We start from the raw sequence: 144,179 nt of genomic DNA, 5'->3' as shown, positions 1-144,179 counted from the left end.
ATCAATCTACATGCACTGAATCACACACTGACTATTCCCCCTGAGTAGAAACACCCACTCATCAATCCAGATATCAAAATAAGACTATGAAGTCCACCGGATTGATGCAACTCAATGCATCTAGTTCACACCAGGAGGGGCAATCACCCCTAACTTCTCTCTTAGATAAATAAATATATCTGCATTCAAAGGCTTCGTGAACATATCAACAATATGTTCCTTAGTAGATACATATTCCAATCTAACCTCTTTTTCAGCCACCTTCTCTCTTAAGAAATGAAATTTGATAAATATGTGCTTTGTCTTAGAATGTAACACAAGATTCCTTGAAATATTAATAGCACTAGAATTATCACAATAAATAACAATAGGCTCATTATAGACAAATCTAATATCCTTCAGCATCTGCTTCATCCAAATTACCTGAGTATAGTTGCTGGTAGTAGCAATGTATCCAACTTCTGCAGTAGATAAAGAAGTAGCATCTTGTTTCTTACTTGCCCATGAAATTAGCTTCTTTCCCAAAAATAATTCTCTACCGATAGTGCTCTTTTGGTCATCTACATCACTAGCCCAATCTACATCTATATAAGCACTCAAAATGAAATCACCATTCTTTGGATACCACAAACCATAGTCAATTGTTCCCTTCAAGTATTTGAATATCCTTTTTATAGCAGTAACATGACTTTCCTTCGGATTAGCCTGGAATCTTACAACAAGACATACAACATTCATAATGTCAGGCCTAGTCTGAGTTAAATAAAGTAGTCCACCAGTCATAGATCTATATAGGGTCTGATTAGCCTTCGAATATTCATCATTCTTTGACATCTTGCATCTAGTTACCATAGGAGTTCCAACAAGTTTGGAGTCATCTAGCCCAAACTTCTTCAACAATTTTGTCACATACTTAGATTGTGATATGAAAATACCTTTAGTAGTCTATGTAATTTGCAGTCCTAGAAAGAAAGAATTTCACCTATCATAGACATCTCAAATTATTTTTGCATATCATCATCAAATCTCTTACTCAAACCATCATCTCCTCAAAAAATAATGTCATCCACAAACACTTCAACAATCAAAATATTATCATTATCAATCTTGAAGTATAAGTTACTATTAGCAGTACCTTTATAGAATCCTAACTTCATAAAATACATGTCCAATATTGTGTACCAAGCTCTACTAGCTTGTTTCATACCATACAATTCTTTTCTTCAATCTGCATACCATGTCTCCTTCATCTGTCAATGAAAATCCATCTGGTTTCTCAATTTAGACTTCCTCTTCTAATTCTCCATTCAAAAAGGCTGACTTCACATCCATTTGATATACTTTAAATTTCTTATGAGCAGCATATGCAATAAATAGTCTAATAGCTTCAATTTTAGCTATTAGAGCAAAAGTCTCTTCAAAATCAATACCTTTCCATTTGCGAGTATCCTTTACATACTATTCTTGCTTTGTTTCTGATAACTTCTCCAGCTTCATTCAACTTATTCCAAAACACCTGTTTAGTGACAATTGCATTCATGTCTTTCGGTCTCAGAACAAGTTCCCATGTATTGTTCTTCTCAATCCGATTTAGCTCTTCTTCCATGACTTTTACCCAGTTCTCATCTTTACAAGCTTTAGCAACATCTTTAGGCTCAATTTTAGAAATCAGATATGTCTCTTCAGTAGCAATTGTTCTCCTAGTCATTACACCTTTATTTTTATCACCAATAATCTAATTCTCAGAATAATTTAGTCTTACATACCTCAGTGTCTTCTAATTATTCTGATTTTTCAAGCTCTTGAACTTCTTTGTCGGCAACAACATCATCTGCATTTACTATCTCTACCAGATCACTCTGCTTCATACTCGGACTCTGCACTTGCTTTGAATTAACATCTGGATCATCAGATTCATATCCACTTTCTCTTATTTGCTTCTCATGATTCTCTTCTACCTTCACATTTGCACTTTCCACTATTTTCCTCAGTCTTTTGTTGTAACATCGGTAGGCTTTGTTGTTAGTAGAATATCCCAAAAAAATTCCTTCATCACATTTTGCATCAAATTTACCTATATCCTCATCTCTTTTTATATAGCACTTGCTTCCAAATATTATAAAATATCTAACTCTAGGAACATGACCACACCATATCTCATAAGGGGTCTTACCGAAATCACCTTTTATATGCACCCAATTGAATATGTACATGACAGTGCTAACAACTTCTCTCCAGTAGACATGCAGAACATTTCCTGTGATCATCATATTTCTGGCAACATCCAAAACATTTATGCTCTTCCTTTCAATGACTACATTATATTGAGGGGTTCACGGAGTAGACAATTGTCTCCTGATTCCATGCTCTTCACAAAAAGAGTTAAACTCACCAGAGGTGAATTATCCTCCTCTGTCTGATCTTAAACATTTCAACTTCAATCCCATCTATGTCTCCACTTTAGCTTTGAATATTTTGAATTTCTCCAACACTTCAAATTTCTCCCTTAGAAAAGTGACCCACATCATTCTGGAATAGTCATCAATCAATGACATAAAGTATTTGTCACCCTGTAGGCTTCTCACTCTAGAAGGTCCACATAAATCGGTATGCACAAGATCTAATAATCCATTAGATGTATACAGTTTTCTCTTGAATGAAATTCTTGTTTGATTTCCCATTTGACATTCTTTACGTACCGAATTAGCAGGCTTCCCTATCTTAGGTAGATATCTAACAGCTTGGGTGGAACTTATCTTAATCATGTAGTCAAATTTAACATGCCACATTCTCCTATGCCACAGCTAACTCTCATCAATCTGAGAAATTAAACAACTTTTCTCACCAGCATTAAGATGAAAGATATTACCTTTAGTTTTAGTTCCTAATGCAATTTTTATACTGGAGCTATTTAGGATCTTACATTTCTTATTCTTAAATGGCAATTCATATCCCTTATCCACCATCTATGTTACACTCAAAATATTATGCTTCAAACCTTCAACATATAAAACATCATTAGTATTATGCTTACCATCAAGAGAAATAAAACCTCTACCATGGATCACACAAACTTTGTTGTCTCCAAATCCTACCAAACCGCCATCATACTTATCCATATTCACAAAGTTACCTTTATCACCTGTCATGTGATGTGAACAATTGTTGTCAATCACCCATTCATCTTTCTCATCAATCTTAGCAGCCAAGGCTTTCTCTTCAACAATGCAACTTGTAGAATTAGCAGGTACTGGATCATCTTCCTTGATAGAAATGAACACAAATTCATGTTTTGAATTTTGTTTCTTAGACTCCTCATCTGTCACACCTTCATTATTAGCATAATAACATTTCTTCTGATATCTATACTTTCGGTTAGGCTTGTAGGGTTTATCAAACTTTGACATTTTTTTCTACTCTTTCAGGACACCTAGAAGTAAAATGACCAATACTATTACAAGAAAAACATTTCAAAGGTAACTTTCCTTCATACTTACCAACTCCCTTAGGCAATCTTCTAGCAATAAGTGCTTCAAGCCCATCCAATTCTCTTTCATGTTCTTCCATCTCTCTCATTTCTCTTTCATATCTGGAAACCCTAGTTGAACTCTATCCCATATCATACTCTTTCTTCTCTAATACAATAGCCTTAAATGTAGTCTCAACTTTTCCATGTGATTAACCAAGTTCATTCAATTCAAAATTAGCAATCTTACTGACCAACATATCTCTTGTCATAGTTGTTACGGTCCAGATCTCATCTATAGTAGCAACCTTATGTTTATAGGTAGGATGTAAAGATATCAATACTTTAGCCATAATCTCATCTTCTTCAAGAACTCCACCAATGCATCTAATGTTTAGGACAAGGTCATTCACTTTAGCCATAAAGGATGAAATATTATCATCTTCTCTCATTCACACCAACTCATATTTTCCTTTTAAGCTCTACAATTTCGCAACTTTCACATGTTTATCTCCTTCATACAGGGTCTCAAGCTTCTCCCAAATCTCATGTGTTGTCTGAAGTCCCATCAAATTAGTCATCTCTGCATCGGTAAGGGCACTCAATTGTACTTCTTAAGCTCTTATGTTATTTTCAGCATCCTTGATCTTAGTTGCAGTAACCGGTCCATTCAGAGGAATATTGTAGACATTCTTTGTAATCTTCCAACATTCTTCTCCTAGACAATTCAAGTGAACTTCCATCTAGTTCTTTCTTAAAGATTAATTAGTTCCATCAAACCTTAGACTCTCCTTCTTGAAAATAATAGCTGCCGTCCCAAATATCCTCGAGCGGTCAAGCTACTACCAGAGGATCTAGCTTTGATACCAATTGTTGGCAATAACAATGCAGGAAAACTGAGAGGGGGGTGAATCATTTTTCACCAAACTTAACAAAATTAACTTTAACTTCAGATCTAATCATGAACAACAATAACAAAAATAATCACCACATCAACAACACACATAACACACAAATTTTTGACATGGAAAACCCAGTTAAGGGAAAACCCACGATGGGAGCCTACCCACAATGAGATGATACTCTATAGTAGTATGTGAAAATATTACAATGGGGAATGCACATGCACTCAGGTAGACTTCCTAGAGCTCACTACTTAGAACAACAAAGGGCTACAACCCTAGGAAAGCTCACTGCCTTACAAAGATCAGACAACAATCCGAATTACATGAACTGAAAGAATAACATCTCCAAATTCCTTATAGTAGTTCTAGTTAAGCACTATGTCTGCACAACAACACTTCACTACTCTTTCACACTTCTGAATGATATATTCACACATACAATACTCTATCAGATCATAAATACAACTATAGACACAGATCTAATATGATTACATCAATTACTATACAAATCATCAACCTTAACTCTAAGGTTGGCTCAACACATAGGATCTAATTACAAAATTACATCACCTAATACATAAATCCATAACCAGACCAATACAATGTTGGAAGAGACATAGCATGGACCCAAATCAACTCCTCGAACATGAAACACCATCAAATAACTTGTCAAGATCAACCACAACACGCAACATCCATTGGGTTGGCCAAAAAGTCGCATAACATGAAGAATACCACCGGACCCATAAAGTCTTCAATACCACGCACCACAATCAATGCGGACCACCAAAATATATGGACTATGATCAAATAACATCAACAAGAAATGTGAATTCCACCACAATTAGCAACAACTCAAATCACTAGAATCATCATCATTATCATCACCGGAGCTCAAGAACGCCAACTGACAAACTGAAAGATACGCTTGCAAAGTTCCAAATCATAAACCATCCGAACAAATGACACACATGAACTCTCCAATATAGAACCAACAGAAAAACCAACCATCACATCGAATCATATAACTCGATCAAATAATCTTCTAGAACACCGAAACACCTACTAAATCAACTAGAGATAAGCATCTCAAAACCCATTAAACTACATTAGCATATCTGTAACCAAACCAACTCAACTCTCTACAATACACCAATTATCTACAACACAGGAATATGTTGACATCAATGACAATGACACATCCCAACAACTCTAATATCCAATGGGAGATATAAAAAGATAAAGATATATGAGGTGATAAATACAAAGAAATATAGATGGAGGGAGAGAGAGAGAGAGAGAGAGAGAGAGAGAGAGAGAGAGATAATGAGATATAGATAAAGAGGGAGAGGGAGATATGGGAATATAGAGATTTAGAGGGGAGTAAGTGAGATAAAGGAGGTAATAGAGACATGTAATAGAGAGAGGGGAAAGAAATGGAGAGAGATAGAGAGAGGGGGAGAGAGGTATAAATAAGAAGGGATAAATAGGGGTGTTTGTGCATGTGCGAGTGAGAGATTTAGAGATAGCGATGGGGAGAGAGAAACAAGGATTGTGTGTGTGCATGTGAGTGATATATATATGTATACACACACACACATATATATACATATATATGTGTATATACAAATATATATATGCATATATATGTGTATATATACACGTGTATACACACACACACATATATACATATATACATATACATATATATACATACATATACATATTATATATATATACATATTAATTATATATATATATATATATATATATATATGTATACACATATATATACATATTATATATATACATACATATTATATATATATATATACATACATATACATATTATATATATACATACATATACATATATATGTATGTATATATATAATATGTATATGTATGTATATATATGTATATGTATAGATATGTATATGTATGTATATATACATATTATATATATACATATATATACATATTATATATATATATACATATATATACATACATATACATATATGTATATGTATGTATATATATATATGTATATGTATATATATATACATATACACATGTACACACACACACACACACACACACACACACATATATATATGTATATATTGTTGGCATTTCAATAGAAGGAGATTGTTGATATTCATTGAGAAGGTTGTTGAAGATTATTTGATATAACTGGAAAAGGATGATAACTATCTTTATAACATTATTTTGTCATTGATGTCAAGAAATTGATTTTCTGATTCGATATGATGTTGCCATATCTTGAGAAGATTGATTTGAAGAGAATTAAGATGTCGGTAAAAGACACAAAAAAATGTGATAAGAAAGGGGAGAAATAAGTTATTCAATGGGCAACTATTACCGAGTTAGACAATGATGAGATCATGATGTTTAGATTGTTTTGATATCCTACATATGTTGTTGATTGTAAGGTTAATACTATACTATATTACCGAGCAAAGAACCTAGTCGGTAAACCCTAAGGAACCTAGTCAGTAAACCCTAAGGTTATCGATATCGGTTAATGAAGGCGGAATGTCTACCGAGTAAAGTTTAGTATTTACCGAGTTGCAACCGAGTTATGACAGATCGCATTGGATGGATAAAAGCATTATTTAATGAAGGACAATGATGAGCTGGAGTTGATTAAATAATTGGTATGTCATGCATGAAGTTTGTTAAGGATCTATGGCAATGGAAGATCGGCAGGAAGATCTACAACGCAGATTGAACCGAAATAACCTTGTGCAAGTTCCAAGAAAGGAATGCAAGTCCCAAGGCAAGGTAAAAAGTTTTTAGATCGAAAGATGCATTGAACCTAGTCAAGATTGAAGATCTGATGGTTAAGATTGATCATGGGAAATGTGATCAAGGAGATTCAGCGGTTAGCAAATTGTTTATAAATAAGAAATTGTTGATGAACAATGTATGTGGGCAAGTGTAAGCATAGGGATGCTACATAGTGATTACCGAGCACAGAAGCTTGAAGACTTGTTTGAATAACAGAGTAAGGAGCCCAGTAGAGGGACAAGATAAGTCCTATGACAAGATTGTTTTGAGCAAATAAGAATCTGCTTTAGCATTTTAGTTGTGAAGTTGCAGATATATTTATTACTATTGTTTATTTTGTAAGTGACAGAAAATCTCTTAGCCGAGTGGACTTAACAGTCTTATTTGTAAACCCTCTGGCAAGGTAACATTCTAAATGAGTGTTTGAAATCCTTTGACAAGGTCACTTCTAACAAAGTGAAGATCTTAATAGATCTGAGGGAAATCCCTTAACCGGGTCACATCTAGCAATGTGTTTGTAATCTTTAACAGGATTTGCTTTTAACCGAGCATACTCTAGAAGAGTATATTTCTTAGTGGGTCCGAAATCCCACAGTGGTTTTTCCCTATTTGGGTTTCCACATTAAATCTGGTGTTATATGTGTTATGATGATTATGTGTTTATGAGTTAGCATGTTTAGCAATTTTTGGTTATATTGTTGAAGTATAAGTTACCGAGGTTAAATCTGTTGATTTTATGGAAGATTAAATTTGTATGATTCACCCCCCCTCTCATCTTGTTAGCTATTGGCATCAGAACTTTACATTTAGTATCAAAACTTAACAATTGGTATCAGAGCTTTGGACTCCGGAAGAAAAGTTTAAAGATACTTGAGGCAAAGATCCGAAGATGTATAAAAGGGATGCACCAAAGCTGAACAAGTCAAGTTTCTCCACATGGCAGAAAGGGATGAAGCTGCATTTATCAGGAATTGGAGAATATGCAGCATATTATTTCGAGAATGATTACATACCACCAAGCACCAACCCGATGACCTTGGAAGAGATAAAGGCAAAGCAAGAACATATTCAAGCTATGATTGAAATAACATCAGCATTGATCGACTCAGAGTTTAATGATCTAGAAGGCTGCAATGATGCAAAAGCAATGTGGACCAAGCTCATATCTGTGTATGGCAGTGATGAACATGTCCAAAGAGCAAAAGTAGATAGTCTAAGAGGACAACTTGAATCCATGAGAATGAATGGAGGTGAGAACATAACCCAATACAGTACAAGGTTAAAGGAGTCTGTCAATCAAATTAAAGGAGCAAGAGAAACTATTGAAGAAGAGGATGTAACAAGTAAGTTGTTGAGAACCCTTCTACCTGCCTATGCTATTCGAGTCTCTGCAATCAATGAACTAAGGTTTGTACCTAACATGCCAGTTTCTTTGGATGCTACTATTGGTAAGCTACATGCATTTGAGTTAAGTAATTTTGATAATAGTGGGTCTTCGGTAAATAAAGTAGAATCTGCATTCAGTTCTTTTGATATTGGTGAATCTGATGATTACAATGATAGAATGAGTAAGTACTTAGAAGGGAATCACAATGGAGCAAGTGAAAGATTTCGTAAGAACATGGAAGAAGTGCACAAACTGTATGAGGAAATCAAGAAGCAAGAAGAGTTTGAAGCACTATTAGCCAGAAGGTTACCGAGAGGAAAAGGTAAGTATAAAGGAAAGCTACCTTTAAAATGTTTCAATTGTGATAAAATAGGACATGTGGCTTCTAACTGCCCTGACAAAGAATTTAGTGAAAAGAGAGAATACCGAGATAATAGGCAGAAAGACAACCAATACACAGGACACCGAAACTTTAGAAGGAGAGACAGAAAGACATGCCTACTAGCTGATGAGGAATCCAACGATGATAAATCTGATGAAACTGATACTGAGGAAGTTGTTTATGTGGCTATTAAAGATGAATCAAATGAAGAAAGGTATGAATAAAAAGCCCTAGTATCTCACATAAATAATAATGATTCTTGGATCATAGACAGTGGATGCTCACATCACATGATAGGTGATAAACACAAGTTTGTTAAATTAGAAGATTATGATGGAGGCTATGTAAGATCTGGTAATGATGCACCATGTCCAATGAAAGGTAAAGGATCTATAACACTTCTTGACAATGCTAAATGTGATGATGTATACTGGGTTGAAGGTTTGAAATACAATTTGTTGAGTGTAGCACAACTAAACAATACAGGATACCGAATAGAATTTCAGAAAGGAATTGTCAAAGTTCATGACAAGCATGGAAAGTTAGCTGCTACTGGGACACAAACAAAAGGTAATAAATTTCACCTTGACTCAACTCGAAACATGTGTCTTTATGCTAAGATAGATGATACCTGGTTATGGCATAAAAGGTTTTGTCATGTAAATTTTGATAATCTGATCAAAATAAGCAAGAAGCACCGAGTAAGAGGTCTACCGAGTCTGGAAAAACTTGTGAATGCTATATGCCAAGGATGCCAGATGGGTAAGATGACAAGATCAAGATTTACAAGTAATTCCTACACTTCTAAAGGAATTTTAGATCTAGTACATACTGATCTTTGTGGTCCTATGAAAGTTCAAAGTTATTATGGTGATAAATATTTCATATAATTTGTGGATGATTACTCAAGGATGATGTCAGTTATGTTTTTGAAAGAAAAATCAAAAGCTTTTCAAATGTTTAAATGGTACAAGGCAAGAGTTGAAAATGAAACAGGAAGATAACTGAAATGTCTTAGATCTGATAGAGGAGGAGAGTTCACTTCTGATGAATTTAACTTATTCTGCAATGATCATGGTATAAAAAGGCAAGTATCTGCATTGAGAACACCTCAGCAAAATGGGATAGCTGAGAGAAGAAATAGATCAATTGTGAATTGTGCAAGAACCCCGATGATAGAAAAGAGGGTACCTCAAACATTTTGGAGAGAAGCAATCAGCACTGCAGTTTACACCCTGAACCGAGTTCAACTAAAGAAAGGAACTATGAAGACACCATATGAGATTTGGTATGACAAGAAACCTAATGTAAGTTACTTTAAAATCTTTGGAAGTAGATACTATGTTCACAAAGATGACAGAAATGGAAAGTTTGATCAGAAAAGTGAAGAAGGAACATTTCTTGGTTATTCTTTTAGAAGTAAAGAATTTAAATGTCTGATCAAATCATCTAACAAAATAGTAGAAAGTGCAAATGTGAAAATTGATGAATTTGCAGAAAGAAATGATGAAGGAAATTCCAAAGAACCAGAAGATTATGAAGAATTTGTTTATGTTCAACCGAGAAGTCCTACCGAGAAAGCTGCTAAAGAAAATGAAGAGAATGTCCAGTTACCAAGTGATGAAGAAGATCATACAGAGCCTACCGAGCCTATATTAGCCAAATATGTCAGAAGACATCATGCATCAAGTCAAATTATAGGAGATAAGGATGATCCAATGATGACAAGGAACAAACTGAGACAGAACACGTGTTTGATATCTGACTTTGAACCAAGAATAGTAAAAGAGGCATTTAACAGTGAAGATTGGGTAAAGCATTTAACAGTGAAGATTGGGTAAATGCTATGACAGAAGAGATTGATCAAATCAAGAAGAATGACACATGAACACTGATCCCAAGACCAAAGGAAAAAAATGTAATCGGTACAAAGTGGGTTTTCAGAAACAAGCTAAATGAAAAAGGTGAGGTCATTCAGAACAAAGCAAGACTAGTTTGCAAAGGTTATGCTCAAGAAGAAGGAATAGATTATGGTGAGACTTTTGCACCTGTGGCTAGACTTGAGGGAGTAAGAACATTGTTAGCATATGCTGCTTTCAAAAATTTCAAGGTATATCAAATGGATGTTAAATCTGCATTTTTGAATGGTATACTAGAAGAAGAAGTTTACATTGAACAACCCGAAGGATTTGTTGAAGATAAGAGTAAAGATCAGGTATGTAAAATAAACAAAGCTTTATATGGTCTGAAACAAGCACCTAGAGCATGGTATGAGAGACTGCACTCTTATTTGATCAAGATTGGTTTTATAAGGACAAGTGAAAACAACAATATGTACATGAAGAATGATGAGAACAATGGTATACTGATCTCAGCCATATTTGTTGATGATATTATTTTTTGTGGTAATGACTCCTTATGCAAGAACTTTGGAAATGAAATGTGCAAATAATTTGAGATGTCATTAATCAGTGAGATAAAATATTTTATAGGTTTACATATACTGCAAATGAAAGATGAGATTTTCATTACTCAATCCACATACATAAAGGAAATCTTGAAGAAATTTGGAATGGAGGATTCTAAACCAGTAAGTACTCCTATGACTACTAACTATAAACTATCAAAGAATGATGAATCTGCATTTGTTGATGAGACACTTTACCGATCTATGATTGGGAAGTTGCAATATGTTGTGCATAGTAGACCAGATATAACACATGCAGTAGGTACTGTTGCAAGATTTTTTGCAGATCCCAAGGAAACCCATATGACAACAATCAAGAGAATTTTCAGATATCTGAGAGGCACTGAAGATTATGGCTTAGTATATGAAAAGAGAAATGATTTTGATTTAAAAGTTTATACTGATGCTGATTGGGCAAGCAACATAGATGACAGGAAAAGCACAAGTGGTGGAGCTTTCTTTTTGGGAGAAAGACTAGTGAGTTGGCTTAGTAAGAAACAAGGATGTATCTCACAGTCAATAGCAGAAGCTGAATATGTTGCTGCAGCATTGAACTGTACCAATATAGCATGGATCAAACAACTATTGGAAGGTATAAATGAGAAAGTTACCAAGCCAGTAACTATATTCTGTGATAATACGAGTGCCAATAACATTTCAAAGAATCCGGTAATGCACTCTAAGACAAAACATATCTCTATAAAGTATCATTATCTCAGAGAAGAAGTTCAAGAGAAGAAAGTTGTGTTGGAATATATCAGTTCAAAGGAGCAATTAGCAGACATCTTCACAAAGCCACTACCAAGGGACACTTTTGAGTATCTTAGAAGCAAGTTAGGGGTCCTACCCCTATCTTCTACTCACTGATAGAGTTCGGTGAAAGCATCAATTTGATGAATCTACATAATATTATGTGTGGATTGATGCTGATTAATGCACTTTAGAAGGTTTTCTAAAGGTGTGCAGGAAATAGTGAATAGAGACAAGTTGCTCTGACCGAGACTGAGATGATACACAGCAAGGCAAATCACTTCACCGAGGAAGAAATCATGATTTAGTTCTTTTACTTTTTGGCATTGTTGTCAAAGGGGGAGAAGACTAAATGGTAAAATCCTAAATGAAGAAGATAACAAAAGACTAATGACAGGGGGAGAAGAATACAAAAGGGAGAAGACTTCAGGAGAAGTCTAACAACAATCTGAATCCGAATCAATTTGAATATCTTGTTGGTATTACCATTTAAAAGTTGGTTTTGCCAGCAATGCCAAAGGGCGAGATTGTTGGCATTTCAATATAAGGAGATTGTTGATATTCATTGAGAAGGTTGTTGAAGATTATTTGATATAAGTGAAAAAGGATGATAACTATCTTTATAACATTATTTTGTCATTGATGTCAAGAAATTGATTTTCTGATTCAGTATGATGTTGCCATATCTTGAGAAGATTGATTTGAAGAGAATTAAGATGTCGGTAAAAGACACAGAAAGAATGTGATAAGAAAGGGGAGAAATAAGTTATTCAATTGGCAACTATTACCGAGTTAGACAATGATGAGATCATGATATTTAGATTGTTTTGATATCCTACATATGTTGTTGCTTGTAAGGTTAATACTATACTATGTTACCAAGCAAAGAACCTAGTCGGTAAACCCTAAGGTTATCGATATCGGTTAATGAAGGCAGAATGTCTACCGAGTAAAGTTTAGTATTTACCGAGTTGCAACCAAGTTATGATAGATCACATTGGATGGATAAAAGCATTATTTAATGAAGGACAATGATGAGCTGGAGTTGATTAAATGATTGGTATGTCGTGCATGAAGTTTGTTAAGGATCTACGGCAATGAAAGATCGACAGGAAGATCTCCAACGCAGATTGAACCGCAATAACCTTTTGCAAGTTCCAAGAAAGGAATGCAAGTCCCAAGGCAAGGTAAAACATTTTTAGATAGAAAGATGCATTGAACCTAGTCAAGATTGAAGATCTGATGGCTAAGATTGATCATGGGAAATGTGATCAAGGAGATTCAGCGGTTAGCAAATTGTTTATAAATAAGAAATTGCTGATGAACAATGTATGCGGACAAGTGTAAGCACAAGGATGCTACATAGTGATTACCGAGCACAAAAGCTTGAAGACCTGTTTGAATAACAGAGTAAGGAGCCCAGTAGAGGGACAAGATAAGTCCTATGACAAGATTGTTTTGAGCAAATAAGAATCTGCTTTAGCATTTTAGATGTGAAGTTGCAGATATATTTATTACTGTTGTTTATTTTGTAAGTGACAGAAAATCTCTTAACCGAGTGGACTTAACAGTCTTATTTGTAAACCCTCTAGCAAGGTAACATTCTAAATGAGTGTTTGAAATCCTTTGACAAGGTCACTTCTAACAAAGTGAAGATCCTAACAGATCCGAGGGAAATCCCTTAACCGGGTCACATCTAGCAATGTGTTTGTAATCTTTAACAGGATTTGCTTTTAACCGAGCATACTCTAGAAGAGTATATTTCTTAGTGGGTCTGAAATCCCACAGTGGTTTTTCCCTATTTGGGTTTCCACGTTAAATCTGGTGTTATATGTGTTATGATGATTATGTGTTTATGAGTTAGCATGTTTAGCAGTTTTTGGTTATATTGCTGAAGTATAAGCTACTGAGGTTGAATCTGTTGATTTTATGGAAGATTAAATTTGTATGATTCACCACCACCCCCCCCCCCCCCTCCCTCTCTCATCTTGTTAGCTATTGGCATCAGAACTCTACATTTAGTATCAGAACTTAACATATATATATATGTGTGTGTGTGTGTGTGTGTGTGTGTGTGTGTGTGTGTGTGTGTGTGTGTGTGTGTAGAGAGAGGGGGGGGGGAGGAAATCGAGAGACAATAAGGGAGTAGAGATATATAGAAAGAAGGAGAGATAGGTGTAGTGAGAAAGATAGAGGGGGAAGAGAGAGATGTAGGGAGAGATAGAAAGACAAGTATAGTGGGAAAGATAGAGGTAGAGACAGAGATAAAGAGATAAAAAGATAGAGATAGAGGGACATATGCAAGATGAAATGTAGAGAAATGGAGATAGAGAGGCAAATAGATATAGGTATAGAGGCATGTGAAAAGGAGGGTGGTGAGAGGGTGAGGGGGAGAGATAGATAGACAAAGAGAGACATGTATAAATAGAGGTAAAGATAAACTTAGGGTGGAGCTAGATACGAAGATAAATGGAGAGAGGAGGAGGGAGATAAATAAATAGAGAGAGGTAAACGAAATGCAAAGATATAGAGATAAGGAGGGAGATATGGATAGGAATCTAGATAGAGGTAGGGAGATATAAAAGAAGTGGGAGAATAAAAGATAGAGAGATGTATAGATGGTGAGATGGAGTGATACAAAGATAGAGATATAATAGGATATAGAGAGTAGGGGGGAGGGGGGAGAGAGAGACAAATAAGAAGACAAAAAAATAGAGAGAAGTATGAAGAGATAGATATGGAGAGAGGGAGAGATAAACGGGGGGAGATAAATATAGGGAGATAGAGGGGGGATAGATAAAGATATATGGGAAGAAAAAGAGAGAGAGGTAGAGATAGATATATAAGTAGTTGGATAGGGAGAGATTGGGGAGGGGAAGATGTGGGGAGATAGAGAGGAGGGAGTGATAGGGAGAGATCAAGAGAGAGGGAAAAAGAGGAATAGAAAGAGGGAGATATAGGGATATAAAGGAGAGATAGAGAGAATGATATAAAGTGAAAAGATAGACAAGGTAGTAAAGAGATAAACATATAAAGAGGGAGAGATGGAATGGGAGAGGAAAAGAGATTTGGAGACATGAAGTTAGAAAGAAGGAGAGAATGATAAAGGGGGAGATGAAGAGATAAAAAGAAAGATATATGAGGTGATAAATACAAAGAAATAGAGATGGAGGGAGGGAGAAATAGAGGGAGAGATGAAGCTTATTATAGAGAGGTAGAGATAATGAGATATAGATAAAGATGGAGAGGGAGATATGGGAATATAGAGATTTAGAGGGGGAATGAGTGAGATAAAGGAGGTGATAGAGACATGTAATAGAGAGAGGGGAGAGAGATAGAGAGAGATGGAGGTAGAAATAAGAAGGGGTAAATAGGGGGTGTTTGTCTATGTGTGGGTGAGAGATATAGAGATAGATATTAGGAGAGTGAAACAAGGAGTGTGTGAGAGAGAGATATATATAGAGATGGGGAGAGAGAAACAAGGAGTGTGTGAATGAGAGATATATATGGAGATAGATATATAGATGGAGAGAGATATATGGAGATAGAGATATAGATGGAGAGAGATATATCTTAAAAAATAGAGAGGGAGGGAGAGAGAGGGAAGGAAATAGAGAGATGATAAAGGAGTAGATATATATAGAAATATGGAGTGACATGGAGATGGGGAGAGAGGGATAGAAAGAAGGGGAGATAGCTACAGTGAGAAAGATAGAGTGGGAAGAGAGAGATGTAGGGAGAGGTAAGGTGTGAGGGAGAAATAGAAAGATAAGTATAGTGGGAAAGATAGAGGGAGAAGAGAGAGAGATATTTAGGGAAAGGTAAGCATATTGATATAGGGTAGAGAGATAGAGAGGAAGATAGAGGTAGAGGTGGAATTTTCCTTCGTTTGATGTATTTCTTAAAGTCCAAGGTATCAAAAAAAAATGGTCAAACACTTTTAAGCTATACAAGGTTGATCTTGCTACTTTGTTATTGGTTCCTTCTTACAATTTCTTTGATGTTGCCACTATTAATTTACCTTTCTCATCTTCAATTATACATTCCTTTGATGATATTCTTGAATCACCTTTCAGAGCTTGATTAAATATAGTTTGGACCATCTAGGTTTTGAAATGTTCTCTTTGCCTTCTTTCATTAATATAGCATAACTAACTTTATTAATCCCATTAACAAGAGCTAGAGAATGAAATTTTATAATTTTATTTTCATTTTCTAATCATTAGTTTATTATTAAAAATAATCACATGAATTTAGGACATTAAGAAAAATAGTAAATAATGCCCATTTAAAAAAAAAAACCAAACATTTTATATTGATGTCTTTATTTAATAATAAAAAAATTAGTTATATCCATATGCAATCTATAATAACATTATAGAGTCTTGTAGGTTAATAAAAGTTTTAGGCTTCCTTTTTAGTAGAAAGGGACGATGCACCAAAAACATCCACAAAATAGAGTTGATGACATTATTATTAGTACTTGTTGTAGGCGATACTATTGCATTCACTTAAGCCTAATTAATTGATTATTTTGACCAATAAAAAATGATTATTTTTATGGTTTTCAAAATAAACTTGATTTTTATAAAGTTGAGATTTATATTTTTAAACTAGAAGTTATTTATCTACACTATGGTTGGATAAAAAAAATTGGTGTGATAGGAGCAAATTTATAGGAATGATAAGTTTTATAAGCTTTTTTTAGATTTCTTTATATCTAAAAAATAAATGTCTATTTTGAATAACTTTTTCCAAATTTTTATTGATAATCTTGTATATAAAGTGGTTTTTCTATTAAAAAAATAAACTTGTATCTTTTATAATTATAATATTGTATAATTTTTTTGAAATAATTCTATTTTTAATAATTTTAAAATCATTTTAATATATAAAATATAATTTTATAACATTTAATCATAAATTTAAATATTTTTTATTTAGTCATTAAAAAATATCTATTTTCATTCTATTTTTTATATTATATAATTTTATGATTATTAATAGCTACTTTATAAAGACCATTTATAATTAATATTTTGGATTAGATATCATATAAACATTACATATCATCAGGAATGTCTGAGTTTAGCAGTATCAAGGCACCAAAGGAAGGTGCATACACAAAAAATATATAGTTGACGAGCACCTCCACTTGTGGGAAGATGATTACATTAGATACATCTTAATTATAACAAAAAAAAACAAAATAGACAGTTCTAGAGGACTAGGAAAATGAGATTTCAGATTCTGGTGTAGAGTTGGCTCCCAATGGAGGGATCCATGCCACCCAACCCAGGCTTCCATCTTGCCATACTTCCACTCGACCATCAAGTATGTCCTGTTTGTGGGGGTGTGAGGTGTGTTCATGGAACAGGCCAGCTTCCTCTTGAGAGATCTCCATGTGTAGGTGTCTACGATCCATTTGTCTCATGAAGGCCATGAGTGCTTGTTCAAATGCGGCCTTTCCCGGTTCATCTCTCTCCCACGTGAAGCCGTGAGACAAGTCTCAGATGTATACAATGGTGGCACCTTCCTTTATCCATCTATCAAACTTGTCTGAATCCAACTTTATTACCATAGTGACCTGCATCGAGACAATATAAGAAATGAGTCTCCTAAGAGACTCAGTGAGGTGCCTGGAGCTGTTATTAAAGACATCATCATTGCGGTACTTCCAAATGAGCCAAAGAACTTCTAAAGAAGTTATACGTAATATTACATAAATATGTTTAGAAATATATATAATCTTAAACTAATAATTAATAATTAAGTTTAAAATTAATTTTATTATTAGAATTTTTTTATCTGTAAAGATATATTTATATTATATTATTTATAAAAAATTAGCATATATCTTCAAATCCAATTTCAACTGCACCATCAAAACCTTCCATTTTACCCATTTACTATACTAAACTACTATCTATTAGACAAACATCGCCTTGCTAATATCACCTGCTAACCTAGATTTAAGATAACCTTACAACATAATATAAACATTACAAGTTGTTATGAAGTCTAAACAATTTCACACTTAAAACCTAATCAATTGGAAATTCAAGCCTTATCTGGCTACGAAAACCAATAATCTTCCTTAGAAAATTTGGTCTTTTTGCCCTTCTACTTTGGCTCTCCTTCTTCCTTAGCTCATATTGCCTTCTCCCTCTCTTGAATATATTCTTTGATGAACCTAAAACCAATAGCCACCTCAGCTCATTTGTCGTCTTTATTATCTTCAAAGCTCCATATTATAAATGACCGAAGAGGAGGTGTAAAACCTACATCCTACACCCATCTTCCTCCTTGAGCTAAAATGCCTTTGTCTAGTTTTTCCATGGCTATGAATGCTCTAAACTCCAAACACAATCCATTTTCACACAAGAGTCCATCACCCACCAAGCTTCCTCCTTTGTTCCCAGCTTCCGACACCAAGCGAGCACAATGGATGTGATATCTACATTAGAGCAATATTTGTGCTTTACCTTCATAAAATCATCTCCCAAAAGAATTCTTATGAACTGAAAAAACATAGGGTCCTCATATTTGAAATAATTCTTTAACCGTAAGTCAATGATCTCCCCCAAAGAAGGATATTTGTCTTTACCTTGATCTGAGGCTAAAAGTGGCCTCCATTTTTCCTATTGTCAAAGTAACCTGAGCTATAGAGAAAATTTGAAGAGAGGATATACGCTCCAACTCCCACCTCTGTGTAGTTTCTAATTTCCAGCACTCTTGAAAAAAATATTTCCACACCCAAATAGAACTAAAAAAGTAGATGAAGATATAATAAAACTCCTTTCTTCACACATTCTTACTTCACACACACTAATTGACACCTTGTACACTCGGATTGCTCCCACCATTATACCACATCACATCAATCTCTCAATTGCATCTCTCATGCCTCAAATCACAAATTTCAGAAATCTAGCCACCACAATTCATCATTAGCTTTGTTTAATAAAATTGCCCATTTCGATAAGGTGTTCACCACCTTATTTCCATCCCTCCTAACATGAGTTATTTTAAAATTTGAAAATTGATCTAATTTAACTCTTACAATTATAATACTTTTAATTAATTTTTCAATGTGATGTATCTCCTTTAGTTATAACATTGACTATAATTTCAGAGCCACCCTCCAAATGTAGATTAAATACTGACAAATTTCTTGCCAAAGTGACTGCCATTAACACTCAATGACCTCAACTTTGTTATTGGTCCCATCCTTGAGTTTTTCCACCCCTATTGCCAGTAGAATACCCTACTTGTCCCTAACCACACAACCTACTTTGGATGGCCCCGAGTTTCCCTTAGAAGCCCCATCAAAATTAATTTCAATCCATCCTACATTTGGTCTAGTCCATTCAACCTCTTTTACCTTAAACAAATATGGATTAGCCCATAAAGGCCCATTAACTGGCCAATTTTATTATTATAATTATAATTATATAGATTTTTAATTAAATTAGGATTATATTCTTAAGAAAAATGTATATTTTTATTATAGTGTTTATGTTTTTTATTAAGGCAAAATCAGGTTTTGAAGGGACTCGAAACCCTTTACAAGGAAATTACATATGATGTATCATTTAAGCCCATCAAAACAGAACAAACTAGATAGAAAATAGGACTAGCATAAAGACAAGACAAATAAAGAGAAACACAATCCTACATCAACAAAAAGCCAATAGAAGAACATAGCAACACTAACAAAAGGAACAAGACTAGTTCCTACATTCTTTAAGGTTTCAACAACTTCAACTTCAAGTCGATTAATCTTTTGGGCCACATCCTTCAACTCCGAGATGTCTTAAGGCATATTAGCAGTCTTCTTCTTTGTACTTGCCCTAGTTCTCTTGCTCAGACCCAAAGTATCCTTAGTTCCTAGGTCTTTATCCTTGTCCAAGTCAACAAAAGCCCTATCTTGGTGAAGCTTTCAAGCTTAGCCATCACATTACTCATGTTTTCTGTCGAAGCTTTAACAATTTTACAACTATCCTCCATAATTTTGTGCAAGGTGGTCTCACATTTATTGATCCTTTGTTCCACTTTGCTGAGCTTGTTATCATACCTGTCCTTCATTTTTTCAATAGCCTCCATATTCTTAGTTAAATAGTTCGCCATCATTTTCTTCTCATTTTCATTCCAGAGGGCATAAATAGGGGTCCCTTGAGGTTTCTCCTTCACACCACTAGACTGCATGGGCTCAACATTAACCTGCAACTTCTCCCCCCAAATGCTCCTTAGCATGTAATTATTCAACCTTAGAAAAGAGGGATCTCTGTTTGAGGTTGAGGATTTTAATCTCATGAAAAACCCATCTGAAGAGTCTAAAGAGATACAAAGAGTTATTTTTGGTGGTCTCCAAAACCCCAATAGAAATCTCCTACTTGGGCTAAAAGTCCTTAAAGCTCAAGTCCACAAACTCCTGAGAATTCCCCTCATTTTTCATGAGGAGAAAGAGAGTCGTTAGAGTCAGGAGGGGAGATAGGAACACCATGCTCTTGGGAGCTATTGTAAATCATAATGGTAGAGCCTTTCCCTTTCCCCTCGACTTTATTTGCAGACCTATCTCCCCTCGTCGAAGGAAAACCCTTGCCCTTGCTAGTCCCTGCAAACAAATACTTCTGCTCCCTTTTAGGTTTCTTGTGAGGGGGGAACAACCTCTTCCTCCTCATCCTCATTGTCCCATCTCTCACTCTCAGAGCTACCACTACCCTCCCCATCACAATTAGAGATTGAGAGAACCTGATTAGGGTTCTTAGAAGCTCTAGCCTTAAAATGCCTGTAGATAAGCAAGATTAACCCTTGATGCAGAACAAGGTTATTGTGGGGATTCTCTCTATATTCATTAATGATGACATTTAGAGAAGAGAGCGGGTAAAAAGGAAAGGAAATCTTCACCTTATGCTTGAAGTGGTTTAGCAGAACAAAGTGATATCCATAAATCTTCATAAACTTGTTATCCAGAGTGAAGAACTCCATAATTGCTTTAAAAAAGTTCCCTCCAAATGGGCTTTATTTGCTTTGGCTCAAAGTCAGACTTGTTAACCTTAACTAAATTTGCCTTCTCCTTAGCCATCTTGGGGAACTTCTTCATGACACTATCTAAGAGCTTCCTATACTAGTAAAACTTGATGCCCTCCATTGATAGGTTGGTGATCTCTACAACGAGGCTCTCGTCCACCACAACAACCTTACCAAAAAGATCGAGCTTCCCATTTTTCCACTCCTTCACAAAAATCTTAGTAATTCTCTGATCATTCCCATGAAGCCTCTCTAGGAAAGGCATCACCCCTCCTTGCTGTAGTCGATACCATATGGTAGCATTATTTTTCCAACTCTCACAGTTCATAGGTTCCACCCTTGGTCTATTCTCACCCATCTTGCAAGAAAAAGAAAAAGAGCCTGTAATAGGTAGAAAACTAGACAACTCTCTAAAGAGCCAACAAACCCAATAAAGCTAGGAAAAACCTAGAAAGCGTGCAAAATAAAAATGAAATCACTGATATCCAAGGCTTTTTGATAGTTGTCATTCATAATAATGATTATATAATCAATGAATTGCATCATCAAAAAAAGTGGGCAAATTGCCAATTTTACCATGTGTTCGGTCATATGATAGGAGGGCTTTAACATCTCCCGCCAAGGTGTCCTCCCCATACCAAGTTCTTTTAGATTTGGATTTCACCCCCAAATTAGCAAGACAATCAACCACAATATCAATTTCCTGATAGGCATGACAGATGAAGCTTCTTTCAAAGGTTTGAATAATCTCAATTGAGGACTTTATAAGATTTTCAATGGTCCATGAAGCTCTATTCTCCCCTTTTAGACATTTAATAATGTTGTTGGAATCACCTTCAATCCATACCATTCTGCAATTAAGACGCCTAACAACTTCCAGCATTTGGTAGGCGCCCATGGCTTCCGCGAGGTGGTTGGTCTGGCTAGTGCCACAACTGCGAGACATCTACCATTCTCATCTCTAATCACTCCCCCACACCCAGTCAACCCTGAGTTTCCCTCGGCTGCCTCATCAAAATTAATCTTCACCCATCCACTAGGAGTGTAGTGCCACATTTAACCCTCTCTTGTCTTCATGATCTGGCCCATGGGTTTAGATAAATCAAACTTTAACTGCCACTTAGGTTGGAAACCGTGAGATCATAATCCTTGCAAGGGACACTAGGTTTTTTACTTAGAGCACCACCCAAAAGATTAATATTTTCCCCAATAGCCTTGCAAATTTTCTCTGAAACCACCTCAGGAGGAAGGACAATATCCCTAAATACTCTTTTATTTATCTCCTTCCAGATCCCCTATGGGAGATGAGGAAAGATAAAAGACCAGAGGACCTTCATGACTTGAAGGGAAGAAGGACAAACCCATTGAAAGAAGAGGTATTGGATCGACTCGAGGAACATCCAACAAAGGTTCCATTTCTGCAGAATCTTGCTCTAGATTTCGCAAGTAAAGGAACAATGGAGAGAGACATGTGAGATAGATTCTTCAGCCTGCATACAGAGATAATGTTTATGTTATATTATAATTATTAATATTATTTTATTGAAGTGATAGTTATAGTTAATATTACAAAAATATAATTATAAATAATATAATTTTAAAAAGATCAATAATATAAAATTTTATAATTAAAAATTATAACAAATATTTTTATTACAATACTATGAAGGCAAGTACTCGCCACTACATGGCACTTGTCAATTGAACAAAAAGAAAAAAACTTAAACTACAATTAAAATTATATGCATATAATTTAAAATAATATTATATTATAAGTGTGTATTTAAATTAAATATATTTATTTATTATTATATAAATTATATTTTAATTTTAAATAATAATAATTATTAAATATATTTTAAAAATATTATTATATTCTAAATGCATATTTTTATATTAAATATGTTAAATAATTAACACATATTTATTATTCAATTATATATAAATCTAAACTATATACAATATTATATATTTGTTATTATATTCAATATAATATATTATTAAACATAAACATAAGATATATTATTTTTTGCCTGCACGGGTAGGAGACTTGGCTTAGGCTCGATTCTCCTCCCAGGTTAACCCGATGCACAGGGCTTGCGGGGACTTCATGCATCCTTAGGGGATTAGTCTCGCCTCCGCTCGCCTCACGAATCGAGGTCGCTCAACAGAGTCGCGGGGATACCCCTAAGTTAACAAAAAAAGATATATTATTTTTAATATAATATTATTAAAATTAATTTATAAAAAAAAAAACCAATTTTGAGGCAAAATGATTATGCATTAAAAGAGTCTTTAAAAAACTAAAAATTCATAAGAATTAAAGGAAATAAGTAAATGATCCTATCTTTAGAATAACATCATTAAGGTTAGAAGTCTTGCTACTAAAGGTGTTGGTTGGAAGCTGGGTAATGGCTCTAGCATCCAATTTTGGGAGGACTCCTGGATTGGAAATGAGCGTCTTTGTTTCAACTCTTTATTCAATCCCTTTAGAGAAGATTGCATTACAAGATTTGGTCATATGGCTGCGGATTATTGGAGGAATGGTTGCTAGGTTAATCTGGTTTAGATTAGTTCGAAGTTACACCCTCTTCAAATTCTTCTGAATTCAGTCTGTGTGGACCAGTCGGATGATTTGATGGTTTGGAAAGCTGATCCTTTTGGTTTGTATCGGTTTCATCTGCCTTTGCTATTATTTCTTAGAATCATTATCCCTCAAGCCTAGTTTGGGGCAAGGTCTGGATTAAAAACCTTATCCCAAAGGTTAATATCTTCTCTTGGATTCTTCTCCAAAACAAGATCCTTACTACTGACAATTTATGCAAAAGGGGTTTGCATCTTCCCAACCTTTGTCTCCTTTGAATGGCTGATGCAAAGTCTGTATCTCATCTTTTTATTGGGCGCCCCTTTGCTCAGAAATTTTGGGGAGAATGCTTCAATTATGGGATCTTTGCTGGGTCTTTCCTTCTTCTATGCCAGACTTGTTCCTTCAATGGAGAGCTCCTAGTAAAAATCAAGTCATCAAAAGATTTTGGTCTTATATCCTTCCTCATCTTGTTTGGGGCATATGGAAATTATGGAACAATTTTTTTTTTAGAGACTTTGCCTTATTTGTTGAGATTGTCTTCCATAAAATCCACAGAGTTGCGAAAGAAAATTTCAATTGTCTTAATAGCTCCCAGCTGAGAAAAGAGGTTCAAAGATGCACTGATTATGATTATAAGGTTGCAAATGCTTGGAAAATTCAATTGGACATTGCTAGAGTTTTTAAGCCAATAAGAAAAACCCATGATGGAACTTGTTGGCATGTGCCTCCTTCAGGTTGGGTAAAAATTAACTTTGATGGGGTGACGAAGGGTAATCCAGGTCCAGCTGGGTGTGGGGAGTGATCAAGGATAGTAATGGCACTTGTATTTCAACAATGGCACTCCCCTTGGGCTGCCAGACAAACCATATTGTTGAAGCCATTGGAGCCTACTGAGTCCTTTTGATTGCTAAACTAATAAATTGTACAAGGGTGTGGATTGAAGGGGACTCCAAAAACATAATTAAGTGTCTCAAGAAAGAAGTGAATCCTTCATGGAACATTGCGAATAAGATTAGCTTATCTCATAAAATCATTGTCTCTTTTGATAAGTGTCAAATTTCCCATATATTTAGGGAAAGTAATAAAGTGGCAGACTATTTTGCCAACCTTGGAGTTAAAGCCTATGATAAAATAATTTGGCCAAAAGGGGACCAATTGGATTGTGAAGCGAAGGGGCTATTAAGGCTGGACAACCTAACCAGTCTAGAAGTTAATTTGCCATGATTTATTCTGCAATGAGAATTAGTGGTGTGTGTTGTGCAAGAGACACATCACAGATTTTCTGCATTTATTTCTATTCCAGAGTCTTCCCCTCGCACGTTTTTTGGGCGCGATTGGAGTTATTTGTGTTCATTCTCAATTTGGGGCTGTTTCCCGTTAAAAAAACTCCAGAGCTTCGACTAAACTGCTGGACTAGTGCTGGTGTTTTGTTGTCCCTGTGCTGGTTATGGTTTTGCTGGTCTTTTTGTTGTCTAGTTTTATTTGCTCGTTTCTGGTTGTTGTTATTTTGGTATGTTTAGCATATGCCCCTTCGTTGTATTGAGGCTTAATGATTTTCTACGGGGCTGTTTGGATTTTGTGGTCTTTTTGGCTTAATGCCTTGTTAAGTCTGGACTACTCAGTGCTTTATTGTTAAAGGGTTTTGGGTCCCTTCAAAACTTGTTTTTGCCTTAATAAAAAACAATTAAAACATATTCATGATGGTTATAAATGAAAATATAAGTGGACCTCTTAAATCATTTAATACCTAGCATGTTATGGATTCCATCGAATGTAAATAAAGAAAGCGATTGCCTGTCGTTTGTAAGGAATTTTACATCGTCGTTCTCTCAAATTAGATCGTTTTCTCTCATAAGGAATACCTTCGGTATAACAAATATTCGCACAGATAAAGTGATAACACATAAATTCCCCCATAAGACCTTGAGAGTAGACTAAGAGAGAAGAAACCACACACTAATCATCCACTAAATAATAAATAAAAACTCCCCATCTTCTCCAATAACCCAAAGAAATACAATGATTATGCAATAACCACAGCATATATAGAGCATACACAACAATAGGGGTCATAATTCATCTTTCTTAGATCGGAAACCGGAAAACATCATTGGTTATATTTAATGAGGCCAAATGGACTCTGCACTAACTAAAAATGAAGACCACTCTTTTGCAAACAACGTGTCCATTATCTCATCTGACCTCTTCACAATACCATGCTCATTATTTCTCTCTCTTCTCCTCTGGACAACAAGGTTTAAAATGCAGCGTTTTTAAAAAATCAGAGCAACGGCATTTGAAGTTGGCTGTCAATCACGAAAGAATTTCCACTGGACGAAATTATCATGATAAAAGTGATGGTATTAGAAAGCTTCATACTCGCAGGGAAGGGCTGCTGTCACTATCACTCTGCCTGCCGCTGTCGCTTTCAGCTTCGGTTTCCATCAGTTTGCCTCAACTGGCCAAGGGTTATTTCTCATTCCTCCTCTCTGTTGTCTATGCAAATTGGTAATTTCTAATATGTGAAATTTAGTTTTCTAGTACACATTAGCTGTTTTTTTCTCAGGAAATGATTTTGTTTTTCAGTTCTTTTTGGGTTTTAACATAAGCTGTTTACTTCACAATTGGGGATAACTTAGGAGAAAAGAAGCTATTCCTGTTCTTCATATTCCGAGATAAGTACAACAGTAATGTGACTGGTAAAGAAGGGTAGATTTCACTGTCTTTATAATGCATTTTTAGATTTCACTGTCTGTTACGTTTCTCGTTTCTCGTTTCTAGATAAATAAGGAATACTGTTATAACTACATGAAATTGGTATTTTGGACGTTAAGACCAAAGGCTTCGGAAAATTTCTCCAGTTAATTTGAATTTTTTTCTTGCAGACATCCAAGTTTAATGTAGAATGTCTTAAATATTGTTCTCTTGGGCAAACTTTGAGGTATTTTGGTGGGGATCAAATTTATGTCAATGCAGAAATCTAAGCCAAACCCGCACTATCAGTCCTGAAGTCCCCTGGCATGGAGACACCTGAAGGTAGGGATGAAACATATGGAAATGCACATACCTTATGGCAGTACTCGGACGTGAAACTAAGCCTAACACACAACATCAGCCCTGAAGTCCCATGCTATGGAGACACCTGAAGGTAGGGATGAAACATATGTAAATGAATAGACCTTATCTCACCTCTCCGACATGGCATCTATGCCACATTTCTATCTTAGTTCCCTGCAGTGTGAGTATTTCAGTTAATGAAACTAAAAAGGGGGAAATGCAGGATGAATGCTATACTTTACTATATAAAACAGTGATGAAGGGAATAAGAAATGCTATTATTTGCATCTTCTCGTTATCTTCTCATAGCTAATTTGGACATGTTTATTTGAGCGCGTGTTGAGTCTTACAATGGTAATTGTTTCACATAGAGAATGGGGAAGAGAGGGTAGAAGAAATGAGAGATGGGAAGAGAGGGAGGATAATAGTTTTAAGTCTAATAAACTATAGAGTTATCATTTAATATTAAAATAATTATAAAGGATCCTTTTGATCCTACATAAAATAAACTATAAATAATTAAATAAAATAACTTTCAGTGTTTGATATAGGCATGTCAAAATCATTTACGCAAAAATTTATAATAGATGACTTCAGAAGAACTGTTTTAAATTTGTTTATCTGTGCTTCAAGCCTGAAACATAAAGATCTGCAAAAATTGTATTATGCGAATTGAATTCCAAAAGACAAAGAAAACATGGAGCAAGATCATTAGAACAAAGACCTAAGAGTCTTCATTATTTTCATTACATTTTATATCCGAATATGTGCATGTTTGGATGTGTGTCACCGAACAACCTGGCCTCTATCATATACATATACGGTTGAGGTTGAGGTAAACAAGAACCTATTGTACGGTTGAGGTTGAGGTAAACAAGAACCTATTGTTTCCCAACTTATAGTTAGTTACATTTAGCATTTCTGTTTTCATTGCTTGGTAACTATTGACTGCACTATAATTGTCGAGTGCTATCAACTCCCAACAAACCCAAAGCAACTAAGGGTTGCTTACAACTCAATGGATTTTCTTACTCTGATTGAACAGCCTATTGAATTATGATGCACTACATTTATCTATTAACCTACGAATGTATCTTCTTCGTATGGTGGCGGTACTGTATGTATAGCAGTAGATTTCTGGGAATTGGAATACTAGAGTTGTGTATGGCAAATTAATTCTACTTTTGCAAAAAGGAATGCATTGCTGAAACAGGAAATCTATCTTATATACTCTTCAACTAATCAAAGGCTACACAATAATTACTACAGGTTTACAGTGGATGTTGCAAATTAACTGAAATTGATTGTAATGAATTAATAACAAACAAATCTAACTACGATTGCAAGAATTTATGCTAAAAGGATAACGGTTCAGTTGCAGTCCATCTCAACCCTTGGTTGGATCAACTACACCCTTTTCTTTTCTATTATGGAACTATTAATCACATCAGCACATTATATGACTCATAACATCGAAGAAATGAAAGAAACGGGTATGGTAGAAAACTTTAGCTTCAAATTATCTGCACAAATCTAATATATACATCTAGAATATCTTCTGTGTCCCTAGATAGACTGGATTACTCAATATATAATATATATGCATCTACCACTACATACATTTATTGATTCCTAGGACAAATGCTACACTTGTACAATCACTTCCATCATATAAGGGAAGGACTCTTATTTTTAGAAAGATAAATGAAGCTAGAAAACTAAGTTCACTCTTTTTTTTGGAAAGATAAATGAAGCTAGAAACCTAAGTTCAAAGTGACTAAAGATGAACACTCCTACTAGGGCTTTCCAATCTGTGCTTGGAAAGAGCAAGTTATTCGAGGAATATGGAGATGAATAATTAGATCAATTTAAGTCTTCCACAATCCTTGCTAGAGAATAGGTGCTATGATACATGTTGAACCACCTTCCTTGACGTTAAGGAGATCCTTCCTTATTTGCCAAGAGGAGATCATTTATTGTTGTTTATTTGTAGGGAACCATGGTCTTTGGCTGCAGGTGACTCTGTCTTTCTCTTTAGATGATTAGTCCTTTGGCTGTAAGTAATTGTTCCTTCGGTCATAGGTATGATAATCTCAATTACTGCAGGCGTTAATGATTAGTTTCAGATTGAGAATAGATTCACAAATTAATTTTCCAAATTTCACCAAAAACACCAAAACTAGTCAGCTAGTACATCAAATTGATTGAAAATTTATAGAACACTTATGGAATGAATTTTCTGATATCCAACAGAAAATAATCAAGTCTAAAATCATATTTACAAGAGCAGCAATTGATATGTCTTCACACGCCAAAATACAGCAAAACCCAGAAAACTAAGACAAACTGAAGCCAACCGATTTACTCCAAACACCACAAACTGAAATTGTTCAATTTCCAAAATGAAATTACATCTTGTATGATCTAATACAAACATAAATCAGACCCACAATCTGATTTACTACAGCAGCAAATGGTTTTACCTTTTCTCTCCAAAAATCACAACAAACCCACTACTACAACACGTTGGAAACCACTCAGCTCACTCTGAAAACCACAAAACTGAAATGAAATAGTTTCCAAATGGAAATTCTGTCATAAAACCTTATTACAAACATAATAACATCATCTTACTGCTGTGCTGCACTTCTGAAGACAAACTATGGCCAACACACCAAAATAAACTGGAAAACATACAATGAAATCATACCAAACTGACCTGCACGTTATAACTGGCAAATTGCTAAACTACCAATTCTTCTTTAGCACAAATGCAAGCTCTGAATGAGATTATCCTTGCGATCAAAGAGTTTTTGTCCTCTTATGATGCCTATGGGTTTTCGCCCACAAGCCTCCTACTCCAACGGGGTTTTGTTGGTTGATGAAGTTCCCTGCAAATCTGCAAGTATAAGAGAAAAATGTATATAAGCAATGCTCATCAAATGACCATTTTCCCATTTAAATAGGCAAAATACCTCAAGAGGGCATTCAAGACTCTTCATTTCCAAAGGAAGACAAAAAACCCTTGATAACCAATTAGCTTCTGGTGGTTACAAGGATAATTTATTCACCGGATTTCTACCCAAAGATTGCCTAAAAACTCCAAGAAAACCCAATACCCAAGATACCAAATTCGATATTCATTTTAATATTTAATTCAAGATTTTTTATTTTTTAGTTTTCAGAATTGGGTAGCTCCTCTATAAACTGCAGTGCACCTTGTTGAAAGATACCTAGCCAAATTTGAACTAAATTTTTTGCAAAATGTCAAAATATTGAACTCGGATCTAAAAGAGTTCTCTGGCAGCCAATACAAAATCATAAAATGCTTCAACATACAACTCAGAAACACAACCTTAATGAAACCATCAGTCTGTGTATATTATGTCCAGAACACCAGTACATGCAGGAAACTAAATCAGGGAATAATAATACCAAATCATATTTCCCAGATCTCCACTCTAAAACATACATTAACAATTATAAGCATTATGATTACTCTGATTCCCTTCCAGGGTCTGTAAGACAAAGTTGAAAGATACCCCTATTGGCTTGCGGACTCTATTTATTACTCTGACTGACAATACATGTGCATGCCGAAATCTGAGATATGGCTGCCCTCTTTTTCTGCTCTAAATAGCTTTCTCCAGATGATGGTCACTGTAGCAGTGATTCTTATCGTTTAATTTACTACCTTTGCCTGTCGAAGACAAAGCAAAGGAATTTATTGCTTGGCCAAATGTGAAGTTATTCCTCCAAGCAGTCTGCTTATCACAGGTTCCTTGACTGTGGCAAACTGATTTTCTGTCTCTAAATGATCAGCTGATGGTTCTCCTTTACACTTGCGAATTAACGGGATTAGAATGTTGTAAAATATAATTGCTCAGATCAAACAATGCTAGGTATAGGGGTTTCGTCCTAACCTGTGAATTTGGTTCTGGTTTGCCGTCCAGAGCCAGCGTGCACAAGGCAATTCAATTTGTTTTCCAAGCATGCCAAAAAAGAGACATAGCGCTCCCTTAAATAGGAGGTTGTGCCATGTTACATACGACTGCTTCTAGGTTGGCCCAGACATAGTCGGCACAAAAAACACAAAATAAAAATTATTTCATTTAACTAAACTAAAACAAACAAGTCGGCTAATCCGATATAGGAATTTTAGCATAATTTCATTTATACTAAAATTCCAATTTATTAAATATATCGAAATGGCACAAGTAAAGGGTGTTAAAGAAACACTGCTTGGGCCCAAAGCCCCTCTTCATTTCAGGCACATGACAGTCCTCCCATCCTCTAATTACTTGGCCTCAAGCAATTGCAGGTTAGGATGCTCAAAAATCTCTATTCCTTCACATGTCACATCCTCTGGTGGCAGCCCCTTCCACTTCACCAAATATTTGGGAATTACTTTGTTCCTTAAAACTTTTTTCTCTCACATTTAACACTGTTTCTGGTTCAAGAATTAGCTTGCCCTTGTAATCAATAGGAGTTAGCTCCACCGAGGGTGTAATTTGCTGGCCAAGAGCCTTCTTGAGACATGAAACATGAAAGGTGTTATGAATTCTGCTGTTAGGAGGCAGCTGTCCCACCTTATCATCGGATAATGTCCATAAAAACATGGCTTTAACTTCTCTGCCCCATTGCTTTTGATTGAAGATTGTCGGTAAGGCTGCAATCGTAGAAACACCAAGTCACCTGCCTCAAACGTCTGTTCGGTGCAATGCCTATCAGCATACATTTTTTGTTGATTTTGTGCTTGTTGCAAGTTCTCCTTGAGGGCTTACATAATATCTTTGCTTTTCTGCACTATATCTTTAGCACTAGGAACTCTACTATCAGCCAAGATCAGGTTCACGAATGAAATAGCATCATAGCCATAGAGTGCTCTGAAAGGAGACATCCCAATCGACATGTGATGGGTTGTGTTGTAGCAATACTCACCCAAATGCATCCATTTTATCCGTGTTGTTTTCTAGCCTGTTACGTAGTTATTGAAATAGTCCTCAATCCACTGGTTCACTATCTCCGTTTGTCCATCCATTTGTGGATGATAACTAGTACTGGGTGTTTATTCTATCCATGTTAAGCAGAATAAATCTTGCCAAAACATACTAAGAAACCTGCTGTCTCTGTCACTCACAATTGTTTTTGGCAATCCATGAAGTTTAAAAATCTTCTTAAAGAACAAATCTGCCACTTGAGGCTCTTTTAAGTCTGATGATATGGCATGAAAGTGAGCATACTTTATGAGTCTGTCAATTACTACATACAAACAATCTTTACCTTGAACCTTTGGTAATCCGGTGATGAAATCCATAGATATACTCTCCCATTTCTGATTTGGAATGGGCAAAGGTTGTAATGGTCCTGCTGGGAACACATGCTCTGCCTTTTTCTGTTGACATTCCCTGCATTCTCTTACATGCTGCATTACATCTTTTTTAAGCCCTTTCCAAGAAAATTGTGCCCTCTCTTGTTTATATGTCTTATAGAAACCTGGATGGCCAGCAAGTGGGGTGTCATGACAAGCTTTTAAAATCTTTTCTTTCATTTTCAATTCAGGTGTGATGTATACCTGTCCCTTGTAAAGAATAAGCTCATTTGCTGTTTTAAACTTGCCATCTTGCACCTTGCCCTCCAAAATATCATTAGCAAATGAATTCTTGGCATACTCAACTATGATTAATGATCTCCAATCAGCAGATAAATCAGAAATGGAATGCAAATGAGGTTTCCTAGACAATGCATCAGCCACTACATTGTTATTCCCTTTCACATACTTAGTGTCAACGTCATAGGCCTGAATTTTGCTCACCCATTTTTGTTGCATATCATTTAAATCCCTTTGGTTAAGAAAGTACTTCTTACTATTATGATCAGTCTTAACTAAAAACTTGTTACAAACCAAATATTGTTTGAACTTAGTCAAAGCATGCATCATGGACAGCATTTCTTTGTTATAAATTGAGAGCTTATGCTCAGTCTCCTATAGCTTCCTACCCTCGAAAGCTATGGGGTGTTTATTTTGCATCAAGACAGCCCCTACCCCTTCATCGGATGCATCACATTCCAAAACAAAAGGTAATGAAAAATCTGGAATTGCTAAGACAGGACACGAACTCATTACCTCCTTGAGCTTATTGAAGGCTTGTTGAGCTGATGGAGTCCATACAAATGCACCCTTCTTAGTTAGATTTGTTAAGGGTGCAGCAAGTTGTGAAAATTATTCCACAAACCTCCTGTAGTAGCTGTATAACCCAACAAATCCTCGTAACTGTGCTAGATTGCTTGGTCTTGGCCGCTCTTGGACAGCCTTGATCTTCTCCTCATCTACACTTACTCCACGTTTACTAATTTTGAAGCCCAAGTATAATATTTTTTGCAACCCAAATTCATATTTGGATGCTTTAGCATAAACGGACTGCTGTTCTAAGATATTCAACACCTCATCCAAGTGTTTTACATGCTCTTCCCAAGTTTTGCTGTAAGCTAAGATGTCATCGAAAAAGAGCAACACAAACTTTCTCAATTGAAGAACAAATACCTGATTCATACATGATTGGAAAGTTGCTGGAGCATTTGTTAATCCAAAGGGCATCACCAAGAATTCATAGTGCCCATAATGACACCGAAATGCTGTCTTATGTACATCCTCATTCTGGACCTTGATTTGATGGTATCTTGAATGCAAATGAATCTTGGAAAAATACTTAGCTCCATGTAGCTCATCAATCAATTCATCAATTCGTGGTATTGGGTAATGGTTCTTAATGGTCCTCTTATTAAGAGCTCGGTAGTCTATACACATCCTCATAGTTCCATCTTTCTTCTTAACTAGCGCTATGGAAAATGCAAAGGGGCTGGAACTAGGCCTTATATGCCCCATATCCAACAATTCTTTGATTGCCTTCTCAATCTCTTCCGTATAAACCTTCAGATGGCGATAGGGAGTGATCATTACTGGTTTTGTTCTCTCTTCAAGTTTGATAATGTGTTGGAACCCCTTCTAAAGGCAGATGTGGAGGTATGTCTTTGAACAGCTTGTTATGTTTGTCTAAGATGGATTGAATCTGCACATTATTGGTACCATCTTTCTTAGCAGCATTTGTATTAGTGATGAGACATTCTGCTGCCCATGCAACTTGATTCTTACAGAAAACTCTTTCCATCCTCTTGGTTGATATTTCCATTGTTCCTTTGCTGGTCAATCCAAGTAGCACTACCCTTTTTCCATTGTGTTGGAAAGAGATTTCCATCTTTTGGTGGCTGGTCTCATACTTGTCAATTGTATACAGCCATTGAAATCCCAAGACTATCTCCATATCCATGTCAATAACATAGAAGTCATCCTTCAATTTATATTCCCCCATAGCCAACTCCATTTGGGGTATCTTTGAGTGCAAGAAAGAGTAGTTCCACTAGCTACTTTTGCTTGAAACTTTCAATTGGGACTGTGTTCAGGCCAAGTCTTCTTACCACTTCTTCATTAACATAATTATAGGTGGCTCTACTGTCAATAAGGATGATTACTCGCTGCCCCTTCAACACCCGCTTTATGTGGAATGCACTATAACGTGGTTCTCTTGTGAGTGCAGCAAGTGTGCCTCCCTCAAGTGCCTCAACTTTTTTTGTTTCATTTTCAGAATCAGTCTTGTTGATGTGTGTTTTGTGACACCTTGAACATAGAATAAAGTATCGAATACTCTATCATCTCTTGAACAAAATCTTCCCAAATGCCAAGCTAAGTGATCAATTGAGATGATTCCAAGGTTTATATTGTCAGGTCTTGACTTGTGGATAGACTCAATGGTTGATGTGATTGTTGGTAATCCAAGGGGACTTACGTAATTGTTCTAGAGATGATCACTTTAAAACTAGGAAAATGCCCTATGAGTCTGATTTCAAAGATTATGTTGTTCTGATGATTTGTGATGAAGTTCTTTGCTTACTACTATTAATGACCTATACAAAAAGTGAAGGAATAGGGCTTGAGAGATCCTAATCTAATCCTAGAATGCAAGAGACAATGAATGACTTAGTGAAACTCAACCATGCTTTGTTTCGCCATGCAATAAGTAACTAGGCAAAGCTGGTGCAATCTTCTAAGGTAAGCAAATGATATTCAAATCACTACTAACAATCATCAAGACCACCAACAATATGCATATCAATGAGTGCAACAATTGAAGTTAAGCTTGTTTTAAAGGTTTAGACTAACCATGCACTACAACTTATAATCAGCAAATTGTAAATGGTATGGGCTTATGAGTTTCACAATGAATCATCCACAATAACTTCCATTTAGCTAAAGTAACTTAAGCAAACTTGAATTAACTCGAGAATATAGAAAACCATGCAAATGCTCCAAGATTGTATATAAAATCACCAAGCTTCAATGTCTTATATCAATTTGGGCAGTATTATAGCAACACTTCTCCAAAGTCTCTTATGAGGTACAAATGAAATGAGCTAGCTTATATAGAGCAGGGCCCAGATTAACCTAGAATCGATGGCCGAGATCATCCCAAAATTAGGGTTTACAAAAAATCATTAAATGCTATGCAATGAAAATGGAATATTCTCCTCATCACAAATTACAAGGAGCAAGAGCCAATGAGAAAATTAGATGACACATCTAACAAACTACTCTTTAGAATTTGATTCCCCCTATCTCTTTTCCTAATACCATATTCACTGAATCTAGTCATGATCAATTCAAGCTCTTCCATGGCAACACTTGGCAAGGCATCAAGTTGCAACTTGATCACATCCAACTCTTTGGTGTATGCCTCGAAAATCTTCTCCCACTTTGCTTGTTGTCTCTAGAGATGATTCATGAAAATCATGAAGGAAAGGATTTCATTCAATTGGTTTTCTTTGACAGATTCTAACCCTTGAAAATAAGTGACCTTCACCTTTTCCTTTCAATTCTTCTAAATTCAAACCATCATCCTCACTTCTTGGCCTAATAGTTCCTCCAAGGATGTAAGGATCTTTGATTATATCTTCTTGATGGATCCTTCTATCTTCTCACAATCACTTTGCATTCTATCAAGTGTAGCTTTAGGCATCATCAAGGAACTATACCAACGGTTGAAATCATAGATGTTTCCTTCTTCAATTACATTTTCTTGTATTCTCGTTTGCATAGGAATTGTTGGCAATTTGGAGGAATTGATTATGTGTTGCATTGATGTCAACACTAGCTGTTTTGCTGTCTACCGGGTTCCGGTAGAGTGGTTTGGACTTTGATGATGATCAGGAGATTTATCTCCGGTATATTCCGATTGGTGGAATTGGTTTGGTTTGGTTATTCATGTGGTTCAGATGCTTGTCACATTCAGTTGGTTCGGGATATGGTGATCCGGAAGCTATCATATGTTCTAGTAAGCCTTTTGGTTACCGGTAAGGGTTTTACTAGCAGAGCTTTATTGAAGATCTTTTGATGAATTCGATAAGTGGTGTTGGTGCGTCTGCTAGAAGGTTCTCTGGATGCTGATGGTTATCGTGTTCGTGTTCCAGTTGATCGGTGGTGTTTGCATTTTGCACCGGACCTATTCTATCTTATTCTGCTAGGTTATGGACCGGTTTATGTAACATGTTGGCGGATGGTCCTGATGCGTTACCGGTTGGATTTATTGTTTGGTTAATGTTGTTTTGGTCTTAGGCCGACTTGGTTTATCATTGGTTTGCGGGTTTATGTAATGGATTCATTGTATCATCTTTTAGGTGGCCGACCTAATTGTTTAGGTCCCGAGTTGGTATAAATATGATGTAACATCTCTTTGTAGATCGTGGTATGGGATTAAGGATTATCTGTGTGCGAATAAAGATGTAATCATATGCAGAAGGTTTGGTCGATCATAGGTGATCGAATTGGGTTTGTGTAAGAGGTTTAAGACCTCCGGTATTGAGCTTAATCGAAACTATACTCAAGCATAGGAGATGCTATTCTTACAGTTCAATCTTTATTCCGGATTGTAGTCCGATGTTTTTTGTAGTTAGTGAGACTCCTTTTGTGATGAGCAGTGCGCTCTAGGCTGTTGGCCTTCTTGCATGTGCAGGCCCCTTATTGTAATACTTATTCATCTGATCAGTGGATAGATATCGTGGGTCTCCAATCCCACCATGGTTTTTCCTCATTGAGGTTTTCCACATATAAATCTATGGTGTTATGGTGTTCATATTTGTGGTTGCATTGTTACTTATTGTTATCTGCTTTTATGTTTACCGGTTGCTGAGTTGTTGTGTTAATAAGGTTAAATTTAATCAATCCGACAGAACACTGATTCACCCCCCCCTCTTAGTGTTCTTGGATCCCAACAAGAATCCCCTTTAATACCTTGAGGCGAGGAATTGTCTTATCTTGTGCCATTGGAAAATCCTCCCACTCGTTTTCCACACTTTGGATTCTTCCTTTAAACAATACCATCTCATCATATAATTGAACAAATCTATGCAAAAACTCTTTTGCTTGCCTAGAAATATTTTTAATCCACTTCCTTACTTCTTGATTTGTGCTTCTCGTGGCTTCGAAATTTTCAAATGATTCTCGCGGAATGGAAATAGGTGGGACAAATGTATCATCTTCCTGCCTGTTGTGACCATTTCACACATCGCCCCATTTAGAATGGGGACCCCCTCTTTTTGCTCGTTTTTTTGCTCGCCTTTCGCTTTGCTTTTTAGGGTTTTGGTAGTTTGTCAGTTGTCTGGATTAGGGTCAAGCCTTAGGGTTTCCGTTTTGATCTTTTCAGGCCAAAGTCCAGTCAGTCTTGAGAGCTTTTTAAGCTTCCTTTTGTAGGATGCAATTTTGAATGAAATGAATTCGCCAGAATGGTCTATTTTCAATTGGAATTTTGAATGCAGAATCTTAATTTGTCTAAGTGTTGATGATGAAAATGTGAATTTTATTCAATTGAGTAATTTTGACCAAATTTTGAGTTTTTTGATATTTGATCCTGGGCATGGGGAATGATTTGTTTTTGCCTTGTGAAGTGATTAAATTGGTGAAATCATGATATTTTGGCCTGTAGGAGCAAAATCGCTCTTGTCCCTCAGTGAAGGACCGGAGCTCGTTTTCAAAAATCTTACTATCTCTGCAGGATCAAGATGATTTTTCGAATGGAAGTAGTAAAGAAAGGCGTGATCTTTCCGTTGAATATAAATTGAAGAATTTCACGAACACAGAAATGCCTCAGGAAGCAAAATCGCTCCTGTCCCTCAGTGAAGGACCGGAGCTTAAAATCAGATATTGCTTTGTCCTTGCAAGATTTGAACGACTTGACGATTTGAAGAGATCAAAGGAGATGCATTTTATCAATTGAATATAATTTGAAGGCACAAACATGAAGAAAGTGGACCAAATTGCAAAAATTGCTCCTGTCCCTCAGTCAGGGACCAGGGCGAAATCCATTGTAGCTCCTGTCCCTCTCCTAGGGACCAGAGCGAAATTCTTCATAAGGCATGTTTTAAACAAAGATCAAGCAAGTTTTAAGTTTGATGGCAAGAAAAGAGGTGAATTGAACCCGTTGAAGACAAATTGAAGATTACAAAACATCTACAAGGGACCCAAATGCCTAAGTTCGCTCCTGTCCCTCAGTCAGGGACCAGAGCGATTTTTACCTTAGACAGATTTCTTGCCAAGTAAGAGCAAATTCCAAGGCATGGATGAGTGAAACGGAGCACTACAAGACCATTGAAGATAATTTTTGAAGTTAGCAAAGTGAGATGAAGCCTACAAGAGCAAGATCGCTCCTGTCCCTCAGTCAGGGACCAGGGCGATATGATGGTTATATTGCCTTTCCTCCAAGTTCAAGACACTCCAAGACGAAGTTCAAGGTGGTGAGGACGTTTTAAGGCATCTCAATGAAGAACGAAGTATCCAAAGTCGCCAATGTTGAAGGAATTACACCAAGACACCCAGTTCGCTCCTGTCCCTCAGGCAGGGATCAGAGCGAAATTTTCATAAAGGCCTAGATTTTGAAAGTTTAACAAGTATTAAGCGACCAAGAAGGATCAAAGGACTTCATTTTACACGATGAAAGTAATGGCAAGTTGTTAAAAGCAAGCATGAGCCCAGGACATTGAAGTTCGCTCCTGTCCCTCAGTCAGGGACCAGAGCGATATTTACCATATTGACCAAATCCTTCCAAAATCACGTTAAGTCAAGATCATGCGAGGTGGTAAAAGGTCTAAGATGTCTTAAGAGGATGATATACAAAGGTTTCAAACGTTGAAAGATTATCAATTGAGCCAAGGAAACTATATCGCTCCTGTCCCTCAGTCAGGGACCAGGGCGATTTTCACAGGATCCTTCATTTTCCTTCAAAATCAAGGACATCATTTAGGAAGCAATGAACGAAGAACAAAGGTTGAAAGATGGCGAGTTTTGACTAGAACATGGAGATCGCTCCTGTCCCTCACCAAGGGACCAGGGCGATAATCCTCCAAACATCTATATGCCTTGTGGAAGTCAAGTGAAACAAGCGTGGAATGAAGAAACTATGTCATTGCTTGCCATATAAAGAGTATTGGTGATTAAAGAAGCGAGATCAAGGAGAGAAACACCAGGATCGCTCCTGTCCCTCACCAAGGGACCAGGGTGATATTTGCTAAAACACTTGTTATCCTTCGAAGATCATGTCAAAACAAAGTTGCAAAGGGTTTAAAACGTTGTGTGAAAGGTAATGAACGAGGAGTTAAAATCAAGAACGAAGAATTTCAAGAAAAAACATAGGGATCGCTCCTGTCCCTCTCCAAGGGACCAGGGCGATATCACATCTAAAGGGCACTCATTTGCAAAGTCAAGTCACCCAAGTTTGAAATTCATAGCAAAAACGCCAGTTTTAACGTAAGGATGGAGACTTTGAACGTCAAAAAGCAAGAATCAAGACCAAGTTGATAGATTGCTCCTGTCCCTCAGTCAGGGACCAGGGCAATGAGGTTTGTATTTTTTCATCTTCAAATTTTGGCGCCAAAGCAAACATTTTTTTTGAATTTATTTTAAATGCTAAATTCGATAAATTTAAAAATTCAATTAAAATAGCATTTAAAATTAGCGCAAGATATTAATTAATTATTTTTGCCTTGTAAAAAAATCGAATTTGTTAATTAAAAGACAAAGGCATTTATTAATTAATTATTAATTAATAAAAAATCAAATGGAGCGCTTGGATTATAAGGTCAGCCTTATTATTTATTTAAAAATCGTTTTAATTACCTTATTTTATACAAGTCGGCCTCAAGGTAATTGTGGTATGAGCGCCTATAAAGGGAGGTGAAAGATTGCATTTTTTTTTACATCATCGTTTAATCATCTTTACATGCGATTGGAGGAAGACAAGGGAGAGGTGCGAATTGTATTCAAGGTGGTGCGAATTTCATTTCAAGCAAGGAGGTGCGAAGTATTATCCAAGGAGGTGCGAACTTGAAGTTTGAATTAAGGCGAACTTGCCAAAGACCACATCAAAAACATCTCCAAGGGTGGCGAAATTGATAAGAAAGACGTTCACTTGAAGATCACGTTGAAGGCTTCTAACGTTAATTTTTCCTAGGCGAATTCCTCTATTTTGCATTCTAGAGTTAGCTCTCTAGTGAGGTATGGCGATATGGTTTTATTGTTTTAATTTTGAGCGTTAATCGTCATAGCTTAAATTTTGAATTTTGAATTTTTGAATTCCACTAGCTCAATCGTTTTTTTTAGGAAATGATAACTCAAAGACTTATCATGATGTTTCCTAAAATTTACTCTCTAATTTATGATATATATTGCAAGATCTAGTACTTATTATGAAATGTTGTGTAGGTATGGCGACCCGAAAGGTGGGAGCATCCACCAGTCGTCCAGCTCTCATGAAGGAAGATCAAAGGACCGAAGAAGTGGAGACCAAGATCGTGTCTAAATGGAGCAACATTGGAGATACTAACTTGGGCAACTTCAGCACGAAGAAGTTTCGAGATGTCCCTTACATTGGCAAGCCATCACCTGTCGCCTGGAGGATAATTGAAAGTGGCATCATTAAGGCGACCGGCTTCCCTCCAGCAGTACAGTGTCATGAGTTGATGATCGAATGTGCTCGTCATTATGATCCTCAATCCAGAATGATCGTGTCCAAGGAAGGAAACACTTTGGCGTATCTTTCGGAGGAAGCTATAAGTGAGGCTTTCCATCTTCCAGAGCACAGAGATATGGTCTACAAGAGCATAGAAGGAGCCAGGTCAATGTACGAAGATGATCCAGATGCTTGCCTAAGCATCATCAACAAGAACTGGTTACTCAAGAGTCGTCCTCGCCTGAGTAAGGTACCGAACACACCACACAGGATTGATTTCCAGGAGGAGTACAGAGATTTGATTACAATGCTCAACCGAGTCACAGGTGCACCTCAAGCTTTTTACTTTGAAAAGTGGATGTTCTACTTCATCTAGGTGATAGTTCAGGGTAAAGGAACAATTCATTGGGCTAGAATGATTAGCCATTGCTTGGACGTACAGTTGAGGAGACTAAAAGCTACCAAGTCCTTCCACATGAGTTCATACGTCATATATGCTTTGATTAGGAGCTTTGAGTACGCAGGACTACCTCACAGAGGAGTGATTGGAAGAGGACCCGGCGAGGTCAGAGTTTGTGATTCCTATGTTCACTTGCATCATCCGCCAGGAAGCAACTACAAGCTAGTTAATGATACCTTCACGATGAACATCACAAGGACGTTGCAAGGTGGGATTCACAACAGATTATCTCAGGATGCACAGGAATTAATAAAGAGGTATGGTGCTTGGTTTATTCAATTTCCGAAGTTTACTTATATCAGAGTTCATGGATGTCCTTTACCTCCATACATGTTACCGAGATATCCGACAGACAGAATTGTGTTACTTGAAGTAACAAGACAGTTGGCAGCATATGCGAAGGCATTCAGACACAGACATGGGAATGGAGTTCCAGTACCAATCATTTTGGGCAATGCAGTTGAGGTATGTCCTAATGCTTTAGCTATGGATGACGCAGAGGAGGAGTTAGCCTTGTATTCTTTTTCATCCTTTGCTTTGAGAGAGAGCTTTGATCCACATGGATATTTAGAAGAGACAGTCGGTAGGAAGTTTAAGCATGAGTACCAAATTGAAGATTTTATGATGAATCTCTTAGATGATCTTGAAGTGAAACGAAAAATGCATTCTAGATTGCCTTTGGATTTCATCAGGAAATGCAGGATTTACAGAGTGGCCGACCAAGCTCAGGACAGTGGCAGACATATCCAGTCATCCTATGATCGAGAGAGTAAATCAGTAAGGTTAGATTGGAATGAGCCCGAGGTTGTGGATTTAGATGCTTTGATGGCTCCAGTCTTGGCTTGTACTCGCAGATGGGTTGACGTACAACATCAGAAGTTGAGAGAGCAAGGCATAACTATGACTTTCACTTTGGAAGAGAAACCAGTCGAAGGTGGAGCTAGTATAAGCGAGGGTAATCCTAATCCCAGAAATGCAAATGAAGGCAACCTTCGAAGTGCAAGTGAAGGCGATCTCCATCCAAGAGGCTCGAAGAGGAAAGAAAGACCTGGAAAGAGAGAATCTTCCAAGAAGAAACAAGAGGCCAATCGAGATCGTTCATCCGGTACTTCTTCTAGACCAGAGAAGAGGACACTTGAAGTGGAAGAATCCATGGAGTCGATGGTTCAGAATGATAAAGAAGGACAGGTACCTCAAGGGTCACCAAGTGGATCTCTCCAAGATTATGAATTACATGAAGACAAGAATAATGACGAAGTAACATCTCCTCACAGAGAAGAGGAAATAGTGCATAAGGAAATACAGGTCAAAGAGACAAGATCAACCATCCCAGATTGGTTGAAGGAAAGATTAACGAAGGTGATTGTGATCGAGGACGAAGACAATGTGATTGATTTAGAGAGCCTTGTTGGACATTCCCAGGAAGTGACAGAGAAGAGAAAGGCTACCAAGATGTCCAAGATGATTAGAGATGAGACTGGATCCAGAAAATTACAGATAGCTACACTGGCAGTAGACAAGTACGAAGGTGAGATCCTAGCAGAGGAATATGATGTAGAGACATTTGAGCTAGGTCCATCCACAGCTGAGCAGACACTAGATGATGCCACAGATTCCTTTGAGGCATTGAAGGACAAGCTTAGAGAAGAAATGGAGAAGAGTAGAAAGCTTGAGAGAGAGGTCGGTGCATGGAGGACATATTTCAGTCATCTCAATGAACCTTTGGGATGTCAGGATCCAGCTAGATCACCAGTGCAGGCACTTCCCCTTCAATCAATTAATGAGGCAGAAAGATTCAGGAATATGGTCCAGCGTACGAGTACTTGGATGGATAAATCTCATACAGTTGCCGTAGAATTTGTAACAAGGATGATGAAGACTATTCATCAAGCTATCCAGGTTCTTGAGATAATCCACAATTTGATGATAACAGTAGCCGCATTTGCTCATACTAAAGATGTTATCATTCCTGTCTTGAAAGTAATTAGACACACATCAAGGAAGGTCTTAGCGCAGGAAAAGATCATGGATGGAGGACCTCACAGTTTGCTTCAGTGGTCAACCTTACTTCATATGAAGAGTGTTTTCTTTGAGGACATCAGTACTAGATGTAGCCAAGTCGAAGAGGTGATCAATCCGATCCAGGACAGAGTATTTGAGGTACTACGTACCATTCTTGGCAGGAGGATCGAGGTCGAGACAGATGTGGATATGCAGGAATTAGAGGATAGAATCAAGGTCATCTTTTGTAAGGACACTAATATCACAGACGAGCAATATGATTAGATGTTTGCCACCATGCTCCTGATCGAAAGAACAAAGGAACTTGAATCTACTTGGGACGCAGCTCTTCTAGATGCATTCGATCAGGTCATCCACTTGGAAGAAAGTATGAAGAATCTTCCCGAGATTCCAATTGCTGAGATTGAAGGAATCGTATCAAGATTCATTGCATATGCTAAAAAGGAACATTGGAAAGGGAATAAGATTCTAGATGAGAGGTTGTTATAGATGACATGGCACCTTAATTGTCATTGGTTTATGTCTCCTAGGTTTTTGTGCCGAATTTAATATTTGGCTATGCATTTAATATTGTTCAGTAAAAAGGAGGCCATTTGTAACAAACCCTAATTAGGGTTTAGGTGTCATGATCTTAACCATTGATTTGCTTTCAATCTGGACCATTCATGGTAATTGAGGATGCAATTTATACCCTCATTTTCATTTCATTTTGGAATTAGAAAATAGAGATAGTTAAGAGATTAGAGAGAGAGTTTGATGTATTAAAGAGATTAGAGTTTAGAAGCAATTTATTTTTTGTAGCAAGATTGAGCTTGAGGAAAGGAATTCAAGCAATTGTTGTACATGATGACTTTGAAATCAATGAAATATTGAAGTTATGGTGTTTTGTTGCAACTTTCTTGGTTATCTTCATGGTTGTTCAATTCATTTGAATCATGCTCAATCAAAGTAGTGTGTTAATTTGAAGGACATAGTGTGAGACTTGATCTTTGGTAGGATTCGTAATCCAAACCACTAGCTTCTTGCTGATTGTAGGAACGCCTTGCGTGGTCGACTGGAGATATTTGAATCACTTAACCTTCAATCATTATTGTATCTTGGATATGTACCTTCGTGGTAGTGTCTTTGATCTTTGATGCGTTGAAAATCATTTGTTACCTTAGAAGATCGCATCAATTTCAATTGAGTTGTTATTTTATGGCGAAATTGAAGTTGGTAGAAACTTGCCAAGTCTTGTCCACATGAAGTCATTCTTAGGGTTAGATTAGATTAGACCTCTTGCAAACCCTATCCTTTTGTTATTTTTTGAAAAGCTTCTTTAGTTTAGTAAGACTTTCGGAGTGTAAGGCCCCTTAAGAACACAGCAAATCACATCATACCGCTGGAGCTTATCCACACGTAGAGACCCTACTAACCAGAACATTGGAGTCATCCTAACTGATCCTTCATGCGAATCTTCAGCAGTTAGAGACTTTATTCAAGAGAGGATAAGATGCCTTTAGGTATTTTATTCTGTGTATGATGGTGTGCAAAATACACGTCAACACTGCCTTACGGGTTTCAGCAACCGTTGTATGAACTCCTTCAATCTCATATTTTCCAATTCCAAATTATCTTTCTTCTGTTTCATTTTGTTGAGTCTCTTTTGGATTGAATCATTTAACTCTTGGAATTATTGTTCTTTCGTTGGTTCAAGATCAAGTGTTCTAACCTCATAGTCCAGCGGAGTGATCTCCTCTCCCGATTTATCAACCATGGGAATTGCCACTTGCAAAATACATGATCCTAGACTCTCTTGAGATATGGGAGAACTTTGTCTTCTTTTGCTCCTTAGCTTTGCCAATTCTTGCAAAGAAATCATCTATGTCCTCAATGGGTTGAACTTCCTCAACTATCTTTTTATTCATTCATTCTTTCAACCAATCAGGTGCTGCAGATAACTCCATTCCATTTTCTAGCTGGCTATCATCATTGATTTCTCTCAAGGCCAAAATGAGGACCTCATCTAGCTCTTCATTTGTGTTTGGGTTAGAATTTCCCAAATCTTCCCCTGCAACCATCTCTTCTACTTGTTGGTGTACATTTTATCATATACTGAACATTAGAATAAAATATCCAAGGATACTCTATCCTCTCCTGAACAAAATCACTACTTGTGCCAAGATTGCGAGAAAAACCACAAGGCGACTCCAAGGTCTACATGTGCAAACGGGCGACTTTATGTGGATAGCTTCCTTGGTAGTGTATGCTGAAATACAAGGGGGACTTATGCTCAAAAAGATCATTCACAAATTAAGACTTAGACAAATGTGGCAATGAATGTTCCTTTTTTTTTGTTTTTGAATTTTCAGATTTAACTTCCTCAAAAAAAGGATAAAAATGATAAGGGTTTAAAATTTCTAAGCTACTTCTAAGATATTCCTATGAACTCAAGAGACGACAAAGACCGGGTGAAACCGATAACAACACTTTGTTTCGCCACACTTGGACAACTACGCAAAGCGGGTGCAATCTTCTAGGGTTGTGCTTAAGATTTTCACACTTATGAATAATACCAACAATTGAACAATATTACTCAAAGTAGAAGTTAAGCATCCACATCAAAGCTCAGGCTAACTTTACACATTGAACGAAAATCATCCATCCAAAGAAAGTATGAGCAAAAGTTTCACTGATCTAAACTATCAATCCTTCATTCATCTAACAACTTCAAAGCAAATTACTTAAACAAATCTATTCTATTCTATCCTATTGTTGAAGAAAGATACACAACCATGCAACCACTTAATAACAACAAGATTTCAAGGCAAATACTTGCAAATGAACTTTTATTATTCAAGTAGCTCTAAGCAACAATTTCATAAATCTCTCCACAACAATGAAATGAGAGAATGAGAGTTTATATAGAGTTCTAAAAAATGAATGAATCGCTGAGATCAATCTAAGATCAACGGTCAAGATTAAAACAACACAACCCTAGATAGAGTTTCTAAAAATAAAACTAGAGACAAATGCATGCTGGACAAGTGGCGTAATTAGCCATCTCCTAAGAAGGTGCATCCTTATCCTCATGGGCAATAGTGTGTTCAATGAATCTGGACACAATTGAGTTGACCACTTCCATGGTGACATGTGGCAACATGCTGATCCCGTGTTCCTATTCGTCCAAATCATTTGTGCAAGTAGCAAAAACAATCTCCCACTCCAGCTCCTATTTCTGGAAGGCATCTCGGATAGACAAGAATTCTGATGCGTTGGCCAAATTTTGTTTTATGACTGGTCTTGTGATGGGGAAGAAAATCTCCTAAATTTTGAGCTTTAGGCTTTCCAACTGCATATCACTTTCTCTGATTGTTTCTTTTTCGAGCACATCTACAGCTATGAGGAAGATCTTATCCTAAATCTCTTTTATCTGCTCCTCGGCCTTAGCACTATCTGCCTTTACTTTTTCCAAAACTTCATTGTGTGCAATTAATGTCCAATGCCATGCATTAACATCATAGGCAGCCCCTACTGCAATTATCTCTTTGTTAATCAGTTCTTGTTTATGCATGCCCTTCAATATTCTAAGGCATGGGATAATCTTGTCTTGAATGTCTTGGAGATCAGTCCATGCTTCTGCCATGTTTGCAATTTTGGAGAGCAGGAAGTCTGCCCATATGTTAGTCTCAATTTGTCCGCAAATGTTGCTGCTCCTTCTTTTCCATTTTCCATCCATTCTCTGGTTTCTTTGGTTGTAACTGCTTCTTCCTCAGAATATCCAATTGTCTCCTGTGAATTTAAAAGTGGAGGAGCTTTTGGATTGGCTTGATTGAGCAGCTTAGTCAAGTGCTGAATGTATTTACTATTCCCTTAGGCACTCGACTTCTCTTTTGTATTCCCTTTTCTTTCAACAACTGAATTATTCAAGTCTTCAACTTCTTGACTCTTAGTAGTTGGTCCCAAATTGATTGTAGTGATTGCATATTCATGAGAAGCAATATCTTCTTTTGCCGTGTCTACTTTTGGCACAACGATTTGCACCGTGCGACAATCGACTTCATCTCTTGGGATGGTGGAAAACCTTTTGGCTGGCTTCTTTACAACAATCTGTACTAATTTGGCCAAGAAGTCGACCATAACATCTTCTTCTTGAACTTCTAGTACTTTTATCTTTTCTTTCAATCTTTCCTTTAGTCAATTAGGAACTATAGGTTGTTCAACGCCTTCCACCTCCCGATCATTCTCTTCACATGGCATATTGTGGCCTCCTCGAAGAGCGAAAATCATTCCCTCCTGAAATTTATTGCCCAAAATTTCCATTTCATTATTTGATTCCAATATTTCTATACCTATAGGAGACGGGGGCTCTTCATCTTCTTGATGGATTGACTCCATATTTCCTTCATGAATTGGGAAGGAATCTCCATCTTTGCCAATGACTCATCAATAGCCAATGTATCAATTATGTTCCCTGATGCGGCAGAACGAGATGGTTCTATCCTTTGCTTCTTCTGAGTAGGTCCTTCATTTACAACTGTCTTCCTTTTGTTCTTGAAGAGTTTCCTACTTCTCCTTTCTTTTTAGTACTTTCAGTCGGTCTGGCACTTTGAGATGCTTCTACATTTGAAGAACATTCTTCTGCTTCACCCATCAGGTCATAAGTCAAGGTTAGATTTCTCTGTCTTAGCACATGAATTTGCTGATCGACCCACCAATGAGAATACTTCACAATTGGTCTCATTAAAGTAGCCAAGTCTGCACGCTCAGGTTCTAACCATCTGATAGGCGGAAGAGGTGTATTCTCGTCAAAGCGCGGCTGAGTGTAGTTAGCATTATCTTCCAACTGATCAGGTACATGGAAAAGTTGAGTTATTCTGATCAAGTTTACTGGTAGTCTGAACCATAGTCTCTTCTTGATGTCAAATTTATTTGCAACATCTGCCCAAAAATCTTCTAAGTCTATTCTATGCTTGTATCTCTCTCCATTTACTATCCCAATATTACCGTGAGGATCATAGTTAGCTTTGGATTGGGAGAATGTGAAGGGATATCGTTGCATCTCTAGCCTGGCACTTTCAACTGCCTGTGCCGTTGGGCAAGACTCCAACATATTTTCAATAAAGAATGGGAAGGAAATAGCTGCCTTCTGCCTTATTCTTTTGAAGCCCTGATACGTCTCTAGCTATCTAAGAACTTCTAGTAGGACTATTCTATTGGTGGGGTAGATTGAAAGTCGGTAAGGACGACCGTCAAAACCTTGAACTCTTATGTATGTGAATTTCAGAAACTGGATAAACCAGGATCCATACTTGCTGATTAAACTCTTAGCTTCAAGAGATGGCCTTTGATGAGTTCTCCCTTGTAGTGTCCTTGTGATATACATCAAGAATGCATCATTTACTTGCTTGAAATGACTCTTCTCACTAAGTTGCAACTGTGGGTAACAGTCATAAGACTTGAATTCATTTTCACCATTGCCAACTATGCCTCTTCAAACCAGTCCGGAATATCTATAATTTCTGGTCAACAGGTAGACAATGTAAGAGCTCATATAAAATGACTTTGTCTTTTCTAAATTTGTCAATTGTTCATGAAGATTGTTACTGATTATGTGGGACCAATTGAAAATTTTGACTCCCGAGGTGATTTCATCAATGAAGTAGTACATCCATGTCTCGAATGGCGCACCTTGAGGGCTACCCATTACTTTATTCAGCAGTAGGATAATATCACCATATTCCTCTTTGAAGTATGGGTGTATCCTAAGTCACCAGGTTTGAATTCAAATTCGAAGTTCGACAACTTTGAAATTCGAATGAAGTTCGATGAGGGAAAAATTCGAAATGTATAAAATTCGAATTAAGTTCGCCATATGTTTAAATATGCCAGATATATTCTATAAAACAACCAATCTTTCATATGGGGGATGGTTCCATATGAATTGCTAATAAGGTTTATTGAAGTAACATCTTTATCTCATCTTATGAGAATAACAGAATCACCAAATACTGGAATACCTCACTGATTGGGTAATCAATTATCATCTTCAGCATTTTTTCTCATCCTAATTGAGGGTTCTAACAGACATAAATATCCTGAAGAAAGAACGGGTTAATGGGTTTTAATCAAGAAAAGAAGATGTATTTAAAAAATATTAACAGAAGAAGAAGGCCAAAAATTTATTAAAAAAAAAAAAAAAAAAAAAAAAAAATTTGAAGTTCGGCGAATTTCGAACTTCAAGGATGAAATTCGGCCGAACCTGGTGACTTAGGGTGTATTAGCTTCTTTGGCACTTTCCCTTGAGGTCTTGTCTTTTCTAACCATGACTTATTGATATTTGCTGCATAGAGTTCAGACTGGTCATCACAGATCTTTTGGGTATCTTCATGGTCTTTAACCTGCAAAACACATGAAAATTATCAAAAAATTCGTAATTTTAATTCTGATTTTGGACACTTCAACTCAGAAATTTCACTTTCAGCTTGTTAAAAAGCTAAATATTTGTGAAAAATCAAACTGAAAGTGAAGAATTTTGCCAAGAAATCGATAAATTTGTGAGAAATAAGACAAAAAGATAGGAAAATTCAGTCAAATTCAGATTTTGGGTCCTCGAAATTGCTCTGGTGACTAAAATCTACCTTCAATTCTGAAAATTCTGTCTTAAACTTAGAAAAAAACACTTTGTTTTTAACTTCAACACTTTGAAAATTCTACTTCTTGAAAAATTCCTCTTCAAAATCAATTTTCACCAAAATTTGAGAGAGAGAAAACTTCTTTTCAAATGCTCTCCAACCTTCCAACCTGAATAATGAATTTGAAAGTGACTAGTTGAATAGATATAGAGTTGGGAGCTCAGTGTTTTTTTTTTTTGATTTTTTTGTCTTTCAATGTTTTAAATCTTTTCAAAATGGAAAGTTTTATTTTTCTTCCAAATTTCATCCTCAGCTAAAAAAGCAAGGAATCTTCTAGAACTTTCTCTTAGGTTCCAAAATTTTCGTGAATTTTCGAAAATAATTCCAATTGTTGAAATTATTTTCTCTTTGAAATAATTCGAAGTGTTGGAAAATATTCATGTGTCAAAATTTATTTTTTTCCAACCCGTTCGTTTGATTGACCCTTGATTTCATGTGCTTACTTTCTCAAATTTGTTTTTCCTCTAGCCATTTTCTCTCTTTGTCATGGCAAGTTGATTATCTTCGTATCTTACTCATAGGTCATGGGCGAATTTTCATCTTGTTTAGGCATCTTCACATATTACATTTATGCCTAGGTGAACTTGGTTAGTGTCTTTCCAACTTGTGTTTGTTTGTGCTATCTATCTTGGCAAATTTTATTTTCTTCTTGAATGGACCTTCAAGTGTGTTTAGCCAAGAGTTTGGACATACTTTTTTTTAGCAACTTCTATCTTGCCACCTTCATCTTCTTCTAGGCGAGCTTCATGAATCTATGCCATCCTAACTTTATGCTATCCTTGTGCTTTTACCATGCTTTCTTTTGGCGGACTTGATAGGCAACTTGCCATGTGCTTTAGGAAGGCGGAGTTTGTCTTCTATTTGCCATTTTCCTAGCTTTACTTGGGCGGACTTTGATCATGTCCTACCACCTTTGATTTCACCTTCATCCTTGCCACATGTTGTAGGCTTATGCTTGGTGGACCTTGAGCATTTGATGCCAAGGTGGACTTGAGAAAGTCTTAGCCATAATATCTTTTCTAGGGCGGAGTTCAAGGAAGTCTTGACATGTTTTTCTTCCATACTTGGGTAGAGTTTGATGTGTCTTTTCCATGGGTGGATTTGGAAGACTCTTGGACAACTTTCTTTCTCCCTTGGCTAAGCGGACTTAGGCTCTCCTTAGACATATCTCTTTCATGCTTTTCTACATTATAACCTTTTCTTGCTTTTCTATATGGCAGACTTTATGTCTTGTTGGACAAGGCGGACTTGAAGAGTATTTGATCATGCTTTTATCCTTTCCAACTTGGGTGGACTTGAGAGGTCTCTTGGACAACCTCTAATATGCTAGGCAGAATTGATGCTGCTTGTGCCAAGGTAGGGCGGAGTTTAGGAGAGCTTGGACATTGCTTTTTATGTGCCAACTTCGAAACTTTCAGACAAGGGAGACTTCACATTCTATCTGCCATCTTCAATGTTCCTAGGCAGAGTTTGCCAATCTTTGGACAAGGCGTAGTTGGAAGTCTTCATGCCAAGGTGGACTTGGCATATACTTGGCCATATCTCTCATGCTTGACTTAAGCTTAACTATATGTAGGAGTTTGCTTAACCTTTGCCATCCCTTTTAACTGCAGATCGAAGTTTAGTGCTTGTTTGCCAACTTTACATGTGCTTGGGCGGACTTGAAGAATACCATGCCATCTTGCTTCTTGCCATGTTTGCTTCATGTCTTCCAATTTGGGCGAACTTTGGCTCTGCACAGCCATGTGTATACTTCCATTGTCACCTTTATGTTTGATCAGCCATGTTCATGCCATGTCCATGCCATGTTTATTTGGAGCAAAACCCTAATTAGGGTTTCTACCTTGCTTTTTGTACTTGGAGACATAGTTTTTCAATTTTGAAGACATGGGCATTGATCATATGGCCTAAGGAATCATCTTCTGGGTAAAAACCCTAAACCCTAAGGGTTTTTACCCCGCTTTTTACACTTAGAGACAATTTTTCAATTCTTACAACATGGGCACCAATGATATGACTTGAGGAATAAAACCCTAATCTCACTTTCTAAATAGTAGAAAAAAAGAAAAAAGCGAGAAAAACAAAAAGCAAAAAGCAAGCCAAAAACACTGCTTCTCGGATTGGGCCCAAAGTGCCAAAAACAAAACTTTCTAAACTGAGAAAAAAGTTGTGTTCCATGGTCATTGGGGACGGGGAGACGGGGGGATGGGCTTCGGGGATGGGGGGACAAAGGGAAAAAGTTTTGGGGATGGGGGGACAAAGGGAAAACGTTTTGGGGATGAGGGGACTTGGGCCTTGGGGGGGGGGAGCGCGTTTCCGTGGAACACTGGAAAAAGCAAAAATTCCTAAAAATAGAAAGTTTTCAGAAATGACTCAAAGCAATTGCGATCCTCGTCCTTCAGACCTTCCAAGCACTTTGACAACGTTCAAACACTGTTCTGAGCATGAACTCTCTATTTGGCTCGGGATGATTTCAAAACTCAAACTCAAAACTCTTAAAGAAAAATGGATTTTTGAAATTGTAGAACTAGGACAAAACCCTAAAAAGCAAACTACTAGGGGGTCCTCATCTTCGATGGGGCGATGTGTGAAATAGGTCACAACACTACCTTAGGATGATCCATAATTGGAGATGCTTGATCTTGAGAGGGCGTTCGTTGTTCTTGATCTCGAAATTCTATTCCACGTTCTAATCTTGAATCGTTCTCTGTAACGGAAGTTTGATTCATTTCTAGTTCTGATGAAGTGCTCGTAATTGATTGAGTAGCACTTGTTCTTGATTTCTTACATCAAGATTCCACGCTAGCGACCTCTTTTCATACAATTCTCCTCTCTTGAAAACTCTCAACTATATCCTTTTTTTTTCTAGAAACTTGAACTTCTTCAGAGTTTCTTTCTTTGTTACTTTTTGTTGCTTCATCTTCGTCGGAAGAAGAATTCTCATCATCAATCTTGCCGTATGTAAGGGATACACCTTGATTTCTCAATTTGTCAATCTCTTGATCTATCCACCATCTTCAATTATCTATCACTTCTCTCATCAATGTGTTTATATCTGTAAGCTTCAGTTGTGACCAGCTTGGTGTTAGGATAGGTTTATCTTTTTCTTGCTCGTATTGATGCAATGCATACTCTCAATTATCTTTCACTTGATCAAGATTGGAAAATTTTTGCATTTTCTAATGAAATCCATTGACATCCTGGACCACATCTTTCTTCTAATTGCAAATTCATTTGTGAGGTTAGCCCAATAGTCTTCTAGATCGACACTATGCTTGCATCTTTTCCCTTGCACTCTTATGATGAGGATAAAAGCATAATCTAAGCTTGTATATGCCAAGTTGGTAAAACTGCAATTCCGTATTAGCTATCTTGGTTGCTTGAGCTGTATAACATGTCTCTATCATCTTGCCAATCGAGACGAGAAAGTATACCCGAGGTTTATGCTCCTCCTCCTGAATGAAATCAAATTCGGATAACTACCTTACCACCTCAAGTAGCACCATCTTATCAATTGGATATCTTGGTAGCTTGTATGGATGGTATGTTCATCCCTAGATTCTTATGTATGTAAAAGTTGGAAACTGGATGAACCATGAACCATACTTTTCTACTAATGCCATAGCTTCTTTTGATAGCCTTTTGTGTGTTCCACCTTGTAGTAGACGAGTGAGATACATTGAAAATGCATCATTTAGTCTTCTATAATGCTCCTTCTCATGCAGTTGCAAGTGGGGATAGCAATCATATACCTTAATTGACCTCTCTTATTTCCCACTTCACCTTTACATATCAATCCTTTCTACCTTATGTTTCTGGCCAACATGTATATCACATAAGAACTCATGTAAAATGTTCTTGTTCTTTTTAAGTTCCTCAATTGTACATCTAGGTTGTCGCTAATCAGCTTAGCCCAATTCATCATCTTCAAACCTAGCGAAATCTCTTCTACATAGTAGAACTTCCATGTTTCAAACACTGCTCCTTGTGGACTCCCCATGATTCTATTTAACATGAGCACCATATCACGGTACTCATCTTTGAAATTAGTGCACATGAGTTTCTTTGGTAGCTTAAACTGAGGTCTCTTTGGTTTGCACATCTAATCCGAAGTAACAAAGTCCCATACATCTTCCAGGTGCCTTGTCAAACAATATTGTTGATTCTTGCCTTGTTCTATTCAACATCCCATTGTAATGAGGAATACTAAATGTTTCTCTAATTGCTTCTTCTGAGAGGATTGCAAGAACTACTCTGTTAGGTGCTACTATCATCCTTGTTTGGGGGTTGTATTGCCTTGCACACTCAACGATCAACTCGTTGCATTGAATTGCTGGCGGGAAATTGGCAGCTTGGTAGATTCCGTTCTTAACCATGTTGCTTGCTAATGTGGATGGCATTTGACCCTGAGTGCCAAAAATTCTTCTTTTTAGCTTGATCAAATCCAATTGTTCCAAGTTGGTATTACCAACTTTCCTCCATCTTGATGAAATTGGAGACTTTGGGAAGAAACCTCTAAGCATGGTCTTCATTTGGACTTTCCTTGCGCTACCTCTAGTCCTTGCTCCCAACATGTTCTTGTGTGAAAGACTAAAAATGTTTTGAAGTTACCAAATCCAGAATTACTTAAGTTCTGATTTCTGCTTGTAATTTAATTCCTTCTAAATCAGGATTTCATACTTTAAATGCTTAATTCTAGGAATGGAATCATAAATTTTACGATATTTGAATATGAAATTCCTCACAAACTATGCTAAAATCTGGCATTCCATACTTGACAAGATCTGATTTAAGTTTGAATGCTGAGAGTATGCCTTAGAATTTGATTGATCTTGCTGATTAGAAATGATTTAGACTTTGATCTTCGATCAACCTTCTCTTTTTTTTCCGTCCAACAATTCGATTTTGCTTTGAAATTCGCCTTTAAATGTTGATAAATTCTGATTAGATTTCAAATTTTGAAGCCTATTCTTTGACTGGGATTTTATCTTTGCCTTCAACACCTGCGAATTTGGTTGCTGATTTTGCAATTCTGATTGAAATCTGCTCACAAGAAGCCCTCCTACTCCTTATTTCCCACGATTTTGGGTTAATTTATTCCCTTGCAAATCTGGAACTGCCTCTTTGGATGCAAATTTGTTTATTGAATTTGAACTTGATTTGTGATGAATAGCGCATTTCTCCTTTGCTTTATAGGGATTGCAACATCAGTCGCACCCCATTCTCTTCCTCATAAGCCGACCTTTTGCACGTGAAACGTTTTGTTTTGTTAATTAAAATTTGTTTTTTTTACTTCACTTGTGAATTCAACACTCTCTTTCCTCTTGCAATTTTGCAATTAAATGATCATTCAAGTTGAAGCACTCATTAAGTCTTCCATGTTTGACTTGCCTTTGTTTTAATTTTGGTTTTGATTTCCTTGGAAGTTCACTCAAGGCAATTTTTTAAATTTCCTTGTATTACAAGGAAGGTTGATCGCTTAAGACAAGGAAGTTCTTATTTCCTCGTTCTACAAGGAAGCTTGATCACACAAGATAAGGAAGCTCTAAATTTCTTTGTTTTAAAGGAAGATTTTAATTGCACTTAAAATTGACCTTAAAATCGTTCTTCAAATCGCCAAGGCTAGGAGTGGAAAAGTGCACATGTAGAAGGAAGACTTAAATTTCCTTGTATTACAAGGAAGTTCTCAAATTCACTCAATGCTTGTCTAATATCCTTGTTTAAAAAGGAAATTCATTTCATTTCATTGCCTTAATATTTCACTTTCTTTTTATCATCCAAATTAGACCAAGGTTGGAAAATCGAAATACACAAGGAGTAAGAAAAACACAAGGTAGAAGGAAGTCTTTAATTTCCTTGTTTTACAAGGAAGTTCGTTCATTTTTACTCAATGCTTGATTTAGAGTGTGTAGCGTCATAAATTGTAACTGGTATTTATGCTCCTACCTTAGTGTCTTATCTCCATTCCCCCTAGGCCCATTTTGGCCCCTTTTACTCCGAACTTGATGTCACTTGCATACATGGCTAAGTGGATTCCATCCCATGGCAGTGTCCCCCTTATTATTGGCTGCTTGTCCTGTTTTTGGAGGACAAGGGCGCTGTGGCACCCTTGTCTGGACCAGGGTGCCTTGCCCCTTAATTAGGACCCATTTTAAATGGGTTTATACTCCCGCTCCCTAATGGATTTTGGTCCTTGTGCCTCAATGTGACCTTTGGAGGTCTGCCTAATCGGTAAATTTACCTAGAGAACCCTATATAAGGACATCCTATCAATTCATTTTAGATCTAAGACTCAATCCACTATCCATCCATAGCATTCGCATATTCATCATCTAGCATTTTTAGGCATTCAAGACAACATTTCATCCTTAAAGCATTATGGAGCAAGGTTACATCAATCTTCATGCAAGCATGTGTGTTTGATTAGGTTTTTCATGTTCATGTGTTTTCCATGCTATTACATTCAACATTTGTGATGATATTTAAAGAGCATTGCATAATCAATCTTCTCATCAACCATTGCAGATCTGAGGTATATCTCCTAGCATTTTACTTCAATATTTACATTTATCAATTCAAGGTTAATTCTTAAACTAGGATCTGAGCTAAGGCAAACCCCTATCCCTAACCTTTTTCTTGACTGTCTGTGTGCAGGGAGTTGACTTAGGAGCTGTAATCAAAGATTGTTACAGAGTTGACGACGATGAATAGATTCAGATTTCGACAGAGAAAAAAGCAAAGGACTAGGGCGACGTACCTTCTCATTCATGGAAAGTTTGCCTAAGCTTCTAACACTGAATCCAGTGCATCTCCTTGATCTGTAATAGATCCTATTTGGCTACCACAAAATTATAGGACTAGGGTGAGACACCTTCCCGGTTATGGAAAATCAGCCCGAACTTTCAGGAATAGGTTCTGATTCTCTTCTTCTGCTCAAGTCCCTGTCTGTGGCTCTGTCTGATTCCTGTAGCAGTTTGTTATTATTGTTTCATTTCTATTATCTTACAATTCAAATCCAATTTCAACGAAAGGGGGTGGCAAACAAAACAAGTGAATCTAATCAGAATTTCAGCCCTTTTCCTAATTGAATTGTGGCTAGATTTATTGGATTCACCCCTCTTTTAATGTATTGGTTCCTTAGGTGAGATTAGTGGTTTTACTATCTTAGTTGGTGAAACCCTAACTTTCCTCACCAATATAAAGGGAAAAGTGGAAATTCGCATCTAACAAGGAAGGTTTTGATTTCCTCATTTTACAAGGAAGATTTTCAACTTCACACCATATTTTACCTCCTAAATTTTCCTCGAGTGGAAAATCAATCTCCACAAGGAAATTCCCAATTTCTTTCTTACTTTGATCTCTTTCCCGACAACCTTGCAACGTGACAAAATTTGACAACTCTAACAATATATCGACAATATTGACAACATTTGCAAAAATTGTCAACATTGTGCACTCGCTTGTACCTTCCAATCCAAAGGACCCTTCCTCTAAGCTAGCTCTAGGTGCAAATTTCTGAAAGTGAATTGCTTCTGCAGATTGAGAACTACTGCCAAACTAACAAAACCCTAAAAAGCAACTAGACACCTAAGCAAAAAAAGGGGGTCCCCATTTGCAATGGGGTGATTTGTGAAAAGGTCACAACAAGTCCCATCACTTTCTGTATTGTTATAGGAAAATACGTCAATATAATGCACTTGCCCTTTTCGTAAACATCGATGCCTAGGTTGCCATGGTTCCTTGTAGGTGAAACACAACTTCCTTCTCCTTCGTTCGTTCCAACTAATGAACTCCTTGGAAAGGTTTTTTGTTATGCAACGTTAGAGCTGTTCTCTTATTGTTGAAGCTGGCCCTTGCCATTGAATCTTCTAAGTTGAGGGCTGTTGTGATGGCCTCTTTGAAGGTTGTAGGGTTTAAGGCTTTGAGTAACCCTTAAGAGGTTCAGCTAAACCTCCTGCAAAGAACACTATCAGCCTTCTATTTGTCACATCAGGCACCATTACAACACAATCCCATGCTACCACCATTCATGGGCCACTCCCTCCAAATTTAAAGTGGTGAAATTGAGAGCTTCCACCTCAAGCATGGGGTTTAGGTAGAAGTAAGTATCCAACTCCTGCAACCATGTTCTTGCTGATGTATCACTTGTCCCATCAAAATCGGGGATTGTGATCTTCCCTAATCGGTACTGGATGTCCTTCCTTTCTTCATACCCTTTCCTCCTATGTCCTCCTTTTGATTTCAGACTACAATATTCTGCGAAGGTCATATCATTCTTAACCGCTGCACTCAAGGAGTGATATTCAGCATGAAGACGATCCATTCCATTGACTTGATCTAGTTACTCTTCATTAACCTCCTCATTTGTCAAAAACTTTGCTCGAAAGGCTTTAGTGTTAGCTGAGACTCCTCCATTTGCAGCCGTCTTACCCCCAACAGAATTGCTGTCTTCCCCCTTATCATTGGTAGGCTTATCTCTGATTGGTTGTTGCTTCATATCTCTCAATAGTTGGGCTACTTCCTTCAAGGTCTCAGACACGCTAACATGTAGTTCTTCAGACCTTTTAAAGGAAGCCTTGGCCTTTTTGTCTAAGCATCCCATATTAGATCCCTTCCTCTTTTCTCTTTGCTGATATCTCTGCTCTTTGACACTCATTAATCAGCCCCACAGGTGGGCAGGGTATAGAGGCTTTGATAACACTGTAAGACACCTAGCCAAGTTTGAACTAACTTTTTTGCAAAATGTCAAAATATTGAACTCAGATCTAAAAGAGTTCTCTGGCAGCCAATACAAAATCAGAAAATGCTTCAACATACAACTCAGAAACACCACCTTAATGAAACCATCAGTCTATATATATTATGTCCAGAACACAAATACATGCAGGAAACTAAATCAGGGAATAATAATACCAAATCATATTTCCCAAATCTGCACTCTAAAACATACAGTAACAATTATAATCATTTTGATTACTCTGATTTCCTTCCAGGGTCTGTAAGACAAACTTGAAAGGTACCCTTACTGGTTTGCAGACTCGATTTATTACTCTGACTGACAATACATGGGCATGCTGAAATCTGAGATATGGCTGCCTTCGTTTCTGCCCTAAATCACTTTCTCCAGATGATGGTTGCTGCACCAGTGATTCCTATCAATTTATTGTTTGGTCAGATGCAAAGTTATTCCTCCAAGCACAATCTGCTTATCACAGGTTCCCTGATTGTGGCAGACTGATGATCTGTCTCTAAATGCTTAACTGGTGATTCTCCTTTACTCCTGCGAATTAATGGGATTAGAATGCTGTAAAATATAATTGCTCAGATCGAACTTTGCCAATTATAGGGGTTTCGTCCTAACGTGGGAATTTGGTTCTAGTTTGCCGTCCATAGCCAGCTGCACAAGGCAATTAAATTTGTCTTCCAAGCATGCCAAAAAGGAGACATAGTGCTCCCTTAAATAGGAGACTGTGCTGTGTTACATACCACCGCTACCAGGTTGGCATAGGGGTTTCATCCTAATCTGGGAATTTGGTTCTAGTTTGCTGTCCATAGCCAGCGTACACAAGGCAATTCAATTTGTCTTCCAAGCATGCCAAAAAGGAGACATAGCGCTCCCTTAAATAGGAGACTATGTCATGTTACATACCACCGCTGCCAGGTTGGCCCAGACATAGTCGGCCCAAAAAACACAAAATAAAAATTATTTAATCTTAACTAAATTAAATCAAACAAGTCGGCTAATTCGATATAGGAATTTTAGCATAATTTCATTTATACTAAAATTCCAATTTATTAAATATATCAAAATGGCACAAGGGCCGTTAAAAAACATCGCTTGGGCCCAAAGCCCCTCTTCATTTCGAGCACATGACATTGGTAAACTTTTTAATGTGACCGGTGATGCTGGCGCAACATGTCCTTTGGTACCAAATGGGCTGGGGGGAGATTGGACCTTGTGACCTCATGTTTACTACAAGAAGCTCTTGCCAATCGAACCAGGCCCCTAGCCCATTTAATTCAATATTTAATTGTCCTCTTGATATTGGAAATAGTTGGACAATATTAAATATTAAATCATTTATTCTCCTTGTGCTTGCCCAATTAACCCACAAAAGAGAAAAATGGGTTAATATTTTATAACATTTAATTTTAAGTTGAATGGGACATGACAAGCCCTCCCTCCTTGAAAATTGCTTGTCCTCAAGAAATTGCAAACATATAGCTCCAAGATCTTGATGCACTAGAGTTCTATCTTGACAAGCTTCATACCAAACCTTGACTCTAGAGTCATAAAATGTTGCATCTTCTTTCCAAGCACCCTGAAAAAATCTTTTAGATGTGTAATTGTTGACGGGTGTTTTGTGACCACATCAACACAAAATAAAGTTTCCCAACAGTCTCCTTATCGTCTCTTGATCAAAATCATGTGTATGCTAAGATTGTAGGAAGATCATACAATGACTCCAAGGTTCCAACTGCGTTCTAGTGACTTTTTGATATATATAGGCTCGTTTGGCTTTGATGTTTGCTGGTAATCCAAGGGGACTTATGTTTGGATCATTCTTTCACTTCTTTGTTGTGGCTGGAACTTCATCAGATATAGCAATTCTATGATGCTTTTGCTTCAAATGAACTGAACTGGAATGAACTGAAATTAAAGGGGAAAGGGTTTAGGAAGACTAAGCTAAATCTAATAACTCAACAGATAACAATGATCCAGGTGAGATCAACCGTACTTTACTTCACCACTAGTAGACGACTACATAAAGAGGGTGCAATCTTCAGAGGTTGTGTTTGTAGGATTTTAAACCATTGATGAACACAATCAGAGAACAATGTTCATCCAACAATTTAGATTAAGCACACACATACAAGAGCTCAGTCCAACCTTGCACTGTGGATAGAAATCATCCATCAACAAAACGTATGAGCAAGTGATCTCACCATAAAACACTACAATCAACTTTGTTCATCTAAATGCTTGAAACAAATCTAAACTAAGTGAGAGAGGTGAAACCATGCAAGTTTTGAAATTAAAATAAATGAACACCAAAACCAATGTTTCACTATTATCACTTCGGAAACTTATCGCATCAATTTCATACAATCTCTCTATTACATGAAGGGATGATCCCCTTTTATAGGTCTCCAGGAGGAAAATGGAGGCCTGAGATTGCAAACCAATCAATGGATAAGATTGAACATGCAAAACCCTAATTAGGGTTTGACCAAAGATTCTCAACCATGATGCCAAGTAGTGGGAATAAACATTAATGAGGAATCATGCCACTATCTATTAATTACCCTTTGCTCCAAAAATTGCGTCCACATAAATGCACCACTACATTAAAATCACCCATCATGCATTAATGGGCCACTACCTCCTCAAATATGAAGACTTCCATCCATTGAATATGCCACCACTTGGTCAAAATGTCCTCCAACAATAAATGCACCATCATGTCCTCATGCAATTAATAGATTCTCATCCAAAATTAGATGACCATTGTCTCGTTCATTTATGGCGAATGCGATGAACCTGGTTATGATGGCCTCCAGTTCTCCTATGGAGACACTTGGCACAGTCTCCAGTTTGAATTCCAGCAATGAAATGTCCTCTTTATACTTGGAGATTTTTTCGCCTTGGAAGAATTTGAACAACTTTTTCCACTTCAGAAGGAATCCTGTACATTTGGAATTCTAGGAGAGAGAAAATCTTTCTAGAGAGATTTTTGTCCTGAAGGAATTTTCTTGTGTTTTCGTGCATACCTCGTTCTGGAGAAAGATTTTCAATCAAATGACCATTTTCCATGTCTGATAAATTTTGTCATGTCCGGAGTTTTGGAGAGAGAAAATCTTCAAACTTAGCCAATTTTCTTTGTGCCTTGAAATTCTTCACCTTGGCCACGTTTCTACCCTGAGGAAGGAATTTTGGGTGTGGAGGAAATTTCCTCCTTGATCATGTTTTAGTGCCCTACCTCTGACTTGGAGCGCATTTCTCTTGTGATGAAGGAATTTTAACTTGGAGGAGAATTCCTTCTTGATCGCATTTTGGTGCCTTGTCTTGGCCTTGGGTGCATTTTGCTTGTGGAAAAGGATTTTGAGTTGGAGGAGAAGAATTCCTCCTTGACATGTATTTAGTGCTCCCTCTCATCCTCGAGCACATTTTCTTCATGGAGGAGGATTTTTGGAATTTTAAGAAATTCCTCCTTAGCATCTGTTTGGCGCTCATCACTTGTCTGGAAGCATATTCTGAAGGAAGTGAAGGATTTTGGAATTGAAATTTTCCTCCTAGACCATGTTTCTGCATTTTCTACTTGTCCTAAAGCGCATTTGCTAGGAATTGGAGGAATTTTAGAAAATTTGACTTTTCTTCCTTGATGTCATTTTGGCGCCCTTTCCTTTTATCTTGAGTGCATTTTCCATAAGGTGGAGGAATTCTGACTTGGGGGAGATTTTCCTCCTTTGCTTGGTTTTGGTGCTCTTGCTTAACCTTGGGCGCAATTTACACATGGAGGAGTGTTGTGACCTTTTTCACACATCGCCCCGTTGCAAATGGGGACCCTCTCTTTTCCTTCTTTCTAGGGTTTTTGTTAGTGCCTGTGGCCTTCCGCTTCAGTTTTGCCTAACCTTGCTCAGTTTTGAACGGTTCAAGTCCTAGAGATTGAAAGTTAGTTTTTGCAAGCCAAGTGATAAAAGAGTCCGGATATTGTCAAAGTGCCTAGAAAGGCCAAAGGACGAAGATCGCAATTGATTTGGACGAATTTGAACAACTTTCTATTTTTAGAAAGTTTGCTTTTTTGCTTTTTCCTATTTTTTAGGAAGTTTCGTTTTTGGCATTTTTAGCCCAATCCCCGGTATGGCTATTTTTAGAAACCTTTTGGAAGATGCCCGCTTTTTGCTTTTTCAGAGTGGGGACCTAGGGTTTGCACTGATACCACTGACCTACTTCGATCGCGACCAAAAATTTCCAAGTTTTGACCTAAAAAGCTAGGTTCCTACACTTTAGGGGACATGATGCTTCAGATGGTTTGCCTGAGTGTGGATTTCAAATTTCAAGTCAATCTGGTTAAAATTGGTAAAATTGTGAAATTTTGAGATTTTCCAAATATTTTTCTAAGTCTGGGTAATGGATGATGTTGAGTGTTATGGCAGGTGATAGAAACTCCACCCAAGATGCTAGCGATGGAGGTGTCTTCAAAGTCTGCCATGCTCGATGGAGAGGTCTTAAAAGTCCGCCTTGAGGAGGTAGTCAATAGTCCGCCATGTTCGAGGGACCACCAAAGTCCGCCCATGGTGAAGTGAAGAAACTCCGCCCAAGCTATGGAAGATGCCTAAAGTCCGCCCATGGTGAAGTGAAGAAACTTTGCCCCATGGAGAGATGTCTAAACTCCGCCCAAGCTATGGGGGATGCCCAAAGTCCGCCCATGGTGAAGTAAAGAAAGTCCGCCAATGGGAAGCCTTCCAAAGTCTGCCCTAGGAGATGCTTTAAAAGTCCGCCCTTGGTAGTCAAGCTTCAAAAGTCCGCCATGGAGAGAGTCCAAAACTCCGTCAAAAGCCATAATGATTGAAGTCTCAAAACTCCGCCTTGGTTGAGGTCTCTCAAAACTCTGCCCTGCCTAAAGGTCATCAAAGTCTGCCCTCATGAGAAGTGAAGAAAGTCCGCTCTCATGAGAAGTGAAGAAAGTCCGCCATGGTGGAGGTGTCTCCAAAGTCCGCTCTTGATGCCTCCAAAGTCCGCCTTGGGAGTGGTCTCTAAACTCCGTCATCCCTGTTGGAGGGATGTCAAAAGTCCGCCCAAGATGCTAGTGGTGGAGGTGTCTCCAAAGTCCGCCTTGGTTGAAGCCCCAAAACTCCGCCTTAGAGGTTGTCTCTCAAAACTCTGCCCAAGCATCAAGATGGAAGATGAAAACTCCACCCAAGCATAAAGTTGAAGTCTCAAAACTCCGCCCTACTCTTGGAAGTCAGACAAAGTCAACAACAAGTTCAAAATCGAATTCAAATGCTAGTGATGTCATCAAATCTTCCTAAAATTCGAACTTCTAACTAATTTAGAAAGTTGAAAAAAGAGATTTTCGAAGATTAATAAGCTGGGAAATCAAAATGGAAACTCGAGTTGGAACTATGAATCAAAATTATAAAGAAGATATTCACAGATTGAGGCAATCTTCAGACTGAGTTCCAAATTAGAAACCTTTTGGAAGATGCCAATCTATAGGCCTAGTTCGAATTTATGGACTGAATCCAATTTAGAAACTTGCACAAGAAGAAAATTTTCAAACTCAAAGAGATGACAACACAACTCGAAATTGGATGAGAAACTTTCCCAAGGTTTAAGTTGAATTTAGAAACATGAGTTGGATGGTATTTACATGTTTGTAATTGTGAAATCAACTTCATTACAAATACATTCTTTTTTTCTTCATTCTTACACCAAGAAGTTCGAATTTTCTGAGCAAGCTAAGGAAACATTGAGAAGTATTTCGCAGATTGAAGTTTATTTGGAGGAAAATCTTGGTATTGCTTGCAGTTTGGGCGAGCTTCTTGAGGAATTCTGATTTTCTTATCAAAGAATCCACAGATTTTGGAGTGGAACTAGCTGGTAGAAGGCAGAGTTGTTAATTTTTCTGAGTTTTCTTAAGATCTTCTATCCTTATTCTCATTCATTCGAAAGTGAAGTTGGATTTAAAATGCAGATTTATTGCATTTTTCTGAGTTTTCCAGAGTCATTGGAAGTGATTGTTGGTGGATTTATTCAAATTTTTAGTGAAAAAAGTCATTTTATTGACTAAATGGAAGGAGAGTTTTGAAGTTATAACACTTGGTTTGTTGGATTGCAATCATAATTGTCCTTAAGGTTGAAGTGTTTACATGTGAAAATCCATTTTTGTGGCTAAGTATGAAAATGAAATAAAATCTCCCAACACTTAGCCATCTGTAGCCTCGATTCTCTTTAATCCGAAAACTAATTTCTAACTTAAGCTTCATGTTTACTTGCAGATTTTAGGCACGATGAAATTCCAGGTGGACAAGGATGCTCCTCCTGAGTCGAGAATGGCCTCGAAGTGGAAGAATGTTAGCGACACTAACCTCGGGCATATCAACCTAAGGGAGTTCAAGAAGAGGATGTTCGGTTTGGATAACCTTGTGCCTACCATGACCTTGCGAAAGATGATGAAGAGTGGCATCGTGCATGCTGCCGGTTTTCTCCCTACCATGCAATGCATTGAGTTGGTAGCTGAGTGTGCTAGGCATTACAGCCCTGCCAGTAGGGATATTGTCGCACCAGATGGGAGAGTGTTGGCAAACATCAGCGATGAGGCCATCAGGGAAGCCTTCAGAATTCCAGAGTATCATAATGCTATGTACGTAACCAAGGATGAAGCTGATCGCTCGTATCGGGATCATTTGGAGGAGTATGACGCCATCGTCAATCATTCCTGGCTGGACAAGCCAAGGAAAGGTGCCTCCAAACTACAGAGGAAGAGCTTGGTAAGGGCGTACTTAAAGGAAGATATTGGAGATATGATTGTCCTGCTGAACAAGATAATGGGGAAACCTCAAGGTGCTCCATTTGAGCCTTGGATGTATTATTTTATAAATGAAATAATGAACGGAGTTAAGATGATAGATTTGGCTCGAATGATAAGTGATAACTTGGACAGCCAGCTGAAGAATCTGGAAGCGAATAGGACCTTCTTCATGAGCTCGTACCTGTTCTATTCCCTGGCTAGAACCTACAGATACAGAGGCCTCACCTGCAGAGGGGATGTGGGAAACAAAGAAAATCAGTTTCCCGTCTATGATTGTTATCCCCAGTTTCACATGGAAGAAAAGTTCCATTTCAGGAGGGTGAATGACACATTTCTCATGCACATCACACGAACACTGCAAGGTGGACTACATCAGAGACTCTCAAGAGTCTATGGACTTCATAAGTAGATTTGGATATTGGTATATCCAATACCTGAAGTTCACTTACCTTAGAATTCAGGGGTTTTCCGGATCTCTCTATAAGCTCCTAGCTTACCCTACCAACCGAGTTGTGCTACTAGAGGTCATGAGGCAATTGGAGGGATATATGGCGGTTCAAAGAGATAACCAGAAGAAGGCAGGAACCTCCTCTCTCACGATTGGAAATGGGTTAGAGACGTGCCCGTCATCACAAGCCGCTGCCACTGCTGAGAAAGAGCTGGCTTGGTACCCTTTTTACCAGTACAAAGCAAGAAAGAATTTTGATCCATTCCATAAGATAAAAATGGTAGAAGGGATGACATTTGAGCACAGAGCTGATTTGGAAGATTATTGGGCTAACGCATCCGATAGTTTCGAGATCAGGAGGAGATTTTGGTCAAGGATTCCCTTTAGCATGGTAAGAGCAACAAAAATGTTTAGAGTTGCTGACCAAGTAGAAGACAACCTTGAGCTTCAACAACTAGGCTTTGAGAAGATGAGGAATAAGCCACTAGCCTTGATCGATTGGTCAGAGGGAGAGAAGTCAGACCTGACAGACCTCATGAGGTCGGTGGTCGAGTACTCTAAGTGGTGGACATCTGAGAGGACGAAACAATTGAAGTCCAAAGGTGTGGCCCTGACCTATGATTTAATGGGAGTAGATGACTCTCTATCCTCCAACCCTTGTATCTCTGTAGGCAATGCTCGGAATCCAGAGAGTGTTGGGTCCTGAAAGAGGAAGGAGTTAGTTGGAAGCTCTGGAAAGGCCAGGGGAAAAAAGATTGTCGGGGAGAGACGAGAGTCCAACGAAGGTCATTCCATCTTGAGTGTCGCGCCTGCTGTGCCGGATCAAAATGCAGTCGAAGAGCAGGAGATGGACACATATATGGTAAATAATGAAGCGAGAGTGCCTTCTCCCTCAATCGAGGAAATAATGAAAGAAGCTGTCCAAAATTTGGACAGGGAACAAGTTCTCAAGGCAACCACAGAAGTTGAAACGCCTGCATCTCCAATAGTCTTCTTGGATGGTATAGCTACTAGACCAAGAGGGACAAATGATGGGTTTGATCAAAATGCCGTAGAGTAGTCAAACATTCTCGATTGGTTGAGGGAAAGGATAAGGGCTAAGGTCCCTAGGGAAGCCCATTCTGAAGAGAACACAACAACATTTCTGGAAAAGGTGAATGAACTAGTTATAGTCAAGCCACCTAAGCTAACCAGAAAATTCTCTTTGATTCAGAGGGATAGTGCAGAATTCAGGACAGTTCAGATAGTTGTGCCAAAGGAAGGAAAAACTCGGGACAATATTGCCCTGGAGGATTATAAAATTACCACTATAGAGTTGGGTAAGTCTACCCCAGACCAAGAAGTCCAGTACTTTGATGACTCTTGCAACGCCCTCAAGGCAAGGCTAGCTTAGGAGAAAGAGAAAAGAAAGAAGGTTGAGGAAGAGAACCAATAGTGGAGGAAATATGTTCGCCATCTCACTAGGCCACTCAACCATGAGATACCAGTCACCCCTCCGCAACCTCTTCAACAAGAGTCAATGAAGGATTATGAGGACATGAAGGGCACATTCACATAGGCTAAGGAATGGATTTCAGATGCTTCGGCACGTGCTGATATACTTGTAGAGAATTTAGTATCAGCACATGAGTCGGCCTCTTCATTGGTCAGCTGAATTCAGGACCTAGCTACAAATTGGGAGATGTTGAAGAAATTCAAGATGAAATACTTTCGCAATTGAAGGTTATCTGAGGCTTGTCAAAAGGAAGCTTGGTGGATGCAGGTGTCATACAGGCTGGGGATAGATATGACTTTAAACACCTAGTATTATGCTTTGATCACCAGGATTGAAGTTTTGAAGAAATCTGAGACTAAGTGCTTTGAGATAGAGGAGAGTGTCAGGGAAATTTTGAGTAAGGTGTTTCATGTAGCATCAGAGATTTGGAAGAAAGAGAGTATAAGAGAGAAGCACTTGCAGGTAGAGAACCTGAGAGCCAGGATTCAGTCAAGCTTCTTCAAAGACTCGAGGATGATTGACAAGGGCAATCTTTTAGAGATCGCAAATTTTCTCTTCATTGATGAAAACTTTCTTGCCCAAGCAGTTGAGTGGGAAAGCATTCTCGCTACATGTACTGATGATGTGGACATCATCGACTTCCAGATAGGCAACTTGCCAAGTGTCACAATGGAAGAGGTCAAGCTCATAGTGTCTAGGTACACCGAATCTGCAAAATGGGAAACTGGACACTCACCTCAGTGACAATAGCAGTTGTGCCACATGTCACTTTCTTATTCTTTTAAACTAATAGAGTTTTGGAAAACCCTAATTAGGGTTTATAACTTTCAATCTGGGCCCTTGATCACTGTTTGATCTCGGTCGTTCATTTATTTTTGAAAAACTATATAAGGCTACCTCCTCTCATTTGGAGAGTGTGAGGTTTTTGACATATTATTGCGTGAAGGTCATTTTTGAATAATATATTGCATGTGCGCTTTCTCTTAAGGCTTTGTAATCTCTATTGCTTGAATGATTCGCATGGTTTCAATTTCCTCAACACTTTAGTTAAAATTAATTTAGATTTGCTTTCATGGTATTAGAATTGAATGAAGGATTTGATAAGTGTTAAGTGACGGTGTATCTCTGCTCATACTTTTGGTGAATGGATGATTTCCATTTCACTGTGCAAAGTTAGGCTGAGCCTATCCTCTGTGCATGCCAATATTTCAATCATAAGCACAACCCATTGAAGATTGCACCTGCTTTCTGTAGTTGTCCTTAGTGTGCTTTCCCGAGAGCACCCAGTTGATACCGTTTTCGGAGTTCATAGGATTAGATCAACTTTCTCAAACCCTATCCCCTTTTTCCCTTTTTTTGAAAGTCTAAATCCCAGAAAATCCCCCCCAAAAAAAGAGAGCCTGAAATTGATAAATCTATCTAAAGTCCAGAAGCTTAAAGACATTTGTTAATGTAAGTCCCCCTTGAGATTTTCAGCAAACACTACTCGAGTAGCTATCCCACTAAAGTCACTTGTTCGCACACATAGACCTTGGAATCAATAGTGATTTTTCAGGAGAGGATAGAATACCTTTGGGTATCTTATTCTAATGTTTGGTAGATGATAAAACAAACACCAACATAAAATTTTCAAAAGAAGGGGAAAAGGGGAGCCTGAAATCGCCCCCCTTGAGATTTTCAGCAAACACTACCCGAGTAGCCATCCCACTAAAGTCGCTTGTTCGCACATATAGACCTTGAAATTAGTAGTGATTTTTCAGGAGATGATAGAATACCTTTGGGTATCTTATTCTAATGTTTGGTAGATGATAAAACAAACACCAACAAGGAGGAATTTCAGTGTTGGGAGGAAATTCCTCCTCTACCTCATTTTAATGCTCATCTCCTTACTTGGGCGCCATTTCACCATGGAGAAGGATTTTCTTGCTTGGGAGGAAAATCCCCCTATACCCCTTTCTAGCATCCATTCCTGGTCTTGAGCGCACTTTAGCCAAGGTGGAGGAATTTTGGAAAATGTTAATTTTCGTCCTTAATTGCATTTTGGTGCCCAAGTCTAGCTTAGAGTGCATTTCTCATGTGGAGGAGGAATTCTGGAGTTTTGAACATTTCCACCATGACCTTGATTTAGCGCCCTCCTCCTATCTTGAGTGTACTTTTGAGTCTTTGACCATGGTGAAGGAATTCATTGAAATTTAGACATTCTTTCTTGACTTGGGATAGATTTTTCATCTTTCCAGTTTTGATTGCTATCATTAGGATTGAGGTAGATTTCTCATGCCTTAGAATAATTTTCCATACTTTTCACTTCAGGAAGGAATTCCATACTTAGCCATTTTTTCTGATCATCTGCCTGCTTTTTCAACTTTTCAGATTTGGAACTTGGATGTTCAAGAGTGCTCTGCCCTTAGTGTCCTGCTAGCTACCTGAGATAGACCTGCCCAAAATAGACTTACTAAAAATACTAAGTACTTCCAAACATCAAATTAGGGCAAACCGGGACAGGGTGACACTAAAAATAGAAACAGAAAAAAATAGTAAGTTTGTTTAAATGCAAAATTAGGCCAATCCGGGATGCAATAAAACTTACTAAAAAGAGATTTACTACAAATAGCAAGTGCTCAAAATTCGCTCAAATTTCACTGGTAGCTTCCTTGAAGGGTTCTGACTTCATTGCTACGTTCAAATTTTTCAAAACCCTAAGAAAATGACTTCAAATTTAAGTGTGAAGGGCAAAAAACCCTAAAATAGACAAAACAGGCTCCAGACTTGGTCAAATTTGCTCAAAACACCTGCAGATTTGATCAGATTTTACCAAAACACTTGCAGACCCAGGGAGACCGAAGGGTTTGCTGTGAAAAGACCCAAAGAACCATAACCAAAAGACCAAGAGGACCAAAAATGCAAGGGGTCCCCATTTGCAATGGGGCGATGTGTGAAAATGTCACAGCAGTACCTGTTTTGTTGTGAATGTCTTCAATGCATTACCAATGTGTCCATGTTATTGGTTTCCAATTTCCTCCCTTCAGAAATTATTCTTTTGTATCTCAATTTCTAAATTGAATTGATGCACACGCATTGATCAATATGTACTTGAAGCTCTTGATACTTCTAATGATGTTGTAGATCTGATCATTGCTGCTATGAGGACTGTTATAGCAGCCATTACATCCAATACAGCCAATACATCTTCTGAAAATAATACTTTCTTTCCCCTCTATGCTGTTGGAAAACATATTGTAGAAATGCATAATATTAGATCCATATATTACCTTAAACTGAGTGATGCCATTTCTAGCTTCTTGGATTGATGTGTTAAAGCAATTGTACAACAATGGAGCAGCCAATAGTATCATACAACTACAACATTCACTCGAAACTGTAGATAATCGTTTCAGTTGGAAGATGATGTATCCTCTGCAAACATCCATTGGTACATACTTGCCATCCTTCAAATATGAATTATTACGAGCTGCCCTCAAAATCCTCCTCTTCACCATGGGTTTAGGAAAGAGACACTCCCTATCCATATAGAAATTGAATTCATTTCCCTTCCTGTGATTGTCATTCTGAAACCTTTGCAAAAACCCATCATAAAAGCTTCTATGTTCATCACCCACATCCATATGATTTCTTCCATTGATGATTCTTATCATGAACCTCCTCCAAATTAAAGCTATGGTTGTTGGATTATTTGATATTAACATTGATAACCTTTGAACCACATCAAGTAAGGAAACCACCTCTAGGTACAATGATCTATAACTTTTTAGGACGAGAGTTATCAAAATCAGCAATATATCAAATTTCAATAATGCAATAATTGTATAAATGACCAACTTGAGAAGAAAACCATAGTGTTCCCTTTGTAAGATGGGTGAACAAACATGTGGGGGCTGCAAAACCTCTATGAGTAGCCACAAATCAAAAATCATTCTTTCCTAGGTCTGAATTTTCCATTGGAACATAAGCTACAACACTCAGGAATGTATTCATATTAGCTTCTATGAAAGTGTGCCAAATTGCAATCAACCATTCAAAGTTGGAAAATGCTCTGATCGGTCATGGAATACACCAGTAATGAACAAGGAATATAGGCAATATGAAAACTTGAATTAACCTTACAATGATTAAAATTCCCTGGTATACTACTGAAACCATTCAAAATCAACAACACTCTGTAAATCATTAAACAAGGATTATATAATGCTACCATGCCATGCTGAACATCTCATTGAATTTCCTTGCATCATTTAATTTCTCAGAAAGTCTACCATTCCCATCATATTTTCCTCCTGTAGCATCATATTTTTGAATACCAATTTCTTAAAAACTGTAAGGCCAAAATTTGTACTTAATGTGTCCCTTGCAGAAACATGGCCAGGAGCATTGTGATGCTAGATCAAAATAGAAAACAAGATTGATGTGTTCAACACCAATGGAATGTAGAAATGCTTCCTTTGTAGATGATCTTGGAAACATATATCCGAACCTCTTCTTTCGTTGATTCTGAGGTTTATAATGCTCACCACGGAGTAACATAGCTTGCATGCTCTCGATTGCCAAACGATTTGTTGCACACTTAACTTCTCCTGCAACACTATGCTTTTCTACATATAGATATGAGAAATCAGAAAGGCATTTCAATTGCCTTTACTGTTGCCTTCCCTAGTATGTCTAGAATGCTGATGATAGGATTTGAATATGGACTATTTATCATTCCTGAGTCATACAGGTACTCCTTGGCAACTTCTACTTCCCAAACCTTTCATTCTCCTTCTAGCATTTCCACGCTTTTAGATGTACGCTTATCGATGAATTTTATCCAACTTGAAGTCTTGAGATGTACGAGAGTGAAAACTTTGGCATTTCCATTCATCAAACTTCTTAATATCCCGTCTACATTCTTCTGAAAGGACCCTGCAGCTTTATTCAACTCTTTTTTTCTTTGGTGATGATATATTTCTCCAAAAGCTTCAGACACTGAACTTCAATTACCTGGTTATTCTTTATAGATAAAACTCAAAACAAACTTTACCATGACTCAATAGAGATAACAAAGCCTACTCTTGCTTCGATTCTTGAGATATTACTTGAATCCTATATGCAATAATAATCTAAAACTTGAGTTAAAGAATCCTCATGCCCTCTGATGCAAGTTATATCCCTTACTCTATCACCCATTCTTGCATGCCTTCTATGATGACAAAGTTTTTGCAATGACATAGAAAGAAATACATTGAGATATTTTCATACCTATGGCTGCAAGTAAAATACTTATCCTCATTTGTTGAAAGAGACTTTATTGGGATATCTTCAACAACTTCATTTTTGTGATTTAAAACCCATGAGTTATTGCTAACCAAAAGGTTTCTTCAAAAGCATATCCATCCATAATGTTCCTCTGTAAATCAATCAATGGATCACCATGTGCATGATACAAGACATTTTTCCTTATATTGAATACTTCACTTTGAACGAGTGAATCTCTTCCATCACCTTGCATGGCACATTTATTCCCTTCCACAATTGTATCCTTCTTTTCAGCACTTACTATCTCAATCGCTGTTCCTTCAACACCATTAGAATCCATTGGGACAATTTAATTTTGTGGCTTCACAATCAACATACAATGATGCTTTTTCAGAAAATCTTTTTCAATAAAAATGTCTTTACCTTCAACCTCTGATTTTGATTCTTCTTTCTACAAAATTATTTTCTTTGGTTCTTGTTCTTGGATCTCCTTGTTGGTGTTGGAAATAAGCCACACCTGGACCGACAATGGACTGGTCCAAGAGGGGCTAATAGCTTAGTGGTAGAGCACTCCAGCAGTGTATGGAAGGTCCTAGGTTTGAGTCCTAGCTGGTCCATGTCTCAACATGGTATCAGAGCCAGATCCAGGCTAGGAGCCCCAAGCACACGAGAGGTGTGGCTTAAGGGGGGGTGTTGGTGTTGGAAATAAGCCACACCCGGACCGACGATGGACTGGTCCAAGAGGGGCTAGTAATCCAGTGGTAGAGCACTCCAGCAGTGTATGGAAGGTCCTAGGTTCGAGTCCTAGCTGGCCCATGTCTCAACACTCCTCGTTGGCAACTATCTAATTTTTCTTGTCTTTTCTCTGTCTTCTCATGTATTCATAAGGTCCCCATTTATTTGGATTCTTTCTTTCAAGATAATTCAAAAAGTCATCAAAAGATATTTGATTTTTGAGCTTTTTAAAATTAAATAAATTTTTGAAGGACTTTCATCTCCATTCCATTGTTCCAGAGTCTTGTTCTATTCTTCTTTTTCTTTCACCAATTTTATTAGTGCTTTTTGAAGAGGATCCACGATACCAAATCTCCATTTTCAGTAGGAAGCAACAACAAAATTTAAATTTACCCTCTAGGGTAGTGTTGATGTGTATTTTGTACACGACCAAACACAGAATAAAATACCTAGAGGTATCTTATCCTCTCTTGAATAAAGTCTCCGAATGCTGAAGATGTCGCGAAAAGGATCAATCGGGATGACTTCAAGGTTCTTTTTGTAGGATCTCTACGTGTGGATAAGCACCAGTGGTCGTTGTGTATGCTATTTCTTCAAGGGGCCTTACATACTTTCAGAGAAAGCTTGTCTGTGTTACTCTCTTTCCAAATGAAGGAACAAGATTTTCCTAACACTAACAGATTTTCAAAAAAAATGTCAAAAGATAAGGGTTTCAAGGAAGGAATACTTGAACTAATCCTAAAAATGACTCAATGAAGACTAGACTTGATAAGATTCTACCAATTTCAGTATCGCTAAGAAATTACAACTCTACTGGAATTGATGCGATCTTCTAAGGGGATTCAATAGCTTTCAAATCATCAAGGATATAGATACTATCATAGAGATACATATCAATACTTCCAATAATGATTGAATTCTTAATCAATCTTAATGTCTCCAGTTGACCACACAAGGCGTCCTCACAATCAGTAAGAAGCTAGTGGTTTGGAATGTGAATCTTATCAAAGATCAAGTACAACACTTCGTCCTTCAAACTTAGAACTTAAATGCTATTTCAACTGAGAGTGATTCAAGAAGATAAACAATCATGAAATTAGCCACAAGTATTGCAATAAAACACCATAACTTCAATATTTTATTGATCTCATAGCCAAATGGACAACAATTGTTCCAAATTCTTTCTTCACTACTCAATCTTGCTACCACAATAACTTTCTAACTTTCTTCTCTCTAAGCTCTCTCTCTTTTTTCTAACCTTTTAAAAATGAAATGAGTGAGGGCATATATAGCATCCTCAAATACAATGAATAGCCCGGATCAAAAGAAGATCAACAACTGAGATTTTGACACCTAAACCCTAATTAGGGTTTGTTACAAAAAAGTCCCCATTTAGATAAACATTACTAATCCATAGCCAATAAAGAATTGGCACAAATACCGAGGAGACATAGACCAATAGGAATTAAGTTGCCACATCATCCTATAATAACTTTTCATCTAGAATCTTGTTCCCTTTCCTATGCTCTTTCTTAGCATATTCAATGAATTTGGACACAATTCCCTCAATCTCAGCAATGGGAATCTCAGGAAGATTCTTCATTTGTTCTTCCAAGTGAAGGACTTGATCAAAAGTAGTGAGAAGAGTTGTCTCCCATCCAGGTTCAAGTTCTTTGGTCTTCTCAATCAGGAACATAGTAGTGTACATTTGATCTCGTTGCCTATCTGTGATGATGTTCTCCTTCTTGCAAAAGATGACCTTGATTCTATCCTCCAACTCTTGGATGTCCACATCTGTCTCGATCTCGATCCGCCTGTTAAGAATGGTACACAACACCTCAAACACCTTATCTTGAATTGGATGAATGATGCCTTCAACTCGGCTGCATCTGGTGTTGACGTCTTCAAAAAGGACTTCTTTCATCTGGAGCAGAGCTGACTATTGTAGGAGGCTATGGGTTCCTCCATCCATTATCTTTTCTTGCGTCAGAATCCGTCTTGGTGTTTCTCTTATCACTTGTAAGACTGGGATGATAACATCTCTAGTGTGAGTGAATGCAGCTACAGTTATCATTAGATTATGGATAATTTCAAGGACCTGGATAGCTCGATGAACCGTCTTCATCATTCTTGTTGCAAATTCAATGGCTACCTTGTGAGATTCATCAATCCAAGAACTCATAAGTTGAACCAAGCTCTTCACCCTTTCTGCCTCACCTACTGATTCAAGGGGGAGTGTATGTAAAGGAGATACTGCTGGATCCTGACGTCTCAAGGGCTGATTAAGATGACTAAAATAGTTCCTCCAAGCACTGACCTCTTTCTCAAGCTTCTTATTCTTTTCCATTTCTTCTTTAAGTTTGTCTTTAAGTGCTTCAAATGAATCAATTGCTTCTTCCATTGCTTGTTCGGAGGTAAGTGGACCAAGCTCAAATGTTTCTAAGTCATACTCTTCTGCAAGAATCTCATCCTCATATTTTTCCACCACTGGTGTAGCCACCTGCACTTTCCTGGATCCTGTCTCGTCTCTAATTAGCTTAGACATCTTTGTGGTCTTTTTCTTCTCCATTACTTCATGAGAATTTCCTATAAGGCTTTCCAAGTCAAACACATCTTCTTCTTCTTCAACGACAACTACCCTTGTCAGTCTCTCTTTCAGCCAATCAGGAATGGCAGATCTTGTTTCCCTCACTTGTATTTCTTTAGGTAGAGGTCTATCTTCCCGGAAAGGAGATGTTGCTTCATCATCATTCTTTTCTTCATGTTGCTCATTAGCACCAACTTGGGGAGATTGACTTGATGAATGCTGAGGTGTCTGTCCTTTCTCTTGTTTATCATTCTGTACCATGGATTCCATAGACTCGTCAATTTCATATACTATTTGCCTCTGATCTTCCCCTTGACTTGCTTCCTTTTCATGCCTAGAAGATGTGCTTGGTGGGCGATCAGGATTTGTTTTCTGCTTCTTCTTGGAAGGTTCTCTCTTCTTAGGTCCTTCTTTCCTCTTTGAGCCTTTGGAATGAGAAGTATTCTCACTCACACTTGCTTCTCCTTCTTTTGGTCTTGCTTCCAAGGTGAATGTCATAGATACATTCTGCTCCTTCAACTTTTGATGCTGTACATCCACCCATCTGCGAGTGCAGGATAAAACGGGAGCCATCAAAGCTCTAAATTCTAAAATCTCGGGCTCATTCCAATCTATCTTTACTTCTTTGTCTTCTTTCTCATAGGATGACTGGAGGTATCTACCATTATCCTGGGCTTGATCGGCTACTCTATAAACTTTGCATTTCCTGATGAGATCTAAGGGTAGCCTGGAATGCATCTTTCTTTTGACCTCTAAATCACCTGGGACATTCATCCAAAAGTCCTCCACCTGAAACTCATGCTTGTACTTCTTGCCGACTGTCTCCTCCATATAACTATGAGGATCAAAATTCTCTCTCGAGGCAAAGGATGTGAATGAGTATAGAGATAATTCCTTGTCTGCATCTTCCGCGGCTTGAGTATTAGGACACACTTCAACTGAATTCCCTAGTATGATGGGCACGGGAATTCCATTTCCATGCTTGTGTTTGGATGTCTTCGCATAGGCTGCCAACTGTCTAGTCACCTCAAGTAGTACTATCCTGTCTGTTGGATATCTTGGCAACATGTAGGGAGGTGAAGGACACCCATGAACTCTGGTGTATGTGAATTTTTGAAACTGAATGAACCATGCACCATGCTTCTTCACAAGCTCTTGTGCATCCAGAGACAGTCGATTGTGAATCCCACCTTGCAATATCCTGGTAATGTTCATCATGAAGGTGTCATTGACTAACCTGTAGTCACTTCAAGGCGGATGATGTAGTTGAACATAAGAATCACAAACTCTTATTTCTCCGGGTCCTCTTCTAATCACTCCTCTGTGAGGTAGCCCTGCATATTCGAAACTCCTGACCAAGGCATATATAACATATGAGTTCATGTGGAATGATTTGGTGGGTCTTAGCCTTCTCAACTGTACGTCCAGACAATTGCTAATGATTCTGGCCCAATGAAGCATTCCTTTTCCTTGGACAATCACTTCTATGAAGAAAAACATCCACTTGTCAAAGAAGGCGGCTTGAGAAGCACCTATAACTCGATTGAGCAAAGTTATCAAGTCCCTGTATTCCTCCTGGAAGTCAATCCTATGTGGTGTATTGGGAATCTTGTTCAGGCGAGGCCGACTTTTGAGCAACCAATTCTTACTGATGAAGTTCAAACAAGACTCAGAATCATCATAGATCGACCTTGCTCCTCGACCTTGCTCCTTCCAAGCTCTTGTAGATCATGTCTTTATGGTCCGGAAGATGAAGAGCTTCGCCTATAGCTTCCTCTGAAAGGTAGGCTAAGATGTTCCCGTCCTTGGTTATGATCGTCCTTGATTGTGAGTCATAGTGGCGGGCACACTCGATCATCAACTCATGACACTTGACTGCGGGAGGGAAACCTGCAGCCTTGATGATGCCACTCTCAATTATCCTCCTCGCAACAGGTGATGGCTTGCCAATGTAGGGGACCTCTCGAAACTTCTTCACATTGAAGTTTCCTAAGTTGGTGTCTCCGATATTATTCCACTTGGACACGATCCTGGTCTCCAATTCGTCGCTCCTTTGATCTTTCTTGATGAGAGCCTGCCGAGTAGTAGATCCTCCGGCTTTGGGGGTCGTCATTTGATGCGTACACAAATAATTTAAAATTAGTCTTTAAGCATCATACCTTAAAGCATAGAATTTAAGACCTTTCAAGGGAATAATTCAAAACATTAATTTGAAAATGACATGATAAATCCAGGATTATAAATTCTCAAATTAATTATGAATGAAAATTAGATTTTCAAGACTTAGACTTTAAAAGATTGCTATGAAATCAAAATAAGTCTTGAATAGAAACTTCAAAAATTCGATTCTTCATACCTCCTCCTTTGAAAGCTTAACTATGAACCTTGGAAAATGGAAGAAAGAAGATCAGATTTTGCTGGATAAGGATTGGATTTTGGTCTCCCTTTGGATGAATTATGCCTCAATTAACCTTCAAAAGCACTTCGCCTTCCACTAGCCTCCAATCACTTAGCAAATTCTGGAAATTAGCCTCCAATTTAGCAAGAAATTTGCCTCCAATCTGGTATAATTCGCTCCTCCAATCTGCTCTTTGAAATTCGCATGAGAAGAATAATGAATGAATGATTTGAAAATGCTACAACACTCCTCTCTTATATAGGGCGCTCACCCTAATTAACCATGAGGCCGACCTAACAAATTAGCAATAAAATATGATAAAATTCCTTTTAAAAAGGGGCCGACTTGCTTGTAAAAGCAAATAAATGCATTTGAGCGCTCACCTTTTATTTTTAAAATTTTAAAATTAATTTTAAGACTTGAAAGGTGTTCTTTTCATTTGTTTTAAGGCTTAAAATTAATTGATTCAATTACAAATGCCTTAATTCATGTGAATTTCATTTGACTTCTTGAATTTGGCAAATTTAGAGAAAATTTGGGAATATTAAGTTTTGATTGAGGCTTAATGAAGTTTCCTTTCTCCCTTAGGCATTGAAATGTCCAAAGTGATGGAGGTCTAGATTATTTCAAGACTTGTTTGAACCTCTTATCTAGACTTACTCACTTCATGAGTTAAAAAACTTCACAACTTATTTTTGCAAATTTCCATGACTTTGTCTTCACAATCTTGCAATTTGCCTTAGACTTAATCAAACGAGGTTGAATGATAGGTTTTTTGATGATTTCGCCCTGGACCCTTTGGAAGGGTCAGGAGCGATTTTTCCCATTAGGTCTTGAATATCTCATTCCCTTCACTCCAAAATCTCCCGGAAGGCGAGTTCATGTTTGTTTTGACCTAATCAAAGTCTTGCATTTCAATTTTTAGTCTTTCACATGAGGAAACTAGGTGAAAATGTGAATTTCGCCCTGGATTTACATTTTAGGCCAAAATTCACCTTAGTTTGATCATTAACCTCTTTCAAGGCAATCTCCAGGGTATATTTATCTCCCTCATTGAGTTGGCTCATCAAAACTTTGAAGGCAATACTGCATTTTTGGGAATTTCGCTCTGGACCCTTTGGAAGGGTTAGGAGCGAAATTCTCTCCCGAGCTCAAAATTCCCATTTTTTGAAGGTCTAAATTTCTTCAAGGCATTCCAAATAGGTTCTTTCATTGTAGTCCAGGCCTAGTCTCACTCAAATCTGGAAGAAAAAGGTGACTTTAGGGTTTTTCGCTCTAGACCCTTTGGAAGGGTCAGGAGCGATTTTTCTTGCTTGGGCTTACTCTTCCATCATCTTGTCTTCAATCTACCCCTCAAGGCTAGGCAATGGTCTTCTTCATTCACTCCACCCAAGCTTGGTTTGTTCTTGCAAGGCAAAATAGGGGATTTTGAGATTTTCGCCCTGGACCCTTTGGAAGGGTCAGGAGCGAAAATCATCCTCTGACCTAGAATCATCATTTTTTGAAACAAACATCCACTCAAAGGTGGTCTCAAGGGCAATTTCCAGCTTGGTCTAGTCTTGTCTTAGCACCGACTTGAAAGGAACTCATTGTTTTAGAATTTTCGCTCTGGACCCTTTGGAAGGGTCAGGAGCGATTTTTAGGTTTTAGGGCAATTCCTTCATCCTTTTAACTTCAAATCATTTCCAAGGCATAGAACATCATGCCTTACTCCTCTTCGACTCCTGAAAACCAAAATCTTATCTTGAACTGCAAGGAAAATAGGAGGATTTGGAAATTTCGCCCTGGACCCTTTGGAAGGGTCAGGAGCGAATTTCCCTCTTGGCATCAAAACTTGCATTCTTGGCAATCCAATTCAACTCTAAGGCATTTCAAAAGTCCTCTCACACCCTTGTCTAAGTTTAGCTATGCCCAAATTTTGAAAAAAAGATGACTTTTGAGGATTTTCGCTCTGGACCCTTTGGAAGGGTCAGGAGCGAAAATCATGTTCTAGGGTCAATTCCTTCATCTTTTCAACCTCAATCATCCTCAAAAGGCAAAACACACTTCCTCACACCTATTCAAGTCATAAAAACCAAAAAGTTGTCTTGACCTTGCAAAGAAAATAGGTGTTTTTAGGAATTTCGCTCTGGACCCTTTGGAAGGGTTAGAAGCGAAATTCACCATTTGGCTCAATTCCTTCACTTTTTAATGATTTCTTGCAACCTCAAGTCACTCCCAGGGGCAATTCCTTCTATGTTTCACCTTAACCCATACTTAGCAAAATTTGATAGCAAAGAGTGTTTTTGAGAAAATTCGCTTTGGTCCCTTTGGAAGGGTTAGGAGCGAAATTCTCAATCTTGACCAAAAATCTTCATTTTTTCACCTTGAAACTTCTTTGCCAAGTGGGATTTCATGTTTCATCATGCTAGGATTAAGGTTTCATATCCAAGAAAGGCTAAAAAAATAGGTTTATAAGGAATTTCGCTCTAGACCCTTTGGAAGGGTCAGGAGCAAAATTGCCTTTCCTAGCTAGAATCCTTCATTTTCATCACTTCTAAACATGCCCAAGGGTTTCAACATGCTCATTCTTCCCTTTGTCATGCTTTTGACACCTCAATTTGACCAAACAAGACAAGAAATGCCTCCTATAGAAATTTTCGCTCTAGACCCTTTGGAAGGGTTAGGAGCGATTTTCTCATTTTAGGCCTATTCCATCATTTTTTCAAGTCAAAACCTCTTCAAGAGGCAAAAGAAAATTGTTCTTGTTTCATTTATGCCAAAAACTTGACCTTCTTCACTGCATAATGAGAGCTTTTGGGAATTTCGCTCTGGACCCTTTGGAAGGGTCAGGGGTGAAATTTCCCTTCTTGTCCAAAATTCTTCATTTCGCATGCTTCCAAATCAACAAGGATGTCCAATCTTCCTCCCAAGATACCCTGCACATCACAATTTAGCCAAAGTTAGTGAGAAATAAGCTCAAATAAGATTTTCGCTCTGGACCCTCTGGAAGGGTCAGGAGCGAAATCTCCATTCCAAGCCAAATTGCTCAGTCTTCAAGTTTCAAACTACCTCACAAGGCAAAGTTAGGTCCTTTTCCAAGCTAAGAACAAGGTTGCAAGTCTGTCCAAGGCAAGAAATAGGGTTTAGGATGAAATTCTCTCTGGACCCTTTGGAAGGGTCAGGAGCGAAAATCCCCTTCAGGTATCATCTTGCTCTTCAAAAAATTAATCAAGTCCCTCTAGAGGCAAGAACGTATCAATCTTACCCTCAAACATGCCCTAGAAAGCATCATTCAGTCAAAAATGAGAAGAAAAAAGAGGTTTACAAGGATTTTCGCCCTGGACCCTTTGGAAGGGTCAGGAGCGAAATTGACATTTTCAAACTAGATGTTTCCTTGACTCGCTTCATCTTCCATCAAACTTGATCAAATCAACTCCTTTTCTTCACTGGCTCTGCTCAATTGACTTAGACAGGGAAACAAACAGGACCTTGACAAGAAAACCCTCTTTCAATCTAGACCTGACTTGGGACCTATTCTCCCTGTCTCCTGATCTAACAAACTTAACTCTCTTGAAAGGCATGCTTCATTCTAGACTCACCTTGAAAGAAACCCTAAAACGAGCTTCTAAGGATTAGCCCTAATCTAGCCAACCCAGGCAAACCACTCACTCAATCAAAACCCTAAAAAGCAGAGAGAAAAACAAGCAAAGAGAAAGCAAAACCTAAAGCAAAAAGAGGGGGTCCCCATTCTAATGGGGCGATGTGTGAAATGGTCACAACAGGTAGCAAGATCATGCTTAGATACCATTGTAATGGCCTCAATCAGATATTAATGATTAATTTCAGATCTGAAATAGATTAAAAAATTAAATTTCCGAACTTCATCAAAAACACCAAAACTAGTTAGATAGTCTTGCACAAAATGACCTCAAATTGAAAGAAAATTCATAGAACACTTATGGAATTAATTTTCTGATATCCAACAACAATTAATCAAGTCTAAAATCATATTTACAAGAGAAGTAATTGATATGGCTTCACACACCAAAATATGAGCAAGATCCACAAAACCAAGTCAAACTGAAGCCACCCGATTTACTCCAAACACCATAAACTGATATTGTTCAATCTCTAAAATGAAATTACATATTATATGATCTGATACAAACATAAATCAAACCTGAAATCTGATTTATTACAGAGTAAATGATTTTACCCTCTCTCCAAAAATCACAACAAACCCACAACTGCAACACAATCCAAACCACCTAGCTCAATTTGAAAACCACCAAACTGAAATGGAATAGTTTTCAAATGGAAATACCATCATAAAACCTTATTACAAATAGAAATGACAGCAACATACTGCTGTGCAACACTTCTGAAGACAAACTTTGGCCAACACACCAAATAAACTGAAAAAATGACAATAAAATCATGCCAAACTGACCCACACACTGAAATTGGCAAACTACTAAAACCATTGTTTCTTCTTTAGCACAAATGCAAGCTCTAAATGAGATTGCCCTTGAGATCAAAGGATTTTTGTCCTCTGATCCTTTGATGCTTATGGGTTTTCATCCACAAGCCTCCTACTTCAACAGGGTTTCATCCATTGAAGAAGTTCCCTGGGAATTTGCAAGTATGAGAGAAAAATGTATAATAAGCAATGCTCATTAAATGACCATTTGCCCATTTAAATAGGCAAAATGCCTCAAGATAGCATCCAAAACTCTTCTTTTTTAAAGGTAGACAAAAAGCATCTGATAACCAATTAGCTTCCAATGGTTACAATGATAATTTATTCACTGATTTTCTACGCAACGGTTGCCTATAAAACTCCATGAAAACCCAACGCCCAAGAGACCAAACTTGGTATTCCTTTTAATACTTAATTCAATATTTGATTGTCCTCTTGATATTGGAAACAGTTGGAGAATATTAAATATTAAATCATTTTTCTCCATGTGCTTTCCCAATTAATCCACAGGAGAAAAATGGGTTAATATTTTCCAACATTTAATTTTTAAATTAAAGGGACGTGACATCAGAATAACATGCCATAGTATTTTGAAAATAATTGTTTTAACACAACAATTCATTAAAATATCTTACAATTAACATAGTGCTTTTATCCCAATAGTAATAAAAAATTTGGTTTTGAGGTAGGAATGTCTGTGGAAATGTGCTTTCAAATACAAAAATAAGAAACAATAGAGACAAATATGAGACCATCAGTAATGGTTGACATTTTCTCAAGTTGCTGGTACTAATGGTTGTTTGCAGAAGAATTCTCGAACCTTTAAATGGATACTTTAAGTGTTTAATAATGAATTGCTGCTGATCTCATATGCTTATGATAAAGGAACTTGTTTATATTTTATAGTTGCTAGTTCTTAACTCTCATGGATAGCATCATAATAATTGAAGAAGATTGAAAAGTTATTTTTCTGTTAAAGGCCCTTTTAGTTGCAGTAAAGGGCTGCAAAACAATGGCTATTTTAAAAATGATCAAGTTATGATTTCTGCAATTTAAAAGATAGGCAAAACGTTGATTTGTGAATAAGCTTGCAAAGTTTTCTAGTATTTGAAAGGTGAGCCTTCTCAGGAATTTGCAGGTGGGAAGTTGTACCTAGAGAAGTCCTCCAAAAATCTAGTGTTTAGGGAGACCAATCATATGTGTTCTATATTTAACCTTGAACCTTGTCCGTCTCCAAATTGCAAACTCTTAAAAATAATGTGATAGGTTTGGGACACTGTCAAATCTAACTTGTAAAATGAATACACGTATCATCAATAAACAATTTGTGGTTTAAAAATAGTATTTCTGTTAAATCATCTGAACTTAAAAGATGCTTTTATGCTTGATATGCAGGTGAGGAAATTAAGCTTGATCTTGAGAGATATAATGATAAAATTGAAGGTTTTACTCTATTAATACCTTCTGATTGGAAGAAGGTAACCAAATATCCACAATAAATAGGAAGCGAATTTTGGCACTTTCACTTCTATTTTCTGAATTGTCCTTGATAATATGACAGAATGGGTTTATCCTTGGTTAAATCTGGTGGATATTTTCTATCTTATGAGTTAATAATTATTTTTTTTTTTTCTCAAGTGTGTTATGGGAAGTCCTAACAGTACTTGCATGAGTATGATATCATATTTTCTTCTCTCACTGAGTAGGTTGACAAAGCAGGTGCTACAGTTCTGTTTGAAGACCCTGTTGTTAAGAGCAACAATATAGGAGTTGTAGTTAATCCTATACGCATATCTTCTCTTAAAGAATTTGGCACTCCTCAGGTTGTTGCTGAAAAACTACTTCAAGCAGAAAAGAAAAAGGTTCCATCCATAATACAAATTAGCTCAATTTTATTTTGGTCAATCTTGAAATTATAGCCAGTGCTCTTCTCGAGAACTAAAGTGTCTTGCATTTTTTGTATTTGTTGCATAGTTTTTTTTCCCTTTTAATTCTGATGCACTTTTTTCATTTGCCATATGCAAAACAGCCAAGTACAAATGATGCACGGCTGATAAAGGTTGATCAGAGACCTATCCATGGAGATATTCCTCTTTATGAGCTTGAATATGCTCTAGACAGCTCAAGAGGGATAAAGAGAGTTTTGTCTGCTGTTACTATTGCATCCAAAAAACTTTATTTATTGAACATTGCCTACTCAGACAGTCCTGAGAAGCCTCTTTTACCCAACACTCGAATGCTATTAGAACAAGTGCTTAATTCTTTTGATGTATTAAGTTAATCTTTGGTTGCTATATTATATTGTTTCAAAAAAACGATGTGTTAAGAGTTCTTTTTACATCCATGCATCAGATCACACTGATATCATGATTAATGAGTATTGATTGCAGACTTAGAGCTCTGTATAACAATCTTTAAATCTTTGGTAGTTAAACCGAGGAAATAAATTGAAGTGTCATTCTATAATATACTTGCTGCTGCTAAACAGAGGTTGTAAGTTGTAACACAATAAGTTTCCTTTCCTGTAATGCTTCTTGTGTCAGCAAACTGATGAATCTGAAATCTTCAATGACATCGACATCCCATTTAGTTTTCTTTGCTTTGGCATATTAGCAAGCCTGTCTTTAACTGTGTTCTATCCTTCAAATGGCCATACACCATTCCATCTATTAGATAGTTGCTTTGTGATTGTGGCCTTAAAATGTGGTGGTAAAATATTGTGTATCGGTTCTGTATCATCTGGTTTCACAGTTTTTAGGACTACCTGATTGTAAGATATCAAAACTACAAAATAATGAATAGAGGTTCAAGAAGCCATTGAAAGGTCATTTCAAATCAATTTGTATTTTTGCACATTGAGTTGAATCACCGACCATATTTTGGGCAGAATAATCTTATTTACCATGAATTTGGTTTCATTCTGTTAACATCTGGGGATATTTACAGAGTTTGAAATATTTGATATGACACCATTCCTGACAAGAACTGACATGGGTTACAGGTTTCTGCAAATTAATTGACCTCTGTGAATGAAGTTATGGTGGTTAGCTTTTCAAATCCACATGCTCTTTAACATTTTTAAGGGAATGCAAGAGAGACTCTAACGAGACACATCTGTTGGCAAAAGACACAGGATAGAATCTATAAGCTCCATTATATGAGGAAGGTTGCTGTGACAAGGTATGTATCACAAGCATCTAAAATATTCCCAGAGCCTTGGATGCAAAATGATGTGGGAAGGTATGTATCACAAGTATCTAAAATATTAAGTTTTGTGCGTAAAAGGTCCAAAATAACACACAAATAAGTAAAAACATTAACATTATATGTGTTTTTAAAAGTTACGACTTATATGTTCAAAAGACATTATATCATCATAACCAATTACTATTCAAGAAACATATCATACTACTCTCATCTTAGAGTAGCTAGGTTATCCCCTTGAAGATTGTAATGAATTAGGGAGCAATGAATGGGTACATGAGAGGCAGGTGCAGTAAAACGAGACCTTTCACTGTTCAGTAGTTGCAGCAACGATAATGAGATAGGACTACCTGAGAAGAAATAGTTGACGACGACCGTTATGTCACAACGTTTAGTGATACTAGTATTGTCACTTGGCAAATATGAACATAAGTTTCTTCATTTAACAAATAGCATCTTGTTGATGACTTTAACATTGATTGGTGAGTATTACCATCTTGTATAGGATTCTTGGAGGATATTTTGAGTGTGATTTTGGAGGATGACCTTATGTTGTGTTGTGACCTAATCACACATCACCCCATCCCAGATAGGGACCCCCCTAGCTTTTAGGCCCTTTTGGTCGTTTGGCCTTGGTTTTTGTGTGTTGGTAGCAATCTCTTCAAATCTCTCCACGTTGCGGATGTTCGGGGGTCAGTTAGGGTTAATCTGCTTCTCTGTCAAGCGAATTCTGTAAAGTCTAGGGCCTGTCTTGTCCTTTTTCTAGGGTTTTGCCCTTTGTCCTAGATTTTAGGGGTTCCTGTTAGGGTTTCGGGGAAACTAAGCATACGACTGGAATCAGGACCCTTCAAGGGACCTCCCAGTGAAATTTGAGCCCAAATGGAGCAACTTTCTATTTTTAGAAAGTCCCTATTTTTTAGGGATTTTTCGGAGTCTCGGAATGTCACCATTTTGCCAAAAATCAAACTTACTATTTTTAGTAAATTTCTATTTATAGTAAGTCATTATTGCACCCTGTTGGGGATCTAATGCTGACACCTGGAAAGTTTTTATTTTTGGAAAGTCAGTACTGGCAGGGTCAGTCAGACAAGGCGACAGGGATCAGGCGTTCATAGACATTTCTAATTCTGGAAAGTCAGACAGTAGACAAAGATAGCCAGAAATGGGTCAAGTGCTGGAAGTCCATGCCTAAAATGGAAAGCTCAGGAAAACACTTCAAAAGCATAGGAGGTCAAAATATTCTAAGTCTGGAAGCCATTCACAGGTGGAAAATTCCACCAGTCCATGGACATGTTGAAAATGTGTCCAAGTTTGGGTTGGGGCGCCAAAACCAAAAAATGCATTCACAGGTGGAAAATTCCACCAGTCCATGGACAGAGCTAAAATGCGCCCAAGTCTGGGCTGGGGCGCCAAAACCAAAAATGCATTCACAGGTGGAAAATTCCACCAGTCCATGGACAGAGCTAAAATGTGCCAAAGTCTGGGCTGGGGTGCCAAAACCAAAAAGGCATTCACAAGAGGAAAATTCCACCAGTCCATGGACAGGGCTAAAATGCGCCCAAGTCTGGGCTAGGGCACTGAATTCAAGAATGCATTCACAAATGAAAAATCCGTGAATCCATGGACGTAGTGAAAATTTCACTTGAGCTAAAAAATTTGGAATTTTGCCCAAGGCCAAGGAGTCGAGGAATAAAAAAAGCAAAATTCCCTTTGGGCGAATTTTCGAATATACTATTTTTAGACACCAAATCTCGACCAAATGTGGAAAGTTTTATAGATTCGGAATCGAGATGAAATTCTCCATCCAATGAGCCTGACTCTTAAATTTTAGGAAGATCCCTAAAAAATAGGGACGTGGAGAAGAGCCATGAAAATTCCTTCGAAAGTGGGAGACGACAAGTTGGAGTAGAATTGAGCAAATCCTTAGCAAAATCCTTCAAAATTGGAAAGAATGAAATCAACGAGTTGGCAGGAGGAATCTTCCAAGTATGACGCATGACTTGGAGAATTTAAGGAAAGTTCTAAATTTGAACTCGCTCGCATGGGAAAGTGCCTTTGCATGGCGTAGTAGTTAAGGAAAGTATGATGCATCATGCAATTACTAAATTAATGCCTCTTGAGAATTCTATATAAGTTGGGAAGGACATTTCATTTTTCACGTGCAAGATTCAGGAAAGGATTAGAGAAGTGAAGATTATTCATACTTAGTCTCTATTTTCATTATTTCGAAGTGCTCCCAAGATGGCGGAACCTAGCAAGGGAGCTACTATCTCCAGGCAGGCATTGATTAAAGCGGAGATGAGGGGTTTTCTTCCTCATTCTCGGTTGAATTCAAGATGGGAAGAAATCAGTGATACTAACCTTGGCACGTTCAACTTGGCTACATTCAAGATCCGAATGTTCGGAACAACAGGTATAATCCATCCTCGACAGCTGTCAGAATTGTGAAAAGTGGAATAGTTGCAGCAGCTGGGTTTCCTCCCACTATTCAATGCCCAAATCTGGTCTTGCAATGTGCAGCACAATACAATCTGGAGCAGAAAACAATCTCAACGCTAGATGGCAAGTTACTGGCAACATTGACTCCAGAGTTGATTGGTGAAGCTTTTGGAATCCCTTCACATTATTCCATGACGTACAGGACCAGCAACGGAGCTCAGGCAGTATATGAAGCAGGCCTCGCTAGGTGTGCTGATTTGATCAACAAGCAGTGGTTGTTGAAGCCTAGAGTGCATGCTTCCAAGATGCCCAAAACTCTCACAATCTTCGAGTTCAAGCAGGAGTATGTGGACCTGATAAAGATGCTGAGCAGAGTAATGGGATGGTCACATTCGATGAACTCCTTGAAATCCCAGTTGCACAATTTCTTCTTCGTCGGCTCGTTCCCTAAGGAACATTTTGCAAATGTTTCTTCATTCTCTGGTATGATAAAGAAAACGTAGGAAGTCATGGCAGAGTGGGAAAGCTTCTTTTCCAGAAGCAAAGAAGAAATTGGCTTGATGGAATTCAACATTGAGAATGTGCCAAGTGTCTCCATCGGAGAACTAGAAGCTGTCGTCGGTAGATTCATTGCATAAGCCATTAATGAACGAGATAATGGTCATCCATTTTTGGACGAAAGTCTTTTGACTGAATAGTAATGGTGTACTTATTGCTGAAGGAATATTGACTAGGCGTGGACCAGTCAACGCATGCCACCACCGGATAGGGAATCTTCTTGCATGTCGCCTTCTCATTATGGTTTTATGACAGATTCTTCGTGCATGCCGCCGTCACTTGGAGAATGATGGGCATTTATGATGGCGTCGGTTATATTTTGGGCATGATCAACATTATGAGGCATTTAATGTGCTGAGTGGGCGCTATTTTAGGCTCTTTTAATTAATTATGCATGGGCGTAATGGGTTATTAATTGTAGATTCCCACCTTGTTGTACCTTGAGTGGGGAATCTTTAGGGCAAACCCTAATTAGGGTTTTTGCATGTAATCATGGCTTGAGGCCTATATAAGGGGGTGACCCCCTCATTTGTAAGGAGGAGAGACTATCGTCAGAGATTGTTGCTAAGAGTTTTTGAAGCAAACACTTAATACATTGTTGAATTGTTGGTGTGTTCTTCTGTTGTTTCGGAGCTCACACGGTCTCATTCTCTTCATAGATTAGATTTGCTTTCATGCTGTTAGACAAACTGGATTTGATAGGATTGCTTGTTGCAAAATTCGCGCTCATACTTTTGGCATGCAGCTAGATTTGTTGCGTACCGTGCAAAGTTAGTCCGAGCCTTTGTTATATGTGTATGTTTAACTTCGATTATGAGGAGAATTTGTTTGATTTGATGGTTTCTCTTGATGATTTGAAAATTCTTAAACACGCCCCCTGAAGATTGCACCGCCTTCGTGTAGTTGTGCGTTGCTGGCAAAGCGAAGCGTGGTTGGATTTTGCACATGTTATCCCGTCTCTTTGTTCATAGGATTAGATTACTTTTAGTTTAGTCTTTCTCTATCCTATTCCTATTTACTTTTTGCATAATTCAAAGTCTAAAGATCCAAAACAAGAGCTTTTATTGCAAATCATCCGTACAAAAGATCCTTGAGCTTGTATAAGATTCTTCAAGATATGTAAGGCCCCTTTGGGTTATCAGCAAACCCATCAAACAACTGAGTCACATCCACGCACTGAATGAACCTTGAGAATTAGCCGTTTGAACTTTAAGTAATCCTAGCATATAGACTAATCTTGATCAAGAGAGGATAAGGTGATCGTTGGTGACTTTCATCTGTATTAGACGCGGTCATAAAAAACACGTTAACAGAATTGGCGCTAGAGGGAGGGGCTTATTTCATTTTGAAGAAATCTTATTACTCAAAGAAGAAGTTATGACTCAAGATGGTGCTACCTGACACTAGAAGTTCACCTCCTGTTTTGCAGCCTGGTTTGGGTTTCCATGATCATCAGGAGGATATAATTGCTGATTTAGCTAATTTTGCTCAGAAGATAAGTAGGAGCGAAGAACAGTACAATGAAATCCGGCTGGTATTACAAGGGGAACGAGAGAAGGTTATTGAGATTGAAAGAGATTTGCTCAACCAAAGGTTCCCACTTGCTCCACGTGCTCCCCGCCTCCGGTGATCCAAGAGGCTGGAGCATATTAATTCATTCTCACTAGAAAGACACCAAAGGATTCTGTGATCTACCCCAAGAGCAAAGGAATTCCAAGAGCTTACATTCAAGCCAAGACATGGGAAGAAGGAAACCGCATCCTCAAGTCAAGGTTCACCAAGTGTCGAAGATCTTACTCGTTTGTTCTAGACCCCACCATCACAGCGGACAATAATAAGAGTAGTTGGTGCGGGCATTCAGCAAGGATTCATTCAAGCACCAACACCACTAGTTGTTCAGCAGCATCCGATACTTGCAATGGCACACCAACAGCAGCAGCAACAACAACAACAAGCCCCGGGACTGAATTGGCGTCCTATGAATGCCTCACCGCTCGTTTCTTTCGCCGCATATCATGACATGCCAAAGAATCCAGAGCATTTTTGCACCAAATTCTACATTAATGATGTCAATCGTACTGCTGAAGAACATATTAAAGTGTTTGAAGATACTCTCCAGAATAGAGATATCTAGCACGAGGATGTCACTTGCCAACTATTTCCATATTCTTTGGGTGAAGAGGCGTTCTATTGGTACATCAACCTGCCGGCGGATTCTGTTAGAACTTGGCAACAAATGAAAGACACATTCTTGGCGAAATTCAAATTGCCTGTCTCCCCAGCATAAGTGTATCGACAATTTATCGAAGTAAGGAGACAAGAACAGGAGCCAATTGGCGCCTTTAACAACAGATTCCAGAGAGCCTACTCCAGGATACGCTCCCCTTACAATGTCAATGATGAAGCAACCATAAATATATACTATGTTGCGCTGGACTGTTTCACCTCTATGTTTGTCCAGCAAACCAACCCCGCTGATTTGAAGGTGGCCTATGATGAAGCTTTCAAGATTAGCCTACGATCACCAACGACTACTGCAGGAACAATGCTTTATAATCCACAAGTTGGTGTGGCAAATTATCTCCTTGCTATTAATCCAGTTCCCGCACCAGCGAATCAGTTAGTGCCTCATCCAGGGGCCCCAATATCACAGGCCCCGCCATCGCAGCCGGTCTATCTGCAGAACACAACCACTCCATCCAGAACTCAAGGAGAGGGATGATATGAAAGAACTGATAGAGCAAGTGAAAAAGCTGTCTATTGAAGTGACTTACCTTAGAAATCAGAATAACCAGATGCAAAGCATGCAGAGAAGTTATTAGCCATACCAAGGAGGCAACAAAGGGTATCAAAATAACCCTCCAAGCCATCATGAAAACCATCAAGGACATAGTATCAGGCATCAAAACAACAAACATGGTTTTCAAAATAACAATAATAATCAAGGGTTCCATAAGAAAGCATGGAACACAACACCCAATAATGGAGGTGTGCCTTCGCCGCTAGACAATCCGCCACCCTCCAACAATAGACCGGCGGATAAAATATTCCTCGCAGAAGCTGCCCTATCAACCTGGTGTAGGCTGCACAATACCAGTCAGCATTCTGAGTTGCAGTGTCATGAATTTCAAGTAGCTGCTGATATTTTCCGGCAAGAGATGAAGAATTCTGAAGGTCCTGAAAATCCTCCAACAACGGGATATGAGATAGTCCCGATGCAAAGATATGACCAAGCCCTCATTCTAGAGGATTTCAGATTTCCACCTGAATTTGAAGACTATACGCCACCATAGGGATCTTACAAATTCCCTCCAGCATTAGCAAATGGCCTTGTGGAGACCCCAGGATATCAAGGATTATCAAAAGCCTCGCTTGACAGACCTCAGGTTAAAGATGGATACATTTTTCCTCTGTTGAATAATAGTGTTCTAGTGAAAGCGGTTGGCGAGGTTCAAGCACTCCAACAAACAAATGGAAATGCCGCTCCAAGGGCATATCAGAGAAATTACCGGAACCATGAGCCACTCACGTCTTCTATCCCTCCAAATAATTTCTCAACTCCTCCCAATCCCAACTCCAGCAATGTTCCTAGTCCGCTTAGGGATTCGCCAGAGTACAGACAAGCAGTTGCTTCTCAGAGTGAACGAGTCCAGCCATCCGCTCAACCTGCAGAAAAGAGACAACGAGATAATCCTCCCAGGGAAGAATTAAAAAGGTTGAGCTCTTACGTTCTGGAAGAGTTCAAGAAGATTAAGATAAGCTTACCTTTGTTCGAATTAATGAAAATCCCTAAGGTGAGAGATTCGTTGTTGGGAAGCCTGAGCGATGCTCCAGTACCTAGGAGTGTCCCGCAAGCCATGACGAATGTTCAAAGGAATACGCCCAACAATTCAAACTTGGCATCAAACGCAAATGTTGTTTAGGATGTACCACAAGCTTTTCCCGATGCATTTGACGCTCTGCAACAACCCCCAAGCTTTATCGGAATGGTGCAAAATTCTCCCTGTGATCCACAAGAGCAGAATCCTGCGACAACTCAACCAACGCTGCAAAATACCCGTGTAACAAGGGAAGAAGAAACAACTCAGAAGGCTAGTGAACCTGTAAAGCCAACCTTTACAAAGATCACCCAAGCACTAGCTACAGGACAAGATTCACAGCAAGAGGCGAGGAACCAAGAAATTATCAACGACGGTGAACAGAGAAGGAAGCCCACAATTTGTTACACTGGAAGGGATGAGCCTGCTCCTTTCCTGGTCTCTGTCAGGATTTTTGGCAAACTCTTACACAATTGTCTGATAGACTCCGGTGCTTCAAGCAACGGAATGCCATTGGCAATGTCAGAAACTAGGGATAATGCCTTTACATACAAACAAGAAGGTCACACAGCTGGACAAGACTGAAGTACCCGTTGTTGGGGAGCTCAACAACATCCACATACAATTGGTTGCTGACCCTAGGGTGTAGAGTTGTATTGACATTTCAGTGGTGGATATCCCGGACGGATATGGCATGTTGCTAAGTAGAGATTGGTTGAGGAAGTTAAATGGATATATCTCTACCGACTTTTCCCACATGTGGCTTCCATGGAAATGCGTTCCCAACTAGATTAGAATTGATAGCACACCCAAATTGTGCCTGACGATCATTGAATATGGAGAAGGCAATGAGATCCTGTTTTTGGAGACCAACTTGGGTACTTACAGGCCCAAGGTTGAGGAGATTTTGATGCTGCATGGCTCAACAAAGATGGGATGGATAGAAGAAATGCCTGATTCCATAGAGATTCTTGTTGAAGATGATCCTGAAGAACAACCAAGTGGAGGTAAGGATATGTTCGATAGTTTCAGAGAGTTCGTCATGAGAAGTATAGAGCAAGAAACCCAGTTGGGCAAAGGCATCAGCACCCGGGATCTATTGCTACCCAATTGGTGCAGAATCCATAACACCTTCCATTCAGAACTTACCTGCGAGATGTGTAAACTTGCTATTGAGCAAGTAGTAAAATTGGTCCCCTCAAACCCAACAATAACAAATATTGCAGAAACCAGTAATCCTAAAGCCCGTTCCAAGGTAGTTCCGGATCACAAGGATCCTCAAAAGGAAGAAAAGAAGAAGCAAGCCATCCAACAACCCCAAATTCAAAATGCTAATCAAATGTGGACCTTAAGGTTTGATGGATCCAAGTCCCTGCGAGATGTGTAAACTTGCTATTGAGCAAGTAGTAAAATTGGTCCCCTCAAACCCAACAATAACAAATATTGCAGAAACCAGTAATCCTAAAGCCCGTTCCAGGGTAGTTCCGGATCACAAGGATCCTCAAAAGGAAGAAAAGAAGAAGCAAGCCATCCAACCACCCCAAATTCAAAATGCTAATCAAATGTGGACCTTAAGGTTTGATGGATTCAAGTCCAAGAGTGGGAGTAGCGCTGGGATTGAATTAATTAGTCCAACTGGAGAAGTTTACCTGGCGGCATACAGTATACAATTCCCCTGCACTAACAATGTAGCCGAATACGAATCATTGGTCCATGGATTGCTCCTTGCAATCCAGAAGGGTGCAAAGACCTTGCACGTGCTGGGAGATTCACAAATTGTGGTGCGGCAAGTAAGGAAATTATATGCTTGCCATGACAGAAGGTTGTGTCGCTACCGTAATAGAGTATGGGACCTGATTGAGAGTTTTGATGCATTCAACATCAAGATGATACACATAGGTGACAATGAGACTGCGAATGCATTGGCTCAAGCAGCTAGTTCCTTGGAGCCCCTCGCCATGGAAGGTTTGAAGAAATTTACAGTGGAATTAACCTCAGTTCCCTCCGTGCTAGATATTGTTACAAATTTCCAAGTCTTCGAAGATGATAAGCACATCTTAGATTTTCTCACAAACTCAGAGGTGTTTACGACACATATAATTGATGAAGAGGAACTCGAAGAAGCAGAATTTGATGCCGACAGGATAATGAACTTGAAAACAAATACTATTCCCCATGGAATGATTGAGATGGAAAGACTCTTTGATCCTGATAGGTTGAGCAGGAATCAAGCTACATAAGGTAGTGAATGTGAAGCTGTGAATCTGGGGAAATAGGGACAAACAAAGAACGTGTTCATTGGAAAGGTTTGCACCCCAGAAGAAAAGGAAGGAGTTTTAAAGAACCTGAAAGAATTCTTTGATGTTATTGCATGGGGATACGAGGATTTGAAAACCTATTATACTTCCCTTTTCACCCACACAATTCCATTAAAGCCAGGAAGCAAACCCTTCCGACAGAGACAGAGGCCTATGAATCCATTGCTAGAACCACTGATCTATCAAGAAGTTAAGAAATTGCTCTCAACAAGGATAATATTTCCAGTCACGCACTCGACGTGGGTCGCCAATCTGGTTCCGGTGAGGAAGAAAAATGGAGAAATAAGGTTATATATAGACTTCTAGAATTTGAATAGGGCCTCTGAGAAGGATAATTACCCCCTGCCATCTTTGGACGAGGTGTTGCAAATCGTCAATGGATCTCAAATGATGTCGTTCCTAGACGGGTAATCTGGATATAACCAAGTTCTGGTAGAGGAAGAGGACAGACTGAAGACAACTTTTACCACCAAGTGGGGCACCTTCGTCTACAGAAGAATGCCATTTGGTTTGATCAATGCAGGAGCCACCTTCCAGAGGGCAATGGACATAACATTCCGTGATTTAGTGGGAAAGTGCATAATAATTTACATGGATGACCTCACAGTATTCTCCAAAAGAAGGGAAGATTATGTTGGTGATCCGAGAAAAATCTTCCAACGCTGTAGAAGGTACGAGATATCTTTGAATCCCAAGAAATGTATGTTTGGCATTACTGAAGGGAAACTTCTTGGACATGTTATTTCTGAGAAAGGGATTTCTATAGATTCAGAGCGCATTGAGGCCATTTCAAGGATCGCCCTGCCCGCTAGTCAAAGGGAATTGAAGTCATTCTTTGGTAAGATTAACTTCGTCAGGAAGTTCATTACTGGATTTGCTGAAATCGTAAAGCCACTGAATGACATGCTGAAGAAAGGAGCAAAAATCGAGTGGACAACTCCGACAAAGCGAGCATTTGAAGAAATAAAGCAAGCAATTGTCAATGCCCCGATCCTAGTCAACCCCAATTATACCAAATCTTTCTATTTGTATTCCTTTGCCTCAGAACATACCTACGTGGCAGTCCTCACCCAGAGGAATGAAGAGAAAGATGAACATCCAATTGCTTTTATGAGTTCTCCATTGAAAGACGCGGAGTTAAGCTACCCAAACGTGGAGAAACAAGCCTATGCATTGGTCAAGAGTATTGAGAAGCTCAGACATTATTTATTAAGAAGCAAGATGTTTGCCATTGTTCCTGATGCGGCTGTAAAGACTTTATTGATGTAGAATGAATTGGGTGAGAGAAGAGGCAAGTGGGTCGCCACGATCCAAGAATACGATATCGAGATACAACCAATGAAGATAGTCCGAGGTCAAGCATTAGCACAGACAATTGCCACGACTGGGCCTGGACTTATACAACAGACTTATATTCTGGAAGAGGTATCTCTCGGAGAATGGTACGATGAAGTTATTTTCTATCTACTGAACCACAGATGCCCTCCGCAGTTGAACCCTATCCAGAAGAGGGCATTGCAAATGAAGAGCCAAAAATACATGTTGCAAGGAGCTGTCCTATACAAGAAGAATCATGAAGGAATATACTTGAGATGTGTAGGCAGGGAAGAAGCCAAACAAATTATGGAACAATTTCATGGTAGATCTGGAACCAGTCACGAAGGTTGTTTGGCTACAACACATCAGATTGCCCGGGCAGGCTATTATTGGTCCACACTGTTTAAGGATGCATACCAACATGTGAAGGCATGTCATACATGTCAGACGACCGCTGTTCGAGAAAAGAATCCTGCTATGCCACTTCAGCCAGTTATTGAAGTAAGGCCATTTGCTCAATGGGGATTGGTTTTTATTGGAACAATCAACCCCCCTTCTTCAGCCCAACACAAATACATCCTTGTTGTCATAGACTATTGCACCAGATGGTCCGAAGCCCAAGCCCTGAAACTGTGTACCTCTGATGTAGTGATCAAATTCCTTGAAGAGAACATTATTACAAAATTGGATGTCCACACACCTTGGTGTGCGACAATGGCCCTGCATTCTCATCATTAAAGTTTTCTAACTGGGCCTTCGAGTATGAAATCACATTGAAATTCTCTTCGAATTACTATCCCTAGGGAAATGGGCTGGCAGAATCAACAAATAAAAATCTGTTGAGTGCTATCAAGAAGCTGTTAGGCAAAAATCCCAAGGACTGGCATACGCAGCTAAGGTTTGCTCTTTGGGTGGACAGGATGCGAGTGAAGAATTCCTTGGGAACATCTCCCTATCATCTAGTGTATGGACAAGATCCAATGTTTCCCATCCAGTTGAGAATCCCGACTTTACAGTTCTTGCAAGAGTATTTGGATGGTGAAGATGGGATTCAGACACGTCTCTCGCAATTGCTACACCTCGAGGAGAAGAGAGACCAATCATTAGACAACTTTGCAAAGCATCAGGGAGTGGTCAAACGATGGTTTGACAAACAGGCCAAGGTCAAATGTTTCCGGATTTCCGACTTGGTTTTGTACTGGGATAAGGCCCATAAAAGAAGAGGTGATCATGACAAGTTCGACAGGCTATGGATGGGTCCTTATCAGATTTCCAAGATCCTCGAGGATAATGCTTCAGATTAAAGGCTTTGACCGGAGAGGACGTCCCATTACTTGTAAATGGGCAGTTCCTTAAGCATTATTTCCAATCATAGGCCTTCCTGTGAGGCCTTCTTTGTACCATATTCGTTTAGGGTTTTGGGTTCTTTCCTTTTGTGTGTTTTGCTCGTTGTTGCTTTGGTTTTGGTTTGTCTCTTGGTGCCGGTTTCCCTCGAGCTTGTCCGCCCGTGTGGTTTTGCTTAGGTCTAGGGGTTTTTGGGTGGCCTTAAAGTTTTTGGAGTCTTTGTCTATTGGTAGGGTGGTGTGTTATTTGGCCCATCTTTTCCACTGTTCCCAGACCTCTGTGCTGAGTCATTTGGATCTTTTAGGAGAAGTTATGGTTGGTGAAAACTTTACATCTCGCTTCAGCGCCACTAGAATCTCCAAACCCATAGTAGGCTTCATTGCTTACAAGCCAAAGGAACTGATGGGAACAAAATGAAATACCAAAAGAGAAAGAAAGAAAGATAAAAATAAAAGAAATATCAAAATATTGGCTTTGGGAATATGCGGATAACTCCACCGGGGCTATGGACGCCCGACCGACAGTGGAGCTATGTTCGTGGAATTCTAGAGACAACCTCGCCGGGGCTATGGACGCCTGACTGGCAGCGAGGCAATGTCCCAGATGCTTTTGAAGTACAGATAACACTAGCCTGCCATAACTAATTCTAAGGAGTTTTGATGATCTCCTGGAACAAGGTTGATATCCACGCACTTGAAGTTTACTCTGGGTTCTAACCCTGAAGTGTTTCTCAACACTCGAAGTGTTTTTCAACACTTCACCCGTGGAGTCACCAGATGTTGTGACCTAATCACACATCAGCCCATCCCACATAGGGACCCCCCTAGCTTTTAGGCCCTTTTGGTCATTTGGCCTTGGTTTTTGTGTGTGTTGGTAGCAATCTCTTCAAATCTCTCCGCGTTGCGGATGTTCGGGTGTCAGTTAGGGTTAATTTGCTTCTCTGTCAAGCGAATTATGTGAAGTCTAGGGCCTGTCTTGTCCTTTTTCTAGGGTTTTACCCTTTGTTCTAGATTTTAGGGGTTCCTGTTAGGGTTTTGGGAAAACTAAGCATACGACTGGAATCAGGACCCTTCAAGGGACCTCCCAGTGAAATTTGAACCCAAATGGAGCAACTTTCTATTTTTAGAAAGTCCCTATTTTTTTGGATTTTTTCGAGTCTTGGAATGTTGCCATTTTGCCAAAAATCAAACTTACTATTTTTAGTAAGTTTTTATTTATAGTAAGTCATTATTGCACCCTGTTGGGGATCTAATGTTGACACCTGGAAAGTTTTTATTTTTGGAAAGTTAGTACTGGCAGGGTCAGTCAGACAAGGTGACAGGGATCAGGCGTTCGTAGACATTTCTAATTCTGGAAAGTCAGACAGTAGACAAAGATAGCCAAAAATGGGTCAAGTGCTGGAAGTCCATGCCTAAAATGGAAAGCTCAAGAAAACACTTCAAAAGCACAGGAGGTCAAAATATTCTAAGTCTGGAAGCCATATATAGGTGGAAAATTCCACCAGTCCATGGACATGTTGAAAATGTGCCCAAGTCTGGGCTGGGGCGCCAAAACCAAAAAATGCATTCACAGGTGGAAAATTCCACTAGTCCATGGACAGAGCTAAAATGCGCCCAAGTCTGGGCTGGGGCGCCAAAACCAAAAATGCATTCACAGGTGGAAAATTCCACCAGTCCATGGACAGAGCTAAAATGCGCCAAAGTTTGGGCTGGGGCGCCAAAACCTAAAAGGCATTCACAAGAGGAAAATTCCACCAGTCCATGGACAGGGCTAGAATGCGCCCAAGTCTGGGCTAGGGCACTGAATTCAAGAATGCATTCACAAATGAAAAATCCGTGAATCCATGGTCGTAGTGAAAATTTCACCTGAGCTAAAAAATTTGGAATTTTGCCTAAGGCATGGAATCCAAGGAGTTGAGGAATAAAAAAAGCAAAATTCCCTTTGGGCGAATTTTCGAATATGCTATTTTTAGACACCAAATCCCGACCAAATGTGGAAAATTTTATAGATTCAGAATCGAGATGAAATTCTCCATCCAATGAGCCTGACTCCTAAATTTTAGGAAGATCCCTAAAAAATAGGGATCTGGAGAAGAGCCATGAAAATTCCTTCGAAAGTGGGAGACGACAAGTTGGAGTAGAATTGAGCAAATCCTCAGCAAAATCCTTCAAAATTGGAAAGAATGAAATCAACGAGTTGGCAGGAGGAATATTTCAAGTATGACGCATGACTTGGAGCATTTAAGGAAAGCTCTAAATTTGAACTCGCTCGCATGGGAAAGTGCCTTTGCATGGCGTAGTAATTAAGGAAAGTATGACACATCATGCAATTACTAAATTAATGCCTCTTGAGAATTCTGTATAAGTTGGGAAGGACATTTCATTTTTCACGTGCAAGATTCAAGAGAGGAGTAGAGAAGTGAAGATTATTCATACTTAGTCTCTATTTTCATCATTTCGAAGTGCTCCCAAGATGGCGGAACCTAGCAAGGGAGCTACTATCTCCAGGCAGGCATTGATCAAAGCGGAGATGAAGGGTTTTCTTCCTCATTCTCGATTGAATTCAAGATGGGAAGAAATCAGTGATGCTAACCTTGGCATGTTCAACTTGGCTGCATTCAAGATCCGAATGTTCGGAACAACAGGCATAATCCATCCCCGACAGCTGTCAGAATTGTGAAAAGTGGAATAGTTGCAGTAGCTGGGTTTCCTCCTACTATTCAATGCCCAGATCTGGTCTTGCAATGTGCAGCACATTACAATCTGGAGTGGAAAACAATCTCAATGCTAGATGGCAAGTTACTGGCAACATTGACTCCAGAGTTGATTGGTGAAGCTTTTGGAATCCCTTCACATTATTCCATGACGTATAGGACCAACAATGGAGCTCAGGCAGTATATGAAGCAAGCCCCGCTGGGTGTGCTGATTTGATCAACAAGCAGTGGTTGCTGAAGCCTAGAGTGCACGCTTCCAAGATGCCCAAAACTCTCACAATCTTCGAGTTCAAGCAGGAGTATGTGGACCTGATAAAGATGCCGAGCAGAGTAATGGGATGCTCACATTCGGTGAACACCCTGAAATCCCAGTTGCACGATTTCTTCTTCGTCGGTTCGTTCTCTAAGGAACATTTTGCAAATGTTTCTTTATTCTCCGGTATGATGAATAAAACACAAGAAGTCATGGCAGAGTGGGAAAGCTTCTTTTCCAAAAGCGAAGAAGAAATTGGCTTGATGGAATTCAACATTGAGAATGTGCCAAGTGCCTCCATCGGAGAACTAGAAGCTGTCGTTGGTAGATTCATTGCATACACCATTAATGAACGAGATAATGGTCGTCCATTTTTGGATGAAAGTCTTTTGACTGAATAGTAATGGTGTACTTATTGCTGATGGAATATTGACTAGGCGTGGACCAGTCAACGCATGCCACCACTGGATAGGGAATCTTCTTGCATGTCGCATTCTCATTATGGTTTTATGATAGATTCTTCATGCATGCCGCCGTCACTTGGAGAATGATGGGCATTTATGATGGTGTCGGTTATATTCTAGGCATGGTCAACATTATGAGACATTTAATGTGCTAAGTGGGCGTTATTTTAGGCTCTTTTAATTAATTGTGCATGGGCGTAATGGATTATTAATTGTAGATTCCCACCTTGTTGCACCTTGAGTGGGGAATCTTTAGGGCAAACCCTAATTAGGGTTTTTGCATGTAATCATGGCTTGAGGCCTATATAAGGGGGTGACCCCCTCATTTGTGAGGAGAGACTGTTGTTAGAGATTGTTGCTAAGAGTTTTTAAAGCAAACACTTATATATTGTTCAATTGTTGGTGTATTTTTGTGTTGTTTCGGAGCTCGCATCGTCTCATTCTCTTCATAGATTAGATTTGCTTTCATGTTGTTAGACGAACTGGATTTGATAAGATTGCTAGTTGCAAAATTCGCGCTCATACTTTTGGCATGCAGCTGATTGTTGCATACCGTGCAAAGTTAGCCTGAGCCTCCGTTATATGTGTATGTTTAACTTCGATTATCAAGAGAAGTTGTTCAATTTGATGGTTTCTCTTGATGATTTGAAAATCCTTAAACACACCCCCTGAAGATTGCATCGCCTTCGTGTAGTTGTGCGTTGCTGGCAAAGCGAAGCGTGGTTGGATTTTGCACATGTTATCCCATCTCTTTGTTCATAGGATTAAATTACTTTTAGTTTAGTCTTTCTCTACCCTATTCCTATTTACTTTCTGAATGATTCAAAGTCTAAAGATCCAAAACAAGAGCTTTTATTGCAAATCATCCGTACAAAAGATCCTTGAGCTTGTATAAGTTTCTTCAACATACGTAAGGCCCCTTGGGTTATCACCAAACCCATCAAACAACTGAGTCACATCCATGCACTGAAGGAACCTTGAGAATTACCCGTTTGAACTTTAAGTAATCCTAGCATACAGACTAATCTTGATCAAGAGAGGATAAGGTGACTGTTGGTGACTTTATTCTGTGTTAGACGCAGTCATAAAAAACACGTCAACATGTTGGTTATATCCATGGGTGAGATGGGATTTGGTCAAGGACCCTTTGACCTTCTGTGATAATTTATTGCTTTATGAGACAATAGCCCTGGTTGCAGCAGCAAAGCATATGTTTTTGAAGTGCTGCTTATGTTGGTCTACAGTATATGAGATTTGATGTTTTATGTTGAGACTTTGCATCTACTTTACATGCATTGAGCTTGCTTGGTAAGGGTCCTATTTGTCGGTTTTTGGTAGATAGTGCTTATGCCTTAATAAGTGTAGTATCTAAAATTGAACTCCCTTAATTATGAGTCCAATTTCATACTCTCGTTTGCACTCATTTTAGTTTCCCACTCCCCTAAGCATTTTAGGACCATTTCTTGCCTTGAATGAATCCTCAACTCAAGAATATGAGTCCTATCCTATTATAAAACTTCAACACACTCCTTTTTGGGCCCTTATTTTAGTGTGCCCTTTCTCCTATAACATTTCAAGATTATTTGGGTTGTATCCTATTTTAAATTTCAATTCACTTTATTCCCCACTTTAATGTCATCAACTATAATATAAATTCCAGATTTAATATTAGGGCCCCATCATCTCGCTTCCCACAAAATTGGAGCCTATTTTGTGGAGACTTTGATACTTTTTGGCTGAAATTTTGGGAGAGTAACGCATTGACTTTAACACTGCCAAATATGACCCCTAAAGTGAGGGCTAAATGTCGTTTGGTTTAGCACCTGCCTTAGTGTGTTTTGCATCTTGCATTTCTAATTCCCATTAAGCATTTAATTAATTAATTTAATTAAATCTAAATTCATATTTCATCACTTCATACATTATAAAGTTGGGCCCCTTTACTTTAAGTGTGCCCCTTTTATTTTATTCCTCCAATAAATCATTAAATCATAAACCCTAATTATGTCTTATTCCGACCTTTAAGGCTCGATTTCACATGTCAAAACATCTTGAAATCAATTGTAACTTTGGGATTCACTCTAATATCATCATATCTAACGATCCTGAAAATTTGGTGAAAAGTTGGTCGAACCATGCGTAAGTTATGCACGGTCCCCGATATTTTTCCCAAAATTTCGGGAGCATAATTCTATGATATTATAATGCTTAACCCCAAGAAATTGGCGGAAAATTCAAAACCTAGGTCGGCCTAAAGACAAAATTAAGGTCTAGGGTTTCATACATAAGAGCTCTCTTTCTTCCTAAGTTTTCTAGTGACCACAAGGAGCCTTCTATGCAACGAAAGAGTAGGTCTTTTGGAGTCTTCAACAACATTAAACAACATCTATCAAGCATTCATCAAGCATTCTTTAATCATTTGGGGGCTTTTGAAGATGTAGGAAAGCAAAAGGAGATCACCGACTGAAGATTGACTTGTAGCCCGCCCTTGGGGTTGGGTATGATTTCATGTTGTTTTCATGTCTTTGTATGAGCTTCATTACATCAATTTGCAGATTTACATTTATTCTTTAGATCACTTAGCATCATTGATTTAGAGCATTTACTTTGTCAATTACAAGCATTTAGAGTTTACTCTTTAAAGCACAGGGTTACTCTAGATTGTTTGCATTCATCATTTTAGGGTCTTACACACACACAAGATTTCTACACACACTATTTTACTATACAAATCGACTATTTGTTGAGGTGGAAATCACCAAAACAGGGGTTTGACTAAGGCAAAACTCCATATAGCCACCCAAAACCCTATTTTTCAGTTACAGGTGTAGGTACAAAATCCGATCGTCACGACAAATTTCAAGTCTGACAGAGCACACAGAAAGTCTCGAGGATCAAACTTGAGTAGAGGTGGATTTTGGCAGAACAACAATTCAGAACCTTCAAATTCCAGTCTGTTAGTTGCAACTTCCTGTTTGTAGAATCAAGATAGGGGCGTGACACCCATGTCCCGAACATTCTAGCTCAGATTTCTGGCACAAGTGCACCTTTGAACTTACTTCCTAATTTGTACTTTTCAGTTGCACATCAGTTAGTTTCAGTTCTGGGTTTTCAGATTAGGGTTGCTTTTGTACACTTCATTCTAGGTTGATCATTCAAATCTTCACTTTGCATCACTTCTACTCCTCATTTACAACAAAAGAATAGAAACCCTAAGAGGTAATCCTTGGCTCTCTCTTCGTCACAAGAAGTAGCCAAAGTACGTCACCTCCCTAGGCTCTTTCGTATTCCACAGTGTGTACATGAGAGTGGGATTAGGACATGTTTGCTTAGTCTCACTTTTTCCCCTACACAATGGGGTCCTAAGGGGTCATATTGTCTTAAGGGTTCATATGGTGTCCTAAGGGGTCATGTTGTGTACTAGGATATTAAAGGGGTCATAGAAGTTCTAATTTTTCTAATGTTTTCATTTATTATCTAAGTTTTCTAATGTTTTTCTAAGTTTCAATTTATTATTTTATTTTTCTAACGTTTTAATTTATTATCTAAGTTTTATAACATTTTCAAGTTTTAATTTAGAATCTAAGTTTCCTAAGTTTTTCCTAACATTTTTATAAAATGCTGAGAAAAATAATAAATATATAATTATTTAATTAAAAAAACAAATTAACAAACGAAAACTATTTTATTTACTATTTTAAAAATAAATTTAACTAAAAAAAAAAATACAAAAAAAATATTATTAAATAATAAAAAGTAATTGTGCACTTCGAACAACGTAGGTGTCTAATGACAACTGTTGAAGAGCATTGACTAGTGCTGATGGGACCCGTTCATGAAATCTCTATTCGCATTTGATCATTTGGTCAATCAGTAATGTAATGTAATATCTTGATGCAACCGATATATGCCTGTTGTGCATAGAGATTAGATTTATGTATGATGACTATTTTGTATGTTGTTATTAATGGCAACTTTGTTTCTTTAAGACATCTAAGTCCTGCAGTTCAACCGACTAGACTTAACCGGTAAAGCAGAGACAATTTTATCAGAACTAGTAATTAGGACTTCAACTGGTAAATGATAGATAGTGTCACATTCCGACAACCGGTACATGAAAATCATGAAGATTGAGATGATGTGGTTTTGCAACAACATTGAAGATTATCAAATGAAGATATGTTAGTGACCGCACGTGCTGAATCGATCAGGTGAACGAGATTTGTTTGACAGAATAGATTAGTGGATGGAGACTTAACTGGTAGTGATGAAATTCACTCAGATCGGTAAAACGACACAGAATTGGATTTGTTATGTTGGTGGTCGACATAACTAAAGCGTACAATGCAAGATTGTCTAGATGCATTGAACCTAGGGAATTGTAATAAGGTTGTAACCGACCTTATGATAATTTTAATTGTGCGATGAGGTATGAAAGGATATATATACATGAGCTTGATAGTGTGATATATGCTGAGAGAATTTTATATTTTGGATAGTGCGAAGATCAGAGGAGCTGAGAGATGAAGTCTTTGTGATGTTGTAATGTTTTGAAGTGGATCTTATCAGACACAAAAGGTGTTATATTGAGATCATTTATACTTGTCTTCCTAACAGTTGCAACAGGAAAATCCTTTTACAAGGTCACTCCTAACAGGATGGAGTCAGATCCTAACAATTCTGATCATTAAATCCTCTAACCAGGTGACACATTAACTTGTGTTTGCAAATCCCAGTTACTTGGGTAGCTCCTAACAGGGCTGGTCCTCACATGCCTTTTTTGTAAAGCTCTTAACTGGGCTTAGACACTTTTAATAGGGTGTGCCCCTAACCGGGTGATGTAGACCTTAACCGGTCAGATCTCTATACTGCAGATAGTGGATCTTGTGGGTACTAACTCCCACTATGGTTTTTACCATTTGGGTTTTCCATGTATAAAGTCTCGTGTCATGTGCTTTATACTTTATGTGGTGATTGCATACTTGGTGTTATTTCTTGCATGTCTATTGAGTTTTAAGTTGGTGAAATTGATATTCAGATTTGTATTATTTTTACTATCACTGATTCACCCCCACTCTCAGTGCCTTATAAGTTTATCAATTGGTATCAGAGCTTAACTTCCTTAAGGCTTAACCGCTTCGAAGCAATCTCTAATCCTAAGGAAAATATGGGTGTAGGAATGAGCTAGAGAGAGATGGCTAGAGAACTTGTTGAAACCAAGGATGAGCTAGAAACCCTAAGAGGTAAGTATAAGACATCACTAGCTAAAAGGAAGGAACTGACCGAACAATTGTTGGAGATCTTCGACAACAACTCTTCAGATGAGGCACACATTGATGCATTGGTTGAAGAAGTGGAGAAGCTGAATGGTGAGAAGACTAGCCTGAGAAGAGAGATGGAAGAACTTACAATCCAGATGAGTGAGGCACTTGAAGGTGGAAGAAAGGCTAGGGATCAGATCTGAGATAAAGAGCATGCAATCTTTAAGATCAAGCAGGAGAATGCAACTTTGTATGAACATTGGCATGGGGAGAAAGAAGAAAAAGAATCATTACAGTCAGATCTTGAAATGGCAATGTCTCTTAGAGAGACCCTCATGAAAAAAAATGAAGATCTTACAAAGGAACTTGTTGAGGCCAATGAGAAGCTTGATAAATTCAACAAGAGCTCCTCTATGCTGGATGAACAAATCCAATCTCAGAGGATGAAAGGTGATACATCTGGGTTAGGATATAATACATCTGAGAAGGGAGAACCTTCTGGTACTGAGAGTGACATGCATGAAGGTAAAACTACTCCTAAGGCTCAAAAGCCTACTGGTAAGAAAGCTTACAAACCTGTTTGCTTTAACTATCATAAACCAGGACATACTGCTAATGTTTGTAGATGCAGATCCGATGCTAATATTGGTTATAGACCTAATACTAAATATGTGCTTAGGAGATTTGAAAGATATTGTTATACATGCAACATGTATGGGCATAGATCAGTTGAATGTAGATATGGAGCAAACAATCTAGCACCTCACATGAACCCAAGACCTATTGGTGATTGGAGGAGGAATTTCACTAACCAGAGGAACACAAATTGGCAAAGACCCTATGTTAACTAGTCTAGTCCTTATGAGATGGAAAAGAGAGTCAATGTGACTTGTTGAATCTGCAACAATTTGGACATGTGACAATGAATTGCAGAAGAAGAATAGGTAGAGACAACTCGGGACTTTGGAGAGCATCTGGAATGGCATGCTATCATTGCAACAAACTAGGACACACTGACAAGTTTTGCATAACACAGAAGAACCAACCAGTGAATCATCATGCAGACTGAAAAGGAAAGTAGAAGGTTGATATTGAAGAAACCAGAGCTGAGATGAACAAGACCTAGAAGAAGAAGAGTGATGACAAAACATATGAGGAATCAGATTCTTCACCTAATGTGGAGAATCCATCTCCGACAAATTAAGTTGTTTGTACAACTTGGGGTGTGCTTATTGTCAAATCTTGAGTTGAACCCCTGGATGATGTATTGTAAGTTAAATTTGTATATTATGATGCATTTTGATGTGTTTTTGGATAATAACCAGTAAATATCATTGAGTTTTTGCTACCGGTAATATGCTTTAGAGTTTGCTAAGGCATTTTAGGGTTTTGTCGGTAAATGCATTTATTGCAGTAGTTAGAATGCAAATAAATAAAACTTTTTGAATTTCATTTGTCACTTTGCATCTTGAGAACTTTTGGCGAAGCGAGCAGAGCAGAGATAAGTTTGTGCAAGAAGCATTCAGACCATTTACCAACAATCTGAGGTGATCGAAGTGAAGTTTGATTCAGTGATCGAGTATTGAAAGTTTTTAATGGTTGGAAACCCTTGTACCGAAGCAGAGGAGGTATTTATTAGTGAATCTTACTCTTTGCTTCGAAGTTTTGCATATTGTAGTATGGATACTTCACATCTTGTTGATGTGACCGAGAGGGCAAGACCTGAATACAAACGACATCCATACAAGTCAGAGGAAAATGACCCTATCGGTGCCCTATCCGATGTATCGAATGGTGTTTTGCATGTAGAGGATGTAAAATCCTTTTATCACTGCAAACTTGAAGATTTAAGAGTTGCAATTATTTATGAGCAATACAGATCTCTGTGTAATGAACATGGAAGATTGAAAGAAGAGTTCAGAAGCATAGCCGATAAAGGTTTTCATCATGTGATCAATTTCATTGATGATTTTGATGATGAGTTGGTGAGATTTGTTTTGAGCCGTATTCATGATCAATTCATGTGGTTGGACAGACCTCACAAAATCACTAAGGAAGCAATCCATGTTGTAACCGACTTCTTCTCAACCGGTGAAGTGGCATTTCTTAGGTCTATACCTTAGGATGATGTTGTGAAGTTAACTGGATCTAGATGGGATAAAAGAGCCATGACCATGAATGATATTAATGATCATACTGTTAAATTTTCATCTATGGTGATTGGCTATAGAATTTTCTATTCAAGTAGAATGAACAGTATACCGACAACAACAATTCATACTGCATACCAAATGATTAAAGAAAATGTGGACTATAACTTGACTGAAGCCCTAAGGAGTCAATTAGTGGCAAATTTGGAAGCAGCCAAGAAGGACAAGAAGATTAGATTCAAGTTTGGACAGCTTATCATGGGCTTATTGTTTTATTTTCAAAACTTTTTCGCCGGTATTGGTGATGTACAATGGATAACCGAGGCACCTGCCCTATTGCAGATGAACAACATTAGGATGCTGAAAAACAAGTTCAATGATATTTCATGGGGATATTTTAAGAAATTTTAGAATGAAATGCATGCTAGGGAACGCATACCGACAGAGGTAGTCAATCGGTATGAGGATTCTATTTGTTTTATGGTTGACACAGATACATGTTTGATGGAAGCTGTTATTCCCAGGACCACATGGGTAATGCCCATGGGTTTTGAAGTAGATAAAGATCTACTTGTTGCTTATGCTGATCATTTGTTAGCTCAACTAGTCGATACCACCACTGAGAGGTTTGGAATCTATAAAGAGAAACTACTGAAAGTGCATTCTGAATTACAGAAACCGGTGATAACAAAGAAAGTAAGAGAAGAGGTACATGCCTTTGCTGAGCAGACTGGATTCACAAAAGAACAGATAGCTGTAGCAAGAGCCAAATATGAGGCTCAACAAAGTGGAACTTTCAGTATACCAACCGGTACCCCCACCGGTAAGACAAAGCAGCCAAAATAGCTGAGAAGAAGAAAGCAGAAGAACCTAAGGTGAAGCCTGCTGAATCTCAAAGAGGGAAACCCTCTAAAATATAATTCCGAAGGAAAGGTAAATTGTTGAACCTCCTGTTGTGCTTGCCCAAACCGGAAAAAGAAGGAAGGAGAAAGCTCACAAACCGGTGACAGATATTGAGGAAACATAATCAAAAGAAGATAAGAGAGCACTAAGGGCAAGTGCTAAGAAGCAAAAGACTACTTGAAAAGGTAAAACAACTACAAAAATATTGACACTTGAAGATTCTTTCACTAGGATGATTAGAATTATTAGGGAGTATGGTGTTTACAAAGGTTTAAACATATTGTTTACTCATTTGTTTGAAAATCAACGAAGGGAGATTGAAGATGCAATCATCTTTAGTATGAACAAGTTTAGTAAAGACCTCATTGAATTACAAGGGCAAATTCCAGATTCCTTATATAATTTGATTGATGCTAGGTGGCAAGGGGCAATTAGTCTTGATAAAGAATTTATTGATTATACACTTAAACACTTGCAACCAGAAGCAACTGAAGAGGAAATTGAACAGATAAAGGTAAATACAAAAGCTTTGTTCAGATCAAAAAAGAGATTAACAAGAATGTTTGTTGGAGAGACCGAATCAGTTCAAAAGGAGTTTGAGATTTTGGTGAAAAAGGCTTTAGGTCTCATTCCCAATGAAGAAGAGGAGAAAGATGAAGTAATTGAGAATGATACACCTATTAAGTTAAAGGGAGAAGATTTTTTTGAGGGTGTTAAGCCTACAGATTTTGAGCCGAATAATAAGTACTTGTATGATGACCCTGTTGATACTGAGCCTATAGATATACCAGATGATGATGACATTGGTAATGTAGTTAATGATAATACAAATAATATTGACAATATCAGTGATGCTGATAATGTTGCTAACACTGCTAACAATGTAGATGTTTGTGAAGTAGATGTACAAATGCTGGATACTCAGCAAGAACAAGTTGAGAACAAAGGAGAAGAGAAAGAAGTTGATAAGAGCTCAAGTGAGTAACTGGTGAATGCACAGTCAACAGAGACTCAGACTGCACCAGTCAATGTAAGTGCAGTTGCAAATGTAAATATTGCTACTAAGGATTATCATAAGGATTCAATTGATAAGGAAAATGAAGCATCGATGAAAGAATAGACTGTTGAAAATCCGCAACCGGTCAAAGACACCACTAAGGAAGAAGAGATAGAAAAAGAAAAGGAGGAAGAGAAGAAAATAGAGGAAGAAAAGACAGAGAAAAAGGAGAAAACAGATAACAAGGATCAAGAGAAGAAGAAGAAAACAATAGTTGAGGATGATGATGATGAATCAATCAGTATTAAAGGTCCTATAGATATGGACAATCTGAGTTCCTCTGAATAAATGAAGATTGCTACTGCTATGCAATTTCATGCACAAAAGAAGAGGTTGAAAGAGCAGAAATGAGAAGTAGAGACCATTCAAACTGTTGTTGCAATTTTGTCAAGTCTCTTACCAGAAATTGATACGGATAATCTATCCACCCCTATTGCAAAGCTTGGATAGTTAGTTGTTGATGCCAATGAACAACTAAAATCACTTGAAGAGGTAGCTCATGCTTTAGCAAAAAAGATTACAAGAAAAGAAGGGGAGAACAATTGATCTCAGAAATTGACAAAGGTAAGGTTGCTTTAACAGTGAACAAAGATCTTTTGAAAACTGGAATTGAAAACGGAAGTAAAATTTTGGCCACTATAACTAAAGTATCATTACTATGTTTCGACTTAAACAAAAAGAGCAAAGATACAAAGAGGGAACTAGAAAGGATAAGTGAAACATACATACCAGTACATGACTCCGCTTTGACTTTTGGTAAATCAGTTGATGCATTACATCACATATTAGAAATTTATGATTTTTAACAGGTGAAGCGGATAAGATCCTTGAAGGAGTTGAAGAATCAATTAATTGTGAAAGTTGAAATTTTACAGAGAGCATACAGTGAGTCCGAAGCAATTTTGGATACCCCAAAGATGAGTACAGTTGATGCTATGGAGGAGTTTGTAGCTCAGATCTTGACACATGTTGAGATTACCAAGACACTGTTAGAAACTTGGGACAATGATGTAAAACAGTTGAAGTTTCATTTCAGTGATGTTTTCTTAAGAATTGCATTGTAAAGTCCTTAAAACTTTTATCTCTATATATATATGCAATTTTTGATGACAAATTTTGATGTAATGTATGTATTTTACTTTTTTATTTGGCATTGTTGTCAAAGGGGGAGTAGAATTAGTTTAAGTGAGTTAAAATTTTGTATGTACTGTTAAGGGGGAGTAATGATTTCATTTTTGTAATGGCAAAAATTACTAAGGGGGAGTATGTGTTGGTATGAGTCCATGTATTCAGTATATAGTCACTTTTTGTGTTGCACACTTAGTTGACAAAAGTTTTCCTAAGTGTTGCCATCAATGCCAAAGGGGGAGATTGTTGACATTTGATCATTTGGTCAACCGGTAACGTAATGTAATGTCTCGATGCAACTGGTATGTGCATATAGATTAGATTTATGTATGATGACTATTTTGTATGTTGTCATTAATGGCAACTATGTTTCTTTAAGACATCTAAGTCCTATAGTTCAACCGGCTAGACTTAACCGGTAAAGCAGAGACAATTTTGTCAGAACCAATAATTAGGATTTCAACCAGTAAATGACAGATAGTGTCACATTCTGACAACCGGTACATGAAAACCATGAAGATTGAGATGATGTGGTTTTGCAGTAGCATTGAAGATTAATAGATGAAGATATGTTAGTGACCGCACGTGCTGAATCGATCAGGTGAATGAGATTTGTTTGACAAAACAAATTAGTGGATGGAGACAACCGACAGTGATGAAAATCACTCAGATTGGTAAAACGACAAAGAATTGGATTTGTTATGTTGGTGGCCGACATAACTAAAGCGTATAATGCAAGATTGCCTAGATGCATTGAACCTAGGGAATTGTAATAAGGTTGTATCCGACCTTATGATAATTTTAATTGTGTGATGAGGTATGAAAGGATATATATACATGAGCTTGATAGTGTGATATGTGATGAGCGAAATTTATATTTCTGATAGTGCGAAGGTCAAAGGATTTGAGAGATGAAGTCTTTGTGATGTTGTAATTTTTTGAGGTGGATCTTATCAAACACAAAAGGTGTTATATGAAGATCATTTGTACTTGTTGTCTTCCTAACAGTTGCAACAAGAAAATCCTCTTACAAGGTCACTCCTAACAGGGTGCAGTCAGATCCTAATAGTTTTGATAATCAAATCCTCTAACTAGGTGACACATTAACTTGTGTTTGCAAATCCCAGTTACTTGGGTAGCTCCTAACAAGGCTGGTCCTCACAGGCCTTTTTTGTAAAGATCTTAACTGGGCTTAAACACTTCTATCAGGGTGTGCCCCTAATCGGGTGATGTAGACCTTAACCGGTCAGAACTCTATACTGTAGATAGCGGATCTTGTGGGTAATAACTCCCACCGTGGTTTTTCCCATTTGGGTTTTCCACGTATAAAGTCTTGTGTCATGTGGTTTATACTTTATGTGGTGATTGCATACTTGGTGTTATTTCTTGCATGTCTATTGAGTTTTAAGTTGGTGAAATTGATATTTAGATTTGTATTGTTTTTACTATCACTGATTCACCCCTTGTCTCAGTGCCTTATAAGTTCATCAATCTCCACGTAGGGTTCTCTCTAACTGCTTCAATGGAGCCCAAATGACAAGTTGAAAATGACAGTTCAACAATCATTTTTTTAGTTTATATAATCGGTTTAAAAAAACGGCCATCTAGGGTTCGCTCGAAGGGGACGTTCGAGCGAACCCCCTAAAAAATGAATATTTTTTAGGTTCGAGCAAACCTGTTTTCGAAATAGGGTTCACTCGAACCATCCCCTGCCAGCAGGTTCTCTTGAACCCACGGGGTAGTTCGAGCGAATAGTGTCAGTTCGTATGAACTAGATGAATTTTTTTATCCCACACCCCCAAATTTCCTTCGTGGGTAAAAGTGGGAACCATTAATATGGTTTCACCCACTGCTCTATTCCATTGATTTGCAATATTCCAGAGCACAAATCCTTCGCTTTCACATGTTAAACTACACACAATCGATCATAAACACTTTCCACATATATCTCAATATAAAAAATGATCATATCCATTGGTCTTATATATTCCCAACATGAAATTAGGTCTTCTAGATGTCGGTTTCAAGAACACTATATAAATAATGAAACATGCATACATAGTCGGCTCAATCCTAACTCCAATGCATATGCAGACCAAAAAGGAATTGTCTACACACTTCCCATATGTTAGCTAAACATCCTCGAACATAGAAACAATCACCAAAATCGATCCACATAATCTGCACAATAGTCAACAATCCAAGTTGCCCATTGTAGACACCTAAAATTAATATTTAATTAATCAACATAATTAATTAACTTAATTGTGTTATCTTTATTCCTCTCAGAATCAATTAAATCTAATTTAATTAATCTTGTCACTATTGTCCAATAATTAATTATTCCCCTATTCTTCTAAAGTCCCCCCCAATAATTATTTCCTCTAAACCCACTCAGTTAATTAATTCTAATTAATTAACCTAGTCATGTGATTCATACAAATCACTTTTTCTAATCCCACTCAACCTAATTAATCCTTCTCGAATCTCTCATAATCATGCTTATCATTATTCTCCTATTTTTTAATTACCACTCATGTCACATCAACATTGAGCCTCTCAAAGAAATTCAAATTTCTTTGAATCCCTCAATGCATCCTTATTTTGGAATTTTTAATTCCTCAAGTTTGAAATTCAAATTTCTCCCCCCTTTTTCCAAAGGAATTTTATATTCCTGTTTATTTTCCCAACGCACCCTTGATCCATGCCTTCTATCTAAAATCAATCTCAACCCTTCATAATCAAATCAATCTTGGCCCTCCATTGGCCTTCTCCAATCTATAAATTGTAGCTTATTCTCCTCACAAATCATCCACTTCGCATGCATTGTCATGCTGCCTATTTCTTCTCTCATCCTCTTCTAATCCAAATCCTCTTATCCATCACTAAAATCCAATCCAATAATCCAATATATCTTGTTGAGCACAAAGGAGAGAATTCAACACACAATCAATCAAAGGAGCACATCAAGTGGAGCATCATCAAGGGGCGCCTTCACTTCATCAAGCTCAATCCAATGGAGAGGTAAAGATAGCAAGGTATAAGCATTATATTCATATTTTTATGTGGTTTTATGCATGTTTCATGTTTTAATCTCTTTTAGTGTTTTGTTTGTGCACTAACCACTTGAATCCACCTTGTTGGCTTTTCCCCTCTTCACCCATACTATAGTGTTCAACAAAAAAAAACCAGTATACTAGATCTTCTAACTCCCACGAAAATCATCACCGAAGGCTAAGATTTTGGAATAAGTTACTCTAGACATCTAACTATCTTCCTCTAGCTCCACAACACAAAATATTCAACATAAATGAAATGTCAACCAAAATACTGCATTCTGCCAGATGCATTGTTCTAACTCACCGGATTTGATCAAGTCTTCATTCTGACTTCTGGTAGGATCAGATCACACACTGCAGATGGAATAAATGACTTCAGTTGCCATCAATGACAACATCAGATGATCTATGTAGTGTCTCTTGCCAACAATATCTCCTTTTGGCATTGATGGCAACACTTCATGAAAAATGACTGTGTTAGACTAACTAAGAACATAAACTCCAATACTCCAAAAATCCAAAATTGCAAAACTCAAAAAGACTCCCCCTTAGCTTATTACAACAATTTTCACTCTTCTATAGATTGTTGGAATAAAGGAACATTGAGAGGGGGGGGGGTGAATTAGTGTTCTACAATTTTTAATTTGATTAACTTGTTCTTTCAGCCACTTAATGCAAATGAACAAAAGGAAAATGAAGAAACACAAATAAATCAACAACAACACCATAACACCAATATTTTATACGTGAAAAACATGGTCAAGGTAAAAACTATGTTGGGGATTATACCCACTGTTGGATATGTTGTTTTCATTGATGTCAAGATATTCCTATGCTTGTGTGAATTTGTGATTTCAGTAATGAGGCATCTCTAGTTGATTTAGTGTTGGTTTCATGATGATATGTGGTGATTTGATCAGGTTATTGATTCCGGTATGAGGATTGGTTTTTCAGTGTTCAGTGTTCCTGTATTCTGGTATTTGATCCATTGTGCTCCAGAATTATTATATCTTGAGTTGCAGATTGGGAGAGTGTTTGAGATGTTCATGTGTATCTTCAATTTGGATGGCTTGTGATTTGGTGCTCCACAAGTTATCTTTCTAGTCCCAGTTGTTGTTGTTGAGTATTATTGTGTATCAACGTATTGATCGATGGAGATTTGATTAAGTGGTGTTGGTGTAGCTATTGCAGATGGTTCTAATGTGCTTGTTGGTGTTTCCTAATCGTGTCCTATTTGTTTTCCTGGTTTGCATTGATCATTGTGCGTGTTATTGAAGATTTAATGGGTCTGATGATGTTCTTCATGTTATGCGACATTTTTAGTGGTGTAGCATGTTGTGGATGATGTTGGCTAGATTTCTGGTGGTGTTGCATGTTTGTGGATTTGATTTGGGTCCATGCTATGTCATCATGGCATTGTATTGGTCTGGTGGTTGATTTATGTATCGTGTGATGTAATTTTGTAATTGTGTTAAGGGTTGAGCCGACCTTGTAGTCAAGGTTGATGATTTGTATAAATAGGTGTAATATTCATGTAATTTGGGTATGGGTGTTGTGTCTGCATTATCAGGGAGTGGTGTGTGTGAACAAGCGAATTCATCTTTCAGTGTGAAGTGTAGTGCAGAGAGTGTTGCAGGGTAGACAAATGTGCTTAACAGGAACTGTCATCAGGCATTTGGAGATGTTATTCTTTTAGTTTATGTAATCTGGATTTTTGTCTGATCTTTGTAAGGCAACGAGCCTTCCTCAGGGTTGTAGCCCTTCTTGTTTTTGAGCAGTGATCTCTAGGCAGTGTGCCTGAATGCATGTGCAATCCCCATTGCAATATTTTCATATACTACTACAAAGTATCATCTTACTGTGGGTAGGTTCCCACTGTGGTTTTTCCCTTAACAAGGTTTTCCACATCAAAATCTTGGTGTTATGTGTGTTGTTATTATTGTGTTTATCTTTATTATTACTACATTTGATCAGATTTGAAGTTGCGCTTAAATTGTTTGATTTGGTGAAAATTGATTCACCCCCCTCTCATTTTTTCTTCATTGTTGTTGCCAACACCCAACATATAAATATACTCTACAAAAGTATAGAAATATTATATAGGGGAATGCACACACATTCACGGACACTGCTTAGAGCTCACTACTCAAAATATTAAGGGCTACAACCATGAGAAGACTCACTGTCTTACAGTATATTTTATAAAATATAATTGGACTATTTGAACTAAAAAACAACATCTACAAATGCCAAAGTATAGTTCCAGTTAAGCACAAAACACTTTAATCACTGACTTCTTTGTTCCACTAATCTATAATATTTTGGAGAACAAATACTTCACTTGTGCACGTGAAACTATGCACAATTGATCAAATACTTTACACATATATCTCGATATTAAAAACGATCATATCCATCAACCTTATATATCCACAACATGAAATTAGGTGTTCTACATGTCGACTTCAAGAACACTATACAAATAATGAAACGTGTATACATAGTCAACTCAATCTGAACTCCAATGTATATGCAGACCAAAAGAGAATTGTCCACACACTTCCCATATGTCAGTTGAACATCCTTGAACATAGAAAAAATCACCAAAATTGATCCACATAATTTGCACAACAATCAACAATCCAAGTTGCCCATACTACACTATTTAACCAAAAAAAACTATACACTGAATCTTTTAACTCACATGACAGTCATCACCAGAGGCGAAGATTCTATAATAAGGTACTCTAGACATCTAACTATCTTCTTCTAGCTCAGCAACATAAAATATTCAACATAAATGAAATGTCAACCAAAATACTCCATTTTGCTTGATGCACTATTCTAACTCACTAGACTTGACGAAGTCTTCATTCTGACTTCTAGTACGATCAGATCACACATCGTAGATGGAATAAATGATTTCAGTTGCCATCAATGCCAACATCAGATGATCTGTACAGTGTCTCTTTCCAACTATCTCCCCCTTTGGCATTGATAACAACACTTAGTGAAAAATGACTAAGTGTCGGACCAACTAGGAACATACATTGCAATACTCCAAAAACCCAAATTTGCAAAACTCAAAAAGAATCTCCCTAAGCTTATTACAATATTTTTCACTCTTCTACACTCCCCCTTTGGCATCAATGGCAAATATGGGGTTTCAGAAACGAAAAGTTTACACAAAATTCTATACACAAACATATATACACACAGACCTTACTTACATAAACTTGAAGATATCTGCAAAAGTGTTTTTCAATGAGCCCAAATGTCTATCCCAACCCTACTCATATATTCATCGCATCATATATTCATCTCATATAGAACCAACATCATAAGTATATGCTTCAACATTATAGAACGTCATATTAGCATCATAGTCTATCCATCACATCATAAATATAATATAGAGAGATAACATGCATGTAGAACCATAAAATATCATACAGTCACTGCCAAAAGTGCATATCATACATATCTCAAAAATGGTGTCAGATTACAAAATCGTAATGTTTGTCAAAGTGGATCTCGTAGGATCAATAAAAAATAAATGTCTATGAAAAATATCAACCAATGCTCCCACTATCCTCTGAGTCACCAGGTCTAACCTATATATAAGTGGAATTACTTGCATCACCCTATCTTGTAGAAAGTGGCCTAGGTGGCTTTAATGGATCCACAACTCTTGCATTGCTGGCTATTGTCCTAGATTATAACCAACTATGTTACTGAGCAACCCTATAACTAGGTGCCTTTTTCTTTGTCAGTACTACACCATCATAGAGAGTGCTCTAGTATCTAATCTTTTGTCCAACCTCCAACATATGAGAAGAAAACTCTCTACGAGTGGCATCCTATATAGACACAATAAATTCTTGAATGTTTCAGATAACTGAGAGGGGGAGAATTAGTTATTCATTAAAAATTATTAAGTTTTTCATAGAAATAGATCCAAAAAATATAGATTTTAGATTTCATAAGCATGAACAAATGATATCACAAAAATAAAACACATTAGAGACACCAGATATAATGTGGAAAACCTAAGAAGGGAAAAAACACAAAACATTAGTTATCAAAATAAAAGAAACTTGTTAGGGTGACACCAGTTAAGGTGATTTTTACAAGATAGATCACTACCAGAATTGCTCACTGTAGGTGGGATCACCGCCCAACTAAAACCACTAGAAAAAGGAGGGAGCATTGCCCAAAGGAAGAAAGAAAGAATCCACCACAAGAGACACAACTACCACTCTACTGTAGTGCCAGAAGAAACCTTAGGCTCACTACCACCGATACCAAACAACATTAGAAAACAACCACACTGATCAATCACTTCACATTGCTAGAGATATATCTTCCTTTTTCCATCAAGTTCCTTTTGCTGAACCTTCTTGATGATTATTCATTACAAGTGATATTTATATATATACTATTGTTCACCAAATCTGGTTAACCCAAGTTCACCTGCAATCCTTCTATGAAATGGCCAATTTCAATCTATAGAACACATCAAGACTTGGACAACATAAAATAGGACCCTAATTGATCCTCCTGCACTTTAGGTTCTACTAGACCTAGGGGGGACACCCTTTTGATGCATTAAATACAATAGTTACAGACATATGGCAACATCAAACAATAAGCAGATAGATCATTCCACAAACCCAACCAATTAGAAACACACTACAAATTGGCTAAATCTGTATAAACAATACATGAAAAAAGGCTTGGAATGAAAAGAACACAACCCCTAAACACAAAGGGAAATAGATTTTCTTTAAATTTGTATGAATTTGAAAGTATCTCCAAATCCTTCAAAGACCAATGCCTTGTTCATTGGGCATGGAGTCACACATAGAATTGCAAATGCAAATCTTAGATGCAAACTTGTTTTCCTTATTGAATATTCCTGCATCAATACCTTATACCAATGCATTACTTGATTCATTCACAAAATTATTAGATCTTGGATACATATTCCATTATTTATGACTGATTACAGAATTAAAAACCTTCATTGAAGGATACCTACAAACAATCATAACAATCTCCTAGAGATGACAAATTCTAGCCTCCTTGAGGACTTAATTTGTAATAATAAAATACATGCCTAGAGACAATCTTGTGTGAAATTTACTCATGCCTAACATAAGTAAAACTTGCAACTAGAAAACAATCTACCATACTGCAATGTAACCTCTATACCCTGAAGAGATCCATAGAATTTTACAAACTTGGGTCAAGAAATTCAGAACCGGGAACCATGAAATCTGGAGCATTTCTCCAAAAATTCTAGAACCATTACAATTGAGAAGAAATGGGAATATGAAGGAGAGGGAAAAGACCAGAATGCATCACCACATGCCAAGTGTCCTCTTTCTCCAACTGAATTTTATTTCCTTTCTCCTTCCCATGGAAATTGCTCCCAAAATATCTGAGGTCTGTTAAAAAAAATTGCATGACTGGACTTCTCGTCCTGAGAGGTTTCCAACGGTATACAATACTTGCCATTTTGGGTAAAAAATACCCCTTGAGCGAATTAATCTCGAATGCAGGCCACCATTTAAATTTTTTGAATTTTCACATAGTTGAAACTATACATTTAACTTTAATTTTTCAGTCCATTTTTTGGCCTACGCCTTGCCACGTGGCGACCTGTGATTTGCTCATGGGGTCCACTGGGATGACACCTCACTGATCCGCCATGTCACCGCATCGTGGACCGCCACCTGTCTGCCACTTGTCGGCTCCGTCATCGCCACCTCAACACGACCTCACTCGGACCCGCTAGCTGGATTGCCACTCGGACCTGTCACATCATCTTTCACCATTTCGTAAAGGGTAACTGGCGTGCATCTCCGCTTCGCGAAACAACACTAGTCGTAGATCTTTCTCAACCTGCAAGCTCTTTAACTTTTTGCCGTTTCGCGAAGGGTAACTGGCGTGCATCTTCGCTTTGCAAAACAACGCTAGTTGTAGATCACCATGGAACTTTCTCACTCATTAATCTTTTCGCCATTTCGCGAAGGGTAACTGGCGTGCATCGAAACAACGCTAGTCACCAATCATCTCTGAACTTGCTCACTTGTTAATCCGTTCCTTCTTTGCAAAACCTGCCTACCTTGGGAATCATGCATACGTGGGGTCCACTTGGTCACCAACTATCCTCCTCACCTCGGGATTTGCAGACATGCATGTGGGGTCCATTGGACGCCCAATCGACACCTTTCATCAAAAGCCTTCAAGGCTTTGACACTATGGTTGTGTCTGCTTTTACTTTTAAATACCAAAAAGTTTTCTTGCCCAGCCAATGTGGGATAATTACTTAGCCTAGAACTTTGCATTTTCTAAAAGTTTCCATTGCCTTTTAATGGCGCCTTTGCTGAAGGTTTCTAAAATGCTCAACATATTCCACCATCACCAGCAGAAAGGCACGCGAGGGAAAATTTGGCTTACACCAGGCAATAGCACTTGCTTTAAAATTTAACGTGATCTACCTACCATTGCAATTTGTTTTGAAGTTTTAAATATTTTACCATACTCCACCCCACGCAGCCCCTTGCACTTTCCTAGAGGTTTCATGTGGGTTTCATACTTGCCAAATGCATTTGCTTGAAAGCTCAACTTCAGTCTTTTCAACCACGCGGGGAGGAAAACAGTTTCAACCTTTGGCATTTGTATTGAAGGATTTTGAAATGCCCGTTCACCACATTCTGTGCAGAATGAAGGAGAGATGGTTTTACAACTACAAATTGCATTTGCTTGGAGGTTTTCTGTTGTTATTGTTTGCAACCACATGATGCTCCACCTTCTAGCTCACACACAACAGAGGAATTTGGCACATACACTTGCCATTGTGAATTCGGTAGAGTTTATAAATTCTGCTCAGAACCAAACTTCACGTAGGGAGGATGTTGGCAAAGTCGTGGAATCTGGCTTACACCTTCCGCATTGCATTTGATTGATTTAATGCCTCCCAATAGCCATGCAACCCTAATTCAAAGTCCATGCAGGGAGGAGGCTGCCAGTTTGCATTTCTTTGTCAGACTGTGGATGAAACTATCACATGCACTCCTAAGAGCAGCATTAAAAGCAATATAGCCACCAATACCGACAATGCCTCCTTCAACTGAAGAGTCTTCAATATTCTTTTTCTAAACAGCTAGATCAAATAGGATTTTAGGATATCCATTGGCATTGAGATACTGATATGCCTCCTATATTTCTCCAGCTTCCCTTCTTGATACTTAAATCATAAAACATATGATTTAAAATAGCAATTTAAACCTTGCTTAAAAGACACATGAAGTTACAAGTCAGGTCAGACCCCAAAGTGGGTTCGACTAAATTTTTTTTTTGTTTTCATTTCAACTGACCATTGAAAACACCTCAGGAACCTCAAACATGCCTTTGGAATCGATTGGTACCATTTTCTGATCATTAAACCGAGTTTCGCGACTTTCAGATGCTTGCGCCACATTTTCGCATTTAATCCCAAAGACATATTTTTCAAACTGGTCAAAACACCTTTCTGGACTTCGCAAACTGACAGGCGTGTACTTTGATATACAAACATTAACTTTGCCAAGCCGTTTCTCAAGATGAATCCCAAGTGAAGAAATATTAATGGTCAAAGATGACCAACTGGCTCTGTCAGCACAATGAACCTGATAAAACCAATGCGCAGGGAACTCATGATGCCTTTCTTAAAAATATCAAATGATCTCCGTAGACTCTCAAATATAAGGCATAGGTACCTTGAAGTATAGATCAAAACTTACAATGCTCAGTTTGACTGGGAAGATGATAGGATACAAATAGTGTGCTCATCAAAATAGCCACTTTAACTGATGTAGCAATGAAAATACGGAACACTGAATAAGGTGTCTCAAGAAACCCTTTTGAAAACTGATCAAACGGATTGGTAGGAGCTTGAAATTTGAAACATAGCTTGTCTTTTATACTAGAAATAGCCTAGAATAAACATTCTGATATGACACTCACCGGGACAACTTTTACACATGTGCAAAGCGAGGCTTTGACTAGCTGTCGAAACAAGGACTTGTGTAAACCATAAACTGCAAACGGATTTGAGCTTACCAAACTGAGCAAATGGATTCACAGGGGCTTGAAATTTTGCATGTTGACTCACATCTATGCATACAATTCAATACACCTTTAATTTCAACATGACAATCAACTGGGCAAAAGTTATAGGAGCTCAAAGTAGGCTACTTAATAAAATCTGCATTTGCACCTAACATGCACTTTCAGCTCACCCCTTCAAATGGGTACCTGATAAACTGTTCCAAACTGAAAACTGAAAGTTGCAAAACACTTCATAGGCCAAATGAAAGGTGTAGAACAAGTTTCCAAAGCCTTACCTCTTGATGATTAACTGGCTCTATTTTACATGCCCTCAAAGTAGGCCTATTTGAATGAGATTAGGTGCCTTTCTGAAAATGCAAAATGCAAAATTTTGAAATGGGCCTCAAAACTTGACCAAATTTAATGAGTCCCAACATATACCAATGTCCAAAATATATTATTCAAGTCGGCCAAGGAGATGAAGAAACATTACTCAAAATAGGTCTCCACTAAGAATTCCTGTAGTGGAAAGGAATGAAAATGAGACCACACCACAATGTAACAACATGCTATCAAACACCACAATCACTTGAGAAAACGATAAAAAATCTAGGGATGATTCAGACAGAGAAACATCATAACCAAAAACACATTTCCAGAGCACAACAACACATGCCATGACAAATAACATTGATATATGCATGAATATTATAATTCCAAATGCGCAACAAGAGAACATGAAATGCAGAGAAGTCTAGACCTCTATAAATTTTGAATATTCTGATTACTACACAGACTTCCGAAGCATCAAAAATCTCATACTGCCAATACATAATTCCAAAGCAATAGGCATATAAAAAACACAACAATTTGTACCTTCTATATTTGACATACCTATCTTCCACAATTTGAAACACAACATACATACCCACCTTCCACATAAATCCACACTAATCTAGACCTCCAGATTGATATCAATGACAATATAGACAAGTAAATATATCAACCTCCCCCTTTGTCATTTATGACAACATTCATCAATGACAAACAATTTATCCAACAACATGTTTAAAATACTTCTGAAATATTCCTCCCCCTTAGAAAGAAAAACTATATACTTCCAAAATTCTCAAACTTCTCCCCCTTTAACATCGTACAAAGGTAGAGATAAACATAGCTCAAAAACTACTTTTCTCCTCCTCAGAGGAAGCCCTAAATATTAGCCTAGACATAAATATGCATAAAATATCTTAGACTAATGCACTATCATATGCACTTAGTTCAAAATAGGAAGGGGAATAACCCCTAACAATTTCCAAATATACTCAAAAGTATCCTTGCACAATATCTTTATGAAAATATCTACAACTTGCTCTTTGTTAGGAACATATTCAAGTTTTACATCATTATCCACTACTTTTTCTCTTAGAAATGATACCGAATAGAAATATGCTTAGTTATAGATTGCAAAACTAGGTTCTTAGAGATATTGATTGCAATTGTATTATCACACATGATTGAGATAGGTTCATCAAACAATTCACCAATATCCTTCATTGTTTATTTCATCCAAAGTACTCGAGTACAATATGAAGTAGTTGCAATGTATTCAAATTCTATGGTTGATAAATATATAATCCTCCTTCTTACTTAGCCATGCCACTAACCGAGAGCCAAGGAAAAATGACTCCACCACTTGTACTTTTTCTATCATCAATACTTCCTACCCAATCTGCATTAGAACAAGCTTTCAAAGTAAAGTCTGATCCTTTGGGGTACCATAGTCCAAAATCTTCTATTCCTTTCAAGTATCTGAATATCCTTTTTACTACAACAACATGTGACTCTTTTAGTTCTTATTGAAATCTAGCTGCAAGACAAACAACATACATGATATCTAGTCTTATAGTAGTCAAATATAACAATCCTTCAAACATTGATCTATACTTGCTTGCATTAGTCTTACGAGATTTATCATCATTAGTCAACTTGAATCTAGTAGTCATGGGAGTACATACTTGATGCAATATAGGGGTTTAAGTTCACAACCATGTAGGCATATTTCACAACAATGGGCTAATATCCTTGTCTTAACCCAAGTAAGAAACTATGTAGAGAAATTCTCTATCAAGGAAATACCTTTGTCACTTAAAGGCTTCAAAATGGATAAGGATTCTTCTTAGGTTGGTTTCCAAACAACCCTTCACCATGGCTCCTCACAAACTCCAAATTTCCTCTTCATAAGGTCACTATCCGTCATAGGCTACAAACACCAACCAAGGGCTCAATGTTTCACAAGGATAAAAAAACTTTGGTAACATCTTAAACCAATCAAATACAACATTTATACACCCTTGGCAACTCTCAAACCCACTGGTTATTCCAACTTGTATGCTTTCCACATAAACTGTCCTAAATTCTAGAAGTCCTCACCAATGACAAAATAGGGCATAATTATTGACCTAGGGAACAAGACAAATATTTTTCTAGATACCTTTTTGGAAGACACAAGTTATATAGAATTTGATCATATGAATCCTTTGGAACACTTGACTAAAAAACGAACTGGTAATTTACAACCTAGGTTTAAAAAGTGTAGCAAAAAGGGTTTTTTGGGCACTCATATCAGAAACATAAAACCATTTTTAGATACCTATTTTGTCTTTATACAACATATGTCAAAATTTGATAGTGTTTCTTCAGAACATAACCCTAAAAAATGGATTACTATGCTAGAGAAACCTAGTTTTTGAATTGGGTATCTGGAAATATTTGACCATTAGACAACTTAAATGACCTTTTACTTTGATCTATTAAGAATTAAAAAGTTCTTTAATTCAATTATATTTCCAACCATATAAGATTCAAACCCTCATCACGTTCGTACAAGCTAACTTAAACAAAAGCAACAAATTTCTGGAAAAAAACAGACAAAAATGAGGTTTCTTATTCATTTCATCTTCCAACCATCCTCACCACTTTCCTCCATACTTAAAAATGTACAAATGATTCAAAAGGGACCTATTCTGAAATTTCTATTCCATTTATAACCTTTCCAACTACCCCTTTACAACTTTGTCTTTTCAACTTCCCATTTTGCACTTTTACAATGACAACTTTTTTTTTGTCAATCATGACAACTTTTACAAAAGTTTCTAAAAGGACCTTAACCAAGACTCTTATGGCTTGAAACCATTACAAATATGTTTGAAGAGACCTAATAGACCCTAATAAAATGATAGAATGCCATTGGACACATATTGACAATATTTTTCCTCCTCATGACAATAATGACAATTTCCTAACAACTTTGCATCATGGACCCAAAAGGGTTTCTAATTACATTTGTGGATTACAAATCACTAGAAAAATGGCCCATATGAACTCATTAGAAACAAATCAAATAATATTTTGAAAGTTTTCCTCATGGAGGCATCAATGGTCTTGGGTGCCCTTGCACCAATACTGCTTTGGAATTTTTTAATCCAAACTTCTTCTATAGTTATCTAACATATTTTGATAGAGAAAAAGAAATACCTTTATTTCTCTGATTTACTTGCAATCCAAGGAAGAAATTCAACCTAGCAATCATAGAAATTTTAAATTCCTTCTGCATTTCACTAGCAAATTCCTTGCACATATCATCATTGCCACCAAAGATTGTGTCATCCACTTAAACAACAACAATTAAGATCTTATTTGGTTCAACTTTGAAGTAGAGATTGTTGTCAGTGGATCCTTTTTAAAATCCCCGATTTAATAGATACATATCTAAACTTCCATACCAAGCTCTAGGTGCTTGCTTGAATCCATATAACATCTTCTTCAGTTTCCAAACAACATCCAAATCATTTGATAACTTGAATCCTTATAGTTCTTCAATGTAGACCTCTTCCTTTGATTTTCCATTCAGATTTGTTGACTTTACATCCATTTGATAGACTTTGAAACCCTTATGTGTTGCAAAATCCAAAAATATCCTAATAGCCTCCATTCTAGCAACAAGAGCATAAATTTATTCAAAATCAATTCCTTCAACCTATGTGTAACCTTTGCATACCAACCTTGCTTTATTTCTTACAACTTGACCATATTCATCTAGCTTGTTTCAAAATACCCACTTTGTTCCAATAACATTCTTATCTGTTGGTCTAGGTACCAATTCCCAAGTCTGATTTTTCTCAATTTAATCCAGCTCTTCCTTCATAGCTTTCATCTAGTTATGATATTTGCAGGCTTCTTCAATTGTCTTAGGTCTAGTCTTATAAAGCAAGCACAAAGAATTTGTTTTTCAACAAATTTGCTTCTTATAATGATTCCTCTGTTTTTATCTCCTATGATTTGATTCTTAGAATGGTTTTTCTACACATACATGGGGGTTTTGATATAGTTTTTGGAGAACCTCAATTTATTTCTACTTCTCTTCATCTTTGTCCTTCTCTTCTCCTTCATCAAATTCATACCCTACCTGAATAATAGCTTCTTTAGAAATATTGTCATCAACCTTCACATTTGTGCTTTCAACAATTTTTTTCAATCTCTTGTTGTAACATCTGTAAGCTTTTCTCTTTGTAGAATAACCAAGAAATATGCCTTCATTTTCTTTTCTATCAAACTTTCCAAGGTTTCCTTCATCTCTTCGGATATAGAAAGTGCTTCCAAAAACTCAAAATACTTCACAGATGGGATCATTCAATACCATAGTTCATATGATGTCTTCCCAAATTTATTTTTGAATAAAACTTTGTTAAGGGTATACACAACAGTGTGTATAGATTCTCTCTAGTAAAATTTCTGGTAGATTTTCTTCCTTGATCATAGTTCTTGCTACCTCTTAAATATTCATGTTCATTCATTCAACTACGCCATTCTATTGAGGTGTCCTAGGAATTGATAATTGCCTTATAATTCTACATTTCTCATAGAAAGTATCAAATTTATTAGAAATAAATTCTCCTCCTCTATTGGATCTTAGATATTTAATTCTTCTATCTGCTTCATTCTCAACTCCAGCTTAAAATGTATTCAACTTTTTAAGTGCTTCTAACTTTTCTCTTAGAAATGCAACCTAAGTCATTCTAGAATGATCATCAATTAAGAGAATGAAATACCTCTCACCTTGTATAATCCATGTTTTGGTTAGATTGCATAGGTCTATGTATATCAAATCTAGCAATCTGGTAGATGATTATTCCTTTGCTCTGAATGTTCCTTTTGTCTATTGGCATATGATGAAGAAATGTTCATGTATGTTGTCATTGATGTCAATAATTGCTCTAGAAGGATGAAGATCAGAAGAAATTATTATTGACGTCCAAGCAAAAGGAACTGATATGTATGGAGATCGGTAGCAGTAATGGACAACCAGAATGAAGTGGATGGGTATCGGGGTTCACTAAGTATGTCTACTGGTTGATAATCTAGGGTTACCAGTTTGGCTTATGTAGAGTAACTGAAGACGTGTCATGGCCTACAAGGTAAATAATAAAATATCATGTTAGATTGAATGCATTAATGTCCTACCTCGGGAGTGCACATTTTTCCTATTTGGTAGGTGAAGAGTGCAGGATGGGTCATTAATTTAAAGATGTAGAATGATTCGCGATCTAATATAGATCATCTCTTGAAAATCCTGAACGATGCCAGATGCAGAATGTTTTGCGTTCTGATTTAGATCATATGCAATGGGTTTGAATGGCAAGGATTGGACTGCTTGTAAGCAGATGGTCAGGATCGAACTGTCTTTGTAAAAATTAGGTTTAGGGTTTATGCTTTCGACCTAGTGATTATCTATAAGGTCGATGTAGTTCAGATTTTGTAGGTGTTTGCAAATGTTGTGTGTGTGTGTCCCCTTAATGGGAGATTGGATACTTAACAAACTTGAGTGAGAGATTTGCAGAGTGTGATTGCAAAAGAGAGGAGCTTAAAATGATTTTCCCTAGCAAGGTGTGCTATCTTCAGATCGGTGTTTTACCTGTTGTTTTCTAATCACTTCAATAGATTTTAAATCCCTTGATCGGTTAAGCTTTAGCAGGCTTTTGTTGTAATTCCTTTAACCAGGTGGCTCAAGTTTATTGAGTTAGTTAAATCCTCTAGCAAGGTAACTCCTAACAAGGTTTCAATCCTTAACCAGATTTTATAGCCATCCCTTAACCGGGTGATCCCTAACAAGATCGGTTCCTAACAAAACCTTATTATAAAGTCTTTAACCGAACTAGGCTCCTAACAGAGCGGACTTCAAGAGAGTTCAAAATAAGCTTGTGGGTATTCATCCCCACCGTGGTTTTTCCCATTTGGGTTTCCACGTGAAAAATCTATGTGTCATGGGTTGTGTATTTTTCATGTGATGATTGAGCAATCTTTGTTTAGTTGAATATGCATGCAAAGCTAATGGTAGTGATATTACTAATGCAACTTATGTATGATCAAGTTTAGTAAAATTGCTATCTAGTTTTGAGACTTGTTGTATGTTGTTTGAAGTAATTCTGTGTTTTATCGGTATAGCCATGGTTAAGTTCATTGGAGAAGACAACCGGTCAGCGTTGTTTTAATATGATAAGGTGAAGAGAAGTTTTTGTCTGTATTGATTCAACCCCCTCTTAGTACCGATTAGGGTAGTAGTTGTTCATCATTATTCATCAATTGGTATAAGAGAAAATCCAGGTCCTCGGTGATTTAAGCTTAACCGCTTGAGGCAAAAGATCTTGTTGTAATGATGAAGAGGGAAGGTCCTAAGTTCAATAGGGATAAGTTCAAAATATGGAAGGACAGAATGAAGATTTATATCAAGAGTTTGCGTTCTCAACACTAGAGCAATGTTGAGAATGCCTATGTAATCCCCCACTGGCACTCTGACCGATGATCAAAAAAGAGAGATTCAAGAAAATGGGCAAGTCATGGAAGCCCTTATTAGCAACTTGTCCGATATTGAGTTCATTGATGTACAAGATAAGGACACTCCTAAGGATGTATGGTACACATTGTAAACCATTTATGGCGGTGATGAGCATGTCAAGCAGGCTAAGGAAGAGAGCCTTAGATGAAAGTTTAAAGACATGAGGATGGTTGAAGGAGAGACCATTCAACAATATGGCATAAGGATCAAGACTGCGGCTAGAGATATCAAGAGCACTGGTGGAAGAATTGACGATTCCACCATTGTCAGTAAAGTTCTGAGAACACTCTTACCGATCTATGCAATCAGGGTTGCCGCTATTAAGGAGCTAAGGTCTATCAACAAAACCAAGGTATCTTTAGACTCTATTATTGAAAAATTGACTGCATATTAGTTGAATAGCTATGATGGAAGTGTTCAAAAGACCGAGTTAGCCTTTAGGGCATCTGCTTCCTCCACATCGACTAGGAAAGGAAAAGAGGTCAGTACCAGTTATGAATCCAGGCCAAATAGAGACATGGATGATGAGGAGATTCTGATGGAGTTTGAAGCTCTTCTTGCTAAGAGACTTCCAAAAGGCACCAAAAAATATAGAGGTAAACTCCCTTTGAAGTGATTTTCCTACAATAAGATAGGACATATAGCTATTAACTGTCCTAACAATGACAATAAAGATAAACCAGAGAGGTTTAGGAAGTATAAAGGAGCAGGGAGAAGAAATTGCCTTGTTGCAATAGATTAAGGTTCTACCGATGAGGAGTCTGAGAATGAATAGAATGAGGACATAGTATTTGTAGCTATCGAGGAGTTGTCTGATCAGAAAGCCCTTGTCTCACATATTGACAACTCTAACAAGTGGATCATTGATAGCGGGTGCTCTCATTAAATGACTAGTGACCGGAGAAAGTTTCTGTCACTTGAAGAATATGATGGTGGTGTTGTCCAGTTTGGAAATGATGCACCATGTATGATGAAAGGAAAAGGATCCATCTCATTGAATGGAAAGAGCAGTGTAGATGATGTCTACTGGGTGGAAGGTCTTAGGCATAATATCCTGAGTGTGGACCAGCTAAATGACAAAGGACTCATTATGGATTTCAAAGGAGGAGTTTGCAGTATAATTGGAAAGAGTGGTGAACTTATTGCCACCGGTAAGCAAACCAGAGGAAACCTATTTCAGATGAATGCCAAAACCAATCAGTGTCTGATGGAAAAATTTGATGACAGTTGGATATGGCATAGGAGACTTTGCCATGTAAATTTTGACAATATTATAAAGTTAGTAAGATCAAGGCAATAAGAGGATTGCCTTTTCTTAACAAACCGAAGAATGCTTTATGCAAAGAATGTCAACTTGGGAAGATGTCTTCCTCAACATTCAAAGGTAAGTTTTTTTTAGTAGAGATCTTACTTGATCTTGTGCACAACGATCTGTGTGGTCTGATGAAAACTAGAAGTATTAAGGGAGATTAGTATTTCATGATTTTTACCGATGACTGCTCAAGATTGATGTGGGTGACATTCTTGAAAGACAAATAAGAGGCACTTGGAAAGTTCAAAGCCTTTAGAGCATTGGTGGAAAAGGAAAGCAGTCAAAGGATAAAATGCCCGAGAGCCGATCAAGGAGGTGAATTCACCTTTGATGAATTCAACAAGTACTATGAAGAGAACCACATCAAGAGGCAATTGTCTGCCCCTAGGACACCATAACTGAATGGCATAGCAGAAAGAAACAACTAGACTATGGTTGAAGTTGCAAGGACTATGCTGATCCAAGGAAATGTTGCTCACATATTTTGGAGAGAAGCGGCAAGCACTGCAGTCTATACCATGAACCGGGTACTCATCAAGAAAGGTAAAAACAAAACCCCCTATGAGTATTGGACCAGGAAGACTCCCACTGTGAGTTATTTCAAAGTGTTTGGGAGTAAATGATATATTAAGAGAGGTGAGCATCTAAGGAAGTTTGATGCCAAGTGTGATGAAGGAATATTTTTGGGATATTCCACTAAGAAAAATGCTCTCAAGTGCTACAACAACAGAACTCATAAAATTGTTGAGAGCATCAATGCCAGGGTCGATGAACCCCTTGAGGAGCCTGAGGAAACTTGCTGCAAGAAAGTGGAAGATGAACCAGGTATAGCTTTCTGGGAGCTAGTTAAGAAAGAAACAAGTAAAGACCTCAGTGTTCCCACACCGATAGAAGCTGCAATTGGTGAAGGAGAAAATGAAGCTGATAATGAAGAAGAAAATTAAGCAGAACCTGCTACAGTAATCCCTAGATATGTAAGACTACATCATGATCCAAAGCAGATCATAGGAGACAAAGATGCAAGAATACTTACAAGAAAAAGGATGAAATAAAACTCTTGCATGATCTCATAATTTGAGCCTAAGACCTCTAGAGAGGCACTTACTGATGAAGATTGGATAAAAGTAATGGAAGAGGAGTTGAACCAGATAGAAAAGAATGCAACATGGTCCTTGGTACCCAAACTGGAACACAAAAATGTAATAGGTACCAAATGGGTCTTCAGGAATAAGCTAAATGAAGAAGGCAAAGTGGTAATGAACAAGACAAGACTTGTATGAAAGGGATATGCTCAGGAAGAAGGAGAAGACTATGGAGAAACCTTTGCCCCAGTGGCTAGATGGGAAGGTGTTCGAATGCTACTTGCATTTGCAGCATTTAAGGGATATGAGGTATACTAGATGGATGTGAAGTCTACATTCTTGAATGGAATCCTAGAAGAAGAAGTGTATATTGAGCAACCAGATGGGTTTGCTTTGTCAGAAGATAGTAACATGGTGTGTAGATTACACAAAGCCCTGTATGGATTGAAACAAGTACCAAGAGCATGGTATGAACATTTACACTCTCATCTTGTGAAGATATGATTTTAGAAAACAAGTGAGGACAACAAAATCTACCTGAAATCTGAAGGTGATCAGATTCTGATTTGTGAAGTGTTTGTAGATGACATAATCTTCAGAGGAGATGATGAAATGAGCCATGCATTTGCAGATGAAATGAAGAAAGAGTTTGAGATGTTTTTGATTGGAGAGATAAATTTTTTCATTGGTCTATAGATTCAGCAGATGAAAGAGGGTATCCTCATTACCCAGTCCAAGTATGTCAAAGAGGTATTGAAGACCTTTGGCATGGAGGAGAGAAAACCGGTTGGTACACCGATGGTGACCAGTTACAAACTGACTAAGGAAGATGATTCAATGTTAGTAGATGAGGAGTACTGGTCAATGATCACTAAGCTGCACTATGTGGTACACAACAAACCAGATATTGCTCATGCAGTGGGCATTGTGGCTCATTTTCAAAAAAGTACAAGAGAGTCCCACTTAGTAGTAGTCAAGAGGATTCTTAGGTATCTAAAAGGGACAATTGATTTGTAAAGCGAAAAAATCGAACCCTAGTTGTTCTCCCCTCCCCAACTCCAAGGAGAGAGAAGGGAGGTCACTAGGGTTGATGGTTTTCACTTAGGAGAGACTTTACATTCAAAAGAGGGGTTGAAACCCACAAGATCCAATCCCACACAATGCAGGATTGGATTCTAAATGAGTTTCAAGGGTTAAGACATCAAGGATACCCTCTTTTGTAAAGAATGTAGATAGAATGATTGAACTAGGAATGCATGTAAAGTAAGAAATATTTGCTTTTAAATGGAGATAGGGATATGGGATGAAGCTACGGACCTGGAATTAGCAGTAAAATGTTGAGACAATGCTATTCTGCAAACTTGAGCGAAAGTTGACAGGACGATGGCGCCCGACGTGCACACGGTCCTTCGAAAAATCCGTGAAACGAAGGGGGACCTGTTCGTCTCTGCACAAGGATTCCAGATCTTCAATTACAGCCGTGTACCTGCAACCTACACATAGAAAAGAGAGGCAAATTGGGGGGTTAGGGATTAGGGGTTTGCCTTTAGGTCAAACCCCGGTTTTGGAATTAACCAAGAAATGAGAATGCTGTAAATGTAAATGTTTGTAATGTAAACAAGTACTGATACCTTGTTGTAAGAATGTTTGTATTCTTACATGTGAAGGTGTAATGAATGTTGTATTTTGTATGTTGTAGGTGATCTCCTCTTCAATGGTTGAATCGTTGTCTTGAATGCAACACTTAGCCTTGAATGGAGACTTAGAATGCTCAATTGCTTGAAGGAATGCTTGAATGCTTGAATGTTTGAATGTTTGAATATCGCTTCCGCATCTTGCTCTTACTTATTTCCTTCCTCCTTTTTCCCTCCCTTTCTAGGAGAGGAAAAGTAGTTTATATACTTGTCAATTAGGGTTGAGAGACTGATTTTCCCGACCTTAGGCCGACCAGGAAACATTATTTTCCAATTTGCAAACTTCAAGACTCGATGCCCAAAAGAGACCGGGCCCAAAATAGGGCCAGGGACCAGGGCGTTGGGCGCCATGGTCCTGGGGGACCAGGGCGCTAGCCGCCCTAGTCCTAAAGGACCACGGCGCTGGGCACCATGGTCCCACCTCTCGGGACAGCAGGGTGCAAGGAGGGATCATGCCAAGGTGCAGAAAAATGCAGTTTTTGATGTCACAAGCAGGTTTCGGGGTCTCCCTTCAAGTTCAACGTTGCGCCGCCATCGTGAAGACCCAAATGCAGTCCAAATTGCAAGTGTCACAATTTTAGGATGCTACATTTAGCCCCCACTTTAGTCGGAGTATAAGCGTACGCCCATACTTTCGGTAAAGTACAAGGAAACAACATTGAAAAACTTTCACCACGTCAAGGAGGCAAGATACACCAAGCCCCCAGTGGACTAAGGATCTTACGACTTTGATTGACAAAGTAAAAGGGAAGATCACGAGGGAGAACCATGACTGTCAGTAGTAAGGTTCCCTCACTATGAGTCATGCAAGAAAAATACCAAAAATTTTCAAGGCAAAGCTAAATTCGCCAAGAAATTTTGAAGTATCTTGAAAAGATATGAACGAGATGTATGCCCCCCTACGTTAAAGCGATCGCACATGCCTCACCGGGGGTGATTACTTTAAGGTAGTGATACATATAAGAAATGAGAAGGGAAAGGAGCACGTTATCACAAGGATTTAGCCCCCAAGTGTGAGATAAGCCCAAGGATAATAGACACAAAACACAAAGCACGAGGTGACTTCGCTTTCCTCGGGGTTAGTATGCTGTATGATAATTCATGTATGTATGCATAATTGTTCTTCATTCCCCAATCAAGGAAGGTCACCGAGATGAAGGGAACACATGTGTCTTTTGAGTCAACATGAGAGAGACCAAAAGAGATCTCAATGTTTTGCATCGTCCTCAAGTAGACAACACTAAGGACAACAAATAGAAGAATAAGAATAACACATAGAAGAAGTAACAAAAGAGATCAAGAGAGGAGGAGAGAATCTGCTATGCTAATGAAACTAGTCTAGCACGTCATCCACCCCCTGATCTTGCTGATCAATATTTCAGGAAGGCAGGAAACATGCTAGAGGAGGAACATCCAACACAGCAGATGGAGCTATCACAAGATCCAAACAAGGGCTATGTTCATGTTCCAAGCCACGTTGTTCTTGTCTAGGAGCTAGGATAAGTGCTTTAGAAAATTCGTTAGATAAATGGTTATCAACATCAACATATTCATATTCACTATCAGAATGAACAGGAGTAACATTTTCATCATGAATAACATTTTCATCTATATCATCATCAAGATTTATAAAAATAGGATCTTTAACTCGCACAGGATCAAGACCATCATGCATCTTATGTTTAGGAGATTTTGGCTCAATTTTTGGCTGAGGAGAAAATGGAATAATACTGGCTGAAGGTGTCTTTGGGGATTGCAAAGTTTGAGAAGCAGCTGCCTGAGCTCTAAGACGATGCTTTCGTCGGCGTTCACGTGCAGAACGATTTCATCTAGTCTTAGTAGGAAGTTGAGAAGAGTGAGGAGGAGGAATATTCTCATCCTTATCACTTGGGTGTTTAGGTTGTGATCTCTTAGGTTGGATAATAGGAGAAGAGGAAGGTCTCTTCTCTCTATAAGAGGGAGGAGGAGGAACTGCTCCATATAAAGGAGGAATATTTGGTTTAGGAAGGAGACCAAGTCCATCATGACGAGGAGGTATAGGTCTACCTTTAGAAAGGTTATTAGACATAGGCATAGTCACATTCATAGGGATGGGTTGGGAATCTTCTTGAGGAAAGACATTAGTTTTATCTTTCAAAGGAAGAACTTCCTTCTCAAGAACGATAGGAATATCAAGTTTGGGTGTTCTAGGTTCACTTAGAGATAGGATCATATCTTTTTTCCACTTTTGATAAGATTTGAAAAGATGATCACTTCATGGTGGAAGAGATTGGAATTGTTTAGGCCAAAAATAATCAATAGGAACGCTAGAAGTTCTTTCAGCTAGTTTAAAGAGGCTATGATTGACAGTAACAACTTCACCATTATGGGGAAATTTCAAACACTTGTGAATAGGAGAAGCAATAGCTTTCATGGAAGATAGCCAAGGATAGCCTAGCTTCACACGAAATTGTTCGGACGATGGAATAATAGCAAAGTCCACATCAAGGGATTTGTTATGAACCTCAATAGGTAATGTAATAGAACCAATTGCAGGAGAAGAAAATGCATCAAACAATTTCACAACCACATTTGTTTCGTCATAGATCACTTGATTCAATTGCAAAGTAAAAAGAAATTCTTCAGTAATGATATTAACCATACAAGAAGGATCAATAAGCACTCCACGACAAGGTGTATTCTTGACTTTTGCAACTATATATAAAGGACCATCAGGTGCCCTGATAGTTTCACTGGAATCAAATGTGATGGAAGGATCTTTAGGGATTTTCTGCTGTTCCACAAAGTTAATCACATTCGGAGTCATAGACACGAGATCATCAGGTGAGACAAAGGAATCATTAGTCTCAACCACATTAGAGGTATGAGAAGGCAATGGATCAGTAAAAATCTTAAGATTTTGGCTAGGAGGAGCTACAGATGTGTTGCCTTTATCATTCACACCAGAAACAAAGATAGTATTATTATCAATCAAATCTTGAATTTTACCCTTTAAAGCAAAACATATTTCAGTATCATGCCCAGGATGACGATGAAATTGACAAAAAGATTTGTTATCAAAATAGGGTGAGTTAATCTTTGTAGGATCTATTTGCTTTATAGGAGGAAGAGTAAGCACATTTTGTTCCAATAACTTATTCATAATACTATGCAATGATTCATTCAAAGGAGTAAACTTTCTTTCTTTCTTGAAAAACTTAGAAATAGGAGGCACACCTGATGCTGCATTCACATTATTGTTGATGATGTTTTCATTGAATTTAATTGACTCTCTGTTCGGTTTAAACTTTCCAAATGGTTGTTGACTACTATCACCCTTATCACTCGGAGCCATAGGATTTGCTTGTTCCATTTGACTCACAGTCAGTTGATAATTGTGAAGAGTTGCGCACAACTGTTGGAAAGAAGTAAACTCAGAAAATAGAAGTTTTTCTCTAATATCTTTTTGTAAATTAGAAATAAAGATTTTTTGAATATCATTGTCAGGTACTGGAAAAGGAATGGAATGATTAAACGAATTGCCCCCTTGTGTCATGTTCATTTGTGGTGATATAATAGGAACACTCATTGAAGGAATGAGTGAAGAAGTTGGATTGAATGAAGGAAGAGGGTTGATTGAAGAAGAGGGATTGCCCCCATGACTGGTGATCATAGGAGGAATGTCTTGTATCGAAGTAGTCATTATGTTTGATGTAAAAGTAGGTATACTAGCAATAGGAATTGTCAAAGGAATAGAATGATTAACTTGAGTAGGAGGTTGTGTATAACCTAAAGTTTCGGCACAACTCTTCATCGGCATCACATTCGAATCCACAATGTGTGCAATACCACGCAAAATATCAATTCCATTCTTATCACTTTGAACCATACGTTTTAGACCCTCAATTAATGAAAGAGCTTGACTATCGGGGTATTCTTGAGACATCCATTGTCGAAAATCATCAAATTGGTTATCCAATTTTGAAAGTTGTTCTACAGAAACCTCATGGAGAGCTTCTTCATCATTAAGAGGATTAGAGGAATTACCCATGTTCTCGTTAAATAGGCCATTCAAATTAGGTTTCATCTCCTCAGTAATTAAACTTTGGAAAGACTTAATTCTAAGGCTTCGTCTAACGGGAATAGTGTAAGTAGGGCTTATTGTTGTAAAACTCATGCACTAAAGAGAGAGAGAAGATTTTGAATTTTAGAGGTAGCAAATTTCAATAAAATCAGCCAATCTCCTAGATTTAAGCTGTTAAATATAATCAGGACAATCTCCCGAAATTTCAGAAAAAATGTCGGGGACTGTGGCGAACGGAGTGCACACGGTCCTCGCAACTTTTTTCGAAATTTTCAGGGATGAAAGTTATGATGATTTTAAAGCTAATCTGAAAAAATTGAGTGATTTTACGATATGTAGATAGGCCAAAATAAAGTTGCAATCTCAAAATTGAACCCTACCAAGATTGTTGAAAAAAATGCAAAATTTGAATTTTGAAAAAGAGAGGGAAACTGAAATTTTGAATTTTATAATTTTTAGAGGGAATACTGAAAGCAATGCAGGCTTTGAAATTTAAAAGTTGACTCAATTTCATGCAAAATTCAAATTTGAAAGCGGAAATTAGAGTTGTTGCAATTAAACACTTAATTTCAAAAGTCACAAATTGTAAAAATTTGAATAAAGCACTGAAATTTTGAATGAATGCCAACACACTTTTCAGATTTTAGGACTGTAAGAAACACAATTTTGATACGAATTTCAATTTCAATAATTTTTGAATGATTATAAGCCTTTATCCAAGAAATCACTAGACCAACTTTGACTTTAATTTTGAAAGTGTTAGAATTGATAAAATCAGCCAAAATTCTGGATTTTAGCAGAAAAATACAGTAAGATCTAGCTCCCGAAATTTTGGAAAAAATGTCGGGGACGATGACGCTCGGGGTGCACACGGTCCTCGCAACTTTTTTCCAAATTTTCAGGGATGAAAGATATTGTGATTTTATTACGGAATCCAAAGTTACAACTGATTTGTAGGTGTTTTGATCAGTGAAATTATCAGTCAAAGGTTGAATCAAGAAGGTTTTAAAAATTAGGGTTTTGACATTTAACCACTTAATTTTCAGAATTAAGGCACAAATATAAATTGACAATTTGTAATAGAAGGGTAGATCTGAAACAAGCATTAACAATTAAACATTTCACAAGCTCAATTACTAAAAAGAAAATTTTAGGGTTTTTATGCAATTAGCCTCTAAAATTTGCAAAAGATCAAACATGGAGATGTAATTAAGGAAGCAAATTTTTCAGATCTAACCATGAATAATCAGAATGAGGATGTTCACGTTGGGTTCACCAAAATGTAAAGCAAAAAAATTGAACCCTAGTTGTTCTCCCCTCCCCAACTCCAAGGAGAGAGAAGGGAGGTCACTAGGGTTGATGGTTTTCACTTAGGAGAGACTTTACATTCAAAAGAGGGGTTGAAACCCACAAGATCCAATCCCACACAATGCAGGATTGGATTCTAAATGAGTTTCAAGGGTTAAGACATCAAGGATACCCTCTTTTGTAAAGAATGTAGATAGAATGATTGAACTAGGAATGCATGTAAAGTAAGAAAGATTCGCTTGTAAATGGAGATAGGGATATGGGATGAAGCTACGAACCTGGAATTATCAGTAAAATGTCGAGACAATGCTGTTCTGCAAATTTGAGTGAAAGTTGACGGGACGATGGCGCCTGGCGTGTACACGGTCCTCCGAAAAATTCGCGAAACGAAGGGGGACCTGTTCGTCTCTGCACAAGGATTCCAGATCTTCAATTACAACCGCGTACCTGCAACCTACACAGAGAAAAGAGAGGACGATTGGGGGGTTAGGGATTAGGGGTTTGCCTTTAGGTCAAACCCCGGTTTTGGAATTAACCAAGAAATGAGAATGCTGTAAATGTAAATGTTTGTAATGTAAACAAGTACTGATACCTTGTTGTAAGAATGTTTGTATTCTTACATGCGAAGGTGTAATGAATGTTGTATTTTGTATGTTGTAGGTGATCTCCTCTTCAATGGTTGAATCCTTGTCTTGAATGCAACACTTAGCCTTGAATGGAGACTTAGAATGCTCAATTGCTTGAAGGAATGCTTGAATGCTTGAATGTTTGAATGTTTGAATATCGCTTCCGCATCTTGCTCTTACTTATTTCCTTCCTCCTTTTTCCCTCCCTTTCTAGGAGAGGAAAAGTAGTTTATATACTTGTCAATTAGGGTTGAGAGACTGATTTTCTGGACCTTAGGCTGACCAGGAAACATTATTTTCCAATTTGCAAACTTCAAGATCCGATGCCCAAAAGAGACCGGGCCCAAAATAGGGCCAGGGACCAGGGCGCTGGGCGCCATGGTCCTGGGGGACCAGGGCACTGGGCGCCCTAGTCCTTAAGGACCAGGGCGCTGGGCGCCATGGTCCCACCTCCCGGGACAACAGGGTGCAAGGAGGGATCATGCCAAGGTGTAGAAAAATGCAGTTTTTGATGTCACAAGCAGGTTTCGGGGTCTCCCTTCAAGTTCAATGTTGCGCCGCCATCGTGAAGACCCAAATGCAGTGGAAATTGCAAGTGTCACAATTTTAGGATGCTACATGATTATGGATTGTGGTATCCATACAGTGGTGACTTTGATCTCAAGGTATTCACTGATGTGGATTGGGCAGGAAATGTGGACGACTGGAAGAGAACAATTGGTGGAGCGTTATTCCTTGGTGGAAGACTAGTCTCATGGATTAGAAAAAAGTAGAGATGTATTTCCCAGTTACAACTGAAGCAGAGTATGTGGCAACGTTTATGAACTACACTCAAGCAATCTAGATGAAGCATGTATTGAATGGCTTCAAGGTGATCATATCTGAACCGATGAGTATATTTTGTGACAACACAAGTGCAATAAATATTTCCAAGAATCCGGTATTGCATGCTAGAACTAAGCACATTGAACTCAAGTATAATTTCTTGAGAGAAAAGGTTCAGAATAAAGAGGTTGTATTAGAACACGTTTCCAGTAAGGAGAAGCTAACTGACATATTCACTAAGCCATTACCGAAGACTATATTCACCTATTTGAGAGGTGAATTAGGGGTTCTGCCCCTTCATGAAGTTAATTAAAGATGTGTGCTCCACATTAGTCAAGTAATATAGTGTCAAGATCTAACATGATTGATGTGCTGAAGGATGCTACTCCATAGGGGGGGCAACATAGTGGAGTTTGGAATCTTGTGCCACCACTTTGACATTGCTGTCAAAGGGGGAGAAGATATCTGATGATGAAGATATATGGCATAATGCACATTGACCAGTCCAGATGGTGATGATCATTTGAAATTGAATTGGTATATGCTACTGAGTAATGCTACACTGAGTATTGCCATCAATGACAAAGGGGGAGATTGTTGACATATGATTAAGTGGTGCTCATGTATGTTTTCATTAATGTCAATAATTGCTCTAGAAGGATGAAGATCAGAAGAAGTTGTTATTGATGTTCAAGCAAAAGGAACCGGTATGTATGGAGATTGGCAGTGGTAATGGACAACTGAAATGAAGTGGACCAGTATCGGGGCTCACTAAGTATGTCTACCGGTTGATAATCTAGGGTTATCGGTTTGGCTTATGCAGAGTAACTGAAGACGTGTCATGACCTGCAAGGTAAAGAATAAAATATCATGTTAGACTGAATACATTAATGTCCTACCTTGAGAGTGCTTGTTATTCCTATCCGGTAGGTGAAGAGTACAGGATGGGTCATTAATTTGAAGATGCAGAATGATTTGCGATCTGATTTAGATCGTCTCCTGAAAATCTTGAACGATGCCAGATGCAAAATGTTTTGCGATCTGATTTATATCATATGCAATGGGTTTGAATGGTCAGGATTGGGCCGCTTGTAAGCAGAAGATCAGGATCGAACCATCTTTGTAAAACTTAGGTTTAGGGTTTATGCTTTCGACCGAGTGATTGTCTATAAGGTTGATGTAGTTCAAATTTTGTAGGTGTTGGAAAATGTTGTGTGTGTGTGTGTCTGCTTAATGGGAGATTGGATACTTGCCAAACCTGAGTGAGAGATCTGCAGAGTGTGATTGTAGAAGAGAGGAGCTTAAGAGGATCTCCCTTAGCAAGGTGTGCTATCTTCAGATCAGTGTTTTACCTTTTTTTTTCTAACCACTTCAATAGATTGTAAATCCCTTGACGAGGTAAGCTTTAGCAGGATTTTGTTGTAATTCCTTTAACCAGGAGGCTCAAGTTTATTGAGTTAGTTAAATCCTCTAGCAAGGTAACTCATAATAGTGTTTCAATCCTTAACTAGATTTTATAGACATCCCTTAACCAGGTGATCCCTAACAGGATCGATTCCTAACAGAACCTTATTGTAAAGTCTTTAACCGAAATAGGCTCCTAACGGAGCAAACTTCAAGAGAGTTCAAAACAAGCTTGTGGGTATTCATCTCCATCGTGGTTTTTCCAATTTGGGTTTCCACGTGAAAAATCTGTGTGTCATGGATTGTGTATTTTTCATGTGATGATTGAGCTATCTTTGTTTAGTTTAATATGCATACAAAGATAATGGTGGTGATATTACTAATGCAACTTATGCATGACCAAGTTAGTAAAATTGCTATCTAGATTTGAGACTTGTTGTATGCTGTTTGAAGTACTTCTGTGTTTTACCGGTATATCCATGGTTAAGTTCAATGGAGAAGACAACCGGTCAGCATTGTTTTAATATGATAAGGTGCAGAGAAGTTTTTGTCTATACTGATTCACCCCCCCTCTCAGTACCGATTAGGGTATTAGTTGTTCATCATTATTCATCATTGTCTTCTTTCCCACTTGACATTCTCTGCAAATACCGTTATGTAGTTTAGTCAATCTTGGTAAATATCTCACAACTTTTATCATACTAATCTTTACCAAGTTGTCAAAATTGATATGAAACATCCTTCGGTGCCAAAGACAACTTTCATTGATCTATTATAACAAGAAATGTCCTGTAGCAACTTCCAATTGATACATGTTTTCACTAGTCTTTTTCCCCACATCAAGGAGCTATGGATCTCACAACCACCAACCTAAAAGACAACATTGCAAATTTTTTTGCACATCTGTCCAACACTTACAAGATTATGTTGCAATAATTTTACATAGTAAACATTGTTAGTGTTATGATTTCCATCAAAGGTAATAAAACTTATTCCAATAATTTGAGTAGTTTGATAATCTCCAATCTAACAGAACCACCATCATATTTTTCAAGATTTGCAAACTTACTTTTGTAACCAGTCATATGTTTTGAACATCCACTATCAATCAACCATGTTGGTAAGAGACACTGCTCAGGTCGTCAAATGTTGTCATTGATGGCAACTCTGGTCAGCATTCCCATCCGCAGTGAGTGATTTGCTTATACCAGAAGTTTGAGTGAAGATTTTGTTAAGTCTAATAAGTTAGAATAGGACATCCGACAAAGTACAATATATTGATTGGTATTTCATTTTAGCTAAATATTTTGTGTTGCAGAGCTAAGGGAAGCTTGATAGATGTCTATAGTACCTTATTCCATGATTTTAGCCTCTGGTGATAATTATTGTGCAAGGTAGAAGATCTGGTATATTGGTTTTTTGAGTTGAACAATGTAGTATGGATGACGTGTGTGATTGATTGTTGTGCGCAATTGATGGAGAAGTTTTGGTGATTAATTTTTTGTTCAAGGATTTTTAGCCCTTGTGGGAAGCGCGTGGACAATTCTTTTTGGTCCACGTAAGCATTTGAGATTGGATTCAGCCAACAGTTCATACATGTTTGATGAATATGTTAAATATTCTTGAGTTGACATGTAGCTAATGATTCCATTTTGCGGATATATAAGGTCGATGTAATTGACTATTTTGAGTATGGAAAAAGGTTGTGTGATCAAGTGTACATAGTTTCACGTGCATAGGTTAGAGATCTATGCTCCAAATTCATGACAGAACAACGAATCAGAGTAGTATCAGGTAGAGTATGAAATGTTTGTAAATGTGCTGAATCAGAACTATACCCAGGCATTTTTATATTTTGTTCAATAGTTCAAATTCTCTTGTGATCATTTGTAACTCATTTGTAAGGCAGTGAGCCTTCCG

At 37.8% G+C, this 144,179-nt stretch overlaps 1 protein-coding gene across 3 annotated transcripts; it reads left to right on the top strand.

Annotated features, from left to right (window-relative positions):
* Window positions 1–25,877: 25,877 nt before the first annotated feature.
* Window positions 25,878–85,304, top strand: LOC131041682 (psbP domain-containing protein 2, chloroplastic). 3 transcript variants are annotated; one of them, XM_057974845.2, is made up of 4 exons: window positions 25,878–26,259; window positions 84,362–84,444; window positions 84,673–84,828; window positions 84,996–85,304. In XM_057974845.2, exons 1-4 carry the CDS (start codon window positions 25,947–25,949, stop codon window positions 85,245–85,247), a joined length of 804 nt encoding a protein of 267 aa, XP_057830828.2. In that variant the 5' UTR covers window positions 25,878–25,946; the 3' UTR covers window positions 85,248–85,304. The 3 variants fall into 3 exon arrangements, with proteins under 3 accessions (XP_057830828.2, XP_057830829.2, XP_057830830.2); XM_057974847.2 differs by having other exon boundaries at window positions 26,078–26,299; XM_057974846.2 differs by lacking the exon at window positions 84,362–84,444 and having other exon boundaries at window positions 84,686–84,828.
* The last annotated feature ends 58,875 nt before the right edge of the window (window positions 85,305–144,179 follow it).

The sequence above is a fragment of the Cryptomeria japonica genome, chromosome 4, assembly GCF_030272615.1.
Source record: "Cryptomeria japonica chromosome 4, Sugi_1.0, whole genome shotgun sequence".
In the NCBI taxonomy this organism is placed as follows: domain Eukaryota; kingdom Viridiplantae; phylum Streptophyta; class Pinopsida; order Cupressales; family Cupressaceae; genus Cryptomeria; species Cryptomeria japonica.
The sequence above is the reverse complement of the archived record's forward strand: the minus strand, read 5'-3'. Positions and strand labels throughout refer to the sequence as shown.

Bases quoted from the DNA above. Each gene is read 5' to 3' on its own strand.
- LOC131041682 (XM_057974845.2), top strand. From the start codon at position 25,947: ATGAAGACCACTCTTTTGCAAACAACGTGTCCATTATCTCATCTGACC. The intron at 26,260-84,361 runs GTTATTTCTCAT...CTTGATATGCAG, and splicing joins TTTGCCTCAACTGGCCAAGG to GTGAGGAAATTAAGCTTGAT. The intron at 84,829-84,995 runs GTTCCATCCATA...TATGCAAAACAG, and splicing joins TTCAAGCAGAAAAGAAAAAG to CCAAGTACAAATGATGCACG.